Here is a 125,610-nt window from a genome sequence, read left to right on the forward strand (position 1 = left end):
GTTTATATATATATATAAAGTAAAAGAAAGTCAAAAACAGTTATATATAATATCACATGTGATGTCAAGTTTTTCATATTCAAACAACGGAACTTTTGAGAACAAAATTAAAAACTTCTTGTAGCTTTTTTTTTTTTTGGTAGAGACCCATTTTTTTGGAACAGTTCTCTGTAGCTTTATCTCCATATAAAAGTAAAATACTATTTGAACACGCAATGCCTGGAACAACAACAACATAGAAATTTCATCACGGCTGTGTTGTGGTGTTGAGTTGAAGTTGAAGGTGCTGTGAATCATATAATATGTGCAATGAGATCAATATAGTCAACCTGACAATAACTAAAATTTAGAAACTTTTTTCTATTTCATAGAGAAAAGATCAATATCTAGTCCTATAGCTAGCTATACATAATTCAGGCTTATGCTTATTTCTTTCTGAACTTGTTATTACTTAGCCTTCTTATTGTAGCAAATTTGGTCAAATAAAGAAAGACAAGTTGCCAATGATGATTGACTCCATCAAATAGTTAGATGGAAATTTTTTATTGAATTAATTTAAATTTCTTCAATGAAATTTCATTGGACAAGTATATGACTATATATATATATATTAAGCTTTTTTCTTAAATATTATTCATATGTTTGTATATATATAGATGGTCCAAATTTAATGTCATATATAATTATCTTTAAAAATGTCAACTAACTTTTCCGAAACTTCACGTTATGTATTTTAAACTTGATCGTACATTATAAAAATCTAGTAGTTAATATTTATTTTCTCACTTTAACATATAAGAGGTCGTCCCCCACATCGGATACGATTCTATAGGTGAAGATATCAAATAAAAACTCCTGTGAGAAATGAAAATAATACTAACTTTTAACTTTAATCATCTATATATTATGATTTGAATTTCTCACACTATGTGTTTTTACTCCAAAGAGGGCTAAAGCTCAAACAAAAAACAAACTAACATGAAACCAAGTGATCATGGGGTCATAGAACCCCCCCATGAAATCTCGAAGAAGCATAGAGAGATATGAACAAGGACATGCTCTATTACATGGACCCCCCATTTCACACACTATATATGGAAGTGAAACGTCTCTATCTTTATTGGATCATTTTTTTCAAACAGGCACGAATCATTATATAATACCGGTACACTACTATAGTGACAACAAGAATTAATTTGCACGGGATTACTTTAATTTAATCAATAATTTTGAATTTGATTTTTCTAACATGTGTTTGCGTTAAATATTAAGAAGAAGAAATTTTGTTATCTTTATTCACGGTGACATTATTTGAAAAGTAAGATTATCTTATCGTAAATAATACATATGGTTTAATTTGTACCAAAAGCATTATATGTACACAACATATTTTTCTTTAAAATTTTGCCGTACACTACAGAAAATGCGCGTTTATATGAGATGAATGGTATAGACGAGTGAAGAGTCAAAAGCATGGACCCCCACCGCAATAGAGAGAAGACGTATAAATTACAAAGCAAACATGCATGAACGTCAAAAGCCCGCTACCGGCATGAAAACCACTCAACGTGTTAATTTCATCATCCTTCACACTCATTTCAAGGACAGCAACGAAAAACGAAAAATGATGGCCTGAAAAGATTGCTAGTGTTGCAACAAAAAGTTGGAAAAGAAGAACGAAGGACATGTTTGTTTTTTTTTTTTTTATATAATTTATTTATTTATTATTATAATTTATATTTATAAAAATATCTCTCTTTATTTTTATTTTAAAGGATTGCGAAGGTAATAATTATTTTTTTATTAATTTTATTTTTTCCTTATAAATATTTAAAAATTAAGAAATTAAATAAAAAAGTGTCATATTTTTATAATTAAAAGTTAAAACAAAAATATATTTTTAAATCCAGCGTGTGCTTAGCTTTTCTAAAAGTAATTAACTTACACTCTAAAATAATAGTTGCATAGTGTTTTACATGTTGTGTCCATGTTAAACGCATTGAATATTCTTAGTTTTTTTTTATAAAAAAATCATTTTATTTTTAAACAATATTACAATAATAAAAATATGTAACATCTTACAATGTCTCATATTCTCACCTTTTAAATGGTAATTCACACTTTAGATTTAAGATTTATGTTTTATGTTATATACTCATTGTATTATAGCCACGTCATATCTTATGTTTTTAAAATTGATCTTGTTAGTGTATTTATGTCGTATTATATATTGGTGTCCAATAATATATCTATATATTTTTTCGAATAACTTTTAATTACTAGATTGTCAGATACATGCAACTTCAAGTTGGTGTGGCTACATTTAACTAAAAGAGAATTCATGATATATATCACATGATTTTGTTATTAACAAATATTAGTTATTAGAATATTAACTTTTATTAATAAAAAGATTGAGCTGATGATTTTTTTTCTTTTCCCTTGATCATTTAATTCACCTTAAACATGTAATTTTGCAGGTTAATTGTCCTTTGTAAGAATTTGAACAAAGACAAGATAATAAATAGTAGTAATTACAGCTTTTTCTTTTGATACTAATATAGCAGAATTGGAATCCCAACTACATGAGCTTGTTTTGCAATAGAATCACCCATTTTGCAGGTCTGAGGAAGAATGTTGGTTTGCGCAGCAACCAAGAGCTGCCCCCATTATTAATGGACCAAATATAAAAATTAAAAATATCATTTAAAATTGATATATTAAAATTAACCAATAGTAAAAGATTCTTAATGGCTAATTTTTACAAAATGTAAATATTAATGGTGATAATCATTGGATGGGTTAAAAAGGAAGAGAGATAATAATGTGATGGCCACCTCTTTAATTTTTTTTATGTATTTAGCCACCCTTAATAATTAAAATTAACATCCTAGCTCCGCCACTGGGAAAAGAATCCATGCATGGTCATCATCATGATTTATGGAGATCATGAAGATGATCTTTACGTCTAAAAGAAAAAAAAAAACTAATTTTTAATTATCAGTTGAAAAATATTCTTGGTGAAAAGAAATGTATAATCTTCTCTGTATTTTATTTCTTTCTCAGTCTAAGTATCAAATATCATTAGATACTCATGCATATATTATTATTCAATGTTGAGTGCCAAGGTGAATTTCCTCGATGCTTCGGGCGTTAGTCATGCCCGGGCATTACCTCATTTTTCATGGCTATGAAATTTCTGTTGTCCCTTTCTGCTTCGTTGTTGTTACAAGAATTGACACGTACATACAGCTACTGAGGGAAGAAAGTGAGATCCCATAATCTTCAAAGTCCTACACACTAAAAAAATACATATTCGACTTCAAGTTCCTTGTTTGTCAATTTCACATGGTTCTTTTTTTCTGCGTTTGGACGATTTGTACGGGCAATAATAGTGTACTTTCAAGGACAAAAGCATACGGTAACGACTTTAGAAAAGAAGGATCCATATGAAATTATAAAAATTAAATTAATAGTTTATTTGGTCCATTAGCGAATCATTCACAATTATGTTATTTATACTATATTTTAATATCACTACTTTCACTTTATTATCATTTAATTGATCATATTCACTTAAATTTTTTCCCTCTAGTCTTTCTTATTATAAATTTTTACTGCAAAAAATTATATAAAATCATCGCATAAAAATGTCTAGATTTGCATCAACTAGCTAGTTCCCGTGGTAGAATATAGAAGATTTGCCTTTAATATGTACGCTTTTTCTTGAATATATAATATTAATTATATAAAAAATTTAAGACTTAAATATGGTTTAAGCCTAACACAGGTATAACATTTTTTATAATTATTTAATTTTTATTATAAAAAATTTAGGACTTAAATATGGTTTAAGCCTAAAAAAGATATAACATTTTTTTACAATTATTTAATTTTTATTTTCTCGAATTAATGTGTTTTTAATGACTAAAATAATTTATTATTATATTATTTTTATAATCCAAAACAAAAAATTAAGAATATATTAAGTCATAATTATAGAGAAAAATAAATTCAATTTTTTTTACTATACTAATTCTTAATTTTTATTTATTCTAAATGTTATTTATATTTAGGATTAAATAACTTTTTACTACCTATAAAATAGAACATTTTGATTTTACTATCTAAACAATAATTTTTTTTTTTTAGTTACATTAGTTTTTTTATATTTGATTATACTATTATTGTTATTGAGGAAATTGATGATGTGCGTAATACTTTATTAGCTTGTCATATTATGAGCAAATGATTTATAATCGATGACATGAAACTTTGTTAGCTTGTCACGTCTTTACTTAACAGATCTTCATCTTCAGTGTCATGTCTTCAAGAAAATGAATGGTGATGTGAGCAAGAATAGGTAGTAACTTTGTTAAACATTCTTTCATTTAATAAGCATATATATATATATATATATATATATATATATATATATATATATATATATATATATATATATATATATATATATATATATATATATATATATATATATATATATATATATATATATATATATATATATATCCTCCTAACTCAAAGAGATATTGAAGTTATTCCTAACATGCTTTTTTTTTTCAAAAGTAGTGACCACAGGTTTGAATCAATTTGATAACCCAATGAATCCCAACCAATCCAAACTCAAAAAATCACATTGGTTTAGATCATTAGTTTGTTGGGATCAGATAAAAAAAATGTCAATATATATACAATTTGATTTAGTGTCTCCTTGCTCAGCGGCTAGCTTAGGTTTAGCGCAAAGAAGGCACATGAAGAAGCCCAAAGGCATGCTTAGCACAAAAGCCTACGCTAAACACGAGGTCATGCGAATTTTAAATTACCTTAGACCTATAAAAGGAGTAAGAAGCAAATGAGAAAGACACATCGAGACTCAGAGCTCTCTAATGAATACATCGTAAGCTTGAGTATCTCTAATAGGGGAAATCCTCTTTCTATGTCAATTATCCTTTTCTCCTCCTCTATCTTTCCATCTTCTTTTCCTATTCACATTAATCCCTAAAGTGTAAAGTCTCTTATGACAACGAGAGGCTAAATCTCATTGTTAGAAGCCTAGCAACCAAATGTCGTTATAATATAATCTTTCCTTAATATCTATTTAATGTAATGCCAATTTTTATTGTTTCTTTCCTGTACTTTATTGTTATTGTATGACCTGATCATCTATGCATCTATTTAGGAATTAGGCATTGAAAAATGTTTAATTTCTAAAGGAGGAGTGGCCTTATCCGCTGAAGTGTTGCTAATGTTTGCTTAGAGTTACTATTTATTTACCATACTAGAATCAAGCATTGATAGATTCAATCTTATACAAAATACCATGAAATACTCTCCATATTTTATTGAGGTTTTTTTTTTCATATTTATCACATTGCTTTCCTATTTCAAGAATATTAGTGTAAGTTGTTGTTTTCTCAAATAAAAGTTAAACAAAAAATATATCAAAGATGAAAATTCTTCTTCTAAAACTATTAATTAAGTCTTTAAATTGTTCTAATAAAGATATTTGTATCCTTAAACTTTAATGGTTTAAGAAAATGATACACTTTAAATTCAAGAACAGATACACCCTTATTCATTTTAAAGATAAACTTACTCTTAAGTAGTCTTTTTCTTTTTAATTAGACAAAGAAATTTACTGAAGAGTACCAACCCATTTACAAATACATGATGCAGCATAAATAGTCTTATACCTAAAAACAGAATAATGGAGAAAAAAAATATTATATACTGTTTTCGTTTGAATAAATACTCACTTTGTTTCAAAATAATTGTCATCTTAAATTATTTTATTGATACAAAAAAGTAATAATTAAAAGATGAAAAAATAATAATTTTACAAAACTAATATTATATTATCATTAATTTATTTATTGATTTTACAATCTATTATTAATATTATTAAGACATAAAAAAGAAAAAGAGTAATTAATATTGTATATATTTAAAAATTTAAAATAAAATAATTTTTTATGCGACAATTGTAATGAGATGGAAAAAATATATATTGGTGAAATTTATAGAATTCATCCACTTCTAATGTATATTCAAAATGGAATTCGTGCATGGACTACGTTTTTGCATTTATCTATCATTTGCAAATTCATTTTCTGTTGGTCTATCTTGCAAATTAATTCTTTTTTTTAGTGCAAAACTTTTCTTTTCCAATAAAAATTGTATGATAGGATTAATATTTTTCTTTCCATATTCATACTTATTACATAATAATGAGAATTTTTACAAATTCATATATATGATTTTTATATATTTTATTAATTTGTGTAAAATACAAAGTCTTAAACTTCAACTTCTCCAAACACCCAAAACATGCACAAACTAAAGAAAAGTGTGGGATCATTTATGTCTCACCTAACTTTCTTTTGTTGGGTAGAAAATGTTTTTCTTTTAAATTCAATGCTTTTAAAAAATGTTTAAAGTGAAAGGTATAGAAATATAATCACCAATTGTAGTTAAAATATTTTGTAATTTTTATTAAATTAATAATAAATATATCTTTAAAAGATATAAGGTTGACTCAGCAGTCAAAACAGAGTAAAGAGACAAAACATGAAAGAAAGTTGTGAGTTTAAATCCTTTAGTTGATATTTTTAACAAAAAAATTATTAAACTCATATTTTTTAATAAAAAATATATTTTTACTTGTTCACCTTCTACATTTACTTATTTAAAAAGGAGTCAATTATTTTTTTTATAAGATTGTTATAAACATGCACTCACTTTCCCTTTCATTACTACTCAGTACTTAGACTTAGAGTGAGGATTTTCTAGCGCAACGTGTTGATATCACCAAAACAAAAAAAACTAGCATATATATATATATATATATATATATATATATATATATTAGAGTTGTGGGGCGGTTACTCAGAATGCTTTTGGTTTAATGTTAGGTTGAATAGGCATAAATATAGATTTTCTGAGAAGTAAAATTTTTTAATTTTTGATTCAATGATTGTTTGAGATCTTTTAAGATAAATAAAACATACACTAAATTATAGAATTTCAGTTTCAATTTTTCGTAACTTTATAAACGTGCACGGTACCACTTGTACCTGTTAATGACATTTATTTTGCTGATTAAAAAATTAGCAAAAAATTGTTTTAACTTAACCATTAGATGAGTTAAAATTTTAATTATACAATTATATTATAAACAAATGAATTTTTTTTATCATCTATAATAATCATTCGGAAATATAAGATTTGCTTATGGTAAAATATAAAATAAGAGAATATATTACAGGTTCATGTAAGATTTACTTATAAAAAAATTAACGATAATTTTGTGTTTACAATAATCATACTTAATTCGAGCATTGATAAAAGATATATATTATTAAAGAATGATATATAAGTTATTATAAACTCTCTTATATTATCTTCAATCATCATGAATATATATATATCATTTTTATTACATTTATTCCTTTTTCTCTATTTTTTAACTCTTTCTTTCTAATATAGTTACATGACTTCCATCTATATCCATTTCAAAATGGGATTGACATTGAAAATTATCCATTTTTCCTGATATAATGGTAGCAATTATCGAAACTTGACTATTAAATTATAATAAAAACTAAACTGCCGCCCACTCTAATCACATGCTTTTCATAGGCGACTTATACCTAATTAATTTTGCTACTGTTGGCTTCTCGTTCAACAGCATGAGAGCAGTGTCCTTTTCACGATGTACCGTTAATAAAATTTAAATTCTTACGTATATAACCTACCCTTATTATAAAATTCATGTTGCCACTATCAAAATGTTTACCAATAATGTGTTTAGTTGCACATTCGAAAAGATTGACCTGCGTCTATGAAGCAAATTATATTAGGTTTTGTGTCAATTTTATGAATAAGACATAAAAATTTCTCAAAATGTGTTTATCCTGACATTCACATCTAGACTTTGGAATAACCTATTTATATAGCTTGTTTGCAAATTAGATTCGTAGTTCTCTTTTAAGTAGCAAAAAATTGCATCATATCCTGTTCATTTTTATCGTATGTTACGGCATAATTTTTTTATCAATAAATGTTGGTGTATTAGAATGTTAGTTTTATTAATAAAATTCACTACTACAACTTTTAATAACATTTTTTTATATAATACTTAATAGAAATATTACTAATTTTTTTTAACATTGAAAAATATTATCAAATATAAATAAATATTATTAATACATTTTAGTGATATTTTATCAAATATTATATATAATTTATGTTGCTAAAATCTTTAGTGACACGGAGGTTACACATAACATTTAATAAAATATTATAAAAACATATTAATAATATTTATTCATATATTTGACAACATTTAAAAAATGTTACTAAAAATTACATTTGTTTTATTGATTATTATAACAAAGTTACTTATTAGAGTGCTTCTTGACTTTAACTGTGTTTTAAATTTGATAATGTTCAAATTTCTCGGACATGATTTATAAATTACCAAGTAATTAAAGTTCAATATTATTTTTCTAATTGGTATATTAAAATTGATCCTGCAACTTGTTGAGGCAATGAAAACTCACTATGTTCATATCTTTCTAAATATTATTACGGTAAACCAAAATCACTTAAGGAAAATGCTATGCATGCAACAATTGATAGCTCAAACGCTCAAAGAATGAAACTATACAAAATAAAACAAAATTGTTTGGATTCTTAAAAAACTGCAAAGAGGCCCAATAAAAAACTCAGCGTACTATGATTAACATGACTCAACTAGAATAACTAATACCACCAGAAGTTAACATTGATTACTATATTCATCAGAGGGACAACATATATAGTCTTTATAGGCTGTTTGGTCGATCACTACTGATGCATGAATCCTTTTATTAAAGTAAGCCTTCAATTTTGTTTAATTTAATTTTTTGAGATAAAGCCCAGGAAATTTTTCTACAACAGTATTGATGTCTTTGAAATATTATTTGACTTTTCCCCTCAATTGACAGTGCTGTTTATATATATTTATTCCATTCATATGTCCAAAAGTCAAAATGGTGCCCCCCTCTGCTTGACTTTCCAATATGTTGAGGCAATGAAAACTCACTATGTTTAAAAAATTCTAATGTCACTCGCTTTTCACCATAAATATGGTTAATTAACCATGATGGTACATAGGGAGGACCTCCATGTGCATATGCATCACCCCATGCCACACCCTAGCCCTAGAAAAATCCAAATGTCTTGTAGTGTGGCTCATAATTATAAACTTGTCAGCATTGGGACCAACTTTCTTTCTCTTTACGGATACATATATATGATCTCATATTCGAAATGTTTGACTTGACCCCAGTTGCCAATATTCAACACAAACAAAGAAACCAAAAAATATCTCAAAAAATGTATATAAATATGTGGGGAAGTGGATAACTATTTTCACATCATTAGATTCCACCCTTCCGTTTTATAAGAAGTACTTTGGCGTGGTTTGGAAAGAAATATTGCAAATAATATTAAGAAAAGAAAAAATGAATGCTAAGGTACATAGCTCTGATGATACCAAGAAGGATGAAGAAGTTGTGCTTCCTGGATTTAGATTCCATCCCACAGATGAAGAGCTTGTTGGGTTTTATTTGCAGAGAAAGGTGGACAAGAAGCCTCTAAAAATTGAACTCATCAAACAGGTTGATATCTACAAATATGATCCATGGGATCTTCCAAGTAAGATCTGCTTCCACTATAAATTCCACTTGTAATTAAGTACTTAATGGCACATATGGTGGAATATATATATATATATATATATATATATATGTATGTATCCTTCTGTCAAACGTGTGTTGATAAGATTGATTCAAATAATTAAAGGAGTTGAGTGTTATTTGATGAAGATGAATTGATGTAATTGAATGAAACGATGAGATCGATAAGCTAAATTAAAGAGCATGTAATATTGTTTTTGATTCAACTTTTTTAAGAAATATTTTTTTTGTCTTTATCATAAAAGAACATTTAAAAAACAATGTTTTTCTTGAGATATAAAGCTTTCCTAAACATATGCCTAAACTTCTATTCAATCCTAAGTATCATTCAATCATGAAACAAAAAGACTCAAAACCAAAGAATTTTAATTCAATTAATTGAACTGTAAATTATTATAAATTTTTTATATTTTTTTTCGATTTTTAATGATAAAAAAATAAGACTATACAGTCTACACTCAAATATATAGTTCTTGATGTTCATCAGTTGTTATTTAATTTTTTTGGAAAGTCTCCATGTTTTGTTATAGGAAAGGAAGATAAAGACTTGGTATGCTAGCTAGAAGCCAGTATATTACATATAACCCTACTTTGAATTTTGATGATACATAAATATATGTAATCAATACATGAATACTGAATTTGTTATTTATTTTTGTGTGGCAATTAATGCATGAAGAGGTGAATTCATTTGGGGAGAAAGAGTGGTATTTTTTCTGCATAAGAGGGAGGAAGTACAGGAACAGCGTGAGGCCAAACAGGGTAACTAGGTCAGGGTTCTGGAAGGCCACAGGGATTGACAAGTCCATATATTGCGTGAAAGAGCCACATGAATGCATTGGCCTCAAGAAGTCATTGGTCTACTATCGTGGAAGTGCTGGCAAAGGCACCAAAACTGATTGGATGATGCATGAGTTTCGCCTTCCACCCAATGCAAAATCCAACCCCAATGACCTTCAAGAAGCTGTAAGTCAATTCATCATATGATCGTTTCATAGTTCTTGTTTATAATAAGATCATATATACAATTAATGTGTTTAAAGTATATTTCTTTACCAGGCATATTAATTAAGTGAGATGTCAGAAAAATTAAGAATATAATAAGATGTATACACTGACGGTATAAATTTCTTTATACTATCAATCAATTAAACATTGTTGTGTATGTTAAATAAGTTAAGTTTTGTCATAACTATGTTAAAATTAATCTTAAGCACTTAATAAAACCATATATAATTGAATTTAGCTTTCATTAAAATAACTTTTGGTCATATACATGCATCATTGTATGCATGGCTAAAACTGACTTCTTCCTACTTCCTAGTAGTATTTTACTTTTTTTTCCCCTTTTTTATATTAAAAATTTGGAAAGGCACACACCGTCTAGAACCATATATATAGGACTAATATAGGGAGAGCATGCATATTTTAATGATAACAAATGCTGAGATTCTTGGTCGGAGATGTTCATATTCAAGTCGCTGAAAGCTTACTAGAGTGTGTTCAAATTATTCTAAATATAGGTAGCACGATCATACCCGTTTTATGCAGGAAAATTATAAACGAACGCACACAATTTCCACTTGTTAATTAATTTGCCTACATAAGTAAATAACCACATAGTGTATCATTAATTCTTTATTTAAAAGAAGATTTGACTTTGTCCTTCACAGGAATTATTGGATATTTGGATACATGTCGTATACATACGTGGAAACAATTGATGTCCACATGTGTGATCAAATAGTAAAAGTTTGTATTTTCTTTCCATTTTTCTTCTGAAATTTATGATAACGTGTGAATGAAGTTAAAATTTCTAAACTATCATTCATATAGATTAAACAAGTCTATTTATTCAACTATAATAATCTAAGACGTGATATTTTCTAAATTATCATTATAGTCCATATTAACTTTCCTATAATAACAATTATAATTAATTAAAATTTTCACATTATAATTAATCACAATTAAATAGTAGCATGAAAATAGTTAAACTATATTCCACAAGTCATTTCAATTAGTTTATAATTTTTTATTAGTTAAAATTTATTTAACTATTAGATAAACAATTATTTTTGGAGTTTCTAATGTTTTTTTTTTCAAATTCTATTTAATGGAACGTTTTTTTTAAATACTAACTTTCAAATTATAAATTTTATATTTTATTCTTAAAATATTTATTAACTTACCTTATTACCCGTTTTAAATAAAATATAATTTTATTAGTTTTTCTCTCTCATTCTTTTTGCTTATTTTTTTTATTACATTATATATTTTAATCATTATACTATTGACAATATTTAACTTATTATTTCAACGTTATACTTACCAGATTGACAGGGATAAATATTATATTTATTTTATTTTTTAAATAATTTTATATTAGACGATTTATTTTAACCATATGAAAAGATGTAATAAAATAATTTATCTATAAATAAAATATTGTAAGAATTTAAAATTAATTATAATCTAAAATTACAACACCACAAAAAATATTTTTATCCATAAAATAAAATAAAATTATAAAATATTACTAAATATGTTTATTTATTTTATTTTACATTTAGTAATTACTTTAATAAATAATTTTATTAAATACTTATAATTTAATAAATTAACTTAAAATTTTTCAGTTATCAATTAGTTTTTCACATTCTATATAGTTAGTCTTGTTGAACTTAGTAAATAGATAAGTAAAATTAGACTCTTAATGTAAATATTATTTCATTTTATGATGGTCTTATAATTGATTGGAATACTACTTAATTATACTCCATAGTAAAATTCTTTATTTTTATAAAAGAAATAAAAACTATGGATTTCCATAAATTTGATTTCATATAGTCATAAGTCATAACATGTATAGGTTTGCTTTGATCAAGTTATTTAAGTAATAATAAAAATTAACAAAATGAATCGAATCTGATTTGACTAAGAACCGGATATTTAACCAGTTATGGTTTAATCTCATGATTACATTCACTATAAGATCACTTTGAATCAATTAAAAGCAATCAAATTTCGGTTGGACAGATATTCGTTGAACCAATTCATTATTAATTTGCAAAAACAAAAGAAAAAAAATACTCATTTTTTTATCATTTGATTCGGTCAGTTAAAATAAATGTTTGAGCCATATCTGGACCACTTCGATCTAGGTTTCCTATCTAGTTTGTTTTTATACAACAATATTGGGTTAGTCAAAGATATTACATTCAAAATTTAATTTTCTGTTGTAAGAGTATTTAAGGTTTGGATAGAAATAAATTAGATGATGTTGAGGGTCTATGAGCCAAATTGCAATAGGTCTAACTTAACTTATGTAGTCAGTTAAGCTAAAATATTGTTTGATTCAACTTTTTATAATTCTCTATACTCTTCCAACTAGGTTTTATAGAAAGTAAAAACATTACTTTTATTTTAGAACATTTTCATTAAAAATAATTTTATTCATATTTTTTTTTAAAATTGTACTTGACTACTTGGTTTGCATTCTCCATTTAAGAAAAAGAAAAACTTAAAAAAAATCAAATCAATAAATTGAGCCTAGTAAGCCTTTAATTTAAATTAATAAATAATGTTTACTTCATTAACTTTTTTTATTGTAGTATCTTGATCTTAATTCAACAAAAAATAAAAATAAAACTTGTTTTAAGTAAAAAAAATTAAAACTTTCTTGTATCTTTTATCGACAAATATTATTCATTATTAGTATGTTATGTAAGTGAGAAGATTCAAATCCATCACCTTCTTATCATTTCAACTCTTATGTTCCTCCCACTACCACTAAATCATCTTATGACTCCCAAAAAAAATATTAAAACTTGCTTAGTTGCTTGATGCTATATATATGCAGTATCTTGAACTAAATTTACTTGTTTTAAGTTATCTTGAACTAAATTTACTTCATTAACTTTTTATTGTAGTATCTTGATCTTATATTCCTTCCTCATTTATATAGCTAGAACTAAATTAAAACTTGTTTTATTAAAAAAAAAAACTTGTTTTAAGTAGCAAAAAATTAAAACTTTCTTTTTATCGACAAATATTATTCATTACTAGTATGTTATGTAAGTGATAAGATTCAAATCCATCACCTTCTTATCATTTCAACTCTTATGTCCCTCCCCACTACCACTAAATCATCTTATGACTCCCAAAAAAAAAAAAAAATTAAAACTTGCTTAGTTGCTTGATGCTATATATATGTAGTATATTGAAATTTTTATTTTGAATGATGCCATTTATATAAAAAGCCACAAAATAAAAAAAATACATGGGAATAAGTATTAGGAGAAAAAAAACGATTTTGCAATAGTAAAATGCATATGATCATTTATATAGAATGTATGAAAATAAGACACAGGAGTAGGAATTTTTCTGGTAGATTGCTTCCCGTGTACTTTAATTAAGTTTAAGGGTCTCTCTTGTGGTTTTCAACGTGAAATTCATTAATTGCATTTAATTCTTTTACGGTCTAACATAATGAACTTTACAGATATAGCCAAGTCAATCCCGTTGAATACTGACATTTTGGTTGAACGTAATTGTCATGATTTACAAAACACATGCAATCCCCCTTTATTATCATCAATAGTAATACTATTAAGCATGACCCAGTCTCTCGGAATGAGTCTTGAATTTTTTTTCATGATCTTGTTACACAAAAATTTTGTGTATACTTTTCAAAAAATAATTACATCCACCTTTTTCTTATAGACATTAAATAAGTGCGGTCTTATCAAAATTTATTAGAATGAGAGAAATATACACAATTTTCGTATAACAAGAGATCACTGAAAATTTTCAAAATCTGTACCCCCAAAGTTCCTCTCTACAAGCAACCATTAAAGTGTTGAAATTAAAATTGTTAAACATACACCCTATTTTTTAGAAGAAATATTAAGTGATTGATCTGACTCTATCATGATCCAAATTAATATTCATGTGATATGCAATTAAGTATTATTAATTTTGTTTATAAATTAAAAAAACTGAATATATCATTTAAACAATTAAGTATGAATTATTAACATGTGGTGGTTTGAGATTATTTAATAATTTATTTATTTATTTTTGAATTGTACTATAGGATGAAGAAAGATTTATAGAGAGATAAAAAAAGAGAAAAAAGTTAATAAATGCAATAAATAATATGATGGACAGTAATAGGGAGAAAAATAAAAATAAAAAAAATGGGGAAAAGTAAGTTATAGATGAAGTTAAATACATGAATATAATTAATAACTCTAGAATGTCATTTATGTGTTTGCAGGAGGTGTGGACACTGTGCAGGATATTCAAACGCATCCCATCTTTCAAAAAGTACACTCCAAATTTGAAAGACTCAACACCAGTCACCAAACCAAACCCTGTGAATTCCAACACATCCACCTTAAATTCTGACAATTGCGAGCCATATTTGATCTGCAGAGACCCTATGGTGATGCAACAAATCGAAAGAAAACCAGTTATTGGACAAGTTGATGAAAAGAAACACATGTTTCTGGGCCAGTTTGGTCCACTACCCCATCATCTTCAGGCCCCATCAACTACCCCTTACCCAAATTTTTGGGACCAGAATAATGTTGAGGATTATACATTTGCCAATGAGAATTGGGATGACCTAAGATCTGTGGTTCAGTTTGCAATTGATCCATCCACGGTGTTTGATTGTACAGGAACATATATTCCACCCTACTTTTCTTAGGGCTGGAATGAGTAACTTCGGTAGATATATGTTATATATATATAATGTATGAACATATATAGAGGTTATAGTTGTCATTATTCTTACAGTTTTTTAATTTCTTGTATTAACACATATATGTTGAAATTTGCTGGTTTTACTATGTTTTGTTGTAAAACCTAATATTAACTTGTATCTTGTCATTTATATCCCTTTTCCATTGATTGAGTCAATAAATACGTTATACCTTGATTTGTCAATTTAGTTTACCTGACTATTATCTTTGAAGAATAGGCATGATGATATAATTCATCACAATTGTTTTTTTTTGCTTTCGATCTTGAATTATTTTCTCATATGATAGACCTTAAAAATTTAAACATATATGGTTGAACACAATTATACAAAAAAGAATTTATATAACACATTAAAACATAAGTATCACAAATAAAAATTTGAGAAAATGATACTCACCACAAGGTTTGTCAAAGAGGACTAAAAATTGCACTTCACCCCATTAACAAAGATTAATCATCGTTAAGTATTTGGAAAAAAAAATCGATTGAATTAATTGTTGAATACTTATATACAGCATGGCAAAAATATTTTAAAGATATATAATCTTGTGTATTTTTTCTTACAATATAAATTAATATGGATATAATAAATTATGATTGGTCACTTAAATAGACAGACATAAAAAATGGATGAAATTTATTAGGTTGTTGAAACCCACTTTGATAAAATCTATGGATTGGGCTTTAAATTTTAAAATTGAATCAATGGGAGCTATTTGGACACGGTTAGGCGCACCTAGCAAAATTGTTGGTATATAGTAATTTCATTTTTTTTTCAATTTTACCTTTTTATGTCCTTTCGTATGAGAAGATATGTGGATCTCATACGGATCAACTCATACGGATCAAGATGATCCGTATAAGTCCAATTCAAAAGTTTTTTTTTAAATTTTTTTTAAAATTATCTGTGATGAATTAATTTAAAATTAATTGTCCAAACAAAAATCAAACATGTGACTTTCAGATTATTAGCACAATGCTCTAACCAACTGAACTAATGAGTCAATTACATTATAAAATAAATAATGTTGTTATACATAACACTGAAACTTTTAATGTATATTTAATGCGCATGTAAATTTAAATAATAAATTTTGTGACAAAATTTATTATTTAATAGTAAATTTAAATAATATATTAAATTTTTTAATAGTAATTGATCATGTTCATGATTCTAAACTTCACTGCATTGAAAATTTCTAGAATACCCATGGTTGTTTGTTGCTATTCCTATTATATGTAGAAATCAATGGTTTTCTTGTTGTGTTAAGCATCACTGGGGAAACTTGTCTCCTAAATCTCAAAAGCTTCCATTTTTTGTTACTAGCATGGATGAAGAATGTTATCTACTATCCTATGCATCAATAGATCTTGCAGGAAATTCCTCTTCGAACAAGTTTAGAGGTCAATTGCTGAAACTCGGGCTTGGGAAAGATGATTCACAAATTGCAAATAGTTGTTTGTGTTTACTAATAAAGGGACGAATTTATGCTTCTATTTTTGTTAGTGGTCACTAAGTTGAAAACACTTATTTTTAAATGTGTGTTTAGTGTGACAGTGATGAATTTAGGACCCTAAATCAAGTGTTAGGGTTCGCGACGGCGTAGCAAGAGTGAGGTTAGTGAGTGAGAGAATGAGGAAAGAATAATGGCCCAAATTCGAGGAAGGGCTTCCTCCTGAGTTCCTCAGAACTATATGAGATTATTCTTATCCTATAACAAGACTTTAGCAGCTTTATATACTGCTATGATACAACCATGAATTAACTAACGATCCTAACGGATTCGTGTAAACGTAACTGCCCTAACTAACTAATATGCACGTGCTCTATAGCTGTTTAATGGGCACATGTTATTTGTGGGTTACAAGCTACTGTGTTGCAGTTACTAACTAACATAATCCTGCAAATATCTGGGTTTGGTTGTTACGCGGACTGGCCTTATCGTGGTGCGGGGTTCGTCTTCAATGGAGGTAGCATGGTTGCTAACAATACCACCCTTCGCGGACACCACCTTGTCCTCAAGGTGGTACGTTGCTTGCAATTCCTTCCATGGTTCCCAGGATGTGTCCTCCAGGGGTTGGCCAGCCCATTGGACGAGAACCATCTGAGTTGGAGGGGACGTTGAGTCATCAAACTTGGTGTCGAGGATGCAGAGAGGTCGTGGGATAGGTTTATGTCCATGGAGTTGCAAAGGCCAGGAGGCGGTGGTCGAAGGTGGCTCGTCGTGGTAAGGACATAACAAAGAGCAGTGAAAGACCGGATGAATCCGTGCTTCATCGGGGAGATCGAGTCGATACGCAACTGCTCCCACTCTTGCTAAGATCTTGAAGGGTCCAAAGTAGCGTTTGGATAGCTTGGAATGGGTGGCACCGGTGACTGAACGTTGGCGCGCCGGGTGAAGTTTAACATAGACCCACTGTCCTTCAGAAAATGTGACTGCTTCACGTTTAGTATCCGCGTATTTTTTCATGGATTCCTGAGCCTTCTGTAGTGTTTTCAGCAGTTTAGCGTGTATAGCTTGGCGCAAAGTAACCAGTGACTCCACAACTTCATTGTTTGTTGATCCAGGGATATAATGTGATATCGCAGGTGGTGGTTTACCATATATGACTTCGAATGGGGTTAATCCTGAGCTGGAGTGCAATGAAGTGTTATAACTCCATTCCGCGAGGGACAAATAGCGGAACCAAGTGGATGGTTGGGAGCTCACGAAGCACCGAAGGTATTGTTCAAGGACTCGGTTCATCACTTCAGTCTGTCCATCAGACTGTGGGTGGTACGCCGTGCTGAGGCGGAGGCGAGTGTCGGAGAGGCGAAACAATTCCTTCCAAAAGGTGTTGAGGAACACAGGGTCCCTATCGGAGACGATGCTCCTAGGGAACCCATGGTGTTTGTAAACTATATCGAGGAACACCGTAGCAACCTTGAAAGCTGAGAATCCCGTGGGTAATGTTGCCAGATGCACCCCCTTGGAGAACCGATCGGCGACAACGAATATAACGGTGAAGCCATGAGAAGGGGGAAGATGGGTTATGAAGTCCATGGAGATATCTTCCCATACCCCCGTCGGAGCTGGCAATGGTTGAAGAAGACCAGCCATGCGCTTGGTGCTAGACTTATGTTGTTGACATACCTTACACTCACGAATGAACTTCTTAACGTCATGCTGTAAACCTTCCCAAAAGAAGTTGGATTCCAAGCGATGTGTGGTTTTCGCAATTCCTAAATGGCCCCCCAACGGTGTAGTGTGAAACTCTAATAACAAGGAGGGAATATAGGGGTTGGTTTTATTCAGCCAAAGGCGACCGTTAAACAACAGGTGACCCTCTCGAAGATGGTAATGGGGATATGCTGAAGGATCCCTTTGAATGTTGCGTACAAGCTCCTGGAAGATAGGATCAGCTTCGAGTTCGCGTTGGATGTCACGCAGAAAATCCAGTTGTGGCACTGAAAGGAGAAGCAACTGATCGGAATCAGGAGGTGTTCATGAGAGTGCATCTGCCACGACGTTCGTCGGACCCACCTTGTATTGGATGGTGTAGTCAAATCCCAGCAGCTTGGAGAGGTAATAATGTTGTTCTGGGGTTTGAATTACCTGCAATAGGAGTTCCCAGAGGCTCTTGTGATCTGTGAGGATCGTAAACGGACGGCCAAGGAGATATTGACGCCAATTGCGAACGACAGCGATAATTACGTGGAGTTCCTTGACATAGGTAGAAGCATGTAGTAGTCGTGGTGTGAAGTTTTTACTAAAGAATGCGAGTGGATGTCCCTGCTGCATAAGCACAGCTCCCATGGTGGAGCCGGACGTGTCTGTTTCGATTGTAAAGGGGTCGTTGAAGTTAGGTAGAGCTAGCACCGGGGCGGAGGTCATGGCTGATTTGAGGTGATCAAAAGCAGCCTGTGATTCAGTGGTCCATTGAAATGAGTCTTTACACAAGAGGCGAGTGAGTGGAGATGCGATTGCTGCATACTTCTGAATGAACTTCCGGTAAAAACTGGTAAGACCCAGGAATGCGCGAAGCTCTTTGGCGGATGTCGGAATCGGCCATTGCGTGATAGCTTGGAGTTTGGAGGGTTCAGGGGTTACACCCTTGCCGAAAACTATGTGTCCAAGATATTCTAATTGATTCTGGGCAAACAAGCATTTCGTCTTCTTCAAAAAATACTGGCCGTGAAGGAGAGCCTGGAAGATTAACTCCAAGTGTTGAATGGGAGCAGATAAAGAACTGTTGTAGACGAGTATATTGTCGAAAAATACTGCCGCGAAACGTCGCAGGAACGGTGCTAGGAGAAGGTTCATTGCTGCCTGGAACGTGGAAGGCGCATTACACAAACCGAAGGGCATAACGAGGTATTCGTAGTGCCCTTGGTGCGTTCGAAAAGTTGTCTTCTCAATATCAGCTTCGTGCATAAGGATTTGGTGGAATCCTTGCTTGAGACCAAGCTTGGAAAACCATGAGGCGTTACCTAACTCGTCCAACAACTCGTCAATGGTGGGGATTAGGAAGCGGTCACGAACCGTTACAGCGTTAAGGGATCTGTAATCCACGCACATCCGCCAAGTTCCGTCCTTCCTCTTCACCAAGAGGACTGGGGACGAGTATGGGCTAGTGCTCATTCGAATCAGGCCGGCGGAGAGCAATTCGGAGACTTGCTTCTCTATTTCTGTCTTCTGAAAGTACGGGTACCGGTATGGCCGTACATTTACCGGTGCGGTTGAGGGTAAGAGGGTGATGTGGTGGGTAACCTCATGCAAGGGTGGTAAGCGCGTTGGGGTCTGGAAGAGCCTCTCGTATTGAGTGATGAGTCTTGCAACAGGTTCCGGTAAAGGGGAAGGATGGCCTACGGTGTGGTTTGGTGAAGTATCAGGAAAAACACATAGATGAAATAGGGCAGAAGTGGAACCTGTGCGAACCAAGCGCTTTACTTGGGTTGTGGAGGCAGGTTCAAGTCCAGATGCTACGTCTGCTTGCAAAGAGACGTCCTGGCCCAAGTGCGAAAACCTCATTATGAAGGAGGAATAATCAGTGGTGATCGGCCCAAACTGCTTTAACCAGTCAATGCCGAGCACAACATCCGCCCCACTGATCTGAAGTAGGTGGAAAGTAACTGGAAAAGAATGGCCCTGTATGGTCAATAGAGTGTCAACACAACGTTGATTGCAATCTAGCATGGACCCGTTACCAACTAAGACTCGGAGGGGTGGTGTGTTTTCGACGGGGAGGTGGAGGAACTGCGCAATCCTTGTTTGAAGGAAGTTGTGAGTGCTTCGACTGTCAATGAGCACGGTGATACGAGCGTTCCTTACGGTGCCGTAAACTCTAAATGTTTCCGATGATGAGAGGCCGGACATGGCATGGAGGCTAACGTGAGGGAAGCTTGTATTGGGAACCTTCTCTGGCTCGCCTTCGTTAGCTTCTAGAATGGAAATAGTTGTATCTAAGCTCGGGTCACCGTCATCTGAAGGAGAGGTATCCGCCACGAGTAAGAGAATGCGTCCCTTACATCGGTGGTTAGGACTCCATTTGTCATCACAATTGTAGCAAAGTCCTTTTTCCCGGCGAAACGCCATGTCTTCCGGCGTGCGTTGAACATAAGGAGTCTTAGATTTAGGGTTGAGGTTAGTGGAAGAGTTGGATGGAAGTGGTTGGGACGATTGTGGAGGTGGAGTGCGCTTGTCACGAAGCTTCTCCTCTTGGAGCTTAGCAAGAGCAGTGGCCTGTAATAAGGAGATTGGCTGGAGAGCCAATACCTCGCGGCGGAGCTCTGGATTTAATCCAGAGATGAAACAGCTAAGTAGAAATGGTGGAGGGAGACCTATCACACGATTCGCCAACCTCTCAAATTCGGTTAAGTAATCATTCACCGAACCTCGTTGAACGAGTTTGAACAAAGCCCCCTTGGGATCGTTGTAGAACGTAGGTGCAAATCGTGACTCGAGCGCTTAAAGAAATCCTTGCCACGACGTGATGAGGCCGTTGGTAAACATCCATTGATACCAACTAAGGGCTGCACCGTCAAGAGGATACGACGTGTTCTGATACTGGAAGAGCTGATTCATCTTGAATATCCATCCAAGAGGATCACGGCCATCGAAACGTGGAATATCAAGTTTAACAGAGTTACGGTGGTGGTTAGAGCTGTTTGAAGGAGGTTGGTTTTGGTGATGATCTCGAAGTTTGAGGTGGTCTAAGATTGAATCTACCTTCCTTGAAAGGTCTGTGTATCGCTCATTGAGGTTGGCTTGGCTGTTGGTGAGGCGCGCAATGGCATCTTCAAGACGGTCTGTGGTAGTTTTCCGTGTTCCATGATCAGCCATGGCAATGGCTTCAACGGAGGTCGGACCAATTTGTTAGGGTTCGCGACGGCGCTGCAAGAGTGAGGTTAGTGAGTGAGAGAAAAGAGAGAGAGAATGAGGAAAGAATAATGGCCCAAATTCGAGGAAGGGCTTCCTCCTGAGTTCCTCAGAACTATATGAGATTATTCTTATCCTATAACAAGACTTTAGCAGCTTTATATACTGCTATGATACAAGCATGAATTAACTAACGATCCTAACGGATTCGCGTAAACGTAACTGCCCTAACTAACTAATACGCACGTGCTATATAGCTGTTTAATGGGCACATGTTATTTGTGGGTTACAAGCTACTCTGTTGCAGTTACTAACTAACATAATCCTGCAAATATCTGGGTTTGGTTGTTACGTGGACTGGCCTTATCGTGGTGCGAGGTTCGTCTTCAATGGAGGTAGCATGGTTGCTAACATCAAGAGAGATAATTTATTTAAAAAATAAAATTAATAATTATTATAACGAAAAGTTAAAAAAATTAAAGACAGAGAATTCAAATATATAAATTAGGGAGAATAAAATATACACATTAAAGATATTTAATGTAATTTTTTTAAACGAGGGATGTAAGTACACTTCCTCATTCATATATGGATCCGGCACAATATGATGGTTAAAATCCTTAGAAAGTGTTAGTGTCATTTGAAATTTAATGAAGATATAACAGGAGACAAAATTCTAGATTTTTAAAAGTTGGAATAAAATGTGTCCAAAAATTCGTTGTAGGCATGAATTGTGAAGTTCGAATGAGCGATCAAGAATAATTGATTAGTGAACTGCTGAATACAATAGAATCACCCAAGAAAATTTTCCAAGTCACTCTTATGTAATCATATAAAATAATTACGTACATATGCCATTATTATTTTCCATATATTGTTGTATTGACGCCACTTCGACGACATACAATGTTATATACTTAGTATATCAATGTTTACATGATTATGTTTTGCCATTTGCTAGATAAAATCACACAGCAGAGTTACTATACTATAATATTCAATCAACGAAACTTTGCTAGATATTTTTCAATTAAATGACTTGAGACTATCTGACTTGTTTTTTCTGATGGATGGAATGCATCCCAAAATACATACTTATTTGCATCTTCACATGTAAATTTTGGATCGCACAGGAAACCCATCTCAAATCTCCCTGTTCCACAGCATCCCGTATCTGCTACCTCAAAACCTGCAAATTAAAAAATAATGTGCATAGTGATAAATTATTAAGATTGATACTCCTTTTATTAAGTATTATTCTAACTTTTTTACCCAACTTAAAAAAAATTACTAATAAATAAATGAAAAGAACAATAATTCTGTAAAATTGATCTTATCATTATTAATTTGTTTATGAATCAATAATATTATTAAAAATATAAAAAATAATTAATATTACACTAAAAGATAAAACGATACTCATTTTAGAAGTTAATTTTATTTTTTACATGATATTTATCATGAGTATTTCTTTTAGCATTACAACAACTCCACCTAATTGAATGCTCAATTTGAAATATGCTTCAGCTCAAACTATGAGTATAAGGATTAAATGGAGGTGAATTTAGGTTATAGATGTTGTTCTTGTATCTTAGTTTAAGTCAAATTAGATTTTGAAATACTTGGTAATTAATAAAGTACCCGTCGAGGATGAACGGACATCTAACATGTTCAAATCAAAACATATTCTTTGGACATATTCACATATGTCGAACAGTACATCTCGACTTTCAGCATATGCAAACAATGAACATCATTCGATCATAATTATCATCACTAAATCCACTTAATGTTAATCACTCAATTAGAGGTATTTAAATAGGATTAATAAGAATATTATTTAACTGGTAATCATGATATGATATAACCATAGACCTTACACCCAACAATGTTAGTATAAAAGGGGTGAACTCCTCCCCCCCCACACACACTAAAAGGGCTGATTCATTTTCACATATTCATTACATATCATTGATAGTTTTCCTAGTCGAACCCTCATTTGAGCATTGAAATATTTTTTGCAAGTACTCTTTTCTTCGCTTTGCCGAATACTCACGCACTCGAGACTTTGACAAGAAACATCAAACAGATGATCCTTCGACTCAATAAATCTTTCGGCATAATAAGAGATCCTTTGGCAAAAGAACATATTTGTGACTAGAACATATATAATATCTATAGTTTGATATAGCTTTTCAAGAAAAATAACTTTGCTTTTTCACTCTCTTAAAATAATCACTATGTGAGGAGTAACTATTTCGTTAATGTTATGCTTCTCTCGAGTGTTAATGAAATAGTTAAATCTTACATTTTTCATGATTTGTTTATTTTATTATTCTGTCGAAAAATTCTGTGAAAAGTGATTAAAAGAATAAAAAAATAAGCATAAGTACAAAATCTAAATGTATTGCATTAAAACGACACTGCAAACAATAACTTTCCTTCAATATAGCTATTAGGGGGTGATGATAATTGATAGGTGGGTCAATTGGACCACCTCAATCCAGCTCAAGTAAAAATATGCATGTTGGAATGTGTTGATGAACTTGATTGGGTAGGATTTATATTAACACAATTCATTTGGGTCAAGTATGAGTTTAACAATCTCATATGCGACTCAAGTTGACTATAAAAAAATTTAAAAATAAAATCAACACTCAATATTACCCGATAAAAATAGAAATACTTTATGTGATTTAGAAGATGTACTTCATTTTTTTTAAAAATGTGCTTCGTAGAGTATTTTTAACTTTTGAAACATGGTATCAATTGTTTTTCAATTTCATAATGCTTGGAGAAACCCAATTTCCATCATAACCAGCATTCTTGACAAGACTAATAATAATAAATGCTTGAGATAACCAAACCATCGATTGCCTTTTTTTCTTTTTTACTTTCACAAATTTACAATAGTGGGATGGAAATTATATGATCTCCATTAACTTCTAATTATTAAATTCCTATCCATAAAATAGTTTATTTTTCATAAGAAATTATTATTAACTTTTTTTTTTACATTTTTAAATATTAAAAAAAATCTTCCCTAAAAAATGTTTTAAAATTTAAATATACATTAGATGTTTAAAAAATGTAAATTTTACTAATAATTGTTTATTGGACAAGATAACTATTTTTAAACAAGCAGGTTAAAGTTTTTAAAAAATTTTACCAAACAACTTTTTTCTTAAAAGGTTCTTTTAATTTATGTTAAAAAAAATTATATTTTTATAAACTCTTATTTTTAATTTTAACTTAAAAAAACCTTTAAGTAAAAAAAAGGTAAAGAGAACTATATAATAGATGAAATTGCTTTTACTTTTAATTTTTGCACGACAATTATTAAGAAATGGAGGGAGTAATAAATTGCTTTGCATTATTTGTGCTATTGCTATTAGAAGTTAAAGAGAACTATATAATAAATGAAATTTCAAGCAAGGGGAAAGGAATCTACTACTACTTGAGTGGAAAAAAATCAGATATTACTAGTATATAGTATGAGCAATTAATGGACATATATAAACTTACCAAAACGAGAAGGGTGTTTAACGATTTGCAGTATGATATCATAAGCATTTGCATCAACCAATTGAAGTCCAGGGAGGTCCTTGTTGAGCTTTGTCACCAACCACCCCAACTTTCCATTGAACTCCAAGGCCAAATTATTGTATTCCTCAACACAATTATGGTACTCCAAAATGTTTGTTGCTCTCTCCAGTGGCAGACACCCCATAGGAGGCAACCCAGTCAGAGAAATTTTCCTTGCCCCAAGGCCATAAATTTCCTTGAAGAAGCTCTCAGCAAGCCCTAGGAGGAAGTCCTCATATTGCTGAACAATAGGGAATTCACACCTTCTTTCAGGGAGTGTGTAGTAGTTCTCAAGGAAGTCATTGGTCCCTATGCTGACCAAATATAAAGCCTCTCTTATTATTTCATTGGCCTTCTCATCCCCAAGATGTGCCCTCAGTTTCTTTTGGTACTCCTTGTAGTACTCAATTTCTTTCCATAGAGGTATCACATCCTGCAAAATTCAAATTGAGGATATTAATTGGATGAGGACTTGTGGTCCTTGAGGATATATAATAATTTTAGCTGAGCTTATTAGCATATTAATTAGCTAATGTCAGTTAAAGAAAAAAGTATACTTGCACTAAAATACTTTTTACCTGTCAGTATTTGTTTATATTAATTAGTTTGTTATCTTGATTATTTCAATTATCTCCATTACTTTAAATTGATTCTTAATTCCGTACGTCAATTATGTGTACGACTATGTTAATTTTGATAAACATTCATCTAGTCTAATGTGACATATCTTTCACAGTTTGAGGCATGTTATAAGTTAGTCAAACTAGTATAGTAAACTAATGAATGGCTCAACAATTGATCTAATATAAACACTTTTAAAAAATTAAAGTGAAAATTTTAAACTTAAAAAATAAATTAAAACCCAAAAAATATAATAAAAAATCAAAAATATATTTTAGTGCCAAATTAATATATTATCTCTGTACAAGTACCTTTATGTAGGCAGTCAGATAATATCTTGGACTTAATTCAACACTTATCAGAAAAGGTAAGTTTTGTCTTGTTTATGAAAATATTTCCTTTTTTGTTTTTCCAAATAATTATAAAAATATCATATATATTTTTTTACTTTATTTTTATTTTCAAATGCTTATACACACAGACAAAAATAAAATCTAACAAAATCTTATTTTCAACATTTTTAATATATCTTTAAAAATAATATAAATTGACATTTTTTTATAGTAGCTTGTAAAATTAGGAAATAGAAAAATAAAAAATCATTTTTTGCAATCCAAGTAGATCCTAAAGTCTTTTTGGAAAGAAAAAAAACTATGATACTGTTCACCCCTAAAAAAACCTTAAAATGAAATGGATTGAGACAGAGTCAAGAGAGATAGGATGAAAGAAATTAAGAAAAATATAGAAAGTAATAAATGTGAATTGCATAGAAAGTAAATAGAATGAAAAGGAAACAAAAGAGAAATAAATGTATGTTTATAATTTTTTCATAAAAGAAAAATGCATCTCAAGATGGAGTGACTACTTGAAATTAAAATACTTACAGCAACCCTTGCAGTAGCATTGTCAAATCCAGTTCCAGCAGAAGCAAAGCACACCCCAGAGGCAAAATCAGATATGTTATAAGCTGGATCCAAGTATGCAGGAACTGATTGCTTAATGCCAAAGGCCTCAGAGATGAAGTCAGGGGCAATGCGTCCATTGGAGAATCTCCCAGTAGGGTTTCCATTGAAAAAGTCACGACCATAAGGCTCAAAGTTGCTCCTTGCAATGGTTGGAATGAAGTTGTTGTTACCTGAGTCCACAGAGGAGTCTCCAAACACTATTATTGAAGGAACTTTGGCACTTCTTGATGTGGAAAAATGCACCAAGATTTCAATAATGAAGAGCCATAGAGCATACCCTTTTCCTCCCATATTATTCTTTCTAGCTATCAATTGGGTATTATTGGGTGGTGAAGATGGCTAGAGGGCATGTGATAGATACCAGTGCTATTTATGGGAAGAAGCTGTTGTGTGTTTAGTGTGCACTTTTTGGTCAGCTCATGTTACTTTGAAAGTGATCAATAACAAAAATGGAGATAAAAATTAATTAATTAGGTGGCAGCTAGGTTTAGCAATTAAGGATATTTGTAGTGCATTATAGTAGTGGTACCTTGCAACCTCCAAGCATTATTAAGCCGTTGAGTGAAAAGGAACATGTTCCCTGCTTTATTCATTCTAGATATTTTATTGGAATAGAAAATAAATAAATAAAATGTTACAAAAAAAGACAGATGTTAGTATACTCAAAAGATCACTTAAAAAAAAGTACTCAAAAGATTCCAATTAAGAAATCAAGATTGAAAAGTTTTTATAAAAAAATATATTATTAATATATGAATACAAGTGTTATATGTATTGAGAATATAATTTTTTTCCACACATATCCAGTTTCAAATCACTAGAGTTGTCAAAATTATCCAACTCAATGAGTTAGTTTGATGGGCTGAGTGGAACTAAACTTTTTAATTTACATCTAAAAATAGAATCAGACGAATTTGGTCCGGACTAAATGGACAAGAATGGGTTGTAAATATAAACCCAAAAATCAATATTAATCCTATTTTGGTCCAAGATTCTTGTATTTTAATTTTTTTATGACATACATATAATTTAAAATAAAAAGAAAAGAAGACCAATTTGACTTGATTAGACTCGGCGAATCAAGCTAACGTATATGAAAATCGTGCCAACACAATCCAACCTACTTTTCATGCTTTGGTCAGATAATTCATTTTGATAGTTGTACAAATTATTATATATAATAAATTTGTTTATTTTTATAATCTTTATCTTAAATTTTATATTAAAGATAAATTTTAATTGGCTCACAATAAAAATAATATATTAATAGAACATATATGTTAAACTATGTATAATCAATAAGTCATTAGTTTGAGTGATATGGATGCAGTCTTTTTTAAACAAAATATTGAATTTGAGACTTGCTAATAAAAAAAACCTAATTGAAACCAAAGGTGATCGTTTCATAATGAAAATTAGTCACCCGCTTTACCCGTGTATACTTTTGGAATATATATATATATATAGTCACCCGCTTTACCGTGTATACTTTTGGAATATATATATATATATATATATATATATATATATACTGATTTTCAGTGCAATTAAAAAGAATTGTTATTGATTTATAAATTATTTCCCTTGATAAGACCAAAAATAAAAATTTACTAATAAAATTGGAGAGAATGATAATAGAATCAAGAAGACAGTTACGTGGAACGAATAAGATTTTATGTTTATGAAAGCACCCTATTACCTGCGACCTGTAATGGGGGAAATATAAATACACGATAATGCAGTTAAGAATTAAAGGAATGTTTCTTTTTAATAGTATTGCTTCAATCTCAAAATTAAATTTAAGTCCATATATATTAAACTCCTTTTAATAGAAACACAAGTTGGTGTATTACAGATTTTTTTCATGCTACTGTTTTTGAATTTTTTTTTTTGATTCTCTATGAGGGAGGGAGGGAGCAACAGAGTCTATGCCCTGTACTATTGATCGATTTTACTTGTGTATTAAACACTGCCTTATAAAATAAACTAGGATGAGTTTTTAAATTTGATTATGAAGGAAAGTGACAGATCAACCAAAGTTTGTTCAGTGAATTAAATTCTTATGGGACCCAAGAAGGTAAAAGGCAGGTCAAGGTAAGGGTCATGCAATCATGGGTTGATGTAGATAGTATGGGCCAGCTCTGAGTTGAGGTTGTTCTAGTTTACAGCTAATATCTTCTTAAATTTCTCTATGTATTTATTAGGACCTTTTGGCATTAAATACTTAACCAACAGATTACAAGAAGAAAAGTTAGATAATGCATTGTAAAAAAACTTGAAAGAGATCAACAAAAATCTACCAAAAAACAATAGTAAAAGTTTTTTTTTATCAGATTATACAGAAATTCTTTGTTATTTAATTGATATTTAAGTTGAAAATGTCGTTATACATATTTGTTTGAAAAAATGAAATAAATTAAATTAAATTCAAATTCTTTGTAACTTAATTAGAATTTCTGCAGGTTAATGTTTGTAAAAGTTCACTTGCTTAATTTCTTGAAAATTTGACACATATAACTTGATCTTAATTTATAAAAAAAGTTTAATTCATTTTTATTTTTTTCTATAAATAATTATTAAGGAACTTATCTAAATAAGGTCAAATCACATACAAAGATATTTCTCACTCTATTAATTGAAGTACAGAATATCAAAATTGGTAGAATATTAATTTAGTGTTTATACTCTAAAAGACACTACATGTAGGAAACTTAAAAAATATTACTAAAATTATAATTTTTAAGTAATAACATAAAATATTATAACCATTAATCATTGTTAAAATGTTCTTAATTTTTTTATAAGGTCAATTTTAATATATTTAAAGCACAAAAATTATACAGTATAATTTAATGATGTTTTGCTATATTATATTTAATAAATTTATTCATAATTGAACTCAAAGAAATATTATTAGATAATAATATAAAAAAAATTACATCCACTTTAATTTATATACAAGAAGGATTTTCACTCTATATATATGCAATCTTGGATTTATATAATTTTATTATTTAAAAATAAAAAATTTGAAATTATATATAATTATTTTTATCGTTTTTATATTTTATTTTACATGCATGTATTAAAAAAATCTCTAATAAATGAAATAAAAAAAGAATTATCCCATAAAAATATATCATGCATTTAGATATATCATCACACACTTAAAATAATTTCTATCAATACTTTTTCTTTTAGAATAATCTCTATCACTACTTATGATACTAGCTAGTATCATATATTTTGATGTGCCATGCCATGCATGTATCTCATACACACACCCAACTAAAGATCAAAACTAACGACACATTAGGATTAAAATAAAATTTAGTCATGTGTATAAAAACTTAAAAAATAAATTTAATCCTATTTTAAAATTCACGTACGACACTCTACAGAAGATCAAAAGTAATAAAAATTTAAGATTAAAACAAATTTAGCAGTATGTTTAAAAACTAAAAATATAATTATTTAATTTATTTTAAAATTCATGTAGACACGTACATAGCATTAAAGATAAAAGTAATAAAGAAGTAGGATTAAAATTAAATTTAGTCGTATGTATAGAAGATAGTGGTGGAGTTAATCTAATTCAAAGAGTGCAATATGCTTCTTACAGAACGGATGTAGCTCTCATCATCCTGTGGAGCATGTGGTCGACTCTATTTGGAGAACTCCTTCCTCTGATGTGGAAATAACTTGGCAGCATTATTGCTTCAGGGAAGCAAATACCGTTGTGGATTCGTTAGCATATTTTGCTAAATCCTTTAATTTGTTTCTGGTTGCATGTTATTTTAATATCCCCCTACCTTGTGTTGGGTGTTGCAGCTGCAGGCTGATTCTGCGGCTATTTCTTTCTGTAGGTACGTAGTCTAGTCTGTGTGTTTGGCCTTTTGTCCCTTCTTGTAAAACTCAAATACTTTGAGAATTATAAGTGTATGTGTTGTCCATAATCCTAATAAGTTTTTCAGACTATAAAAACAAAGATGAGATCAACATAAAATAATTTAAGCATGTTTATATCATTTGACCATAAGTCGATATCATATTATCTTTCGTCTTATGGCCTAAAGACACAAAATAAGGGTATTATTGATTTGATATATGAACTAACAATTTCTTCTTTTTTATGATGTCAAATAAATTCAAATTTTTATAATAAGCATATTAGAGTAAACAAAAGACAATTCAAAGTAAAAGCTTAACAGATTAGGGGGGTTTCAATTGTTGGGTGAAATGGGTTAACAGATTAAGGGGGGTTTCAATTGTTGGGTGAAATGGGTGTTGTTTGTAACACCCTACACGAATTACACTCGAATTAGAAGAATTTAAAGGTTGTACAAGTATAAAATTATACAATTAAGGATGACTTGAAAAGAATTAATTGATAATATATATATCAATAATATATATATATTTTTCGATAACCTATCACTTAAGAACTTCATAGTTAAACATGTTTGATTTAAATTAGTTATGTGATAAGTGACATTTTGGAAAGCTTTTCAGCAAACATATGAGTAAAGATAAAACACATCAAAAAAAATTGTATTGATATGTGAAAACAATTATTGATCCTAAAAGTAACAGAAATAAATTATTGAAGTATAAAAAATGACTACATACAGAAAATACTACTGTTTCAGAAGTCAAAAATAAAAAAAGTTACCTTGTTAGGAAGAGATTTAATTTTGGGTTTACGCCAGGGATTTCAATTCCAAAGAATCCATGATCCCAAATTACTTATTCTAGTGATTATTTAAAGATATGAAAATCAAATTTAGACGATAAAAAATTGTTACAAATTGTATGTTGTTTGTCATCTTTTAATGCACCAACAAAAAAGAACTATACATAATTTTTTAAAAAATTGAGGGATTAAAACAAAAAAAATATTTTAGAGAACTAAACATAGGATCCAAATTTAGAAATTAAAAACATATTTAAATTTTTTTTAACAGCAACTATTTCATCTGTTATTTTATAACCAAGGTAAGACAACACTACTTTTTACATCGACTGCGAAACAACCAGAGTAGAATCTGACTACTATTTACTACAACAAATCTACATAAGTCTTAGAACCAATATAAAAAAGAAGTCCATTTTAACTCGAGTAAAATGGCCTCTTGGTACTAGCAGTACCAGTACCAGTTGCTATACTTTTTTTCTATATATTCATTAAATTTTGCTATAATTTAATCTCACTCTATTCATTAGTCTTTAATTTTTTTTTACATCATTAGTTTTTAATGTTATTGTACTTGATCTTTTCTCCACGTCATTCATACTTAAATTCTCGTCGTTTAAGGCTGTTGTTTCTAAGTTTACACCAACTTTCAGCAAAAAAGTGAAAAGGTTGGATGATAACATTTATGTTATTAAATATTGGACCTTTTATTTACATGATTTTTCACAATATTCATTCTTTAATTTTTTTTTTTGAAGATTCATTATTCTTTAATGTTATTATGGTCTCTTCGTTTCTATTTATAAGCTAGATATCCTAACCGCTAGACAACAACAGATTATTGATCAAAATATCATACACGGAATATATATTACTTTTAGTGTGTTAAAATGTTCATAATTGTTTCCTGCGCGTTACATAGTTGATCCCAATAATTGGCTTATGTATGAAAAGACAAATGAAGCAGGATTTGGTATGCAATTATTAACTTTGTATAAATTTCTTATTAGTTCTCTTATTATTTAATGCGCTATTTTTATTAGTCAAATATTTATTATTTAGGAATATTAAGAAAGTATTAATTACTTTATAATAATATATGTATTTATTGATATTGCAACGTATAACACATTAATTAATTCATAAATATATATACTTAGTACTTGATTATGTAATTTCTTCTAAAAAAAAACTTCTCCTTTAATTTGTTTATTAGTCTAAATATATTATAGTAAGATAATATTATATTTTATTATTTTTAGACTTAAATATGTTTTTGTTTTATGATATATATTGGTTTTTGACATTTAGTTTCTAATAATTTTTTCCTTCGAATCCAATTCATAATATTTAAAAAAATTTGTCTGAGGTTTTTGTCGTTAGTTGAAATCTGTTATCTGTTCATGTGGCCATTAACTGGATACGTAGACACGTGACATAATATTTGTCTAAGTGAAATTACATTTTGGAAAGATGAATGGTGATGACCCTTTTCCACTTCCTCCTCACTTTCTCTCTCCTCTTCTCCCTCTCCTCTCCGCACCCCTTCTTCTCCTTCCCCCACCCATTTCCACGTTCCCAATGCCGAAACCTCATTCATGGCCTCCCTCGACCACTTCTTCGCCTAGGCTCAAACGTCCCGCGCTCAAAGGCCACACAACACGCGACGTCACAAAGCTTAACGGCACCATTTTTTGCTCAAGACGGATAGGTTGTACTCAAAGACGACAAAGTCATCACCACCCCTCCAACCCATTTCTTCCACCACCACTCCTATTCTTCTTCACCATCACCACCACCTCCAAAACCCTATATCACAACCCCACTGAAAACCTTCCTATCAAATCCGTAGTCAAGCGTCATGAAACCTAATGAATGTGATCTCCACCGCCATCGCCGCTACGAAATTGATAACGGCTAATTATGAGTATATTTTGAAATTAAATTATATAGGAATTTGTAACTTCTCTTTCCTAATTCTTCCTTTTTGAGAAAATAATTGTTAAATTAATATAATTTAAATTTTTGTGCAGAGAATATTAAAAGTGATGAATTTATGATGCTTAGTAAGTAAAATAAAGCCCAAAAAGCAGGATAATTAAGAAAAACATGACTAATTAAGGAAAATATGACTAATTAATGAAAACAAACTAATTAAAGAAAACAGACTAATTCAGGAAAGTAAAGACGAACTTAGCGTAAGAAGTTTGCTTAACGCTAAACTAATCTGCACCTATAAAAGAAGAAGAGATAAGAAAGAAAAACACACAAAAATTCCAAGAGAACATAATTCCGTATAGAAGACAAAGATTAAAAGAAGGAGAATCAATCATTGGGAGTCATTACTTCCTTCCATTTCCTTTCTTATTTTCCTCCCCTTTACTAAATATTATCCTCTTGCAATTATAAAGCCTCCATGACAATGAGAAGCTAAACCCCCTTTGTTGGGAACTTGACAGTCAACTACTCTTGATATAATTTCTCTTTCAATCTATTTATGAATATTGCATTTGCATTATCTTTTCTTGTATTTAATATTATTGCTTGTGGCTTAATTACCCATTTGCATGGTAAGTTTTAAGTGTAGCATTGGAAAACATTATTTTCTAATAGAACTGAGAAATAGTATCTAAATAAAGTCATCACTAGGGATAGGTTGATATTTGTTTAGCTATAGTTATACATCTTTATTCATAATGCAATTTCCTATTTTACTTTGCAAATGGATTTGAGAGAGAAAATATATAAATCAGACTCTTTCATGCGGGAGACCAAAGTTAGAGTATATTAGTAGATGTAGGTGTAAATTAGAATTATAAATAAAGAAAAATCATTAACATTACATCAAGGAATAACTTTGATAGGCTAAATTTTCGACATTCTCATCTTCTAAATTTAACTTCTATAATAATTGACTTTTCTTATCCTTTTGTTTGATTTAATTTTCTGCTAATTTAAATTATTGTTTTCTTATAATCTTTTCAAATTAATTTTCTTTAACCTTTTTTATTAATAAAATAGTCATCTACCTAAGTACAAAGAATGTCCTTGTGGATTTGACACTCGGACTTCTATTTTAACTTTACTATTTGGGACGAATTGGTGTACTTGTCAATCTATCAACAAAAACCCAACGAGCCCCGCCATGAACTCACAACAAACCCCATCATGAAACCCCCCCATGATTTTGCTTTTCTTGCTTTCATATTTAGATTTGTTGTTACCATTGTTGTGGTTTGATGTTTTGATAATTGCTAAATATGAGCTATTTTTTATAATAAAAATATATTGAAAAGATCTTTAAAAAATTTAGTAGCAGTTATTTTTGGCTTAAATATTAGAAATTGATATTTTTCTTATTTAAGACTTGCAGATATGAAAAGGAGTAATTAAAAGTAAAAAAAATCCAAAAAATATCAAAAATATAAATAAGGAAGATTTTTTTGGCATCAGGCCCAAGTTCACTCCAGCAATTATAAAAAGGGAGTCAGACCCAAGTCCACTCTAGCAGTTATAAAAAGGAGTCAACCCAAGGAGAAAAGACACACTGAGTCAAAGCACTGTAATACATACCTAAAGCCTGAGAACTCTTTCTTCTCTTTCATCATTTTCTATTTTCTTTTTCCATCCCTTCTCCTCCATCAGTTCATATACCTCTTTTCTATTGTAAGGCCCCTTATGACTACGAAAGGCTAAACCCTTAGTTAGGGTCTCACAGACCTAACAAGCCAAAAGATGTATTGTACACTTCATATTTATTAATGCAAACAAGTGTTTTTTTTCCTATTATCCTTTCTTACTTTTATTTTCATGCATTATTCATCTTTGCATCATCTTTGGGGGTTAGGTGCTCAATAGAGGGTAATCCTTAATAGAAAAACAAGGAAGGTTTTGCATTCATCTGTTTTAGGAATTAGTCGCTTGAGAGAGGGTAATTTCTAATAGAACTAAAAGAAAGGGGTATCTTAATAAAATCATTGCTAAACATAGTGATTGCATTATGCTCATGCATCAAAGCAAACATCTAGAATTAGAACTTCATGCATTTTATCTATTGACTCTTTGCAAAAACATTTGGGAGATAGATAGGTAAAAGAAGCTTGTCATCGTGAGATATCAGGGACAAGTAATTTAATAAATGTAGGTAGGATAAATTCACCTGATTGATAGAGAAAAAAACACAAATAATACATCTTAGGCAAATAAGGCATGCTAGGTCCTAACATTCTCAATCCATTGAATTCCCTATTATTTCTTTTGGTTTCTATTAATAGTTATTATTTTATACTTTGTTCTTTTAAATTTATCTTTTGTACCCCATTTTATCTTTTTCTCTTATAAATTGGAAATTATCCAACACAAGTATAAACAAAGTTCCTGTGGAAATTGACACTCGAATTTCCGAGTCTTTATTGCTTGGACATTTGATACACTTGCCAACGAGTCAATATGTTTTTTTTTTTTGGATTTTGGGTTTTTTTAGACATGTTCAAATCAGTGTTTTTGTTTTCTTGATTTTGTGGTTTGATGTTTTCTCGATGTTGTTCACCATTAGTGGCACAGTGGTGGGATATGAGGAAGATGAAGGATGATGGAGACAAATAGGAGAAAGAAGAAAGGGGTAAAACATAAAAAGAAGGAAAAAAATAAGAAAAAGAAAAAGAAAGAATCTTAACCGTTGTTTTAAAAAATAAAAAATCTAACAATGGAGAAACACAAAAATAATACGATGTCGTTTTTATTTTCTTAAAAGAAAATTCATACACGTAATCCTACTTGGACAAAGATTACACGTGACACTGCATGTTGAATGCCTATGTGTCTGGTTAATGATCACATAAACAGATAACAAATTTCGATTAACGACAGGAATCTTAGAAAAAAGTTTTCAAATATTTGGGACCCAATTCGAAGGAAAAATTAATTAACAATCAGATGTCAAAAACAAATATGTCAGGGACCAAAATTCCCAAATAAGCTCAAAATTTGCATTCCCTCAATCTTCTCATAAACCCAACACTGCCAACCACACATTCGTTCTTGCTTAATGTTTTGGTTATTGGTTGCCTAAATATCCCTACAACTATTATATCATTTCAGCGAGCATATTTTGCACCTTTTATATTTCTTAACAGACCCTTTAGCAGCAACCTGCAAGTTAAATTCAATGCTAAATTTGCATAAACCTATATCTGCAAGTTTTTTTATAAGAATAATTTACATTTTAACCTAGTCTTTGACACGAGTGCTCTCTCTACTTTTTGACTTTGTGCCCTATGGTGGAGTAACATGTTCTATATATTAGACTATTACCGGTGAAATTGATCATGAAATAACTGCATCCTAAATATTAACATAGATGTTTTGTAGCTGGCAACATACGAAAAAAATAGCATATATAAACATTATTCATTCATGCAATGACTTCATCAAGTCTTCTGGTTCAACTGAAAGCTTAAATAATTATTTGAAACATTTTGTGAAAGCTATCACACAACATTGACCAAACTACAAGCCCTGATCTTCCATCATCTGATCATAAACCAAAGGAGGAATCCCAACTTCCACAGTTCCATTTAGCATCTGCATCACATGCTTCATTGAAGGTCTAAGAGCCGGATTCGGATGAACACACCATAGTCCAACCAATGCCATTTCTTCAAACCTCTTGAAATCATTCAGCACTTCTGAGTCGTGTCTCACCACTACCTCTAGCTTCCTAGACACCACACTCCTTAAAACCAAATTTGAAAGAACCAAATCATCATCTTCGCTGTCGTTTGCATCGTGAGGAGACTCGAAGTGCCTCCTGCAACAAATAATCTCCAATAACATAACCCCAAAACTGTATATATCAACTTTGGCAGTTATTGGTGCGCTCTTTAGCCATTCAGGTGCCATATAACCTATTGTCCCTCTTAAATTGGTGCTTGTTCTAGTTTGATCTTTGAGCAAAAGCTTGGAAAGCCCAAAATCTGCTATCTTTGCTGTGTGATTGGAATCAAGTAACACATTTTGGGGCTTGATATCACAATGTATGATTTGGGTGTGGCACTCTTCGTGCAGGTATAGTAAGCCTCGTGCGACTCCAAGAGCCATTTCGATCCTCTGACCCCATTGAGGCCTTTCTCCCTCTCCAAACAAAAAGCTTGACAATGCTCCGTTCGTCATCAACTCATACACAAGAACTCGATGGCTACTCTCAATGCAAAAGCCCAAAAGCCTCACCAAATTTCTGTGATGGGTACGGCCAATAATTTTGAGCTCAGTCATGAATTCACTCTCACTTTTCTCAATTTTCTTTTCCAGTTTCTTTACTGCAATACCAATCACTGCATCGTCTATTATTAAAGTTCCGTGATAGACTTTACCCGAAGAACCCCTTCCAAGAATCCTAGTGAATCCATCTGTTGCTTCATGCAGCTCCTGGAAGGTGAATTCTCTGAAGTTGATTCCAATAGCGCTTGCATTCAAATACCGCTTTCTTCTTGCTAGTCTCTGAGTGAAAGGGTGATAGTAGACAACAAGGGCACCAAAGAAACATGCAAGAGTGGCAGTAACTGCAAGCATAACCTTCAAAAATATTCTTACATTAAAGCTCTTTTTGTTGGTAGCTTTATTAGATCTCCCATCATCAACACTGTTAGGAACTTTAAGCAGTGCTTTCTGTCCCTTCGAAGAAGAGCTATTTCTAGCATTCAGCAAAGGCAACCTCTTCTTGGCACATGTGCGGGTGGAGGTGTTATAAGTTGCAGCAATGACATTACAATCATCCATTAAAGACTTCTTACAACCTTCCAAATCAACATCATATACGCGAACAAAATTATTATCGAATTGGAAATCAGTGTCCCCAAACACCTCTACCTTGAACTTCTTCTCTGCACAGTAATTGATTGTATCTGGTGGGTGACACCCTTTGGACACATCTTGATGATCCAATGGGATATAACCCGGAATACACTCACACTTGACTGATTCATTGTCAGGAGAAGTGCACAAACCATAAACACCACAAACAAGATTCACTCTGCAGGGATCTTCCACAGCTCTCCAAACCCTCCTCCACCCAGTGGTGTCATTCTCGTTTCGTCTGGGATATGCATATTGCTGAAAATTTCCATTCTCATCTATTGTAGCGCGGTGATAGTAATCTTCCACGGGGGTTGAAGTGCTTTTTGTTAAGGTGTAGATGCTCCTAGAGCCGTTAACAAAGTGCATGAGAGCACTGGTAGCATTAAACTCCAAATTCACATTGGGGGTGTTGGTTGAATTGTACCAGTATGCAGGGCCAGACCATTGGTACGCTTTTAGCACCAAGTTTCCATCGTCTTGCATTTGTAACATGAATTTTCCCAATGAGTAGTTTGAATCTCCTCTCTCCTTGGAATAGAGAACTTTGGTACTCTGCAACGTTTGTCCTGGTAACATTGTGTTGGAAGGAGAATTGAAACTCTGCCAGACAGATTCCGAGTTGGAGTCCTTCATGACAAAATTTCCGTCATCTTGCATGTAGGAAGAAGTTGCAGCACCACCACTGTATATGGTTTGAGCAATAGTCTGGTTCGGGTATGCAACCACAAGGTTTCCTGCAGAAGTGAATTGGATTTGGGAATTTGCTTCCACAGGGGGACTCTGGAAGTACCATGCCAAAGTTCTGTCTGGGATTTTTCCAAACCATATTCCCACAAGAAAGAGACCAGTGCGAAGATCATAGAATCCGAATTCAAAATCGCCCGAGGGTGACTTCCAGGTAGAATTTGAACCGGCAGTGATGTTTGTGTTTAATTGTATGACATCTAAGCCATTCAGAAGTGAAAGTGAAAGTGAAAGTGAAAGTATGAAAGGAAGAAAGATAGCTGAAGACATTGCATTCGATGCGGAGCCAGGGAAGAGCAATGTGAAGGTGTATAAAATAACAACACAAGAATCTGAAGCTGAACAATGAAGCGGCTAACTTTGCTACAACTTAAGTTTGTTCAAGCCTGCGGATTATCTTGTCCAAGAAATTGGATGAAAATGATTATAGAGCTTGGTATTATGCATTTTAATGCTAAAGGATAGCAATGTCATAAACAGTATGCTATAGGAAATTTATGGCAACTATGTTGTTGAAGACTTTTGGCAGCAGAACATCCCATCAAACACAGGATTGTCTGATTGACTTCAATAGCTACCACGAATAAGCTGATGATAAACTTTGAAACAATCAAATTGCTTTGCAAGAAGTATTGTCACTCACGGAACATGGAAGAATTGTCTTATGCAAATTTAGTCCTACAGCTACAGCATGATATATATGCTGCGAGTCCCACATCGGGTGACTAACAAGCATAGTAAATACTTATATGAATGGGTAGGCCGCTCACCTGTGGCTTGTTACCACAAAGCGACGACTAACAGCACTATCTATGCCACCGGACAGAACCGGCTTTTAATGGCCTAACTTTAACCCAATGTATATTTGAAAGTTGAAAATTCATAAGTGGACTTTTGCACAAAAAATAAGAATATTAAGAATAGGAGTTGCTGACCTTTTTCCATTTTTATGCTTCAATTAGATAAGTGTTCCCATAATATAACTTTCAAAGAAGCAGTTAACTTGCCCACAACTCTACTTTGAACTTTCTTCAAGTAATAATTGGATGGAAACGATTGCAGACCAAATCAAAAGACTAGTCCTCACTCAGCTAAGTCAATTATGGGTTCTCTTACTTTTTCGCATTCGATAGTAGTGTCGTATGGATATGGAACAAGACACATGTATTTCACTTTTGAGTTAACATGTAACACGCAGGAAAATGAATGGAAGACACCATGAAAATGCCTACTGCGTACACATAGGGACAAATAATGGATCTTAAATATGACTTTAAAATTTTGATTTTTGATATACTATATACTAGTCGTCTTGATTTTAATATTTTTTTCATAGGGACAAAAGTCTTATTATTTCTTTAAATTTTTTATTTAATGTCATAGAATATTAATTATTAATAATGAAAGTATTTATTGTTATCTTTAATTTATTTTTATTTGTAAATTTTATTTAATTTAAAAATATACTTATAATGTAAAATAAATTTTTTAGTATATTATATATTTATATATCATGTATTTTATTATACTCTCTTTCTCATTGAGAGATACAATTTCACTGTTATTTAATGAACAAAAAAAGGTTATGGTGACAATGTAAAGCAGAACATTAAAAAATTATTTAATAATTTTTATATATCATAAAATTCTAAATTTATTAATTATTTTCAAAATTTTCTGTTATATAAGAATTTCATATTCTCAAATGTCAACTTAAATCACTTTAATTTTTAATTAATCTCAAATGGTAACTACCTAATTTAAAACCATTTTTTAAAACTTTCCTTTTTTCAACAAATGTAAGTAACACATTTTTCAACATATAAATTATATTTTAATTTTTTTATAATTAAATAACTATATTATGATACAAGATTATTTTTAACTAATGAAAATTTATTTTTTGAAAACATTAAAATTCTTTAGAAATAAAGATGAAAACAATACATTAAAAAAAGATAAGAAGTTAAGAAAAATTTCTAAAAGCGTTTTCATTGAATAAAACTCTTAAAATTGTTCTCGCTATAGAATAACTCCAACAAGTATAAACTCAATTTGAAAAATAAATATATATTTTAAGAATATAAGTAAATGTCAATATTATAAGATAATTACACATGTCTGATTTTAAATTTAGTATACTTGACGGTTGAAATAATATCAAAATACACAACACAATTGATGAATTAATAAAAAAAATTATATATATATAATAGTTAAATAAAACAATTTTATAAAGAGTTGCTTTTAAAATAACTCAATCCTCTAATTTTATTTAATTTATATATTAATCATATTTTTTTTTATCTATACGTCGTTGTCTCAATTCACAAATGACAATGGGATTGAGGAGTATTTCTATTCATACACTGATACACGGTAAACCATTCCAATTTAGAGCATTAATTAATAGTTTTTCTGTATATCTAGAATAACAATCACATTAAACTATTATATTTAACTGGAAGAAGAAATTATTAGATAGTTCTAAAATATAAATCACACCCTAGATTTTGAGTAATTTTTACATGATCACACAAAATTAAATATTATTATTTTTCTTATAAATTAAAAAGCTTAAATTCTGACACAGAGATTGATTGACACCATAGATCGATAATGATTAAAGATTGCTTAATAATTTCTCTTTGCTGAAAAACAGGAATCTCGACCAAACCCACGCTTAACACTTATAAGTATTTAAACGTGATTATACAAGAAAACAAATTATACTAGGTTTGTTTAACGAAATTAAGTTTTGTTACAAAATTGCATCTAGGAAAAACTAAAAAATAGGATTTTTTATTTTATTTTAAATGACATAAGGTGAATCAATCAATACTTAGTTGAGTGGGGGAACACCCACTTCTATATTTCCTTCCAACATCTGTGCCACCACTTTCATAGATGGTCGAAGAGTTGAATTCGGATACACGCACCACAATCCAACCATTACCATTCTTTCAAACCGTTTGAAATCACTTTCAACTTCAAGATCATCAACCACAGCTGCTCTTAAACTGTTTTCTTTTGCCAGATACAGAACCCAATCTATGAGTATCATGTCATCACCACCCGTTGTTTCGTCATTGATTCGGTGTAACTCGATGTGCCTTCTGCAAAATATGGTTTCCAACAACACAACGCCAAAGCTGTAGATATCAACCTTTGTAGTAACAGGTGCATTTTTTAGCCATTCTGGTGCCATATAACCCACTGTCCCTCTAGCATTGGTGCTTGTTCGAGTCTTGTCTTTCATTAGAAGCTTTGCCAGTCCAAAATCTGAAATCTTTGCGGTGTAACTCGAGTCGAGAAGAACATTCTGAGGCTTTATGTCGCAATGGATGATTTGTTGGTCACACTCCTCATGCAGATACAATAAGCCTCTTGCAATCTCAATCACAATTCTTACTCTACTCTCCCAACTGGGTCTATGATCCCCTTCTCCAAAAAGAAAGTTGGAGAGTGTCCCATTTTCCATTTTCTCATAAACCAAAAGCCTGTGATTTTGTTCATTGCAATAGCCCAATAGCCCAACGAGATTTCTATGATGAGTATGAGCAATAACTTGAACTTCTGTAACAAATTCTTTCTCACCTTGCTCTTCTACTTGCTCCAGTTGTTTGACCGCAACCTCAACCTGTTGACAGAGATATAAAGTAGTTGGATGGTTAAAGGAAAAAGAAAGAGGGAAAAGGTCATGGGTTCAATCCTCTCTACTAACAAAATCTAACATTTGCCAATTAAAAAAAAAACAAAAAAAACTCAACCTGTTGACCCTCCAAGTTTAGAACCCCGCTATACACTGTACCATAGGCACCTCGACCGAGTTTGTCCTTGAATCCATTTGTTGCTTCTCTCAGCTGCTGGAATGAGAATGCCTTTAGGTTGATATCCATAGGCTTTGGCTTTGGTGGCTCCCCTTTGTGTATGAGATGTTGACAAATGATGGGGTGATGATAAATAAAAGTAGCAGCAAACAATACAGCAAGTAGGGAACAAGAGACAAGAGCCACTATCAAAACAACCAAAGATTGTGAATCCTTTTCATTTTCCATATCATTGTCAAGAAGAGGAACTTTAATCAGCATCACCCGATTGCTAGTGTCAGGGAAGATTTTTATGGCGTTTATAACTGGCCACGTTTTCTTGTGGCAATCTGAGCCATAAAAAACAGCAGCCATGCAGAGACAGTCATCCATCAGTTCCCTCTTGCAACTTTCCAGATCCATGTTGTTTATAACTTGTAGATCAAAATAAAAATAATCATTATTGGGTATATCAGCATCTTGAATTGCTTTCACTTCAACCTTAGAGGAATTTGCAGCACACAAGCCATTGGCCTCCGTACTAAGATAACACCCTTTGGAAGGTACATTTGGATCCAAATGTGTATAGCCAGGCAAGCATTCACAGCTATATGCTTGGTTGTCAGATGAATTGCAAAAGCCATACACCCCACAAAGCGCGGTCACTCTGCAGGGCAGTTCTATGGCGTTCCAGACAGATGTCCAATCGCTTCCATTTTCTTTTGGGTGAATCAACTTCTGCAAGTTTCCCCGATCATCGATCAGCACGCGATGATAATAGTCTTCGATCGCGCCCGTTAAAGGATCGACTGTCATGTTATGGATGGTTTGGTTGGTTCCATTGACCGCGTAAAGAAAAGCTGTTGTGCTGTTGAAAACAATTCTCACATCTGTGTTTTGGTTAGTTCCACTGGACCAATAACCAGCATCGGTGAACCGAAAAGCTTTGAGAACAATGTTTCCATCAGATTGTTGGATCTCCAAACTGTATTGCCCTTTTGAGTAGTCCACTGATCCATTGGCATTGGAATAGAGCTTCTGACCCATCTTCAAAGTTTGGCCTAATAGAAGAGTATCCGTGGGAGAATCAAAGCTCTGCCATATAAATTCAGAAAGTGAATTCCTCAACACCAAATTCCCATTATCCTCCATTTTTGCAGTTGCAGCAGGAGTGTTTGTTCCTTTGTAGATTTGAAATGTAGCCCCTTTGACAGGTTGGAGCAGAAATTCGCCACTTGATGTGAGATTGATGGTTGATCCAATTTCAACCGGATTGTCGCGATTTGCTGACCAAACCAGTGTTTTGTTTGGAACCTTGTCAAACCAAATTCCAACAAGATAGTGGTCACTAAGAAGGTGGTAGAAGCCAAAGGCATAATCACCATTTGATGATCTCCAAGATGAATTATTGGTGCCAGCCACAATGCTGGAACCTAGTTCAATTGAGTTAGCATTTCTTAGAACACTGGAACATAGAAAGAAAGAAACAAAGAGAACAAGGGGTTTTGTAACCATTTTTGGTAGGAAAGATTAATGCGATAAAAAATCAAGTCCCGTCCCTATAATACATATACCTGCATATGCTCAACGAACATCATAAATAATTGGCTTGGAAATTTCTTGGTAACTGTGCAGTGGAAGACTTTTGGAATCCAACACAGGATTAATTGCATGACTGGCTTCAAAGGGTCATCCACAAAGCTGATGGTACACTTTGAAACGATCAAATATGTTTACATGTAGATAATGATGTAATGTTGTCACTCTCAGAACATGGAAAATTTGTCTCATGTTTCTCAGACCCTTTATTATGCAAATTTAGTCCTACGTTTCAAGCATCCAAAATGGACTTTTTTCTTAGAATATTAAGCAAAAAGAAGTGTTGGCTTTATAAAGGATTAGAAAAAAAATTAAAAGGAGGAAAAAGTAATATCACAATTGATCATAAAAAAATGGATATTTATCTAAAATATTGATAACAACACATTATCCAATATTTTTTATTATTAAATAAATTTCTCTTTTTAGAATTTTTTTTATTATATATGATCGTGGTAAAGCAAAAAAGACTTGTCACTCGTCAAAGTTTCTTTGTGGTATATGTTTTGATCACAAACCAGAGTCTAATAGGTTCAGAAAAGGTAGGCGCAACCACTTTTTTTGAAATTTTTAACTCACTGCATGTCCACATATGTGGCTACATAAATACACCAAAATGTTTTCGAGCTGATTTGTCCGGACCCTAACTGTTCTATCGAATTGAAGCCTGAATATTTGCATACCCGTTTTGCCTAACGAAGTTGGCAAAAGGGAAAAAGTGGCAGAAATGTCCCAAATGTTCTATGTTTGTCCATAGACTCGGTGGGTGTGAACACATTTCTTGCAGGTTGTGTTATGTATTGTTGATCTTTTTCACGAATTTTGACTTAAGGCAATGTAATTCATTGTTACATCATAATAATGGAAGTACAGAAAGTAATTGTATATAAATATTGGCTTCAATTATTGTCTTTTCAGGTGTCGATGCCGACTTCTGCTACAAGTGTGGGCAGAAATGGTAGTCTGGACATTTATGCAAGTAGTGTTGATTCACATGAAACTCAGTTTTATCCTTAAAGTATTACACTCTCTTTTAAATGGTCCCTAAATAAGAAAATTATATGAGTAATCATTCTAGTATTAGAAATCATAACTATTGGTGCTCCAAATATTGAAAAATCTATCAAATTGGTCTATAAATGTTAGTAAAATATACTAACTTAAAGACTAAATTGATGAATATTAAATACTTGAAGGATTACTTGTATATATAATGTTATTGCTTTAAGGACTATATAGAAGAGAAGGTAACAACATTTCATGGAATAAATGTTGGTTTACTCATTAATTGTAAATTTTAGGATATCTGGTTCATCACTTTTATGTGTTTCTAGCCTATAGGTCGACATCATTATGTTTTCGAACCTCTTATAGATAACTTCCAACTTCCAAGCATAATCATAAGATGTTTGTGTCTTGAATTTAACAAGTTTAAATTACTGCATTGCTAGAAGTATAAAACTATGGTTTTATTGTTTCATTAAGTATTATTATATTTCAATTTTAGCTTCTAAGTTTCTGATTACATAAAAATAACCACTTGGCTTGGTAATTTGATGATGTTAGAAAATAGTTAGTATGTGATCAGTTAGATGGTTAAGAGATAAACACAACCAGCTAGCCATTTGTTTGGCAACAGCAGACAGCATTTGCATGGAAACCAGCACCTTGTTTTGAAAGTCAAATCAAATTATAAGAATGCATCTAAACATACATAATAAAAACCAACACATTAAAATTAACATTTATCATTAAAAAAAATAAACATATATAGCAAAACACCTTAAACACGCTCACTCTAATAAACCGTACTACTTTCATCTTCCTTTACTCAGCCTTCAGGCCGGACAAAAGTTAGATTAAAATTCATGGCTATTTATAAAATGAAAGATGCTATACTTTTACATCCAATACATTTCATTAAAGGTAAAAACGAACATTATTAGTCTATCTTAATTCTTTTCCACTAATTGACAGATCTTCTCGTATATAGTATATCACAGCTTCTCATGCGATTGCAGAACCTACCAATATATTATCATCATCAAATCAAATTGGTCTGGTAATTCAGTTGGTTAGAGTGCTGGTCTTATGAGCTGGAGGTTGCGAGTTCAAGCCTCGCCGAGATGAATTTCTTATTAAATTTTGGAGATATAAGATTGACTCAAAAAACTTTTATTACAGTAAGTTCAAGAAACAGTATCTCAGCAGTCAGCACTTGAAAATCTTGTTGATTCAATTAGGCTGATCAATAAATGCTGGTGGTTGCTAAATGTTGCAGAAGTGATGAGAATGAAGAGGTTCAAATAAGTAGAAGAAGGAATACGCTAATTTGTCACAATATTAAGTAAGTATTTATTACATATATTGTCACTCTAATAAAATTGCTATTGGTGTAAGTGACGAAGTGTCTTTTGCAGCTGTAACTCACCTCTGTTCATATCATCTCAACATTGGTGAAGTCCATCATCATCATCTTTACACTTTGAATATCAAATAATGTAAATTAAAACACTCTTTAATCAAAACAATTCAACGTTAAACCAAGATTAACAGTCCAACCTGAGACTCAACAAAATGAATAGTCCTAAATACAATGCTTGATACTCATGACTCAGGCACCTGCTGCATAAACTATTCATTGCCAAGATACAATCTACATGCTTTAATTAAGCTAATTAGAAGGGAAGAAGATCGCATAAATAAGTCAAACAAAATTCATTGAAGGATTATTATTCTTTTTGGAAAGTAAAAAAAAGTTATTACAAGACAAATGTAATAACACCCTAATTTTTCTAATAAATCAGAATATTCTATTTTCAATTAAATTTAATTATCTTTTATTAAAATTGAATTCTGTGAAATTTTATTCTCTGCATTTTCCTTAAGCAAATTATGTCTTTTTACATACTTTTAAAATTAATCAAATTTCTTTATATTATTAATATTCTTTTAAATAAAATATAATTAAATTCTCATTATTTTCTATTTTAAATCTTCTGAAATTAAACTATATTAGTTTTTCTTTAAAATTACCAACATCGAATTTCAACAAAAATGAAAAAATCCTAATTTTTTTCTCCTCAAACCCAACATCATACTCCATAAAATCTTTCAAATTTTATCAATTGTTTTTTTTTTTAACTTTTAAAATTATTATCTAAACCTAGTATAAACTCTTAAATATTTTTTTTGTTTCCCAAATATATAATAATCTTGTGAAACACTGGCAAACACTGAATGTTAAAATTTTCTTTGATTAAAAAGATCTTAATTTATCATGTTGTGGAAGAGTAACTCTTTTCATCAAACTCAGTTCCCATTAGTGAACAAAATCTTAAATATTTAAGATTAAAACATAGTTAAATGGTTTTAGATAGAAAAGTATTAACAACATGACCAAAATTATACAATATACATGTTAAAGGAATCAAAAGTAATATTATTTATGTATTTCTAAAATTTAAAATGTCATTGTCTTCATTCATACACTATTATAAAAATGTTATTTACGACACATCAACAATGACGGTTGTCAGAAACCTTCTTAAAAACATCATGGTGGTAGTCTTGTAATTATTGGAAATGACAAGTATCTATATGATTTTCAAATAACCGTCTTTGAATCGTGAGTTTAACGACGGTTATTCAAAAAATCATCGTTAAAGAGAGAGTACAAACACCTAGGATCAACTTATTTCTCGCACCTCATTATTCTCTCAGTACGTCTCTCACACAGCTCTCTGTCACTAACCCTCCTCTCACCCACGCTTAAGCTTCTTCTCTCCTTTTGTTCGTCGTTGTCGTGTCGTTGTGGAGACCCTCGAAGGTAAGAATTAAACTCCCTCGAAGTCCCTTAGTTTTTTGTTTTTGTTCGAGTTTGTCTCACCCACGAATTTTTTCTCTCTCACTCAAGTATTTGTTTTCGTGTTTACATTTTTTACCCTCGCTCGAACCTCCACGCCCTCTCTCACTCAAGCTTTCATTGCACCCTCTCTCTGGTGAACCTCTGCAAAGCTATGCCGTCGCAGTTGCTCCCTCAACTCTCTCCGCCAAAGCTCTATGTGGAGGTAAGAACCTCTGTCCGTACATGAAGTGTTTCTTTTCTTTTCGTGTGGGTACTGCGGTTGAATCCATGGCCCCTTTGGTTGCGTTGTGTGTGGCTAAGGCCACAATGATTAATTAATTTATTTTCTTGATTAGTCAATTGTTTATTCATCTATGAACTTAGTATTCTTAGTTCTAAACCTCATAGAAAGGATGACCCTGCTTGGAAAGCTATCCAGAAGGTATTAAAACTTTCGTATTTGAGAATGTGTCATGTTTACCCAATTTATTAATTTTTTTTTCTATTAATTTCTTAATGATTTTGGAATTTCTTTTCCACTGTATACAACTATAAATTACAAACGATAGGAAGGTATGGTAAATACTTCAGTTCTCATTTGAAAGTTGTACTAACTTGTCTATTTGTTCTTTTGTCTTTCTGTAATTTCTTTATATTTTAATGTAGGAAGTGATCATAATTTTCTCTTAAATTATATGTTACATTGAAGATTATCTTATTGAGTAATGAGTTGGTAAACATGCCACGATACCATTATAGTTCCTTTTGTATTCCATAGGATACTTTGGGATTTCTTAGTCACTTCTTGAATGTTTTATGCAATTTATGTTAATTTTGCAAATTGTTCCGTGACCTTGGTTTTGCATGCAGGTCCTAGAAAGTGGAGAACAGATAGGCTTAAAGCACTTTAGACCAATTAAACCATTGGGATCAGGAGATACGTACTGGCAGGTTTTTTTTACCCCTATTTCTCTATTGCATTTCCCTGTTTCTCAATTGCTTGTACTGGTAGCATAATTAATTGTCGAGTGTGAAACAAATTGTAATCACACGATTATAATGTTGTATACAGACACATATGACTGACATATTATTTTAAGGTTTCGTCATTTCAAAAAATAATTCTAGCTTTTATTTAATGGAGCTTCTGCATATACAAGAACCTTATAGATGAATTAGTCTTTCTAGTTAACTGAAAATTCAAAGTGAGCTCAATTAAAATTTCTTCATTGATTTGGGAGATAGACAGTTTCTTTCTGTTTCATTATTTTCAAAAGCAAAGCTTCTGTGGCAGTGATATTGATTTATTATTGGTTTGTATGTGCATCTGGTGGAGCTACGTGGAACTGGTCAATATTTTGCATGAAGGCTATGGATAAGGGTGTTATGCTTAATCGTAATAAGGTGATTTAATTAACATGACTTTTTTTTTTTCCTCAGGTTTTCATTACATATTGTATTCTCAATTTCTCAACATGGAAATATTAGTTCACTTGAAAGACTATATTTACATAGCCGGGTTTGGTGTTTCTATAAGTAGCTTAAAGTAACAAAATTATTATTATTCTAATTTTAATTGCGTAAATCAAGTTATAGCAACATTTACCACTTGTTGTAATAGGATGGCCTTTATACACTTTCCACAGGTGCATAGAGCTTGCGCAGAGAGAGAAATTCTTGACAAGTTGGACCACCCTTTTCTACCTGCATTATATGCTTCCTTTTAGGTTTGTAACTCGAATACTACTTTTAAATAAGTTACACAATGATTATTATTTATCAATTAGAATAACTAGTAGGAACATTAGAATCTTTTTAGCGATCACAGAGTTCCAATATGTCTCATCACAACCTTCTTATCATAGATATCCTTGTTTTATAGATAATGATTTCACAAATTAAATTATATTGTTTTGAGCTGGATTAATGCCTTTATTACATTTAATTCTGAAGCTAAATAGTAGCAAGGATTTTCACGTGGCTCCTTTACTATTTAATTTACTGAATTTGTTAAATATTTGGAACTTGCGAACCAAAACACACGTTTGTTTGATTACTGATTATATTGTCCTGGGGGAGAACTATTCCTGCTTCTTGATCTGCAGCCAACTAAGGTTCTCAAGGAAGATGCCGTGAGGTATATTATCCTACTGCATATATATAATGACAGATTCAGAATTTCTCTTTGGTGGGAGAAAAAAACAGTCTAATATTTTATCAGACAAAAAATTATAAATTTCATTAAAAGGATAAAATGGATAATATTAGTATTAAATTATTTTCTCTTTTATCTTTTATAATTTTTCAGATTCATCTTTTAAAAAAATTATCTTATGAAATAAACATCTATTTTTTATGAGAAAAAAATATTTATTTAGTAATTTCAAGTATATAATTTTTGCATGTTTAAATTCTTTAGGTTATCCACCCCAATAGTAATAAATTAAGTCCCGTAACACTATTTTTCTTTAACTGACATTAAGTTCTTAATATTGATAGATTTTATGCAGCAGAGGTAGTGATCGCATTGGAGTACCTTCATTGCCAAGGTAGACTCTTATTTGGCTTTTATATATATATATATATATATATATATATATATATATATATATATATATATATATATATATATATATATATATATATATGCATCACCACCATAACCATGGTTCTCTGCTTCTCTTTTAACTCATGAAACTTCTTGCAACTTGGGAAATGTTTATTGACAAAATATGTCGGAATCTCTGGGAAGAGCAAAAATTACGGTTCAATATGCATAGTTCAAATACGTATTTTATTGTGTTGAATGTATTAATTATTATACACACAATGCATTTGCGCGTATTATACACATAATGTCTGTGGGCACGTTCATTTTGATCGTCTCTCAATCCTTTATGATCAAATTTCAGATTTTCTTGAGAGAAACGGGTATGGAATTTTTTATAATTTAGCTATTAGATATTTCCTTTCTTGAGGATTAGTTAATAATTTGATTCGTGCTTACATCTATTGGTTTCATGCTGGGAGCTTTGTATGAACTGTTAATCTTTGAACAAATTGATGGAAAAATAAGTCAACACAATAACAAATTCTATAATAGAATAATAGACCGCTGAAATAAATTCTCCCAAAGCAAAAGTATGTGAGGAACACCAATAAAGTAGAGCCCAAAATAGAAATTAAAGAAAACGGAAACACAATTTGTTTAACATAGAGAACCACTCAATGCAAGAGTAAAAATCACATATTGTTCAGACTAAAGAAATAATTCTATTATAATTAATAAAGATACAAGAGAATCCCCAATAAATGCATTGAAACGTGCTACAAACAATCAAATCAAAACAGACCCTCAATTGATACAATAGATACAAGAAGATGAAATCCCAAAATATAAAACAGAAAATATGAAATATTTAGCTCTCTCTCCATATATCTTTTTCACGATCTAACTAAACAATTCGAAATATTACGTGTGTAAAATCTGTTGTCCAAAAATCATTCTGATCCAATGATGAACAAATTTACGGTTGCAATCTAAAAAATGCTATTTAGTGGGTATGTGAAAATCACAATAATTTTTCTTCTCCTTTGTCTCAATGATTTGTAATTGTTTTTTACTTTCAAATGAGTCACTCTCTGTCTATCTATCTTTATAATCTGACCTCTCTCCACTTAAATAAGTGAGACAAAATGGATCTTCTCATCTGGACATTTATTTCACATAGGAAGGGAGTAAAAAAAATCCAACACAAATACCAATAATTTATATTACTATGTTTGTTATTTTTCTTCTTAATCTGGAACCATCTGCTATAATAACTTGGGCACTTTTCAAGCATAATTTTATGAGTTGTCTAACAAATATATGAAGCTTTTTTTCCTGGGAAATTACCTTAACCCATTAATTCTTTTTTATAATAAATTTTTACATTTAAATCTAATTGGGACGTTTAAAAATAAAAATCTGACCCCTGGGTTACATTTCTATTTTAGAAGTATAGATATCTTCTGTTGAAGGAAAAGGGAGAGAAAATGAAGGAGCAACTTGGAGTTGTTAGGGCCAATTGTATTGATTGTTTACAAATGTAACTCAAGGTTGGTTGATTCACTTAGCTATGTGTATGTCTCTGTTCATGACATCATTTTCCTGCTAGTTATGTTGAAATATTTATGCAGAGCATGATAGGCCAAAATATGGGAATGCCAACTTAGAAGGTTTGGTGTCTTTGGTGCTAAAGAAACCATTAGTACACATCCAAATCTGGATGAAAACTTTAAGATCTGTAACTTATAATTAATTTTATGATTATGTACTTTGAAATATAGATATATCTAATATTATGTAGTTATCTTCATTTAATATATTCAGTTTTTCATTGTTACATAGCACTTGAAACATAGTTTTTCGAAAGTTCACAATTTATAAATATATTTTAACTTGTATGATGTATGGCTAAATCATATATTTAATTAAAATCTAATTTATGTAAATATGGCCTATGTTTCAAAAGAAAAAAAATAAAATACTTAATTAAATGACTTTGAATTTATATGATGTCTCCTTGTTTTGCTTAATTAGTGATGTTTGTCTTACTGATTCCTAATTCTGTTATTTGTGTAGTTATACTTGATAGAGATGCATTTAGGTTGCATCAACAGACTTAAAATGGTTCTTTCAAAAAATTATCTCAAAAAATTCATTTTATGAGATGATTCTTTTAATAAAAAAAAACAACTCTTAAAAAGTGGATTTTTTAAGATAATTTTTTAAAAAAAGTTTTCATAATATTATTTTCTAAGGTGATTTTTTTGAAATAATCGTTTAGAAATGTCAAATTTTTACAAAACAAAAAAACATATTCTAAAACAGTTTCAAAGAGATTTGATATAGAAATCAAGATTTTAAAATAATTTAAAAATCATAATAAAAAGTGTTAATTTTTCACCACGACAATTTCAAAGATGATTAAAAATCATCATAAAAAGTCATAAAGAATCATCTTTAAAATCGATTTTTGTAATAATAATATTTTAAGAGAATCAAGATTTGAGTTCACCTTAATAAAAAATATGTTGGACATTTTGTCTAAAAGAAACTTCTATTAGACACACTACATGAAATGGCTTTCACTTATTTTAGTAGATCTTATGTGTACTTCAATAGACCATATTAAAAAATATTTTAAATTGTCTTAAGCAAATTATGTACTTTTTATATATTTTAAAATTAATCAAATTAATTTATATTATTAATATTTTTTTTTAATAAAAACATATAAATCTCATTTTCTATTTTTAATTTTCTGAAATAAAATAAAATAAATTATTTTAGTTTTTCTTTAAAATTACCAATATCAAATTTCAACAAAAATGAAAAAATCTCAAATTTTTTTCTCTTTAAACTCTAGCCTTGTATTTCATAAAATCTTTAAAATTTTATCAACTATATTTTTTAAAAAAACTTATAAAATTATTTTATATATCTGTAAATCTAGTATAAACTCTTAAATATTAAAATATTTTTTCATTTTAAATATTTAGAAATGAAACAATATATTTAAATCGTTTTAGATATATAAAAACTTATTAATAACATGACCGAATTTAATTACTTAATTTGAAATAGGACTTAATTGGTATCAAAAATAACTTGAGATCAAAATTATACACAATACACGTTAAAGGAATCAAAAGTAAAATTAATTAATTAGTATTTCTAAAATTTAAAACTTTACTGTCATGATAATCATGATTTGACTTTACCTTCTAAAAAAATTAATGTCTTTTAACATTTTGTGTCCAAAAGAAACTTCTGTTAGACACACTATATGAAATGTCTTTCACACTTATAAATTTTAGTAGATCTTTTGTGTAATTTAGTACATTTAAAAATAATGTATTAAAAAATATGTTTTTTTTATCTTTTTAATTTCTCTCTAACGTCTAATAAAAGACGTAATTGGCCTTTTCTTAATTTTACAGTGGAAACGAAAAAGCAGCTTTTGGTGATAGTTAAAGGTCATTTAACCATATCTATTTGCTCCACACATCCTCTTGCAATTTTTCTTTCAGTATTTTGTTTCTGATCTTGATCCTTATTATGCCGTAATATTCAATATGACATATGATAAATTGACTCAAAGGGTACCCAAATAAACCAAAAGACATTTCCTCCATATCCATCTTTAAATCAAAAAGCTGCGGACGGCGGTGCAAGGTTCCAATCTAATACTCTCTTTTATAATTGTTATGTTAATGAGTTCTTAGTTGAATATTAGATTTTGGATAAGCAAATTATCTGTTGCTTTTCTTTTTTGTTTTAGTTTTTTTAAAATTCAGACACAAGATATAACAAGTTAACATTCAAGAGTGCGTGAGAACTTAAATTATCTTTACCTTCCGGCTGGTGCATATGCATGGCATACAGACATAATATAATTCTTAAGATTCAAAGGGTTCATTGCAAATAAAATAAAAGATATTTCAGGGATGATTTCATTAAAAATAGTGAAACTAATTAAAATGAATTATCTTATATTTTGAATCATTGTACATGAGTTGTTTTAGGTCTATATTTGAGTTTGTATATATGGAGTAAATTTTAATAGCCTTACACATCATCGAAAACAATTTGAAGTAAAGAACATAAATATTTAACTAGAACCAAAGTGCGTAGTTAATTAATACAAATAGCAAGTGCAAAGATATTCAAGCTGTCATTATAAATGCTCAAGTTTTCAATGCAAATATGAAAATAAAACTAGTAATTTGGCTGACGTAATCCATATCATCATCTTATCATCGTGGTGTCAACATTGCCAGTAGGTGCAAAGCTATGCAGGACAAACAATAAATGGTCCATTACCTAACAGAAGACTTTGAAGCCCTCTTCTCACATTTTTGATTTATATCCTTAGTTGGTTTTAACCATTATTGTTATTCTTTGTTTGAACCTCAGCATGATATTATGGTTTTCATTGTAGCAATCTCTTCCAATGTTATGATATATAACTTGAAAGAAGTGGAGTAGAACGATGTTATTAGTAGCCTGTGAAAAATGGATGAGACCGAGAGTGGCACCCTCTAATTCTATGTCTAACAATGCCAGGCATCTTAGTTGAGTCGATGTTATTGAAGAATAAAAGATTTTGCAACTGTAGCATTGGAACATGTGAAAATAATACATATTTCGATGGAACATCTCTATCCTTACAATCTTTAGTGATGATTTTATAAGACTATCGTGGCGGCAAAATATACATTTGACGAAATTCCCTAAACTATATATCCAACCCTAAACTATGAATCCAACTGCTTCATATATAGTAAGAAGATCATTTGACGGGTTGTGATAATTATTTAATGAAGTTACCAATTCATTAACATCTGTTCATATAGTTTTTCTAGTTATAATTTCAAAGGTTTGGACGATTTATATTTTCTCGTTTAAGTTTTTGTGTACTCATATAGTTTAGTCAAGGATCGGACCTTGAGGTACCCTTTTCATATATACAAGTTAATGCCTAGCTAAAATGATTCAAAGATTCATACTTATCGCTATACCTTACCATTCATAAAGTCAATGCAATTATACATATGGTAAACCACTTACACTAGCTTTATGCACCACTTGCACTTGAAAATGACTGAATGATCGATACTGTTTTCAACATATTTTTGTTATTAATTGAAATTTCTTGAAAACACAGTATTGTGACTCATTTGAAATATCTTTAGACCCACATTATCACACACATATATAAATCTTATAGGAAATACTTATTTATATATTTTAGAAAAGATATATAATATATATTAAAATAAAATATTTATTTTTAAAATTTGTATAAAATAAATTATAAACTTAATCTACTAAATATGAACTATATATCAACCCAAACAGTAAAATTTATAAAATTCAATATCCATAAAAATAAAAATAAAACTTTGACCAAAATTTGTTTAACAATTAATATTTAATATTTCTAGGGCAAGTGGATCTATGCAAACACATTGATCAAATAAAGCCCTAAAAGTCTTTTTTCTGTGTTCCCACGAAAAAACTTCTATAAATATTGCTTCCAGAGATTAATTAAGTAGAAAGCAGGATAAAAAGAGATCAAATAGCAGCAAGGAGATGGAAGAAGCTCGAAGTCGCAGAGGGTACGTTCCAGTGCTTGTGGGCACAGGGAAAGAAGGCATGGATGAGAAGATTTGGGTAACCATCAAAGCAATTCAGCATCTCACCATTGTTGAGTTACTGGAGCAGTCTGCAAAGGAGTATGGATACCAAAATGGCTTGCTCAAAATCTCATGTGATGCTGACAAATTCAAGGTCATACTTCACAACATATGCAAGAAATAGTGCTCTCTCTCACACACACACTTGTGCATCTATGTATGTGTGTAAGTCAGAACAACATTTCTCAGTATATATGTACATATATAATGTTTTGTTTTGGAAAATTGAAACATATAAATATATATGGATACAAATGTGGAATTTCTAGAAACTACACTTGAGATTTTGTTTACAACTGCAAGTTTGAGCACAATATTAAAATTCTAGAAGTCTGTTTATCTATCTCTATCTATAATACTAGATCGTTTAGCCTTAATTATTACCGGCTAGCTAGCTAGTTTATGTTTTGTATCTGTGTTTAGCAGTGTTCACATACGATTTTTTGGTCATGGGAGATGGGATGTGTATACCTTAATTTCAGTTGAAGATGGAAATAGGCAATTAAGTCTCTTTGGATTCCAAGTCAATTGATTAAAAGGAAAAATGAAAAAACAAAAACAACCATTCGGCCGCCACATCCTTATTTTTAATAAACCACTATTTTTTTGCTGTAACAAATGTTTAACTTTGGATAGAAAACATTATCCGCAAATATTCCTGGTATTTACGATTCCACTGTGATTGAAACAAACAATGTTTTTTATTTTGAAATTTAAACCTCCGTTTTGTAAATCAGTTGATGTCATGCTTGAACATTTCAGCCGATTGGTGACTAGATTTCCTAAGCCAAATATTATCCCAACAGGTCTACTTTTCACCCTTCTTAACATTGTACATATTTGGTAGAGAGGAATGTAAACGAATGAGAATGTAACGAAGTCAAAGTAAGGCGAAAATGAGATTGTTTGATAGAGATAAATGAGAGTGAAATAAAGTTAAAATATTTAAATTAAAGTGATTAAATAAGTAATAATAGAAAAATCCAATTAATATCCAATGGTTTTAAACTATCACAAGTCATTTTTAAAGAAATTAAATTAAAAAATATTTTTTATAAAAAAAATTTCACAATGATACCAACGCAAAGAAAGTGAGGGAAAAAAAGTAACTTTTTAAAAATTTGAGGTAATAATAAAAATAAATTTTTTTAAGGACTAAAAAATAATCACTCAATTTTAAAGAATAAAAAAATATTTAAATCAAAAAATAAATGAGTTGATCATATTTATTTCTTGAAACTTAAATCATGCAAGATTTTTTAATTTAAGTATGCTTTAAATTATTTATCGTAATATATAAAATCAAAATCTACAAAATATTTAATGATTTAATCAGTATATTTAATTGTTATATTCAGCTAGGTTATTATAATTATATACTTTTATCAATTAATAAATAAAATAAAAAAATTAAATGCATTTTAACGAGAAATAAATCAATGAGCTGAGGTACCGTCACACATGACATCTGCCTAGTGGCAAAATCACCATTTATAATAATATATTTGATAATTGGCGTAATATAATAATTTACTGTCAAGATTATCATTATAATACATATAAATATTATAAATTAGTATAAATTAATGAGATAACGATAATAAATATAAAAAATGACCATAAAGTCTATTATTTTTTTTATTATTCGTTACGTTAGTATTTAAGGTAACATAAAAAAACCGTTATTACAAAACCAGACAAGTTAATATGCTTAATTAAAAAATACCTCTTATTAAAACCTAGCCTAAATCCATTATTCAAAAGAAGGAAATAGGAAGCAGATACGGAAAATTAAGCCATAGGAATCAACATTTATTTATTCACCATTTTAGGATACAAAAGTCTGGACAAGCTTATATAAGATGTGCACACTATGCAACAGTAGAAGTAGAAACGGTGCTTGGCAGCAAAGCTTAAAGGCCTTCAAATTTAAACTACGTATACATTTGCTGCTTTGGATATTTCATTGCTGTAAGAAAAGATGCAGAAAGTTGCATCTGAAACAAGGTATTTTGTTTGCAGCGGGAAGGAGAATTTGTAAGGTGCTGATGATGTAAAACTAAACTAATTTAGTTTTGGTTTCTAATTATAATAAATCCAGTATCGGGCAGTAAAAAAAAAATCAATATTTGCTTATAAAAAAGAAGAAGAAAAAAAGAATCCGAATATCAGTATTCTCAATATTTCGAATTCTATTCCCTGAACAAATATAAATTAACTTAATGCCACATTCTAAAGAGAGTGAATTTCTTTTCTTTTGCCCTATATTGTGGTTCTTCTTTTTGTTCCCAACTCAGATACATATTTTATTTACTTACCCGATTCCCATGTGTCGTGTTGTTACCTCATATCTGCTTTTGTTCTTAGCTACGTGCATGCTTGCTCTTCTAAACACGATATGGCTTGCCTTACCGAAACCTTTTACAATTTTCGGTTGCATAATGGGAATTTGCTTATGGTTTTGCATAACAATGCTTGCATTACATGATGAGAGGAGAGGGGGAGAATCTCAAAGTACACGAGTGGAAGACATTGAGTCTGATAATATACAAAATTTTCTCCCAACATTTCAAAACACACGAATTCGAGACATTGAATTTGGTGATACAGTACTTTCTTTTGCCCCTAGAGCACATATTGCTAGGCTGGCCATTAGAACCTTGCCCCTGTTATATGCTTTCCTGGCGATGAAACCAATGGATCATGATATGATTGTCCTATTTGTATAGAAGAATTAATTCAACCATTTGGAGTGTGTCCTTGAATTTCATTTGTCCCGCTTTAATTTTTTTTGGTTACTTGGTGGAAAAACTAGTTGTCCAATTTGTCGTAAGGAATTGTCTACTACTATCAACTAGAGGCACATGGTAAGATATCATCATCTTTCATGTTCATGTTGTTTCATTGTTGTCATTAATCTGTCGAGGATTTCGGAGGAACGTGAAGCCTATATATAATGTTTTTATGCATATGTAATCTCAAAAGAGTTCCTAGCTGCATGGATTTTATGCATTCCAATTTTCACTTTGGCATTATTATGTGAGAATCAATCTTTCCTTGTAGTTGGAATATTGTGGTGTGTTTGATTTAAGGTTAAGTTGAACCAGCACACATTCACATTACATTTTGTAAGAAGTGAAAATTCGTAGCTTTTAATGGCATCTCCTTAATTACTCTGCCTAATTCCCATACAATCAGCCCATAAATGGTAAAAACACTCTAAGGGAGGCACTTCCAGCAAATGAAGGCCTAATTCGAAATTATGCGCCTTTACTGCTAACCATTCTGCAACTACATTATGCATCCTAGGGCTAGGCATTAACCATACATAGAGCTACAAAAATTTATATCAAGCAATCACCCCGAAAATCCAATCAGAAAGTATTTCATCTTTTACGTGTGGGTTCCATTGGGAGAAATATTCATATTGAGTAACAACTATTCTTTCAGTGAACATTGTGAATAATGTGCACCAATGTCCCTTGTCACCAATAATCCAATCATATGCTTACATGTACCTCATTTGAAAATTGAATTAATTTAATCTTATCAAATCTTTTTTGGGGAATTATTCTAATTAAATCTAATAAAATATTATCTAATTAATTCTAAATTAATCCAATCAAATCTAATAAAATGATATCACTAAATATAGAGACATACTTATTTCTAAAATATATTAGTGTATTAAGTATTAACTCATGTATTGTGCAAGGCTAAAATTATATCTTATGTTTTAATGTATTAATTTCTCAATTATTTTTAAATATAAATATTAATAACCAAAAAAATATTATATTTTACAATTATTGGTTTGTTTAAAAAGAATATGTTCCCATCATAAAGAAAAAATGACTGACATTATATATATATATATATATATATATATATATATATATATATATATATAGAGAGAGAGAGAGAGAGAGAGAGAGAGAGAGAGAGAGAGAGAGAGAGAGAGAGAGAGAGAGAGAGAGAGAGAGAGAGAATATGGTGTATTTGAATTTACAATAAGTAAGTCCTTTATTTAAACATCGATCTTAATTAGTATTCAGTTCTTAATAATATGCCTAACAGTGAAACTCGGTAAACACACTCAGACACACTCGATACATTTCTATAGGAAGATGCCAAAGTGATAGTAAAGGTGGCCATTTTACTCAATATAGTGTTTGATGTTTTTAACATGAATTCTCTATACGCTTTGACTGTCTTTATTTTTTAAAAAGGCTACTCCTTCGATGCACGTTGTGAATAACGTCCATCCAGCAACCCAATACAAATGAAAGCAAGAGTTCGTTCTTGTTCCGTAGTCAAATTCTTGTATAAGGGTGGAATATTCAGTCATTACATTATAGATATAAAATATATTCATCAATTGTTAATTAATCTTTAGAAGAAAAAAAAAGGTTATAACTGACCATTTTTAGTACACTTCCAAATTCCAACATTTTTTACATGTAATCAAATAATGGTATCAAAAGTGTTAAGATATTAACATTTTTCAGAATTTTCAGAATTAATATTTTAATATTTCCAAAATTATATTTTGAAAAGGAGTATTTTTTTAGAAAATAAATAAAAATTCAGGATGTATTTAACAATTACCACCCGCGAAACCAATTTAATCGCTCAATTTTTTTTCTCACATGTAGGAGCCCAAAATATGACCGGGAGTTGCTATCTTCATTCACAAAATTTCTATTCTCACTACCTAGACAGGTGACTTTTTATAAAAATCCAAAAATACCCTTCTAAGTAAGTATGATTCCATTGTACATTTGCGCAATGAAAAGATACTCCTGTTGCAATGTACGTGGTGCCAAAAAATAGACAACAAAAATGTGATTTGTGTATTTTGTTAACAAAATAATATTTTCGTTGTGTAAGTTTTTTTTACCTCCACTTATATAATGGAAATATGTTTCCATTTTTTTTAATTTTAAAAAAATATTATTAATTATAGATATAAGTTAGCTTTTTAATATCTCTTGAATCAATTATGATACATATTGTCTTAATAATGACACACATTACCTTTTTAATAATAATAGAATTAATTTTTGTATAAATTACCTTTTTAATTTAAATTTGAATTAATGATGACACAAATTATCTTTTTTAATTTTAATCAAATTAATTAAAATACAAATTGGTATAATAATTAGCATCATAACTAATTTGATTATTATTAATAGAATCAATCAATTGTTCTTAATAAAAGTATTTCACTTTATAATTAATTTGATTATTTTTATAAATAGTAACTTTTATCTAATTATTTCAATTTTAATTAGAAACGATAATTTATATCATCATTAATTTGATTTCTTAAAAAAAGTAACTTAAATCTATAATTAATATAAAAAAATATTAATAAAGACCAAATGATATAAGAAGTCTCAAAATTTGGCCAAACAAATACGAGAACATACAGAAACATGAAAGCGTCACTTCCTAAATCCATTCGTAATATTCTACAGACACAACACAAGGCATCCCCTCTATTCATATTTCCTTGAGTCTCTTGAGTTTATCCTTTTTTCTTTTTCTTTGTCTTCTTCACGTATAGCTTCGACTTGTTGGAGATAGTCGCTTCACGTATGTCACGCTCGTTGCTGATTCGTTGTGATGTTGGACAATGTGATGTGTGTCAATTTTTTTTTAAAAATTATTGGTATCTAAATATTATATAATTGGTATCTAAAACTTTTAAGTAGATTTAATGTTGATGATTCATGGATTCAGCGAATTCACTAGATTCTCTAATTTCTACATATGAATTTGTATGCCAGTTGGGTTTCAGTTTTAATGATAAATTTTAATTACCTTATTCCACTTACAACACCGTGCCTAGTATCAACCAAGTATAAAGAAGAGAATTCAATATGACATGGTTCTGCAATCTGCATATTGCATGAAGGAGTCAAATGAATTTTATGTGAAGAATAGACTCTTATGTAGGAGCTCTCTTCATAGTTTCTAGTATAACATGTACAGGATTTAATTTTGTTCGTAGACCTGGTTCCTATCCCTTTTTATTTTAATGAATAATTGGTGCTTTGTACTTTCATGGAAAAAAAAATGCTCCAATCTCAACAGCATAAACCACTGCTTTATCAGTAAGGCCTAGGATCAGTTCTACTATTTTTATCAATAAGGACTAGTATCTGTTCTATTCTCTTTAGATCACTAAAATGGAATGTCACCACAGTAAGGTATAAACTGAGTCACTGAATTTTATAGCATATGTCATTGATTATATGTATTTTTCTGTTCTTCATCTTTTCATTTTTATTTTCTGTATTTAGTTGCCTAGTTTAACTCTATGTTGGCTTCGAATTGTCTACTATCATCAAACGTGGTTATCCTTTTTCTTTTGTTGAACATGAAATAGTTAGGGATTTGTTTTGTTTTTTCAACCCACGTGCTAAAACAATATGTAGAAACACATCAAAGTCAAAGGTTTTGAAGAGATATAGGAAAGAAAAAAAATTCTCAAATGTCACTTACAATATATTCTAGACAAATTTGTATAACTTTTGACCAGTGGTCATCAATCACTACCAATTAGTATATGGTATTGGTTGCACACTATAATATTACTAAGGGTTGGGAGTTGCAAAAAAAGGTGTTAGTTTTCTTTCACTTTCCTCCACTTCATTGTGGTGCTAATTTGGGCGAGAAGCTATTGAGTCTTTGAAAAGAGTGGGGTATTGATAAAAAAAATATTCACAATTACTTTAGATGATGCTTCTAACAATGACACAATGGTAAAAATATTGAAGAAACATCCATCATTTGGGTTAGGATTGGTAGCTATATAATGGAGATTATTTTCATATTAAGTGTGGGGCACGTATTCAAAATTTTATTGTTCACGAGGATCTGAAGGTGATCAACGACTCTTTGATAAAAATTTGAGAGTGTGAAATATATTAGGGGTTCAAATGCACCAAAGTCAAAGTTTGCATCATTTTTAGGACAACTTTCACATATGATGACATCTAAGCAAGTTCATCAAGATGTGCCTAAAGATGAAATTCCACATATTTCATGCTTGAAAGTGCTATAGATTTTTGATCATGAAGCCTTTACCCTCCTAAAAAATATGGATCCCTATTTTGATAATGGTTTATTAGAAAAGGAGTGGGTGGAGGTAGAAAAATTAGCAAAGTTTTTGAAACCATTTTATGATATCACCACTCTTTTCTTAGGTGGCACTTATCCAACCGCTGACCTCCATTTTTATAGTGTGTGGAGTATACAAATTAATATTAAGGAAGTTTTGCATGCTTTTTTCATGATGAGTTTGAAAATGCAAATCAAATATGTTGCATGAGTAGAAAAATAAAGATAAAATTTGAAAAATATTGGGATTCCTATAGTGATATAAGTTGCAATTTATTGAATACTGTTATGTGAAGTTTTGTAAGGAAGTCAAGAGGGTGTGAGATTGGCCAAAAAGGTTTATGATAAGTAAGGTTTTTTTTCTTTCAAAAGTATCTTAATTTCTCACCAAATGAGGCAAATTTTTCATGCTCACATTGATCTAGTTGAGGTAGTCCAAGCATTATATCATCAAGCCATTTGGAGAGTTTTGGAAGCTTTCAAAGCAAGTCATGTGCATCATCAAGGAAAGAAACTGATTTGGAAGCTTATTTGCTTGAAGATAAACTTGATCATAAGCAGTATGTTGATTTGGATGTTTTGGAGTATTAGAAATCAAATGAAAGGAAATATCCTAAACTTTCTTTGATTGCACGAGATGTTTTAAGTATACTGATTAATTACCACAGTTGCGTCACAATCAACATTTAGCATTGGTAGACATATACTTAACAAGTATCGAAGTTTTGTTTTGCCTGAAAATGTTGAAGCATTAGTATGTTTAAATGATTGGTTTCATGGAACTCCAAGCTAGTATCCACCAACTTTGATAAGAGATTACTTAGATCGTTTTCAAAACAGGTAAAAAAAAAAAAAAAGAACTTGACCTTAACTGTAAAATGTTAATAGAACCAAAATTATCAAAAAGAGTGTGACCCTAATTGTAATATGCCGATAGAACCAAGTTCTTAACCCAAGAATAAAAGAAAAACTCTCACAGGAGAGGAACTCTCAAATTTCACTAATCTCCAAACTCTACCTTTGGAGAGAGTACAAGAGTTTCATATTTATAGGCTAATCTTAAAATGCTAGAATAAATCTCCACTAACATGCATTTACCAAATGCATCGATAATTGCATGCCCACTACTTAGGAAAATGACAATAAACATGAAAATAAATTCACACTAGCCACTAAATGACTTGAAACACTTCTAGGAAATATTTAGTAAGGCTAAGAGAAAATAAAAAATTACCAAAAAATTTAGCCTAAAAATAATACGAAAGTTACAAATAATATGACAAAAATTAGACTTGATTATTATTTAATCAACCCAATATTAATAGTCCACCAAAGACTATCAACTTAACCTATAGATCATTCTTGTCTTGTAAATTGGACTTCCCAGAGTTATTATTCAAGTTGGACTTAAAGTATTTTCATCAATGCGTAGGAAAGTGACCTAACTAGGTGCAACACTTAATCTTTATTTTTTTAAAAAAATTAATATTATTTTTTCAAAATTCAAATGCAAATAAAATAATATTTTGAGCTGAAATATAATAAAAATATTACTATTAATATTAATATGTAGAGTATATTATAGGATCCACAAAATTAAGTTAATAACTCAATTAAGATCTTTAGTATTAGAGTTCATAAATACGGTATGATATTCCTCTTAAAAAAAATAATATGGTATGATATTGTTGGACCCGTAGAAATAATTTTTTAAAAAAAACTCATTTAATTAAGCAATCAAATATTGGAGATGTTGTTAATGAAATCTCCGGCTGTAATTATTCATGAATTAGATAATATGCTTTGATTGTTAGAAAAAAATGAGAATTAAAATTGAGTTAATGGCATATTAATTTTTATACCAAAGGACCACTTGCTCAGAGTCTCGGATGTGAAAGTCATTTGATTTAAAAGGTAGAGAAGGCGATAAACCTCATGCTATAGATTATTTTTTGCTTATTCAGTAGGTGATGGAATAAAAGAAAGAAGGGCAATTAAAAAAAAAAAACAATAGCGTGTCAGTTTTTACTAATCCCTTAGTATCCAAATTAATAACCTACTTAATTAATTAGGATTGTCAATCCTTTAAGTTTTTAAATTCAAAAGGTTGACGGAAAGTAATATAATTAGTCAAACAGACTTGAGATTTGACAATAATAACTAGCAACTCTACTTGATAACGTTAGACTAATTGGATCGATGTGCCAAGTGATGTGAAGGGAGAAGTGGAAATGTAGGATATAGTTTTATATATTTTTTCATTATTCGTAAGAAAGCAAAGAAAATATCAAACGGTGCATATTTAATTAAGTGAGTTAAACTTCTCTCCATATAGCAGTAGAGAAAAGAAAAAAAGAAACATGTAAGAAATAGAAAATCAAGAAAAGAACATAAGTATGGTGGCGGTGTGGTGGTTTTGTGGTGGTTGCCTTCGTGTTGCGGTGGTTTCGTGTAGTAGTGTGCGTACTAATAAAAGTTTTCAATGTGAAGAAAAAAAAACACCAAATAGAAAGGGATTGCCTTGTTTATTTAAAGACCTATACATTTTTTTTGAAAGCAAAGTTCTACACATTTATAATACTCAATCACGTATTTTCTAAAATAGCAATGCTGATGAGAGGGGAAATCAAACACAAATGATAACTAATGTTGAAGTTAGGTATACCGTATACATACTAATAGGAGATAAAAATTAATATTCAAACTTTAAACCAATGAAAATCTTCTTTCGTGCTCTATAATCTATATAATATGACAACGATAATTAATTTTGAACTTTTGTTTGGTCGCGTGGGGCATGGCACGGCTGCGTACGTAACTTGAGAATTGTCAAATTATCGTTTGGCACATAATTAAATTCAAGGATAATATATTATTTGCACGTGTTTATTTGTTTACATATATATCCCACACCTTCATCAAAACTAGTCACTACCATTAGTAGTGGGATATGGGAAACCCAAGGTAAAATTCAAAGGCATGTGTGAAGAAATGAAAATGCTACATGGTAACATTCTTCTAATTTTCATACTAGGATTCAAATTTTAAATGTGAATCAAGAATGTGTTTAGTAAGGTAAATAAACTAGTATTTGACTGAAATTTTTATTTGAGCAAAATAGAGCTATATATTAAAGGAGTATATTTTTCTAACTTGTAATACTTTTTTGAAACTTCTTTATTTGAACTTATAAGCTTCTAATTTATTTATTTTTAAATTTTATTCTCATTATCTTATTGAAATTTCTCATTTATCTTTTAAAAGTCTCACTCTCTTTCGCTTGTAATTATTTCTAACTCAAACAAAATTATCTTTGTGAGACTCATCCATTCATTTTGTTAAATACACCCTCACAAGAAGTTTTATTATTTTGAATTTTTTTACACAATTTCATTAGTACAACTATGCGTGCGTGAATGTATCAATTTTTAGTCCTCGGGTTTGATCTTCTTTTCACTAATTTCAAAAATCTAATAAAACCCTTTTAATTAAGTATAATTTTATTTGAAGTAGACATTATCGTATTGTGACTAAAAATTGGTTTAAATAATTTACTCTAGATATAAATTAAAATAGGTATCTTAAAAAGAACATTTCTAAGAATTATTTTTCAGCAACAGTTTTATTTTTCTAAAAAATGAAATTTTTATTCCTCTTATGAAATTTTAATTTCTTTATTTTTTAATTAAGATATTTTATTCTTTATTTAAAAAAATTGATTTTAGTATCTTATTTTTTAATTAAGCATCTAGTCTCTCACTTTAAATAAATTTAGAATTTTAGTATACCTAATCAATTTCAAATGTTAAGCATATACTTTTTTAATTCTTTTTTTTAACTTAAGCTTATCAGCAATTAAATAATTAAACAGAATATTTGTCACATAATTAACAAATAAACATGAATCAATTAAAATTAATAAAATATAAGTTAATGTTTGAAATTGATCATACAGTAATGAGTAAAAAAAATTTATAATATTTTTATTTATGAAAATATTATAAATTTATAAAAATTACATTAAGTTCATTGAAAAATTAAAATTAAAATATTTAAGATTCTAAAAATTACACAATTATGTTATATGTGTTTTCATATTTTGAAAATGTTATATAATCCTTTTATTGTTCATATTCTAAAAAATATTTCTCTCTATAAATATAACTAAACAATAATTTTACATTCATCTCTTATTGTTGCACATTCCATTTTTTAGAGATTTAGAGGAGCAAATCTGCTTTTAAAAAAAATAGGAAAATAAAATGGTAAAAATAAATATCATTTTATTCTTTCTTTTATCTCTCATCACTTTTAACTTTCATTTTTTTTAAAAAAAAAAGTTTAGAGAGATGACTTATATTTTTTTTTATGGGAGCAAGTTTTTTGTTATGTATAAGAAATTACTACAGGAGCAACTGCCTCCACACCCCTCTGCATGGATCCGCCCCTATATAAAGGTGGTTAAGTTTCCTAGCTAGATAGATCATCACATTTGGAATAAGATCATCAAACAAGATTATATATATATATAATAAATTAGAATACACATCTTAAAAGATAAGAGTGATCTCAGTCTTCCTAATTTTAATTAAAAGTTATTAATATTTTTTTTCTTTTATTTGTTTTGATAAAGAACATATATATCTTTTACACTACAGACAACTATACTTGAGTTTTGATAATATTATTGTAGGTGTTAAAATTTTTATTCAAATATTTAATGTAAATACCTATGTATTCAAAGCTCAAACTTAAAATTACTTGTTAAATTAAAACAATTCAATATAAGTTGATTAGAACAATTCAATATAAGTTTATTCACATGGCGAATGATCTCTCTTCTTTCCTTTAGATGTGTATTTCACACACTACTCTTATAACAAGACAAAACTTTATCCCTATAACTAAAATGACCTTTTTATTTTTTATATATTTAATTATCTGTATACCCTTTTTAATTTATTTTATTTTATCTCTATTTTTAAATTGAATTTAAAGAAATTGTTAAAAGTTAAAAATATGTATTTTGCAACTATTTAAAAAGGCATAGTAGTCGAGCATGCATTATAAATAGTATTTTGCAAAATAATTTTTTTTTTATCATTTTATACTGTTATGTTTAGTTTTCTTCTTCTTCTTCATATTTTGGATCGGATTGTTTTAGTTTTATAAAATAAAGAATATTTTTGATAAAATTATTTTTCAAAATATTCAGAAGTTAAAAATAATGTAAACTTTATTAAAATAAAATTTATTTTGAATAGTTTCTCATAAAGTCAGGTTTTTCTGAAAAAGTGTTTTCTCTAATATATATATTTTTTTCTCAAAATCTTTAAAAATTAATCATTAAATTATTTTATATCAAAGACAATTTTTTACTTTTTAATCTGTAAATTTTTTTTACATACAACGTTAATAAAATATTTATTATAACTAATTTGTAATAATTAATCAAATATCACATTACACTATTGAAATCATCTTCTTTGTTCAAAGATATATAGTGTTTTTCTTTACAAGTATCACTCTCTAATAATCACCTTAGTACGATTGTATTTAATAATTCCACTGTCAAACTAGATCACGGATTTAGACTGATTTAGATTAATTATACTAGTTGGCCATAAATATGTTTGAATGACAAACAAGTTTCATATTATTAATCATCATTAAAATAATAATTTATAACTAAATTAATTTTATTGATATTTTAAAATTAATATTTTAGACATGTATATCGTAATGTTTTAATTTATATTGTTTATTATAAAAAATATAATTCATTTTAATAATTTAAAATTTATTAATTTTTTAGAAAAACAAATAAAATTGATTTAAAATTATTATTTTTTAAAAAATATATTTGATATCTTGGAATAATTTTATTTTATTGTTTAAATAAAAATAATTCGTCTAAATCCATATTAAAATAAAAATAAATTATTTTGATATTAGTTACTCCACACAATTATTTAGAAATTAGTTCTATTATTATATATATGTATATATATATATATATATATATATATATATATATATATATATATATATATATATATATATATATATAACGAAGCCTCGTGTTTATGGAATAATTGAAAACCGGATAAGAAAGAATTTAAATTTGTTGCATAAGTCGTGTAAAGATTTTTACACTATTAATTACCAAAAAAATATTTTAAAATTATATAAAAATAATTAAAATTAATTTTGCTGGTGTGTAAACTGTAAAGTGAATAAAAAGTCTGATCCAGTTTTAAGAGTGTAAACGTGGGTTCCCTCGAAATCTAAGCCACAATGTCACAGAGTGACAAAGATGGATTTGTTTTTCTCTCTCTCTTCCATATTAAGTCGTGGGACAGGGACAGGTTCACAAACTCTGACCAAAGACCAGAGAGAGTTTCGATTCCAAACTTCTAATACTGGAAAAGTGGAAATGCTTTAGAAAAATCCATTTCTTTATTTTGACTTTTGAAGTTGCAGGCTTGCAGCCCATATTGGTAACACTTACGTTAAAGACCCAGAGTTTTCATCAGTATTTGTCACAAGATAAAGTTGTATATATAAATTATTTTGAGAAAAATTTAGTGCAATTCATGTATGAAACTGTTATTGTAAACCATTTTTTTATGTATTTTTTCCATATGCTTTTTATTATTTACTTAAATTCATATATACTTAAAAAATGATGAGTCTCAATAGGGTTGATTGAGTTGCATAATCCTTAAAATGGGATGCCATCACCTTTTTCTAAAATTTAGTTATAAATAAATTATTTTATATTGTGAATCTTATTTGTCATTTAGTAAATTTGAATGATAAATCATAGTATTAAAAAGCATATTACAAATAAATTTAATTAATAATGATAATATTAAAAGAATTTTATACCAACATCTAATTTTAAGTTACTTCATAATTAAAAGTAGTTGTTTTTTTAATTGCAAATTCACAATAAATTAAAGTCTATTTTTTTCACTGATTTTTCTCTATTCAGACTTCAGAGTCTGAAAAATTATTTTCCAATTGTAACATATTCCATACGGTATTAAATACGTGACATGGGTCTGGTCCAATACTATAGTCCATCCATACCTTACAAGCAATACAAAAACATGCCAACGAAGCAGGAAACTGAGAGGAAAATACCCTGCAAGAAGAGGAACACCATTTAATAGTATATATATTCTCATTAAAAATTGATTTTTCGTTGTGTGTACCTTGAAACTGAAGAGTTTTAATTAAACTATGCTATGGTAATGAAACCGCGTTTTTGGTGTTTCACACTTTGTTCTTGACAGAGTCACCCCCAAAACAAGCCTAAATCGCCTTCTTCCTCTTTCCTTCTTCTCTTTTTTTTTTTCTCTCTCTCTCTCTCATTCTTTTGGCCTTCAAAGTTCGAAGCACCCATTTTTTGTATTTTCATTTCCCTAGGAGTTTGATTCTTTGTGGAGATTTTGCATTTATTCACTTTCCTTAAAGTTTGTTTCCCTGTTTGCTTTTTCGGATTGGTTTTGAGATTGAATTCTGAATTCTCGCAAATTCTCGCACCACCTACCCTTTATTCTCCTCTTTTGTAACATCAGAGATTGTTGTAAAGTTTTGCTCTTTCTGGGTTTTGAATTTTGTCACTTCCACCCTGAAATTCTACAAGGTGTTTGATGTTGGTATCATAATAAGTCAAACTATGGTTTTGAGGGTTTCTCTGATTCTGGTTCTCCTTGTGTTACACTGTTCCTGCACTGTGGAATCCATTTGGGGGCATCACAATGATCTCAACAAGAATGGATCTTCTCTTGCTGCAGTCAAGTTTCCTGATCATGCACACTTCAATGCTGTTTCTTCTTCCACAGAAACTGGGTGTAGTTTCTCCAAGTCAGAGAAATTTGAGCCTTCAGTTGCTACCATGGCATCAAATGAAGACACTGATGGTAAAGAGGGAGAGGCTTTTGTGGCAGCAAAACAGCACAAGCAATCTGTGAAACTCAATTTGAGACACCACTCAGTGAGCAAAGATTCGGAGCCTAAAAAATCTGTGGTTGATTCCACAGGGAGAGACTTGAAGAGAATTCAGACCCTTCACAGAAGGGTCATAGAGAAGAAGAACCAAAACACAATTTCAAGGTTGGAGAAAGCACAGGAGCACTCAAAGAAGTCCTATAAGCCACCGACAGTGGCTGCGGCGGCCCCGCCGGAGTATTTATCCGGTCAGCTTATGGCAACCTTGGAGTCAGGGGTCAGTCTTGGCTCTGGTGAGTACTTCATGGATGTGTTTGTTGGCACACCCCCTAAGCATTTTTCTCTAATTCTTGATACTGGTAGTGACCTTAATTGGATTCAATGTGTTCCTTGTTATGCTTGTTTTGAGCAAAATGGACCATATTATGATCCCAAAGATTCTAGTTCTTTTAAGAATATAACTTGCCGTGATCCAAGGTGCCAATTGGTGTCATCCCCAGACCCTCCTCAGCCTTGCAAAGGTGAGACTCAAAGCTGTCCATATTTCTATTGGTATGGAGATAGTTCCAACACAACGGGTGATTTTGCACTTGAAACATTCACTGTGAATCTCACCACACCTGAGGGAAAGCCTGAACTCAAGATTGTTGAGAATGTTATGTTTGGTTGTGGTCATTGGAATAGAGGACTTTTTCATGGTGCTGCTGGATTGCTAGGGTTGGGGAGAGGCCCATTGTCATTTGCTACTCAGCTTCAATCTCTCTATGGTCACTCCTTTTCCTATTGCCTTGTGGATAGGAACAGCAATTCAAGTGTTAGTAGCAAGTTGATATTTGGTGAGGACAAGGAGCTTCTCAGCCACCCCAATTTGAATTTCACTTCTTTTGTTGGTGGCAAAGAGAACCCTGTTGACACATTTTACTATGTCCAGATAAAGTCCATCATGGTTGGTGGTGAGGTGCTGAAGATTCCAGAGGAGACTTGGCATTTGTCAGCACAAGGTGGTGGTGGGGGTACAATCATTGATTCTGGCACCACTTTGACCTACTTTGCTGAACCTGCTTATGAGATTATCAAGGAGGCATTCATGAGGAAAATTAAAGGTTTTCCACTAGTGGAAACCTTTCCCCCTCTAAAGCCATGCTATAATGTGTCTGGTGTTGAGAAAATGGAGCTTCCTGAGTTTGCAATCTTGTTTGCTGATGGAGCTGTGTGGAATTTTCCTGTGGAGAATTACTTCATCCAGATTGAACCTGAAGATGTTGTTTGCTTGGCTGTTTTGGGGACTCCTATGTCTGCACTTTCAATAATTGGAAACTACCAGCAGCAGAATTTTCACATCTTGTATGATGTGAAGAAATCAAGGATTGGATATGCACCGATGAATTGTGCTGATGTTTAACTTCTTGTTAGGGGGGTGAAAGGTGTGTATAGGATAAAAACTATAAGCATGGCAATTCTTGAGGTTGATTTTTTTCTTTTTTGGGGATTGATGGTAAGTGATATACACAGAAGAAAGGAAAAAGGAAATCAGAATTTGTTTCTTCAGGTGGTATAGAACTAGGCCTAGGTAAATTATAGGGAAAAGGTCATTTACAATTACAAATACAAACATTTCATTGTTTTGTACACATTTATTAACTGCTTCAATTTTGAGTTCATTGTCACTTTCAATTCAATTTGTTATTGCCTCTTACTGTCATGCTTGGTTGATTTCCATGTTCTGTCTATATTCTCAAAATTAAACGTTACGATTTGCTGTAATATTTGCTAGTATTCTATTTTCTTGTGGACCATTTACTTTAATCTATACATTTCTTTTTTCTATAATCTCTGTTTTAAATCTCGGTTTTTTTTTTCTCGAATAACTGGTCAAATGCAATACGGTTGTTTTGCATATAAGCCTCCAATATATTATTTCAATGGCTCATCTGTTAGGTATGTGGCACAAATTTTAAAAAAAAAAACAAAGAAAATGAGCATGCAAACAAAGACTGGGTCAGCTTTATTGTTAGGTGTCTCTGTATCAAGCATTTTGCCATCTTCCTTTATTTATTGTCTTTGGGAATTTCGGGCTACTCTAAAATAATAACACATACCTATTTTAAAATTTTCTAATGTAATCTTTCTCTCGCCCTTTTCTTTCCCTCTCTTTCTTCGTAGGCCTTTCTTCTTGTTAAATGATTCTGATTTCTGAATACCAGTATCCAATAGAAAATAGCTCCACCTGTATAAAGTTTGAATGTGAACCTCAATTTATATGGTTGATTAAAAGTAGAGTTTAATTTTGATACTTTGTTCATTATTACAAAAGTTAATACTTTTTATATGACAAATTATATGAGAACGATTAATAAGTACTAATGATTTTAGTTTTCTTAAATAAGATCTTAATTTAAACTTTTTAGATAAAAAATGTGATTGGAATTTTTTTTCACTAAAGTGATCAAGGGGACAGACTTATGTATTGAGGAGGGGTCAAGGCCCCCTTGATTTTTTCAGAAAATTTTTAATATATAATATAATATTTTAATATTAAATTAGTTATTTTATTTGAAGACTTTTATTATATAAATATTAGTATTAATTATTTATTTTTTGATAAAATATTTTATTTTCTTTTTATAGTATTCATTATAAAAAATAATGACATTTCCCCTCTCTTTTTAGATAAATATTTTATTTTTTTATAATTTTTTATAGTCTTCATAATTCCAATAATTACATTTATTTCTTTTTTAAAATAAAATATTTGACGTTATTTATTTCCTTTATTAATATATTTTTAATAATATATTATTGTTAATTTAAAGGCCATAAATATTTTAAAAATAGATTTTTGAGGCATACTGATAATTATATGTTATTCATTTTTATTACTATTATTCATATATTTTTTTAATTTATTTTTCTTATATATTTCATCATTATTCTTATCATTGTTAGGCTCCAATCTATTTTTCGCTTAAGTGTATGAGTCTAATTTTGACTTTATGAATCTAAATATCATTATATAAACTTTTGAAAAAGCAAATCAACTATTAAGTAGTATACTAACAAATCATTGATCCACATAATAATAAGTTTGATTCTCTTAAATAAGATTTTAGGTTTGAATTTTTTGTGTGAAGAAAACATATTTGTGATAAAAAAAAAATTTCGTTAAAGGTAATCAGTTAAGTTTTTTGACAAATATTAATCATTGATAAAGACGATAAATATTTTATACCAATAACATGATATAATAAAAAATATGAAGTTGTATAAGACATTGGTTCAAATTGATTTCAATATTTTTAGATTTTTTCTTATATAAAATAAATAGTTAATGTAAATTTTTGTTATAATAAATTATATTTGATACCCCTAATTACTTTTAGGGAGTCCGTTTCTCATGATTAGTTAGATATCTTAGTAGAGATTAATCATTATTAATAAAGTTAGTAAATATTTTCCATAAATATCACGGTAACAAAATTTTCTTTATGACAACATAAAAATTATACCTATTTCAATTAAATTCTCCAACGTATGTGAATGTTGTCCTTAGGTGGTGGGTACGGGTCCTTGGCTCCTCCATTTTCCTTTTGCTATTATTTTTCTCCCCTCACACCAAAGACGTATTATTTGTCAACTTTGTAAAAGAAAATTTTATACTACAAAAAATCCACTTCTATTTGAAAACAGAGTTGTGATAATAACGTGGAAATGTGATTCTTTACTAGTCACCTATACTATTTGTTGGACATTTAATTGGTCGTGTTTTATGTGGAGAATAATCTTCTTTGACTACTAGGCAGCATGAGCATAGGCATAATTTCCTCCGCCAAACAACACTACTATGGTTTTGATTGCGAGGCATAGAGGTAAGCAAATAGTACTATTTTTCAACGCCTGATCACACGTTTAACAGTTGAGTGAGTCATCAATCAAATCAGTTTGGTGAACTGAATTTAATGTAAAATAAATATGTATCTCACTCATAAAAAAGTAAATGGTATGTTATCGGAAAAAGAATAGCATGTATCTTAATTTATACCCTTTTATGGTGGGATACACGTGAGAGGACATACCACATGCATCAAAGAATATGCTACAGTGTATTTTGATTTATTTTATGAACATCGGTTTGAACAAAATTTATAAGAAATAAGTTTTTACCTGAATTATAATTTTGAAATTTTTAAACAAAAATTCAAACATATACACCACGGTCTTTGGGTAGTGTTTGATTGTTTTCATCTTTGGTGTATTTAATATGAAAATTTTAAAAATTAATATGAATCTCACTTTTACATTCTATTTTATTTTTCTTTTATTTTTACATTTTTTTTTCTTTAAACCAAACATACTTAGGTTTGACAGACATGAAATGCTTATGAGAAAACACGAATTAAAATTGACATTGTGTTATGAGAAAAATGCTTTCCTTTCTTCCTCTTTTTTTTTTTTGTTGGTTTGCCTTGACAAGAAACACCGCAAGCAAAAATTAATTAATTCCCAATTGGGAATTGATTGCATCCTCCTCCTTCACACGAGTTTATATATATATAAAAAAGAATTGTTAGAATATAAGTAAAATAAGATTGGAAAGGTTGAACACTATACAAATGAGAAAAAAATTCATAATTTGATCTTAATTTAAAGTATGATGTTAAATTTAATTATATGATTGTTGATGATTTATTTGTATAAATTTTTTCGATTTACCCCTCCTTGCATAATATAAATATTATTATAAAAATAAAACATTTAAAAATATTACATTTATGACAGGTTATTTAGGACGGATTTGAAGAATCGATTTAGAATATGATGTAATAATAATTTTGTAATTAAAGAAATAAAAATTTATTTTTATGTCATATATTATAAGACGATTGTAAATAAATGTGGAATGTGACATTGTGACATTTCTTCGTTATCAAAAGCTTACCTTGGAATATGAACCAAATGACACAGTTGAAACTGTCCCTTCACACTCCAAATCTCAGTGAGGAGTTCTAGAAACTGATTGCCATCAAGTTTCTTATCATCCAAGAGCTTAACAACCTCAAGACAATCTGATTCTACTATCAACTTGGTTACTCTAGAATTACGACCCATGAACATCCCATAAAGAATAGCCATAAAGCTTCGCTTCCAATATAGATCAATGTTCGAGCCTTCTAGAATAAGCTTGAATAATTTTGCCTTCACTGTTGTGAATAACAGCACCACAAGATGTCCAGATTCCTGAAGTTATCAGTCATGAATCCAAACCTGTCGGGATGAAGGGTATTTTGCATTTCCTTGCTTCTGCAAATGTCATGAACTAGGGCCCAAATGTTTGACAATAAGCCAGTTGTGGTTATCTATAGAGGAATAAGTTTGTAACTTTTATTGATGAATTTGATATTAGTTTACAGTGATATATATACAAGTGAACAGCCCTAATATGTAGTGAATCAAGCTACCAATCTCCTAATAATTCTCAACAAATCAGAATTGGAAATAATAGATTTGCACGGCTAAATAATTAAAGGAATTGAAAACTAATTATTATGATTGATATCCTCCCGCAAGTTGTATAATCTGGATGAGAGATGCAACTTGGACAGTAGCGATTCGAACCGAGGGCGAAGTAGAGGCTTTGTTAGAATATCAGCAAGTTGATCATCGGTAGACACAAAAGACACTCAAAACTTGCCATGTTGAACATGTTCTCGGACAAAGTGGTAGGCTAAGGCTATATGTTTCATCCGAGAGTGGAAGACAGGATTAGCATTGAGATTTGTGGCACCAAGATTGTCACAGTATATGATTGGATTGGCAGTGGGCATGTGACCAAGTTCTGTGAACAAGGAAAGAAACCATAATAGTTCACTAGCCGTGTCAGCCAAGGCTTTGTATTCTGCTTCAGTTGATGATCGAGCAACAGAGCGTTGTTTGCGGGAGCTCCAGGAGATGTGAGTGTTACCGAGATACAACAAGTAACCAGTGGTTGAAACATAATCATCCTTGTCACCAGCTCAATCAGCATCCGAGTAGGCATGAAAGGTCAAAGGAGCAGTCGCTGAGATGAAGACTCCTTTGTCACAAGAGCCCGCCAAATATCGGAGCACTCGTTTGAGTGCAGACCAATGCGCCGTTCTTGGATTTTGCATGAACTGTGCGAGTTTGTTAGTGCTGAAGGCGATATCTGGACGTGTAAGACTCAAGTATTGAAGGCTTCCAACCAGTGTGCGGTACTCCTTTGGAGAGGGTAGGAGATCACCAGAATCCTTAAGTAATTGAACACTCGCTGACAAAGGAGTGGATGTTGGTTTTGTATTTATCATGCCTGATTTATGTAGCAGATCAATGATATATTTCCTTTGTGAAAGAAACATTCCTGCAGCGGAAGGAATTACTTCGACACCCAAGAAATAACTGAGACATCCAAGATCTTTTAACGAAAACCGAGCAGCAAGTGTGGCAATGAGTTTGGACAGCTCTACAGATGAATTTCCAGTGATAATTATATCATCAACATATACTAATAAGTAAAGTGTAACCTCTGGTTTTTGGTAGATGAAAAGAGATGCATCTGCAGTGGAATTGACAAAACCAAGGGAGAGCAGGAATACGCGAAGCTCCGTATACCAGGCGCGGGGTCCTTGCTTCAGCCCATAGAGTGCCTTTTTGAGGCGACAAACATGATCAGGAAAGTTTTTGTTGACAAAACCAGGTGGTTGTATCATGAAGACTTCCTCCTTAAGTGTCCCTTGAAGAAATGCATTGTTGACATCAAGCTGACGTATGGGCCACCCTTGATGAACTGCAAGAGTTAAGACAATGCGAATGGTCAACGGTTTAACAACGGGGCTAAAAGTTTCTGTATAGTCCCAACCAGAGCGTTGGTGAAACCCTTTGGCGACTAACCGAGCCTTGTAACGATCAATTGATCCGTCTGGATTTCGTTTGATTCGAAATACCCATTTACAGCCAACCAAATTTTGATCAGAGGACCGACTGACAAGATCCCAAGTGTTGTTGTGGTGTAAGGCATCAAATTCGGCTTGCATGGCTGAGCGCCAATCAGGGTCGCGAAGGGCCTGGGTGATGGTGTTGGGTTCAATGGGAGAGGAGGCTTGGACATGGAGATTAAGCTTTTGGATGGATTTGATAATGTTGTTTTTAGACCGAGTGATGATCCCACCTCCATTTGGGTTGACAATGGTTTGGAGTGGTGGAGTAGAGAGTTACGGGGATGATTGTGAGGTTGGAGGAGGAGATTGAGTGGGGTTTGTGGGTTCGGTGGAGGACTGGGCCATATATGGGGAGTTGGTGATGGATGGGGAGGAAGGGGCAGGAGATGAATCTTCCGGTGGGTTCATGGGTTGTAAGATGGAGAGTTGAAGTGGGCCTGTTTGTTGCTCCGGACTTGGACTAACGTGAGTTACTAGGGAGTTGAACGGGAATTCAGATTTAACGAACTTCACATGCCGAGAGGTGTAGATCCTTCCTGTTGTGGGATCGAGACACAAATATGCATGTTGATCAGCCGAGTAACCTACAAAAACACACATAGCAGACTTTGGTGCAAGTTTATGGTTAGCATATGGTTTAGTCCAGGGAAAACACAAACATCCAAAACACTTTAACTTATGATAATCCGGACTAATGTTGAGCAATTTAGAATAGGGTGATTGGTACCCAAGAATTGGAGTTGGGAGGCGATTTATGAGATAAGCGGCGGTGGTCATGGCGTGAGGCCAATAGGTGAGGGGCAAGCCCGAGTGATGGAGAAGAGAGAGACCGGTTTCAGCAATGTGACAATTTCGGCGTTCTGAAATTCCATTATGTTTAGGTGTATGAGGTGGCGTTGTATGATGACTTATACCATGATTTAGTAAAAAAGGGCGAAGACCAATATATTCGCCACCATTGTCTGTGTAAAGAATTTTTATTTTGTGATGATAGAAATTTTCAACTAGCGATTTAAATTTGGGAAATATAGTTTGCACATCAGATTTTTGTTTCATTGGATATAGCCAAATATAACGAGTAAAATGATCAACAAACATGCAATAATAGCGAAGACCTCAATTGATAAAATAGGAGAAGTCCAGACATCAGAGAAAATTATTTCTAATGGATAACAAGATTGAAGAGTGGATTCATGGAATGGAAGTTTATGACTTTTGTTAATTTGACACGAGTGACAATCGGATTGCGCAAATTTATTTGAGCCTAAGGAAAAATGTTTCTGAACAAATTTGAAAATAGAGGATGAAGGGTGCCCAAGCCTATGATGCCATGATGCAGAGGATTCTGTTCGAACCGTGTGGACGGAGGGTGAGGTGGCGGGCCAGAGATAGAGTCCATCCACACATGAGCCTTTATGGGTTGTGTGACCCGTCTGTAAGTCCTTCACATAAAAAGAGTTTGGCAGGAAAACAACAACAGAGTTGGTTTGTTGGGTAAGTTTAGAGACAGAGATTATTTTTTGTTTCATGGAAGGAACACACAGAGCATTAGACAAGGATAAATCATTAAGTAAAAGTGTTCCAGAATGAGTGATGTTTAAACCTGAACCATTACCCATAAACAGTGAGTCAGGACCAGTGTACGGATGATGAAGCGCTAGATTATCGAGATCATTGGTTACGTGATGTGTCGCTCCACTGTCAAACAGAAAATCATGTTGCGATGGGCCGGCAGTTGCAGTATTGACCTGAACCTGTCCAGTGTGAGCCGGAGAGTTACGAGGTGGCGGTGGGACACTAGGATGCTGCTGCTGGAAGGTTTTGAACTGAGAGAGAACATGACCTTTGATGTTGCACCACTGACAGCGGCCGAGAAAAGGTTTGCGAGATGCTTTGGCATAGGTGTTTTTGAGAAGGATCCAGAGATCATGCGAGGTCTTGGTGTAAGACACCAAGGAGGCCACTTCATTAGAGAGAGTGGTGAGGAGAGCACCATATATAAGGCGGTCTTGTCGACGCCAGGTTTGGTAAGCAGGATTCTGAGTTGTTACCGGAAGTGATGCAGTGGTGGGGGTCGTTTCCGACGGCGCAGGAAAAGATCCATCTGGATATTGAAGGAGATCATAGCCATCAAGGAGAGCTTCAACTTGTTGTTTCCAATTAGGATAATTGTTGGGAAGAAGTTTGGTGACATTGGTGAAAGTGATGCAAGCAAGGGGTTTGGATGGCTCATGGGGGTTGGGAATGAAGGAGTTGTTGTCGGCCATGGGAGGCAAGGGTGGGGAACGACGTCCTTAATTGAAGAAATAGGGAATGGATGGATCGTTTAGGCTGATACCATATAGAGGAATAAGTTTGTAACTTTTATTGATGAATTTGATATTAGTTTACAGTGATATATATACAAGTGAACAACCCTAATATGTAGTGAATCAAGCTACCAATCTCCTAATAATTCTCAACAAATCAGAATTGGAAATAACATATTTGCACGGCTAAATAATTAAAGGAATTGAAAACTAATTATTATGATTGATATTATCCACTTGTTGCGGAAAATCATTTGATTCCTACGCTGCATATTTGATCCAAAATCGTACTCATTTTATTCTCCTCATCAACTTTTTTGCTTCGGATATTTGAGTTCATCCAATCAATAATCTGTTGTTGGAAAACACAAAGACTCTTCTTGAATGTTGAAAGAGAGTGATACCTGTTTCGCCCACATGCATGCAACCCCTAATATCGCATGCTCCAAAGGTTTTTGCATGGTCGTTGCACAAAGGACAATTAATTAATATCAGTAATAATATGTCTACAACCTCTCAAATCATTTGTTGGTTACACTCCATGGCCAATCTTTCAAAGATGAAATTTAATACGTTCAGGTCCTTCCCAAGTCCAGATATTTCTAAAATGCTGATTACCTTAAAGATTTTGCGAGTTAGATAATCTAATGTAAGCTTGACGAGTTGAAAATTGACCATCATCTAAGTGGTCCCACTCCAAAAAATCTCGTCTACTAAAGGTTTCAAACGTTAAATACTATGAGCAATATTCAATGGAAGTTCATTTGATATTCTCCTCATATCCCATGCGGCATTAGCATTGACATAGAAGCACACCAAGATATTATCCTCATGGTTGGATTGAATAAGCCAACCTGAAACCCAATAATCCTTTCAGAAGTGGATTCGTCTGCCATTACCCACTCTCCAAATCTAGTTTGGACATAAACTATCCCAAACTTTCACTATTTCGTGCCTTAAATTACTTCCAGGTCTACGTTGATCAACAACAGGAAAAATATCATTATCGCATTGGTATTTTGCACAAACTTCTTTAACCCATATGTCATTGGGTTTCGTACAGAGGTTCCACCCAGCCTTCATAAGGAGAGGTATTGGTTCACCAAACTCGCTTTTCTGAGACCAAATCCTCCTTTCCTCTTTGGGGTGTACAATGAATCCCATTTCCTCCAATGGACTTTGTTTGAAGTTGTTGTGTACATGACCCCAAACAAAGTTCCTACACTTCTAGTCAATTTCCTCACAAACCGCAGAGGGAAGGAGGGGTAGTTTGCATCACATGAGTAGGTAATGCTTGAATAACTGCTTTTGTCGAAGTAACTCTATCTGCTATTGATAGTTGGGAAACTTTAAACTTACTCAATCTTTGAGTAACTTTGTCAAGCAAATATGTTTTCGTTGTTCATATGCAAATGTTATATAATGAAAATACAATTTTATTGTGTTTTTTTATCCATAAATATTAGTTATTGATTTGTTAGTGAAAGGGATTTGAACCTACTGTTAGATATTAATTAGAAAAATAATAATAACAAGTTTTATGAGCCTTAAATTGTGGAAGATGAAAGTTGTAAGGTTGTGAGTTACAAAGTCTTGAATAAGCAATTATGTGAGCATTTAGTATTCTTGAATAAGCAAATTATGTGAGTGGTCACTCTATTTTAGTATAAATAGGGGATCATACTCTTGTATTTAGTGTGCCAAATGAAATAAAATCTTCTTCTTCTTCCAACAAAGTGGTATCAGAGCTTGAGTTCTAGAGTGTTGAGAGAGAAACACTTTGTGAGTTGAGAGATGGCAAACAATGGCTTGAGTATGTTTCAATTCCCTCGTCTTACCAAAGAGAATTATGATAATTGGTGTCGTCGCATGAAAGCCTTGTTAGGTTCTCAAGATGCATGGGAGATTGTAGAGAAAGGTTATGCCCAACCTCAAAATGAGGCTATTTTGTCACCAAATGAGAAGGAGACTTTGTTGAAGTCGAAGAAGAAGGATCAACAAGCACTTACTTTCATTCATCAAGGTTTGGATGAAGCTATGTTCGAGTTGGTGTCAAATGCAACCACATCCAAAGAAGCATGGGAGATTTTGAAAACCTCCCTTGAAGGTGTTGATAAGGTAAAAAAGGTGCGCCTACAAACTCTACGTAGAGAGTTTGAATCATTGCATATGAAGGAATCTGAATCTATCTTAGATTTTGGCAACAAGGTGTTGGCTATTGTGAACCAAATGAAGCGTTATGGAGAAAATATGGAAGATGTTCGTGTGGTGGAAAAGATCCTTCGCTCCTTAATCGCTAAATTTGATTATGTGGTTTGTGCTATTGAAGAGTCTAAGGATTTAGACTCAATGACTGTAGATCAATTGATGGGTTCTCTTCAAGCCTATGAAGAAAGGTTCAATAGAAGACATGATGAGCCATTGGAGCAAGTCCTCAAAGCCAAAGCTTCTTTGAAAGAAAATGGAGGAGAAAGTAGTCAAAAAGCACGTGGACGTGGAAGAGGACGTGGTCGTGGACGTGGTCATGGCCAAGGAAGAGGAGGAAGAGGAGATCGTGATAATTTTGACAATAATGAATGGAGGAGCCATCAATCCACTAGAAGTCGTGGAAGAGGAAAAGGAAGAGCAAGAGGTAGAAACAATTATGAAAAAGCATATGAAAGGAGGTATGATAAATCTAATGTTGAATGTTTTAATTGTCATAAATATGGCCATTACTCTTGGGAGTGTAGAACAAATGTTGAAGAGAAGGTCAATCTTGTTGATGATAAAGAAGTTGAAGAGTCAACACTACTACTATCACTTAATAATGGTGAGAAGGAAGGCAAATGCTTATGGTATCTTGACAATGGAGCAAGCAATCACATGTGTGGATGCAAAGAGAAATTTGTGGAACTTGATGAGAAGGTGAAAGGAAATGTTTCTTTTGGAGATTCTTCCAAGGTGAAAATCCAAGGAAAAGGTACCATTTTAATTTCTTTAAAAGATGGTACTCACAAATTAATCACAGATATTTACTATGTTCCTAAACTAAAAAGCAATATTTTGAGTTTAGGACAACTTGTTGAAAAGGGGTATGAAATTCATATGAAAGATTGTTGTTTATGGCTTCGAGATAAAAATTCTAATTTGATTGCCAAGGTGTTTATGTCAAGAAATAGAATGTTCACTTTGAACATTAAAACCAATGAAGCAAAATGTTTGAAGGCTAGCATAAAAGATGAATCATGGTGTTGGCATATGAGATTTGGGCACTTGAATTTTGGAGCACTAAAATCCTTAGGAGAGGAGAAGATGGTGAAAGGGATGCCTCAAATCAACCATCCTAATCAATTGTGTGAAGCATGTCTCCTTGGAAAGCATGCAAGAAGGAGTTTTCCAAAAGAAGCTAATTCAAGAGCAAAGGAGCCTCTCCAACTTGTTTACACCGATGTGTGTGGCCCAATCAATCCTCCTTCATGTGGTAACAATAAATATTTCTTGCTTTTTATTGATGATTATAGTAGAAAAACTTGGGTTTATTTTCTAAAGCAAAAATCTGAGGCATTTGTAGCTTTTAAAAATTTTAAAGCTCTTGTGGAAAAGGAGAGTGGTTATGTAATCAAAGCTCTAAGATCCGATAGAGGTGGCGAATTCACATCAAAAGAATTTAATGAATTTTGTGAAAAATATGGGATTCGTCGCCCTCTAACGGTTCCTAGATCTCCACAACAAAATGGGGTAGCGGAGAGAAAAAATAGAACTATTCTTAATATGACTAGATGTATGTTGAAGGCTAAAAATATGCCAAAGGAATTTTGGGCCGAAGCTGTTGCATGTGCCGTTTATTTGTCCAATCGCTCCCCAACAAAGAATGTCAAAGATCAAACACCACAAGAAGCATGGAGTGGAGTGAAGCCAAGAGTTGATCACTTGAGAGTATTTGGGAGCATTGCATATGCTCATGTACCCGACCAAGGAAGATTCAAGCTTGATGATTAGAGTGAGAAACATGTGTTCATTGGTTATGATGCAAGCTCAAAAGGCTACAAATTGTACAATCCAAACAATGGAAAGACAATTGTGAGCCGAGATGTCGAGTTCTATGAAGAAGGCACATGGAATTGGGAGGAGAAAGAAGACACTTATGATTTTTTCTCGTACTTTGAAGAAATAGATGAAGAAGCCTTGACTCCAAATGATTCAACTCCAGCACTTTCACCAACTCCTTCAACCAATGAAGCCTCATCATCTTCCGAAGGGAGTTCAAGTGAAAGGCCAAGAAGAATTAGAAATATTCAAGAATTATATGATGAAACTGAAGTTATAAATGATTTGTTTTGTCTTTTTGTTGACAGTGAACCCTTAAACTTTGATGAAGCAATGAAAGACAAGAGGTGGAGACAAGCCATGGAAGAAGAAATCAAAGCCATTGAGAAGAACAACACTTGGGAGTTATCAAGCCTTCCTAAAGGTCATGAAGCAATTGGAGTCAAATGGGTGTTCAAAATCAAGAAGAATGCAAAAGGAGAGGTTGAGAGACACAAAGCAAGACTTGTAGCTAAAGGTTATAAGCAACAATATGGAGTTGATTATGATGAAGTGTTTGCACCGGTTGCCCGCATGGATACCATTCGTCTTCTTATTTCCTTGGCAGCTCAAATGAAGTGGAGAATTTTTCAGCTTGATGTAAAATCGGCATTTCTAAATGGCTATCTTGAAGAAGATGTCTATGTTGAACAACCAATGGGTTTTGTCATCGAAGGTCAAGAAGGAAAAGTCTTGAAATTGAACAAGGCGTTGTATGGTCTAAAGCAAGCACCGAGGGCATGGAATACTCGCATTGACAAGTACTTCCATGACAATGGGTTTGTTCGTTGTCAAAATGAGTATGCTCTTTATGTTAAAACTTTTAATAATGGTGATGTCTTATTTATTTGTCTTTATGTGGATGATCTTATCTTTACCGGCAATAACCCAAATTTGTTTGAAGACTTCAAGGAGTCCATGTCTCGTGAATTTGATATGACAGATATGGGACTCATGTCATATTACTTGGGAATGGAAGTGAAGCAAACGGAGAATGGTATCTTTGTCTCACAAGAAAGGTACACAAAAGAAGTGTTGAAGAAATTTAATATGCTTGATTGCAATCCCGTGAACACACCTATGGAAGGTGGCTTGAAGTTATCAAAGTTTGATGAAGGAGAGAAGGTAGACTCCACGATCTTCAAGAGTCTTGTGGGGAGTTTAAGGTATCTAACCAATACAAGGCCTGATATTCTATATGCGGTGGGAGTTGTGTGTCGCTTTATGGAGGCTCCTACCTCTCCTCATCTAAAAGCCGCAAAAAGAATTCTTCGTTACTTGAAAGGTACAATTGATTTTGGATTGTTTTATTCTCCCTCCAATAACTATAAGCTTGTGGGATTTTGTGATAGTGATTTTGCCGGAGATGTTGATGATAGAAAAAGTACTACCGGATTTGTATTTTTTATGGGTGATTGTGTTTTTACATGGAGTTCTAAGAAGCAAGGCATTGTGACACTTTCTACTTGTGAAGCCGAGTATGTAGCTGCAACTTCTTGCACATGTCATGCCATTTGGCTAAGAAGATTGTTGGAGGAACTTCAGTTGTTGCAAAAGGAAAGCACAAAGATCTATGTTGATAATAGATCTGCACAAGAGCTTGCCAAGAATCCGGTGTTCCATGAACGAAGTAAGCATATAGATATAAGGTATCATTTCATTAGAGAGTGCATTACCAAGAAAGAAGTAGAATTGACTCATGTGAAAACTCAAGATCAAGTTGCGGATATTTTCACCAAGCCTCTCAAATTTGAAGATTTTCGAAGATTGCGAGCAAGACTTGGTGTGCAGAAGAATTTTTCAATTAAGGAAGGATGTTAGATATTAATTAGAAAAATAATAATAACAAGTTTTATGAGCCTTAAATTGTGGAAGATGAAAGGTGTAAGGTTGTGAGTTACAAAGTCTTGAATAAACAATTATGTGAGCATTTAGTATTCTTGAATAAGCAAATTATGTGAGTGGTCACTCTATTTTAGTATAAATAGGGGATCATACTCTTGTATTTAGTGTGCCAAATGAAATAAAATCTTCTTCTTCTTCCAACACCTACAATCTCTTCCTTTCTCCTTCTCCTTTTGGCTGCAGGCGAACTTTATAACTCCTAAAATTCCATCATGAGTTTCAATAGAAACACAAAAATATTATATTTCTGTTTTGTGTATCATTGACACACAACAAAAACCTATTTTCACTGTGTATATGCATATGTTGCACAACAAAAACACAATTCCACACTCCCTCTTATTTCAACTCAACAAAAATGTGGTTCTGTTGTTGTTTCTCCAAAATGGAGCCGCATTTCCATTGGTACAAAAACAATGAAACAAATATCGTGAGGAATGTATTACTTGGAACAAACGGGACAAATGTTATAGCTTGAAAATGCAGCAAGAAGCTAAAAAATACAACAAGGAAGCATAATTGGGAGAAGAAATGAGAGGCGGGTGCAGTAGCGATAATGGGAAAGGGAAGAGGGAGGTGAGTGTAGGAAAACTGAAGCGGCGGCAGTATAGTCTTTTCACAATATTTAAAAAGTAAGAGGTGGGATTAGTATTTTAGAGAGTGAAAATAGCAATCCCTTTATTTTTGTACAGCCCTTTCTCTGCATGCATTTTGGGCTCCTATTCTCTTTTTGCTTTATTTAACCATTGACTAAAAAAACACGTAGACTCAGCCTTCAGGGTTTTACATTTTGCCTTATTTTATTCCTATTCAGTATTCATAGAAAAACAACTGCAACTGAGAGAACACTAAGCAGTTGCTACCATGGTCACCTTCAGGGTAAACCAATCTTGGATTTTTCACCATTTGCCTATCTTTTATCATTGCCACCGTTCTAGTTTCTTTCAATTTTTTCATTGCAAGATTGGTCTTTTCTGATTTTTTTACTTGGAAATTGAATTTTGTGTTTATTAATTTTGGCTTTCTAGTTGTTTTTTTTTCTGATTATGTGTAGTGTGAAGAGTCCATAATGAATGATACCCTTTTTTTGTTGTGTTGAATCAGTTTCACCAGTACCAGGTTGTGGGGAGAGCTCTTCCCACTGAAACTGATGTGCATCCTAAGATATACAGGATGAAGCTGTGGGCCACCAATGAGGTCCGTGCCAAATCTAAGTTCTGGTATGTAACAACCTTAACATTCTGTTTCTGTTTGGTGATGGGGTTGTGTGAAAATGCTTAATTTTATAATGAATTTTCAACTTAAGAGTTTTCATTAGGGTGTCTATGGTTGGTAGGTTAGCACCATTGATAGGCAAAAGATAGTGCATTTTGGTTTGTGGAAAATATGCATAGTTGCTTTGAATTAAGTTTTTTGTTTGACATGGTTCAACATGGAATGTTATTGTAGTATCCAGTTCAAAGGTCTTGTCTTTAATTCCTTTTATTTTTTTCTCCCCTTACATCAAAGGATAATTTTCTTCTTCTTTTGTAATATGAAATTAAGAACCGTTTGAAGCAGATCTCAAATGGATGCTTATCATCCAACATACATAAAAACTGCAAAATTAAAAATTTTCATCACAAGACTGCTAGCTTTTTAATGTATTGCTGATCACACACATGTTTGATATTTTCTGGCAATGCAAGAAAGGCCACTTTGGTGCTGCTTTACAACGCCAATTTGCTTTACATGAATGTGTGATGGTATCTCTCTCTTTAAGCCGGGGATAGTAATGTTTTCTATCATGTGCTGTCACAAGTTTTTGCATTGCTCATTTTGGATGAGATCAAAATGATGTTTCTATTTATTTATTCATTGAATAATTGAAATGTTTTGTATTTCTGAAAAGCATAACTATTCACCACATTTTCTTTTTCATTTTAATTTTTGCAGGTACTTCTTGAGAAAGCTAAAGAAGGTAAAGAAAAGCAATGGGCAAATGTTAACCATCAATGAAGTATGCATTCTCTTTTGTCCTGTTTATATCAACAGTTGCAAATAAGCTACATTTCTACTTGAAGCTTCTTTCAGAGTTTTTTTTTTTTTTTTTTTTAAATCCCTATAAAAACAAATAGTTACATATTATAATTTCTGTTCTGAAATCTTACCATTCTGGGGACAAACAACTTTTGTCAGGTTATATAAAGTATAAACATTGTAAGACTGGTAAAATAACAATGCCACGTAGTTTTCTACATGCTTTTTGGGAATTCTACTTAGGCAAAGTTATTTATGCTTGACTCTCTGAATCTCTGTTACATTGGACACATTTTGCAACATTTTTCTCTTTCATTGAAAAATCTAGTTAATTGAAATTTGTTTAGAGTACTAGGTTATCTGTTTGCTTTGTTATGAAGTTATTAGTCAATGGGCATCTTTTGAATTTTAATGTTTCTTCATGTGTGTGTGTATATATAAATCATGTCAAGTCAAGTTATAAAAATTGTAGAAAACTTGTGAAGAGAGTCAGTTTTAACTTTTAAGAATGAAACGTGAGATATTTTGATAATTCAACATTGTAACTGATTATTTCTTGGGGCCGCTGGCTCAAAGTTGTTTAATTTATACAGATACTAGGAAATTTTTGTATGGGTCATTGAGGGAAAGATATTGAAGTTTGGACATAGGTTGATCCAAGTATTGCGTGCTACTATTTCATGAAGCATGCATCATAGATTTTTAGCCTTACTTTGATATGGATAGGAGTACTAGGAGACAAATTTTTTCCTGTGTTTTGCTTCAGCATTGTAGGCTCCAATTGCAGATAGTGATGTTATAATTCTTTATCCTTTATGCTTATTGCAGATTTTTGAGGAAAAGTCCTACCAAGATCAAGAATTATGGAATTTCGCTGCGATACCAAAGCCGAACTGGGTATCATAACATGTACAAGGAATACCACGATACTACTCTAAACGGCGCTGTTGAACAAATGTACAACGAAATGGCATTTCGTCATAGAGTCAGGTCACCATGCATCCAGATCATCAAGACTGCCACCATACCAGCTAAACTATGCAAAAGGGAGAGCACCAAGCAGTTCCACAACTCCAAAATCAAGTTCCCGTTGGTGTTCAAGAAGGTTAGGCCCCCAACTAGGAAGCTCAAAACAACATACAAGGCCACCAAGCCCAACCTCTTTATGTAATTCTCATTCAACCACATTTATCTTGAGGTTGCTTGATTCATTTTGAACATAGGAAGAGCATAGAGAAGGTAATCACATATTAACAAAGTACTTCAATATCTGCAACCATAGACTGTTTGCTTTCTTTCAAGCTTTGAGTATTGAGTTTTGGAAATTTGGTGTCTTATTTTGGTCATTTTTGTTGAACCCTTGTTTCACTCATTTTTGTGAATACGTTCCGTTTTTTTCTTCTGGGTCAAAAATCAAAAGTGTCTTTTAATTTATTGGGTCAGAGATTAATTTCGTTCGCGGTTCATGATTGTCACTGGCTCAAAAGAATTTTGTACATGGTGGAAATTAAATACATGTTTTCCTGTTAAATAGATCATTTCCACTCATATGAACACAACATGACCTTACACTGCCACACCAATCCTTCGGGTCGGTTGGTTTTAAATCAAGTGGTTCCTTTTTTGTTTGGCATGCTGTTTTTTCTCATATCAACATACATAACTGGCATACATACACACCTTTCTCTATTGTGTGGTGTCAAACCTCCAACATGTCGGTGTCTAACTTTTAACTTTTAAGGTAGTTATTATAAAAATGAAACAAATTATATAATTTAAAATTAATTTAGCTCAATTAAGAATTTTTTTAAAAAAAAAATTGATTAATTTAAACTCATTCAATTACGAGTTTAATAGACATGTTCTATCACTTTTTAGAGTAAAATTATTTACAATGATTTTTAAGATAATCATTGACAGTTCTAGTTTTGTTCATGTTTTGAGAAAAGAAATAATATAGATTTTAAAAAATAAACCTAAACCATTTTAATATTTCACAAAAAAAACAATTAAAAACTTGTGAGAAATATTTTAAAAACAAGTTATATTTTGATGAGAAAAATCTTCAACACTTGACACTAGAATGTCATGTGATTTGAAATAATTGGTTGAATTTGTTTAAATTTAGGGTAAAATCAAATTTGAATCGATCATATTTAATTTATCTGACATGATTTGAGTTTTGACAATTTTAATGTCTAATCCAAATTAAATCAATTCAATTAATATTTGGCAGATTTAGTTCAGATCATAAGTATAATAAATAATCATTATATTTTATATCTAACTATTGTATACTTTATAAAAACAATAATTTATATTAATATAAGGTTAAAACATTTATGGTTTGGTTTTTAATATTTATTTAATTACTATTTCATTTTTTTTACATAATTAACACTATATACCTAATTAATTTCTTCACTCAAAATATGATAAAAAAAATAATCAAATATGACCAAATTAAGACACTTAATAACCCACAGGACAAAAAACTTGATGATTTCTCACCTAGGACAAAAAACTAAGCCACTTAATAATAGTATTTAAGATCACAAGAGAAATAAAATAAATGAAGGAAAAAAAGACAAAATATAAAGGAAATTTTAAGTACCAAATAAAATATATTAATCTTAAATTAAAAAAATAAATTTGGTCATCAATTGGGTTAATTTAAATTGAAAAAAAAGATAAATTTGAAAACCAAATTGATTATAAATTAAAAATAATAAATTGGTTTGAATTTGAAGTGAGAAGAACAAACTATCTGGACTAATTTAATATTTAGTTGGTTTTGTAATCCTAGGATTATTTACTGGTTGAATTGGTTTGGATTTAGGGTGAAATCGAATTCAAATCAATCATATTTGAGTTTCAATTTTTTTTTTTTTACGTATAATTCAAATAGAACTAATTCAATTAACACTGATTTAATTTAGATCATCTTATTATTGTATTTTGTGATATTATTTTAAGATTTTAAAGTTTAAAGTTTTAGACTTTAATTTAGTATCATGTTCAAGATTATTTTATTTTAAATTATTCTGTACGCATGAAATGCTTATATTTTTTCTAAAATTTTGTTATTGCAGTTGTAAAGTGTGATAATATATCTTGTTATAGATGTAGTGTGTGGGTATCACATGATTTAGTTTAGCTAATATTTTTTAATTGATTCAAATTTGTTTTTTTTAAATGATTTTTTAAAATGTTAGGGGAACTGGTGAGTCAATCTGTTTAATTCACCAATCTAATTTATTTTTAAGACTTAATTTTTAATGAGTCAGAATGAATTAATCTAATTTATTTTGACAGTTCTAGGTAAGAGGATAGAAAGGAAAAAAACAATAAAGAAGATAAATAAATAAAAAAGAAAAAGGTAAAAAAAAGAGTTAAAGCTCCAGCATGTTGTTATATGGTAAAAATGGTATTGACACTTAAGACGTACTTTAATAGTATAATAAAAGTAAAAGGAAATTTAATAGATGATGAAGCCTTACAATTTGTGGTAGTTGAAGGTCGCCAGGATGTAGCAAAAGTGGTGGGTGAAAGATATGGTGTAGGTAGGTGGAGACTTGGAGTCCCATTTTGCTGCAACAAAATTATAGTATTATATTATTATTATTATTGCTATACAAGCTTTATTAAATAGTACTAATTGATCTAATTAAGTAATATTATATGAGATTTGAACAAGTATTAAATATTTGTTCTTCATATAATGTTCTCTTTATTTTAAAATATTTATTATTTTAAACAACCAAAATAATACTAATTTTTAAAGAAATTTTATTTGTGAATATTTTACTTTTAGTATTTTCTTAATCGCCACTTGTTAACAAAGTTTATATTATATTATAATGAATCTTTAGTGGTTGGTATAACTATTAACAAATGCGAAGTGTGACACGACAGATTTCCGTTGACTGTGTTGAGTTCACTTTCTTCGATTTTCTCTTGACAGTATGATGCTATAATGAAACTGAAATAGACAGAAAAAATAAATAATGATCAAAATTAAAGAAATACAAAAATATGTTATTTAGATTATTAGAAATCAAAGAAAAGGGTAAAGAATTATTTATTTGTTTTAATAAATGGAATAAATAAATAAATTATATAAAATATGTTTTCCTAATTAAAAAATAAATATAATATAAAACAATTTCCCCTTCCAATTTCTTGTAAGAATTAATCATTGAAAGTTTGGTGTTTGAAATCCTATCCGAAGTTCCTTATTCCGTGTTTACATTCAAAGGGTTAAGAAGCAATATATATATATATATATATAACTCAGTACTAGTTGTAGACTTATAGTTCAATCTCCTTCCTCCATTTACTTTTATTCTATCTCACTTTCATACTCACCCTTATTGCAGGTTAACTTCAGCCTGTTAGTTTTACTTTCACTCTCACTCTCTTCATTTTATTTTGTTAATAATAATAATAATAATTTCATATCTTCTTTTGTGTTTAAAATTTGATTCACTTGATCATATATGCCATTTATTGTTTGGTTGTGCAGTATTTTGACCTCAATGGCACCAAGTTCGGCAGTGCCAGATGAACAGGCAAGCCCCTGAATAATGCTTCCAATTTCTGATTGTTTGATTTTCATTTTGTTTTTGATAGAGAGGTTTCCCTTCTGTATTGACATGCTAATCCTTTTTTTGGTAAAAATGAAAGATAATATTTATAATTGATACACTTACCTACCACCAATAAAGGGTTTCTGCAATTTTCACTCAAACAAAATAAGGTGGTAAATGATTCATGCGTGTTGCTGTTGTTGGTTTTGATGTTCAGGTTGTTGTTGGAGAGGAGATAGAGCATGTAAGAGTGGTCACTTTGAACAGGCCAAGGCAATTGAATGCCATCTCACCAGAATTGGTAGATCCAATTAGCTTAACTTTGAAAATTTTCTCTCTCTGCTGGGTTTATCTATTGCTACTACTACTTTTTTTTTTTTAAATGAAAATTCTTAAACGGTTTCAGGTTTCTCTGCTAGCAACATATTTGGAAAAGTGGGAGAAGGATGAGGAAGCAGAGCTAGTTATCATAAAGGTTGATGCTTATTCTCTGATTATTTATTTAATTAATTAATTAAGATGTATAAAGGTATTTTATAATGCCAACCAATCATGGATTATCTTGTATGGTAAAATTGTTGACTTTTGTAATAAAGATTGAAGAATTGTTAATTTGAATGATGATGCTTACATTTTTGGTGTAGAAAGATTTAGGGTCATTACTAATTGGATTGCAATGTAATTTTTTTTTTTACACTGGCAGTGTATCAAAATTAAACTCTATCATTATTACTATTTTGGTTCCAGAAATTGAACCCGAACACTCTTGCAGCTAGTGCTACTACAATGTTACTAACTGAAATTGTTGAAATAACCTTATTAGATATTATAAATGGTTCCTTTTTTATTTTTCCTGAAAGATTCTATTATGATAACCTACCAAAATGAACCAATCTACCTTTCTCTTGCATTTGTTGTTCTTACTTGTGTCCACTTCACTCATTTTCTGTGAAATTGTTTTTCCAGGGATCTGGTAGGGCTTTTTGCGCTGGAGGGGATTTGAGAGTGTTCTATGACGGCAGGAAAATAAGTAAATACATCTTTCTCTGTAGAATTTAGAGGAATCTGTTCAAACAAGTTCACATAGAGATTTCATTATTTTTTCTATTGAGAAATGCTAATAACATAATGTCAAACACACTCTTTTTAACACATTCTTTACTATTAGGTGAAATTCATGTGGAACCACTTTAGTAAGTCTCGGGTGAATATCACAGTAAAGAGTCATTGACAATAGTGTGTTTTGAGCATTTCTCTCTTTTTTTTAGTGAGCATTAGTAGATGAGATTTAGGAGAGAAACAATTAAGATTTCTTTACATTATTTGGTCTTATTTGAAGTGTAATGCATTTCTTCTTGACAGAGGATGCCTGTCTTGAAGTGGTCTACAGATTTTACTGGCTTTGCTATCACATTAGTACCTATAAGAAAACCCAGGTTTGATTTAGGAACATAATTCCACTTTGTCCTCAAAAAATTATGGCAATATGTTCTTGTGAAAATTTATTGAAGTCTGGTGTTTTCTTGAATGGTGCTATTATATTATAACAGGTTGCGCTTGTTCATGGAATTTCAATGGGTGGAGGTGCAGCTTTGATGGTCCCATTGAAGTTCTCAGTTGTAACAGAAAAAACTGTTAGTATTTAAGTTGTTAGAGATTATTTTCTAAATCCATTTTCAGTTAGTTTTGTGGTATAATTATTGATGTACTGTCATCCTTAATTTTTTTTTGCGGCATGCTCAAACGATGCTTTGACAGGTTTTTGCCACTCCTGAAGCAAGTTTTGGATTTCATATTGATTGTGGCTTCTCATACTACCACTCTCGTTTACCAGGGCATTTAGGTAACTGCAATCTCAAGGAATTCCTTTTACCTTGTCCTCTTCTGCTATTTTGAAATTTTCCCTCATAACACTTGTATCTCATTAGCTGTTTATTCTTCCATGACAGTAGAAGTGTCTTTAAAATTATATCGAATTAGCTTTAAATGAAGAAAAACACTATAGCAGATGATACGTAGAAAACTGTGGAGATGATATCATGCATGTATTATACATTATACAGGAGAATACTTGGCACTTACTGGAGGAAGGTTGAGTGGGAAGGAAATAGTTGCTGCTGGACTGGCAACCCATTTTGTCCCTTTTGAGGTTTGATTATCTTCAATTTCTGCGATGACTTTCTCTTTTTATGAAGTTTTCATCTTAAAAAAGTAAAAAAATTCAACTAAAACAATAGTAATTATAAGAAAGTATGTTTATTAGTTCAAAAAAAACTAATTTTAAATTTTCTTCTAGGCTTATGACAAACAACTCTAATAGATTTGTTTAAATTTTCTGTTTTCTGATCTGATGACATTTGTCCACAAAAATAATATGTCTATTATCAAATTTTACTGAAAGAGGAAAACAAGTAGTAAAAAGCATCAGGATGTTTCTCTCGAAAGTGCTTGTTAGGATCCAAGTCACTAGGTGTTTGTTACATATAGTATTGGTTTTAAGAGTTAATTTGATTGATGATGGTTTTTGGTGTACCAGAAAATTGTTGAGCTAGAGAACCGCCTTATTAGCTTGAATTCTGGTGATGAGAATGCCGTAAGATCAGTAATTGAAGAATTCTCTTCAGAAGTCAAACTTGATGAAGAGAGTATCTTAAACAAGTAATCACTTTTTCATCTATGATCTGTTATCTATTTTCTAGTTTTCTTCTCACTGTTACCTCCAAATTGCATTATGCTCAAGACAGTAACCTTTGGAGAATTTTAGGCAGTCAATAATCAAAGAGTGCTTCTCAAAAGACTCCGTAGAGGAAATTATAAAATCATTAGTAAGTTTCTTAGTATTTCAATAGGAATATTCTTATCTTATTGCATGCTGAGTCCTTTCTGGGATGTTGTTATATATGACTATGCACTTTGATCTGAAGGAAGCAGAAGCAAACAACAAAGGAAATGTATGGATAGGTGCAGTTTTAAAAGGAATGAAAAGATCATCACCAACTGCATTGAAAATAGCATTAAGATCGGTAAGGGGTTTGTCATAATTTGTTAAGATTTTAGACTGGATGATAGATATTGACCTTTTCAAATCATGATTCGAAGATAAAACTCGAGGTTGAAGCAACCAAAGATGTATGAAATCTCATCTGGCAGACTGGAACAATTTAATTATTCCTAAAGTTTTGAGATGATAATTGTCTTTCAACTTGATAAAATCCATAAAGTGACAATATCCCAATCTGGATTCTTATGGCCATGAAAATACACATGTTCATGCTGAATCATGCATGCATATGATGCAGTTTTGGTTAAATGTAACTAATACTATAATTTTCCCTTCTAGGTTTTAAAATTACTCTTTCAAATTCTGTAAGAAACTAAATCAGGACAAAGAACAGAAATGGTAAATGCATAATCTAGTTAATCACTAAGTCTTTGGAGTTTGGACACAACAAAACTGACTCAATAAAGAAAAGGGAGGAAAAAGCAAGTTGGCCTTGTAAAAGTAAGATTGACATGCTGTTTCTCAAATTTCATGATTTTATATACTGTCTTGGATATGTACAGGTTCGTGAAGGAAGGAATCAAACATTATCTGAATGCTTAAAAAAGGAATTCAGATTAACAATGAATATACTGCGAACTACAATATCTGAGGATATGTATGAGGTAATTGATGTTGTCATTGGTAGAAATTTTTTTGACAGAAGACAGTTTAATGTTATAATTTTTGAATTTGTTCCCTACTAATATCTGAAGCAAACTTTTACTGTCTTTTGATGAGAAGGGTATTAGAGCTCTCACCATTGACAAAGATAATGCTCCAAAGGTACTCTCTCTCTGTTTTCTCTCTTCTTCCAAAACATGCACGCATACTTCTATTCTATACATATTGGAATTGCCTGTGTTGAATTATCAGATGCACGCATATGTGAAATTACCTTTTTTTTTTTATAGTTTCTTACATTCATAGATGAAAATTTGCAGTAAAAGGTACAAACCATTTACATAAAAAGTACCCTCTGAGAATCCAAATTTGCATCTTCCTTTACACTTTTTCTATGTCTCTTCTAATCTAAAATGTAAGCTTATCTCAATACACTAGCATGCTTATATCTCAGCCTTTAGGTAAAGTATATATCTATAACCCACAAAACTAGACTTGAACACTGCTGTCCATGCTTTGTCAGGAAATTATATACATGCATCAAGGCCAATTAGGGGATGCCAATTATATTGTATAAAAATAATTATAAACTGTGAACTCAATCTAATTATTACTAGCAAAATCATGTCCAGAAGTATTTTTTTTTTTTTGAATAAAAAAGAAGTCTTATTCTTGTTGTTTGTCCTTTATAATGCTAAATTAAAACGTTGTTCAGTGGGAACCTTCATCCCTTGACAAAGTAGAGGACGGAAAGTTGGACTTGATCTTTCAGCCATTTGAGAAGAATTTGGAGCTGCAGATTCCAGAAAGTGAGGAATACAGGTTGGTTGGTGTTTGAGTTTTGATTCATTAAGTATTTTTCTTAAACTAAAATTTGTATGTATAACCAAAAATTCTCTCTAATTCCAAACAGGTGGGATGGTAAATATGAGAATTCAGCTTATGCCCTTCCAAATTGAGAAATTTCAATCTGTTAAATGTTGCCTCTTTTAGAATTCCTCCAAAAATGTCATGGATTTCTCTACTTTCTGGTATGCATTAATCCAGGCTACTGTTCTGAGTTCTTGAATAAACTTCAACATATGAAAGAAGTTCATGAAGAGTCCTCTAAGTTTGTTGTTGCTATTTTGCGGGAAAAAAAATCATGTAATTTCAGATGTTATGAATATAGATGAATTGTGCTGTAAAAGTATAATGCTTCCCCTAGAAAGCACATTAAAATAAGGTTTTTTTTTTTAAGAAAATTATTTCAGCAAACCTCACTATCAAGCTTATGAATAACTCGTGTGATATTTAATGAATGTTTAATTAAGGTATTTAACCAAATGCCCTCTGAATGAAAATTGTTGAGCTGCAAAATAAAAGCCTACTTTCAATTGAGTGGATCCATAATATTAATTTTTGTGTACAATGACAATACCAAGATTTGGACTTGGAATTTCATGCAAATTACTCAAACTCCCCACTACTAAGCTGTTTAGGGTTGAATGGTTTCATGATACGAGAGAGCATTAATAAGCTTTCTTAACTACATATCTGGTTCGCACATAAATAATACATTCATGGTTATCAAACTCCAAAATTAACTCGTTAACTCTTGCGAGTTTACGAGTTCACTTGTCCTCTTAGGAGTTAACGGGCTAACAACCACTACAAAACCTCAAGTTTCCAAACAGGGGACCATATACTTATATATATATATTTTTTATAAATAAGTACAAGTTATGTAATAATTACAAATATCTATAAAAATATAAACATGAGTGGTATCATAAATTTATAAATAAAAATGTGTATAAGTTCAATTTAAATTGAATTAGATTGGATTGAAATATCAAATCCAAAATTTGATCTAATTAAATAAAGATTTTTGGTTTTTTCAATTTTTGAATTATTTTTTATTAGTTTATGAAATACACTGTTTATTTTAGGCACCCTCAACTAAGTGTCACGTTGCATGAACCACTTGCATAGTATCTAAATCCTTTAATCAATCTACGATATTGTATTGGCTCGGCATTTTAATTCTTGACAAGGAGAATAGTAAATCCCTTAATCAATCTATGATATTCTATAACACGAACCAAATTGGAAATATATTTAAGAAACAAACTAATTGTCCATTTTTCCATTAAAAGTCGTAGTCACAATCTCACTCTTGAAACTGAGTCAAATTGATGGAACTGCAAGTTGAACATTGGTGATGATTTTTATGAACAAAAACAAACAGCAGTGGTTGATTACTATTTACAAAGAAAGGTTAACGAACGCAGCCCAACCGTGTACCCAAAATCTTAACTCGTACTGCTTGAAGCTTATAATGAAATTGAGAACTGACCGATTCAATATTGTTATATTGGAATTATAATGCCATAATTCAAATTCAATGTTCCACAGTCCTCGAATCGCTAAAGAAAGTTGCGCCACAATTTCCATCCAAAGGATTCAACATCGCCAGATTATATTTTATTCAAGTATGTTGTGCTTATGCATATCATTGAAAGGATTGAGAAACCATACGTATATTTAATTGGAAACATAATATAGAAGTGTTACCACTAGACATTAGCAAATTCACTGGGTCACACGAACAAATTCAATTAAATAAGAATGTATCAATGGGTAATACAATTAACAAACTCGGCAGTGGTCACTACTCATTGGCAAATTGAATTATACAGGTACATTGAAGATAAAACAAGCAATTATATACTAAGACACGAAAATGGCCTCTCGCAACAACTAAGGGGGAACAACTAAAAGACAATATTTGAGCACATTTACCTCTAGACATTAGCAGATAAGATACATTTTTTTCTTCACAATATACACAACTAATATTCCAAAAGGAAAATAATAAGCACCTTGGAACAGGAACAAGGGAGCAGAAAGCTCTGGATAGAAAATTAAGCACCTTGGAAAGACAACCGATCTCGAAGAGTATCAAATATTGATGAAGCTGCTGCATTTTGTGCAAAAGTCAATTTCAACCGACCAAGTAATTCACCATCTTTTGCCTGTGAAGCAGCATCGGCAGCTTCCTTGGCCATACCAATTCGAGCATATGACTGTCCAAGATAGAGAAAAGTTATGTAAAGCTGTGATATGCACCTTACACTAGGGCAAAAATATAATAAAAAGAAAAAAAATATTTCTATTCTTTAGTTGGCAAAGCACTAATTTCAGATAAAGTCTCACTTCCAAGGCAAAAGCTCTAGTTTGTGCTACAATTTGTAGCAGTGTACCCTTCATGCAATCCTTCTCGGCAATTAAATGGATTACAATACTTGCAATGAGAGAAATTTGTTTGAATTCTGTATGGCATTCTGTTTAAGGCTGTTTCAATGGAGTTGTTAATTATTTCTGATATATAAAGCCTTTACAGCATTTTTTAATCTCATCAATCTCCTTGTTGCAACTTGAATTTTCTATCTTGGAGGATATTATATCCTTGCTCAGTTGTACTTCTTGTTTTTGAATAATATTTTTATAAAATACCCACTCCCCCAAAAATATATTTAACCCTTAATCTGTTCCAGCATCATAGTATCAACAAAAAATAGTAAAAGTGGTGGTGAGGTGATGAGGATTAAGATAATTATGATCAGAGGCAGGGAAGGAATTTAGGCATTAATAATGAGATTTATATTGGTGAATGATGAGACAAGCATAAAATACCTCAGCTCTTTCTCGAGGGTCTGCAAGTTTTGGGATATATTTAATAGCTTCTCCCTTTTCGTCTGCTTCAATGCATGCCTCCACAAATGGCCTATAACCTATAGATACCAGAACATGTAGGTATTGAATGTTAGAGTAGTAATGTGTTATTAGTTAGCTTAGCTGAAAAATATAGGAAAAGTTCTTTTCCTCTACTCTGAAACATTATAACAAGGGGTCAAAATGCTTGAATCGCACTACTCTAATGTTTCATAAATATCCAAAACTGCAAAGTATAATGCTGAATTCTTTACAGTGACGATCAATATCTGTATCCAACCCACTCATTGCAGATTTGCAGTCTAAACTTACCAATTCGCTACAAATTTAAAATAGCAAACAGTCTAAAAACTTACCAATTGGAGGTTTCTTCTCCTTTGAAAATTTCTCTAGGGCAACCCAATCCTTGATTGTAGCTAATGCAAAAACTTTAAGCCAATACCATCTCTTCTCAGACACCTAAGTATGAAAACAACGAAAATTGTTTTCCTCAAGAACTAATTTACAGAGAAAAAGTACGGGGGATAAAAGTGTTTCTATTTTTTAATATTTTTGGATTTTGTTCTCAACAAATTGTTCATGCAAATTAGCACAAATTAAGGTAAAATTTACCAACCTTAAATTCCGTTTTCACTTTCATTGCAGCTCGATTATTTCCCAAGACAATACAAGTACGGATTGTATCACTTATACTAGAATCCACAAAAATGGCTTGCTTTGTAGTCACTTCAAGTTCATGCTGAATTCTGCAGTAGCAACAGTGTCATAATGTTCCTCTTGATTGCATGACAAAAATGTTTATTCAACCCGTACCAAAGTCTAAATGTTTCTCCAGAAACATATGAATAACAATTTCTTCATAATTATATGGAGTTATTATTACAACAAGCCAAACAAATGAAATGCTGAGATTTATGTTATGGTCTAGTGATTTTGACAAAAATTAATCACACCTTAACAGTTTTGCATGCTCTTCAGCTGCCTTTGATTCAAAGGTATGCTCCTTGGTTTCAGCAAAAAGACCATGTGCCTTCTCAATAAGTTTTATTCGAGGACCATGAAGTGGAGATCCTTTGCTTGCCATGGGATTTTTCCCAAGTTCCCATGATTCTTTCCACAAAAGAAATGCCACATCCTACATGCATTGGCCACAGAATCAATTCCAGTATTTAAATGGAAAGCATGTAATTGAGTATACAAGGATATGATCTGGCAGCATTACTTAAATCCAATACAACAGGCATAATAAGTATGATTATAAATTTCATACAGTGATGTAATTAGTAAATTGTGTGAAAATTGCAAGGCAGAATCAATAGTAGACTAATGGCACGCTTTATGTAAAAGGCATATTTAGAGAGAAAAAGAAAATAAAGTTCTGGGTAGTCAGAGGATGTGTGGATAGATAAGTTATCAATTCATGATATATAATTAGAAACTACACATATGATGCAAATCATTGCAAAGAATGAAAACATACTTGAAGTTGCCCAGTTGATAAGAAGAAATCCTTCAAAAATTCGTGTTTATAAATCCTGAAATTGAGATGCAGCAGACATTAATTCCTAGATGACATCCACTTTTAACATTGAATACTTCAAATAAGAACACATGAACACAAATATTAACAAATGCTGTTCATCTTATATTTTAACCACTACATTTCACCCTTCTCTCTGTCTTCTTTCTTTATTAAATGTGTGTCACCCAACTTTACCACTCCAGATGTAATTATTAATGAATGATAGAATGGATGATACATTTCCAACAAAACATTGTTAGGGCTCTAAGAGATTGAATAACCAACAACTAGGAATAGTAGCAAGACAAGATTAAAGAATAGAAAATTAGAGAATTAGAATAGAGAAATATGTTGTATCTATTGTTGAATATAAATATTAATATGGCCAGGATACTTCTTATAAGACTTAAACATTCCTCCTCCCTTGAGCTAGCTTTTGGGAGTGAGTTAGGCTCGGTCCGTTATCTCCTGAACTTCTACTTCTATCATAATGCAGTTATGTACAGCTTTTACATGACATTAAAAAATAAACTATTCTATGCATCTTATTTCCTTCATTTGGTTAGCAATTAGCATTTAGCGGCGACCTTAATATTATATAACCAGGAGGATCCACACTGTCTTGCCTTCTGGAATATGGTCCAAGGCCACATACCGTGCATAAGTTACAAATAAGTCCCGTGCCAATGGTCTCGCCTGTATAGTGCCAAAGAACTCCAATGGTTGCCTCTGCATCATCCATAGAAGAATTATTCGTTAGAGATAAACTCATGTTACTCAATATACATCACAAAACTGAAAATCTAAAATATTAGGTTTTCCAGAGCCAATACCTTTTGCCAAATATGAAAAAGTACAAGGTAAACAAGATCTGTATCACCGCATTCGGTCGCCTTTATCAAGGCTATATCTTCTTCTCCAATGCTTAACAGGAGAGGAACCTGGACATAAGAATTAATGAGTACAATAACAAAAAATATTCCACCGAACTAATTCAATATCTTTGGACAAAACATAGTAGACAATAGACACAAGCCAACAAAATGGGTTGAAAGAGGCATGGGAGGTGGGGAACAAAGATTAATAAGCCATTAATTTCAACAAGTATCCATAAATAGAAGAAAATGAGAATAGTACCTGTTTCGATGAACGAGGCTCGTGTTCAACAAGCAAGGCAGCTAACTTTCGTCGGTCATTTTTGTCTGCATGAGCAGCAACTGCTGCATAGGAAATGCCTTTGCACAGTTTTAACTGAGAAAAAAAAAGTAATTTTCAAGAGTTATTGCAAGAAATAGAATGATTAAACAGATCTTGAACTGGGGGGAGGGGAACCTTATCCAGCAGAATCTCCAGAAGAGTCACATCAGGAATTGCCAGTGAAGCAGTTATCTTTGAACATGCCCAGTGCATTATCACCACCTCCTACGCAAAAGCAGTCGCAAAAAATCAAAATCACATGTATACTTAAAGATGACTGCTAATGTACTGATGATACTAATGGGGTGAGAAAGAATAAAACAATGGCAACAGGATTCGAGACTTGACAAGTGATGCACGAATTTCTGATTATATAGCAGGGGAAGTTTTAATCTTGTATTTAATCATCAGGTGCCGAACAGTTATCAAAACATAATGCAAAATTGTACAGTAATCCATACAATATACAAAAACTTACTTGATTCATTCCAAGATATTCTGATACTTTCAGTGCAAGCAGATGTTGGTGAGCATTAATCAGGCGACCAATCAGAACAGATGGTGTAAGCAACTGATGGCAATAAGCTAATTCAGTATAACATCAATACAGCCAATTTTAGCACCGAGACTGATAGACAAGTAAGCCTTAAAAACCTTGTATTGCTGAATACTAAGAGGAATGCCAATCTCAGGGCTGCGCACTGCATTCAAGACCCGCAGAATTTTACACATCTCTTGGATACGATCACGTTGAAAATTGCTGCCAAAGTCAACTGGATATCATTACCGAGAGCAAATATCAGAAAATATGCCTGTCCCTCTTAAGACATTCACTATCGAAAATGGTGTAGTTGAGACAACAAAACACTTTTATAGGAATATCACCAGTATATCCAACAGAAAATCCAAATCAAACTCACCTACAAAAGGCTTGCCCATAACTGGCTGCCCTTAGGAGAGTTTGCTGGCGTGAAACATCAAATTCATGACCTGCAGCATCAACACATGCTTCAACAGCCTCAGGAAGGGATGATCTTATCAATCTCAAATTTTCATCTGCCTGGGGAATGACTAGAAAATCAGAAACTCATCTACAAGCATGAAGTGTTTGATTAAGCCATAATTAAAATACAAATGAAGACCTGGCACATCAACTAAAATCCAAATAAAATAAAGGTCTTCTTTCTTGAGTTTGATGCCAAAAACATGCCTCAACTCATCCACAAAATGCCTATTTGATTGATCACTTTCCTTTCAGTTGCACCAAATTAGAAAAAATAAATTAACTTAGATTCAGTCAGCCAAATTTACCTACATTTTCCTTCCATTACTGGAAATAATAGCCATTCTTCTTTTCCTTCAAAATGTAGTCAAATAAGGAACTATTATGTTGCCAATAGAAAGAAATGACAACATGTCCAACAATAATGATTTAAAGAGAAATTCTAGGGGTCACACTCTCTAACACACTCTTTTGAACACTTCCTCTCTCATCGGTTAAATTTATTAGAAATCACAAAATTCAGTGGGTCCCACATCTTATTTAATGATTCTCTCCTGATTTCCATACTCATTTTAATCAGTGGTCTATTAGATTGAAGGAAGAAATGTCGTAGGGTTGTTTGATTGCTGGGTATCCAGCTACTGTGCTTTTATCTATAGTAGTTGGGTTTGGCAGGATTTGCCTTTGTATCTATTTGCTATTTTCAGTACATCTAGTACTGAACCATTATTAATACTATTAAATTTTTGCTGTGCAAAAAAAAAAAAAAAAACCAATAAGTGAAGTGTGTATGGAGGAGTGTGTTAAAGAGTATGTTGCTAGCACCTCATGATTTAAAATATACTTTGATTAATGTAGGGAGCTGTAAAAACCTACAAATATTAACAATCAGTAAGACATATTTGAGCATTTAATCGAGTTGTTTACCAATAGACTAAAATAAAATCAAATCCAGTTCCCAATGTTACAGACTGACACAAAGAAAATGGCATCACAGTGCTCAACAGAGCATCTATATTTATATTTAAATAAAAGGCTACATCCAAACAATTAACACAGATCTTGGTAAGAAGTAGCCTATCAATGAATGACTCAAGGCACATCTAGTAGATTCTAACTTCAACAGACAAGCAGAACAAGCGTAGCAAAAGAAGAAAACCACAGTAATATTTATTGCTAGAGCTACTAATTAAGTTCCTTTTTGAATTATTCAAATATATTTTATTAAGATAAAAAATGAAAAAAATGAAAACTAAAGCTCAATATAAGGGCTATAGGCTATGGTGAATCCCTGTCAAGCCCTACAGACAAGTAAATATATTTTCAAGGTCTTTGCTATTCACACACATACACACTGCAGCCTTTCTATACCATATACCGTAAAAAGTATGAGACAGATTCAGGTTTATTAGTTGGCAGTGACTAAATGTCTGAATTTAATCAATGGCACACATTAGTTGACACCTCAAAGTTCCGAACATATAAACTCTACATACAATCAAAAGTTTAGAAATCTAGAGTGAAAATGATAGTCTGTCTTGCAACAGTAAAATAATTACAGGAATGGAGTCTCTACCTTGGCACTTCGCCTATCAAAATGATCCAAGGCATCATATAGTAAAGCAGCAGGTGATGTACTTCCAATTGTGAAGATCGAAACGGTGGAATCAGGCACCCGCTGTAGAAATTCCATACTAGTATTGGACAATATCCTCACTCCATCACACTCAGGTATAAGAATTATTGGTTCATCAAAAAGGTAGTGAACTGGCTCTCCCTCAGGACCCATCATTAAAAGCATATCATCCCAGTACAGCAGCACAGCATCCATTCCACACCAAGCAATCTGCTGCGGAGGAAGAGCTGACTACATTCATAAAAAGCAATTATTTAGTTAAGGGCATCTTGCAAGCTGCTGATCCAAACTTGATGTGAGGTATAAAGGATAAAAATGGTTTTGGGGAGCAGGGTGGGGGGCAAAATATACACAAACACTCATAACACACAGTACAAACTTCATAACATGAACATTGTACACACACCATTAAATATTAGACACTCCCATTTTTTGTGTTACATAGAACATAGTGCTGGTAACATACTAGAATATTTAAATAACTTCAGGTTGCAACATCATTTACAAAATAACAATTAATTGATGATACAGCACAAAATCCAAACTTATGCTACATGCTTACAAACAAAATATTCTTAAGCACTCATCTATAATGACTTTTGCCTATATACGTACATATACACAAACACACATCCATAGCAATATAAAGATCATTACACCCATTTAAAGATTAGATACGCCCCCATTAGGGTTAATTTAGGACATGTTAAACTTAAATAAGTCCAGGTAGCAGCACCATTAACAAATAACTATTAAGTGATGACAAACATGAATCCAAACTTATGCTATGCACATCCAAAATGCAAAATTCCTAAGCATTCAACTACCATGTTAAAGTTTTTAAACTGTGGTCAAAGGCAGTTTCATCACAACTCTTGATATCACGAAAAATTGCAGACAAATGTGCAATGCGGCCACGGAGACCCAAAAAAAACATGATGTATCGCCAAAATCATAGCCATGGACTCATTAAAACCATAATAATGACCTTTGCATATCCATCAAACTCACTCTACAAAACGAAAAAGCACTTCCCTTGAAACCTATCAACAGTAGCACGCATGAGGAGTGCTAGCAACATAACTTCTAACACACTCCTTTTGACACACTTTTTTACTGTTGGTTAACAAGTACCCGAAACAATAAAATCAGAGTGACACTCAGTAAATTACAAAAACTACGTCTAAAAGAGTGTGTTAGATAATGTGTCTAGCTTCCCTAACACAAATTTCAACTTCAACACCACAGTCAATCCCACACTATAAAACCACACCAAAACTGGCAATTATCCTAACAACAAACAAAACAGTTTCATTTTCAATCCAAACCTCGCAATCCCTCTCGATGATAACTCCAGTCAAGTCCGAAGTCGTCACCAAGAGCCTCCCATCATGGGTAAACGAAGCGAGCCACTTGCCGTCGCGCGAAACCACCATCTTCTGCAGCGGCCCCCGCAACAATCCCTCTCCAAGCCTCTGCACGCCATCCTCCTCCACAGCGAGCACCACAGCATCATCCACGCCGAGCAGAACCTCGACATTCCCCGAAACCGTGTACTGCGGCTCAATCACGGCCATACAATGCGGCATCTCGTCGATCCCGGGATCCGCGAGCTTCACCGCGCTAGGGTTCCTGAAATCAGCAATACAGAACAACTGATTCGCCTCGGTGATGCAGACCAAACCGTGCCCCCAAAACGCGCAATCCGCAACGTTGTCTTCGAAGCACTCTTTCCCGAGGGAGAGGTTTGGTTCGATTAGGTTCGCGTGGACGTCGTAGCGGTAAACGGTGCCGTCCTGGACGACGCAGAGAAGAGTTTGATCGTCGGTCCAGGACATGCCGACGAGGCGGCCGCCGGGGTGGCGCCATACGGCGTCGGCGAGGGGGCGGCCGGAGGAGGAGAAGAGGCGGAGCTTGCGGAGAGCGGACTCGGCGTGGAGCTGGACGATCTTTGAGTCATCGCGGATGACGGCGACGGGGCCGCCGAAGGGCGCGGCGGCGACCTTGGTCCGGGCGAGGTCCACGTGCTTCCACGGCATAGGGTAGAGCTCTGGCTTGCGGTAGTAGCGGTTGTAGAGGAGCTGCCACTCCGCCGCGACGGAGACGTTGGCCATTGTTGGAGTTCGGAGAGAGAGTGGAATGGAATTGGTACGGTTTACAGCAAAATTCTGTTGAGGAACAGAGTGAGAGAGCAAGTGTTTTTTTCCTCTGTTAATTTTTTCGAAGGAAATTAGTTAATATAAATTTAAAAATAAAACAATTATTGTTTATATAAATTTATTAAATAATTGGTACTTTGATAGATGTATGTTTATTTTTATATAATTAAAATTAAAATTTACGATAAATGGTAAATAAATGTTTTTAATATATAATATATAAATTATATATTTTAGATTTATAATTAAGAAGTTAAATTATAAGATAATATTTTTTAATTATTGGTATTTAAAAAACCGTATTAATATTTAATTTAAAAATATGAATAAAAGAAGATAAATTGAAAAAAAAAATAGAGATTTTTTTTTATATGTAAGATGGGTAATAAGAGCTTCAAATAACTCACACTCCTACTTAATCAATTAAATTATATTTCCCTTGTGAGATTAATGTGTGAAATAAACATCTAAATATATATTATAACAAAGAAAAAAGAATAGTAAAAATATCAGGATTAAAAATAAAGTTATTATTTTATCAGAGATTAAATAAAAAAAAAGTTTATGAGAAACAAACATAAAATCTGGATATATAGTATGATCGAAAACATATTTTAACTTTTTTAATTTTAATAAACCACATGAATCTTTCATCAACGCTCAAAAAGCAACTTTATTTAAGTTGAACAAAGAGTCGTCTAAAAGTATTTAACATAGTTGTACTTGTATATCCAATTTTTTAAACTCTGAAACTTTTAATTATGCTAAAATAACTCTGAAACTGTTTTGGGGTTCCACACGATACAACATATATTTTATTCATTCGTTATATCTCTTTAAATTGTAATACCATTTCCCAGATTTTTTATTAGTTGCAGACATTGTAGAATATAAAGGAGGCAATTGCAAGGGATCCAAATTTGTAGCAGTATTTTTAGTATGCCATTTGTTTTATTCGGTCAACTTGTTAATTCTCTTCTAGTTCCAATGCAACAATAGAAGAGAATATACTAAGGATCGAGACATAATCTTGGAATTTTGTTTTGTTTTTTGGATAAAGGAAGAAATTCATTAAGATAAGGAAGATGCAACGGCATAAGAGACATTAAGCCTCAACAGGAGAAATGCTGTAATTAGAAGAACTCAATGAGTTTTTGTTCCCCTCTTTGTAAATGCTAGCAACCATGTACCTGATAGTGGTGACATGTGACATGCGACATGTGGAGTTCAAGGAGGTGAAGATATGTGGAATTTATCTCTGAGAATGATAATTAATTGTTGCTTAAAATAATCACGAAAATCTTTACAGGAATAATGAACTTTAACACATAGATATCTACAATTTTATAGTAATAATAATGGAAAACCAATAAAAAGCAGTAATGCAATTATGTCAAAATTAGCAAGATTCACACTAGTAAGGACCAATTCCTAAAGATTATACCCTTAAACCCTAAAATGCTATTAAACTTTCATTATAGTAAATTATAATCGCACTTCTATGTTTTTTTTTCCAAATTACATCTAACCTTTTTCTTTCATCCTAAAAAAATCTCTCAAGTTTAGCACACATTACACCCAAACTTCATCCCTTATAAATATCATTTAATAATTTAACAGAAAATAGACACATGTTATTTACATGACTTTTAATGAAAATTTATATCTAAATTATCATCTTTTTTCTCTTACTTCCATAAAAGACATGACGCAATTTTCAACCTGAAAATATTAATACTATTCCTTCTTTTTCCTTTTCTCTAATTGGACGTGAACCTCAAAATTGATAACATGATAATCAAGGACTTATCAAATTAACAATTTAGTAAAATAATAAATATGATAATAAAATAAAGAACAATTCTTTACTAAAATTGACAACATGATGGGTTGGATCTTGGGGATACATATTTATCTCCAACACAAACAATCCAACACGCACCAAAAAAACTAAATTAAAAAGAAGAATAAGGAAAGGTGTTAACACATCCATACCACCAGTTGGAAAAATAAAACTTACATAAATATACATATTCTAATTTATGTGAAAATAGAATTTAATTTTATATATTATATTATAAAAGATAATATATAAGATTATAAGAATATAATAAATTAAAAAAAGAATAAAATTTGACTTTTGAACTATTTTTGCATAAAACTTATATTAATACTATATTTTGCACTAAATATTCAAATGAACCCTATCATTCTATAGGTCAATTAATTACAAGAAGATAGTTATATTCAATTAACTAATAATTAGATTGATCAATTCCAATATATAAGTGAAAGCGATAGAACGATACAATTAACTGAATAACATCAAAGAACTTTATTAAAATTAAAAGGGGAACTAGAGTACATGGATACAACTACATAACCATCTGAGTTCTAAGGGGTTTAAACAATCATGGTCATAGAATAACTAAACAATATACAATATTGCATTAGAAATAAAAGAGATCGAAAACCCTTACAAATTTGAATCTCAATTATTCTTGGTGCAACTCTTCTCTCAAAAGCTCTTACTATTCGTAAAATGTCGAATTTTGAATCCTCCCAAGTACAAACTCTAGCTTCTTATTTAGAGACTCCTAAAGATAATTACTTCAATTAGGCACACTATAGATATACATTCTAATATGATCTCCAAAGATAATTACTTTAATTAGGCACACTATAGATAGATAATATAATATGACCTCTAAAGATAATTATTTTAATTAGGTGCACTATAGATGAATATTTTGATTAGATCTCTAAAGATAATTACTTTAATCAGACGCCTAAAGATAATTTCCTTAATTAAGTTCATTATGGTAATGATATTCACTATGGCCGTTATTGGAATCCTGGGCTAAAGTTTGAGATGTTGTGAAATGACAAGAACCCTCATGATTGACCATGTCCTTCCTGGTTGACCACAGTTGTGGTCAATGTACCACAATCGTTATCAAGTAAAATTAGCATCAAATCTTCATGAAACTGTGTATTTTTCAACTTTTCCACTTGATTGAGCAATTGTACTTTGCAAGTTAAAAACTAATGTACAAATGTGAGTTCTGCCAATAAAATACATGAAATAACATAAAAACTCACATACAATATCACTCAAATTATGATTTATCAATAGATTTTTATATCTATGTTTAAGTTATTTTTCTCTAAAAACAATTAAGCAAAAAAGTTGAAGAGAGTCATGAGAGCTTAATGCATTGACCTCGTATATTTCATCAACTTGGCTACATATTTATTTATTTCTAGTTGTAACAATAACTCTACTTCCTAGTCCTAGAAATCATAATCTTTAGTTAGATTTTCTAATTGCTCTATGGTAGCCACATTATCTAAGACAATCAAAACTTTTTTACGTCGAAGCTTACTCAAGTCAAAATAGGATACTAAAGGGTGCATCAAAACAATGATTTTCATTACCTAACAACTTAGAAAAAGTTTATATTATTATGTCAATCTCTAAGTCCATGCTTGTTTGTTTCTTCCCTTACATTTGTGAGGAAGCGCAACCACCTTCAAACTCATGAGACAATTTGGCATATAAAGCAATAACAATGATGGTCTTACCTATGCCACTCATGCCCCATATATTCCAATGGTTCTAACTTCACTTGATCCAATTTTTAGTAGCGATCCAATTTTTTCATAATTTTCCTCAAATTCAACTAGTCCTTTAATTTGGTATTGTATCTAGGATTCAATTTTTACAAAACATCTCCAACAATGCCCTTAAGGAATTCAGATTCAGTCCTAGCATATAAACAACACAATGAAGAAATAAATGATGTGTTAGAAGTCTAACAAATTTAAAAGAAAAAGAGAGAGAGAAAGAAAGAACTATACAAATGATTATACATAATGGATGATCAATGTGCTAGTGTAGTATAGAAAGAAACAAAGGAAAAATATAATTGGGGATACCACCTGAAATGTGTAGTATAGAAAGAAACAAAGGAAAAATATACTTGGTGTTTAGATGTATAGCCCTAGTTATGACATAGAGAACAAAAGTTGCTAAAATAGAGGAAACACTTAGAATTTTGTCCAATTTGTAATAAAGCTTATTTTGATTAGCGTGGGAATACCACCTGAAATGTGTGTCATAAGCAATGTGCACTACTACAAAAATAGGATTTAACATCGTTCAATTAACGTTGATTTTGATAAAAACTGATGTTACAAAATATGCGGTGACATTTTATAAATAAAATGTCATCGTTAACATCGATTTTTAAAAAACTTATGTTAATATCATAATCTTAACATCGGTTTTTTTATAAAATTGATGTTGTCAATACTCATGTAACATCGGTTTTATTAAAACCGATGTTATGTGTCCACTCCCCAATAGCAAAACCCCTTCTCACTCCTTCAAAACCAACATGCCTCCTGGTCCTTTCATTCCCTCAAACCCTAGAATCATCGCTCTCCTCGATGACGTCTCCTTTCCCATCCTCTTTGACAACTCTTTTCATGCCTTCCACCTCCTTCAATGGCAGCTATCATGCATTCCTATGGAGCGGTGAAGGCGCTAGAGAGAGAGACAATGACAGAAAAGGAGAACACAACGTGCACGTTGGCTCAATTATCGCAAAACAGGGAAGAAGAGAAGGCAACAATAGGGAAGGTGGGAGTGATTACACATCTGGTGAAGCTTCTAGAAGGAAGGGGATTGCGCGGGAAGAAAGCCATAGTGATTGCGTTGTACGCACCGTGCTTGCTTCTAAAAAGATGGGGATTGCGCAAGAAGAAGGACTCGATGATTGTGCGGTACATGCTATGTTCAGCGGCGAAGGAGAATAAGGTGAATGTGGGGGTTATGAGGGCGTTGGTCGAGTATGGTGTACTTGGTGAGCGTCGTGGTGGCGATGGTGGAAGGGAGGGCGGAGCTGGTAAAAAAGCCTCTCTATTATAAAACAATGTACACCTCTCCATTACTTCTCATTGATATATAGTTTCCTCCTAAGCATTAAATCAGCTTTATTTTAATTTTGTTCTGCTTTTTGTGTGCAAAGTAGTTTTCTCCCTTTTTTATCCTTTGTATTTTCTATCAATTTATATGTCACCCATATGGATTTTAGATAGTATTTTTCTTTTATCATTCCTTGTATGTTGATATTTTAAAGAGTGAACACTACTGGACAAAGTGCTTTCTACGTCGGTTAAAAGACACAGTGACATTGGTTATTAATCATAGTCGTAGCCAACGTTGTAGAAAGTCTTCACTTTCTACGATGGTTCCATAAAAAACCGCCTTAGAAAAATGTATCATTCTAAGACGGTTCTTACCTGAAAACTGTCTTAGAATGATACATTTCTAAGACGATTGTTAGTTAAAAATCATCTTAGAAGGATAGACTTTCTAAGACAATTTTTCAGAGAATCATCTTAGAATGTATTTTTTAAAAAAATTAAAATATATTGAAGATTCTAAAACGTTTATGCAACAAAAAAAAAAGAACATGAGTGACATACGTGTTTATGCAGCAACAAACTTGTAAGGGATTGGTGCCCCTTTATCCTGTATCCTCCTCTTTAATTATATGATATAAAAAACAAATATTTTTAGATGGACAACAGATTTAGGTGGGTCAACATTGATCTTTATTCTGGATGACCAAGGAAGAAGATATATAAAAAGATTCTATGGCTGCACCTGATCATATAAATAAGTCATTATGAACAACAAAGAAGAAAGAATGTATAACTTCTTACATTCTAATAAACTATTCCCTCCAACTTTATTCATTGAAATATGACTGGAACGAGAATTTATTGCCAAATTATCTAAATAATCAATTTACCAAAAAGCACACAATATTTAGATGGCTGATAGTGATCAATTTTATTAGCACCTAGTATAGAATTACTAAAATTCATACAAGTTGAGTATGTAAGTGGATATTAAAATAGCTGAATTTACTGTCAACCTTTTTTTGAGAAATAATTTTAGTCAATTGTTGATCAAATTAAGCTTTTTGGGATTTTTTTTTCAAAAGAAGTTTTTACATGTACCTTGTATCGATTAAACCATCCAACTAAGATAATGATGCACACTATGTATATAGCCTTCAGTTTTGGTGCAAATTAATTAAATTGACTAATACTCGATCTTGTTGCACTTATTGCAGGATCAACTAGCCAAGTATTGAGGATCCTTGCAAGCCTTTAGGAGGATGCATCAATGGAAGCAAAAAACTTGTTGATAGAGATCACCCTTTTATGTAAGAGTTTGGTGACATGTATAGGTCAGCATCGTCTACAAAGTTAGAAATAATCACACTCTGACTTTGAAAGATGTGTTTTTAGATTAATTAATGAACTGTTATATAGGACCACCATGTATGTAATAAGTCTACTCCAGTAGAGTCAATAATTTTAGTTGTTTGGCAAAAGGAATAAGTCAAGTTTGAACTTTCATATTTATTTGCATAAACGAAATAAATGTCCAGGAATTTCAGGATCCAATTTACATGGTTTATTTATTCATAGTCAAAAACAATTTAAAGTTTTTTACTTATTTAAAAATGAATACACTTGAGCAATAACACTCTTTTTAAATTATGGTCCAAGTGGCATCTTAGGGTGTTACATATTCGCAGATTATGTTGGTTTCTAAATTCAGGAATATCAGTACTCCAAGTTAATCCTTGTGTTAAGTCTCCTTGACCAATTTATTTAAGACTCGAAATTGTCAGTACAGGATGGATCTTGAGCTGATTTAGATTGTGAGTTTCATTTATATAAGTCCAATAATATCTGTTACTTGTAATTTTGTAGGAATGGCAGAATTTCAGGTTCTTGTATTATTTACTTTAATGCAATAATTGCTGCCAAGTGCTGGGGTAACAGTGAGGGCTGAGAACATAATACGTTATTGGTTGAGTTGATTTTCTTATTTCTTTATAGGCCATGCTTCTTATGAATTACATGTGATATTGTATTTTGGTGAGTTAATTAATTTGCATGGTGGAAATATGGATGACATACTGACTTGTGTTGGTTTGAAAGAGACTAAGGTCAATTGAATATATGCTTTTTGTGTTTGACAATTTTAATGAAAGGTGAAATAAGTTAATTTAATTATACATTTGTTTAATAATTTTTGTAAATTTATTTTATTTTAACTTTGGTTAGTGAACAAGTATTATTGTAAATCATTGATGAATCTATATTTTTTTTTATTAAACTATGTAATTTGAAGATTATTATTATTATTATTATTATTTTTTGGGAACTTTTTTTTCCTTTCAATTGGATACAAGTTCAAGGATGCAATCGAAACAAAAAAGATTTAGAACTTGCAAATGTGAGAATATCGAGAAGATACGCCTATAAAAGTTGACAATTTTTAATTAGGTTCTTGAACTTTTTTATTTTTAAATAAAACCTTGAATTATTTTATTTTTTTTCAATTAGGTCCCTGAACTTATAAATTGATTATGGTTGGTTCATTGTAAAAATAGACAAAATATTAATTTTTTTTTTGCAAATAAACAACATCGGTTGGTCTAAAACTGATAGAGAAAGTGTCCTTACAATATCAATTTTTTCAGAACCGATGTAGAAAGCGCTTCAAAATATAACATCATGTTGTTATGCACCTTACAACATCGGTTTTGACAAAAATCGATGTTTTTGCAGTTTTTACTTTTTTGTATATTTTGTTGGACCTTGTGGCCTCAATAACTTAAGAGAGATAGACTTAGAATGCAGAAGAAGCAACAACAATCAATTTAATAATGTTCTTTAAACATAAAAGGAAAAATTGATTGCAACAAAATAAATAAGATAAGGGAAGAGATAATGCAAACACATTTTTATACTGGTTCGACCACACCCTTGTGCCTACATCCAGTACTCAAGCAACCCACTTGAGTTTTCCACTATCTTTGTAAAAGCCTATTACAAAGTCTGAACCACACAGGGACAACCCATCCCTTGTGTTCATATGCTTTACAACAAGAGACTCACAGTCTCTTAACCAATCTCATTGAATAAGAAGAATGGAAGAAGAATTCTCTCTTCAATAGAAGAATATTACAATGAAGATCATGTAAGAATCCTTATAGATTTTGCAAGTGTTTGGTCAAGAATTTCTTTTGAGAGAGCATTTGACAATGAAGTTCTTTTGTAATCTCTCTCATTGTCTTTTGAGAGGACGAGACATTTTTGCCAAGCAAAACTCTCTCTTCAAATTTGTGCCCAAGTCACCTATTTATAGGCCTTTGATGTCCATTCATAAATCCAATGAAAAGATGTGACTGTTGACAGTTTTTCTGAAAATTCTCCCCTGGTAATCGATTACAATGTTTGTGTAATCGATTACACAGTTATAATTTGAAGGGTTATGACTTTTGAATTTGAATTTCCAAAGTTTGGTTGCTGGTAATCGATTACATGTTTAAAATTCAAATTCAAAACCCTTTTCAACAGCTATTTCTCTACCCTGTCTTCTGGTAATCGATTACACTTCTTGGTAATCGATTACCAGAGCCTTGCATGTCTTGAAAGCACTTTGTTTTAAGGCAAGACTTGGTCTTTAGTGAATCTTGAAACAAGGCTTTGTTTGTTGAAGCAATCTTGAATTATTCTTGAAGCAAATGCTTATCATTTGAAGCAGTATTGTTAAATTCTTCTTTGACATCATCAAAATCATGTATACATACATTCACATATTTCTTACTATACGACATCAATTTTCGTAAAAATTGATGTTGTGTAGTATAAAAACCGATGTTACTATTGATAATGTTAATGTTGGTGGCTTCAACATTGGTTAAAAATCAATATTAAAAATTGAAAACAACCAATATTAAAAGCCTATTTTTTTAGTAGTGATGCACTTGCTTCCTATCACCAAAAAAGGTTAAATCCAACATACATGGTTTAACTTCTATTATTATTAGTTGGTGCTGCTAGAACATTACTTAGCCCTAGATAAAAAAGAATTTCAGATGACAATCTGAATGGCAATTAGAGGCTCTTGTCCTTATTAGAACTTTAGTCAGCTTTACAAAATAGAATGTCTGAGATTGATTCTGGGTGACTGAGATTTTCTTTTTTCTTTTTTATAAAAATAAACTTAAAAAAAACAATTTTTATAATTTAAATCGATTACATATGTTAGAGTCTATAATGGGTGAGTTTGATTAAATTTTGAAAAATAACTTTAAACTAAATATTTTTTATATAGCCTAAGAAATAGATATGATTTATTTTTAAAATAAATAAAAAATTAAATTTTTAAGCAAAAAAATTTATAAACACACTAAAAAACAGAATTTTTTTTGTGTTGTAAAATTTTATACTGTGCGTCGTGTTTTTACATATGCAGACAGATCATCGCGATCCGGATTCAACTTGCTTCTTTTACAATCATAAACAACACGACAAACGTTTCTTCATTTACTCTAGCAACTAAAGTTAGCAAATAGCAACATGAATCTTTTTACCTTTTCTTTTTGATGATTTCCTCTATAATTCCTATAATCCAACAACGATAATCATTGTGCCACAAAACTTTCAATAGTTCATCCTTATCTTAGTATCGAGCATACGATAGATAAGGATGGTAAAAAATCTGCACCTGCAAAACTGTTGGGAGGAGATTCATTTAAATTTGTGAGGAATTTTAGATTGAAAACGTTGGATTTTCTATATTTGATATCATAGTTTTAAACTTATTTCCAGGAACTAATTAACATACGTGATTTTTTTTAACTATATTTCTCAATTCTCATTAAACTTTTGATATGAAAAGAGGTGAGAATCCAAAATTCTTATGGAGGAATGTTTATTATAATGTAAAAATTAATTATATATCTTGTTCTCAAGAATATTTCAGAATATTTTAGTTGCAGTAGCAGTAGGGCTAAAATATTTAATTTGAATGCGGCGAGAATGTAAACAACAAAAAATTAAATTAAAAAAATTAAATAGGAAAAGAATAAGAAATTCTTTTTAGTAATTCTTATGAACACTTGCCATAAAAATAAATAAAATAATAATGGATAAAAGTGTTGAGATTGATTTCACCTAACACTCCCCTCATACAAACAAAGGTTATATAGCATAACCTAGTTAAAGTTTAATTATTATCATCAACTCATAAATTACTCAAACCCCAATCTCTTGGATGGAAAGAACCTAAGTCTCTTAACTAAACTATCAATTTGTTGAGTAACTTAGTCAAATGATTTGCTTTATGAACAAAAGTTAAAAGATTACTAATAAGTGTTGTTTTATCCCTAGACATAAAATTCATTAGGTGTTCTTCTCCATTTCTAAGTTCAAAAGCATTTTTCAATAACTATTCAAATCACAAAATCAAGCAAAGGATGATGAACCCAAACCCAAACATTAACACATAGAAGATAACACTTAATAATAAAAAATAAACATAGATTAATAACTATAATGTCTACATAAAGATATGTTCAAATACATCAATCCTCAAAACAAAGTAAACTTAACTACAAAAAGAAAAAAAAAGATGAAAAAAATGAGAAGAAATAATGCACAAAATTATGAGAGTTGGTAGGAAATCCATAGAGAACAAGTGAGAGCTTTCCAAGCCCCCCAATGCCCTAGATAGCTCCCCAAATCAAAATTAATGAAATCCCGTTCAATTGGGTTTTTTATCCCTTTGTTTCAGCTTCATTAATGCCACATCAACACTCCCACACCCAACATCAAATTACTCCTGCTCAGTTTCAGCTTTCTCATGCCCAGCCTCAACGACTTCAACACAACTAGGGAGAACGACAACATGAGGGATTGAAAGATCCAGTGAAACCGGAGAGGTGTGTTAATGTGTGCATTCAACATTTTCAAACATCTTGAATGATTATCAGTAACTTGAAAATTTCTTTTATTTTTATGTGTTGCAGAGTGGTTGAGGATTTGATAAGAAGAAAGAGGGAAAATAAAGGAGCAGAAAGATCGGGAGCAAATCTCTTGCAACAATGACAAAGAAAGTTGGCTAAACTAACTCTAATAAGCGACAACTTCTTTAGATGGACACAAACACATTTGTGACAATTTTAAGGCTGTTGCTTGACTGACACAAAAATAGTAATTAGTATCAATTTTGATGCATACTATTGGCTTTTGACCTACACTAATTTTAATTTTTTTCTTGTAGTGGTATAAGTAGGATTGTGCAAAGAAATCCAAATATATAAAAATAATCCATATCCAATCCATTTTAAATGGTATGGTTTCATATCAAAATCCAATCCAATTAATTGATATGGATTGAATTTTTCAATCCAATATAATTTTTTGGATGATGACAGCTAGGTTTTTTTGGCCAATTTTGGTAGGAGCTATTTTTTGGTCGATCTTCTCCAGAGTTATTTTGGCCAACATCAACTGATAATATTTTTAAGCCGTTATTGGTTGAGACTTTTTTTGTTGGTTAGTGTAGGTAAGGGTTTTTTTGGCCAACATTGGTCGGAACTATTTTTTTGGCTGATGTTGTCCAAATTTTTTTTGGCTGACATCAGTCGAGGTTATTTTTTGGTCAAAGTCAGTTAGGGTTTTTTTGTCGATGTCTGTCAAGATTATTTTTTGATCGACATCGGGTAGGTTTTTCGGCTGACATCGACTAGGGATTTTTGGATCAATGTCAAATAAGACTATTTTTTGCCGACATCAATTAGGATTTTTTTGACCAAAATCGGTCGAAAAATATCATCGACTGACATCAGAAAAAAAAAACCTAACTAACGTCTATCAAAATATTCCCCTAATTGACATTGATAGAAAAAATCCTACTTGATGTCAACAAAAAATATCCTTAGCCAATGGTTGTCAAAAGAAATAGTCATGGTCGATGTTGGCCAACAAATCCTAGTTGACGCCAACAAAAAAATAGTTTCAACCAGCGTCAGCAAAAAAACCTAGCCAACATCGACTAAAAAATTTTCTTGGCTGATCTTGGCCAAAAGATATCAACGACTAACATCGGTAAAAAAAAACTTTATCAATGTCAGCTACAAAAACCCTAACCAACATCGACCAAAAACTAGTCACGATCAATGCTAATAGAAAAATCCCTAGTCGTTGTTGGCAAAAAAATATCACCGACTGATATTGACTAAAAACCTAGCCGACCTCAACCAAAAAATAACCTTAGAGCACCAGAAACGTCATCATTGCTAATAGAGAACGCTTGAGCGACTACATCGAGGTAATGGATGAGTTACTCATGCTTGGGGGATTAGAACGAACATGTGTAGAGATCCCAGAGGATCAATTTTTGGGTTATTTTGGGTTGTTTTATGAAATTCAATTCCATTCTTGTGTTTTTAATCATGGATTGATTGTGTTTGACGGATCAATTGGCGTCCCAATGCGAAATTGTTTTGAAATTGGTATGTTTTTGTGTTAAGTATGAATCCTAGGAATTAGGTTTTTTTTTTCTTCTATTTAGTGTGAATTGTTGAAATTCTGATTATAATTTGAATGCATTGAATATTCACGTATACGAACTATAGCTTTTTCTAAATGATTGAATTACCTGTAAATATTCATGCGTGTTAGCGTAACTCTAAGTAATTGTATTAATTCGATTATGAAAAGTAAATTATTTGCTGTGAAGAATTATATTCGATGTTTAAATCTATAAATTTCCATCACGAGTATCATGTTGTTTCTCCCGTGTGAAATAAAAATGTGGCGAAGAGGAAATCAATTCCTTATTGTGACTATGTGTAGCAATTATGAGTGAAAAGTCTATCGTATAAATGTTATAGTTTGGCCTTTCCTCCTTTATTCCAATTCATGATTCATGAGTTCATGTTTCGTGATTGTGTGTCGGTAATGTTTGTGTAGGTCTAAGGTATTAAAATGTTTTTTTAGCTTCAAAGTCATGTCTTTAGTAAACTTTCAGAAGGTGCGCGTTGATCATAAAATTGATTAAAGCTTGTCATTATATGAATATATTTTCAAATGAAACAATTTGGAGATACAGAGCCTTAGCTTGTGATGGTTACTATGTTTAAAACATATAAAATATTTGTATATAAAAGAAAAGATATATATATATATATATATATATATATATATATATATATATATATATATATATATATATATATATATATATATATATATATATATATATATGAAATATTATTTAATATTATTAGTGGTAGATAAGTGGTTTCCTTTTTTTTGCTAGTACACTGTACACATGAGTAGATAATTGAAACTTGCAAGAAAGATTATTTTTAATTGGTTTATATAATTTTGATATAAACCAAGACAATTTGCCATTATATACATGTAGGAAAGTTTTGTTACATGCCGGACTAATTTGTTCACGGATTGTGTCCTTTGTTGTTATTATTATTATTATTATATTATTATTATTATTATTATTATTATTATTATTATTATTATTATGTCATGGTAAGATCTTTAAAATTAATTATGTTGGGATTTTAAAATATTAAAATATGATATTATGCATATGTGTTAGCTATATATTTATGTGTGTATAAGAATTCTTGACATGAGATTGTTTTCTAATTGTTATTTTGGGATCGTGAAATTGTGACTCAAATTGTGTGCGAGGTGATATTATTTGAGTTGTGAGTTGTGAATTATACAATAATTCGACTGCGTTTATCTTGAGAAAAATGTTTATGCATGAGGTGTTTTAAAAGGAAAGTGTAGGGTTCTGAGTTAAGGACCTGAGGTGTTAAATTGTAGCGCATTATATTAAATGCGTTTGAAAATAAGTGTGAAGTCGTGAATATTGTATTATTCATGAATAATGTTTACATGCAAAAGTTGTTTTATGGGTTGGACTTGAATCAGGAAGGTGATTCGGAGTTTAGGCCTTAGGGGTAAATACACTCGATTTCAGAGTGACCCTGATGGTCACCTTATGATTTCACTTAGTGAGAGTAGCCTGACATACCCCCATTGTGTGGCGTCTCTTGTTATGTATTCCTAAGCATCCTAGTGTTGTTTTTCACTGGTACGGTATCACATTATATATAGGCTTGAGTCGTAGTATAATTGTTGCATAACGCCTGTGAATTCTATACTGTGAAATTGTGAATGTTGTTATGTCTTAAGTCGAGTGTGTGATTTACGTGTAATGTGATTGGTAATTGAAAAATAAATTTTAAATAATAATGTGGTGAAGTGACAAGAATCGTATTACGTTGGGCTATATGATAAATATTTTCTTAATGTATTTTGCTTATGTCTTTGTTTATCCATATTTTATTTAGAAATGTGATAATTCACTTTCGGTGTGTGTTTGTGTTTGGGTTGATTGTCATTTTGTTTTAGGTGAGCCAGCCTATGGTAATGATCATGCTGGAGATGGAGGGGCTTAGCCTTTCTCAGGGAAATATTCTGATAGATGTGACATCGGGGCACAAGGCTTTTAATTCACATGTTATAATTTCATGAACAATGTAGTTGTTTTATGATTTTCGCTGTTAGTTGAATTTCTTTTCAAAAACTTGGACGATCTTGTTTGGAGCTGATGATTTTTTATTTATTTATTTGGACAAGTTTTATTATGATGTTAGAAAAGTGAATATGAACCTTTTACCTTCCGAAATATTTTTATTTAAATGTGTTTTAAAACTTTTAATTAATTTTGCATTCCTATTCCTTTTATTATTAGTACATATATTTGTAGGATAGAGGGTGTCACATTGATCGAAAATACACCCACCGATGTCAACCAAAAAATAGTCCTTGTTGGCGTCGGTTTATAAATGTCTCGGCTAATGTTAGTCAAAGTTGTCCTAGTTGAGGTAGACCAAAAATACCTTAACCAAGATCGATCGAAAATAGTCTTGACCAAGGTCGACTGAAAATAACTCTTAAATGAATAAATGTTAAGTTTTCACTTTTTAAAGTTTAATTACTAAAATTGGTAAAAAAAATCATTATAATATTCAAGTAGATATAAATTGGATATGACTAAATTCAATCCACTTAAATGAATTGGATCTTGAATCTAAATTATTTTTTTAAAAAATATGGATATAGATTTAAGATCCAATCTATTTAAGTAAATATGAATTAGATATGGATTAGATTCTTAAAAATTCAATCCATGCCACCCTAGGTATAAGGGAATTTAAAGCAAGTTTAAATTTATCAAAGATAGAAGGTTGAATTTTCAATTTTCATGTAGTTATAAAATTGCAGGTTGTTGACAATGCTGGTGTATATGATGGAAAAAAAAAAAAAAATCAAATGTAACTTAGGTTGAAAGAGAAAAATATTCATGTACCATGAGTCATAATTGGCCTCATCAGGAAAGGAGAAGGGGGGAAAATAAAACTCCATTAAATATAGAGGTAAGAAAGTCAATATTAAAAATAAAGAAAAGGGAGCGTTATTTACGGCAGAGTAAGAAGTTTCTCAGCTAGAATTTTCTTGCAACAAATGATTAGTATTGTGACTTCAATTGCAGGGATGTTTCATTAAGAAAACCCTTTCCCTATTCCGATGAGCTTATTTTCAACACTTGACATATAAAGATTAGAAAATGATAAGATATAAAGCGACCCTAATCAAGTTTTTGAAAGAAAAGTTGTTACAAGGCTCCAATCAATTTAGACTTTTCTAGAGATACCCCTTGACATAAGGGAAGCAATTTGTTGAAAAAGGTAATAATCTTGTGTACTTGACTCTTTTTTTTGGATATATAACCAAATTACCAAACATTGAAACCAATAGAAGAAATCATTATCTTTGACAGTTGACACACTAATCTTACTAATTAATCACTGGGCCTCATATGTTAATAGGGAATTTTGATGACATTTCTGTCAAGGGAATGATTGTTAGTGGGCAATGTTTGTTTTGAAGCACAGACATCGCAACAACCTCATATGCTGATAGATTTATTTATTTTTATATAAAAAAAGAAATATATTATGATGGGCTCATGTGTTGAACCTTGGTGTCATGGACCCATTTGGTTTTATGATGACCCAATGGTGGTTGTGATATAACTCTTGTGTATATATAACGACAATTTATTAACGAACATTCCAGATTAGTTTAACTATATAATGCAATCAGGTATATATGTCCATAATTTATAAAAGGCAATAATACTTGCATACTTTTTTTTTTTTTGTGAGAAGAATCTCCCTCAGCATGGTTCAAACCACAAGACATTGTAATTTCATTTTAATGATGTGCACACTTCAAACATAGTAAGAAGATATTCATTACATCTTAATTAGAATTAGTTCTTTGCTAGCTTGTTTTAACTCCTTTTTTTTTTAAAATGAAAATAAACTTATATGGGTAACTTTTAACCACACGTATGGTGTGCACATATGGAATGATGCAAAGAAATGAATTTTTAGTTTTTTTTTTCTTCCAAAAAATTTAAGTAAGTTAGATCCTAGAAGTTCAATAGGAATAGAGAATATCTCAAGGCTCATCCAGCGCTAACAAAAATACTTACATATCGTCTACCAATAAAATCTTCATTAAAAAAATGAAATACAATAGTTAATATTAAGTTTTATTATTTGAATGCTTAAAATAAAATAAAATAAAACTAAACTGAATAAATTGCATCCTTTTCTATCTAATCTCTCTCTGTGGTCATCCCCACCCTCCATGGTAAAATTGTTAAAATGTGTAGTGCGAGCATAGTGGACCAATTGGTCTTAATTAATTAAATTAAATCCTTTTATATATGTTTATATATACTACAACTTGTTTTATATATCCGGAATAAGACTTTATAGTTCTCCAATAAAAATATTCAAATACTGGAATAATAACTTTATATTTTATTCCGTTATGCTCTGCTTCATTCCATTTCATATTAAAAATCATTATACACTGACTAATAAGGGAGTTTAAATAAACATTTGATGTATAAGGATAAACAATAATAG

The 125,610-nt window shown here is 31.5% G+C and overlaps 7 protein-coding genes, 2 long non-coding RNA genes and 1 pseudogene across 11 annotated transcripts; 6 read left to right on the forward strand and 4 right to left on the reverse strand.

Moving 5' to 3' along the window:
* The first annotated feature begins 9,432 nt into the window (after positions 1 to 9,432).
* On the forward strand, positions 9,433 to 15,720 carry LOC114424354 (transcription factor JUNGBRUNNEN 1-like). The gene is made up of 3 exons (XM_028391199.1): positions 9,433 to 9,720; positions 10,441 to 10,727; positions 15,043 to 15,720. Exons 1-3 carry the CDS (start codon positions 9,528 to 9,530, stop codon positions 15,475 to 15,477), a joined length of 915 nt encoding a protein of 304 aa, XP_028247000.1. The 5' UTR covers positions 9,433 to 9,527; the 3' UTR covers positions 15,478 to 15,720.
* Positions 15,721 to 22,717: 6,997 nt separating this feature from the next.
* LOC114423895 (GDSL esterase/lipase At2g42990-like) lies at positions 22,718 to 27,414 on the reverse strand. Its single transcript, XM_028390805.1, has 3 exons — positions 26,983 to 27,414; positions 25,418 to 25,910; positions 22,718 to 23,081 (listed from the first exon to the last, which is right to left on the reverse strand). Exons 1-3 carry the CDS (start codon positions 27,352 to 27,354, stop codon positions 22,894 to 22,896), a joined length of 1,053 nt encoding a protein of 350 aa, XP_028246606.1. The 5' UTR covers positions 27,355 to 27,414; the 3' UTR covers positions 22,718 to 22,893.
* Positions 27,415 to 37,088: 9,674 nt separating this feature from the next.
* On the reverse strand, positions 37,089 to 40,147 carry LOC114424504 (G-type lectin S-receptor-like serine/threonine-protein kinase LECRK1). Its single transcript, XM_028391362.1, has one exon. The coding sequence runs from the start codon at positions 39,623 to 39,625 to the stop codon at positions 37,265 to 37,267; it is 2,361 nt and encodes a 786-aa protein (XP_028247163.1). The 5' UTR covers positions 39,626 to 40,147; the 3' UTR covers positions 37,089 to 37,264.
* A 1,823-nt stretch (positions 40,148 to 41,970) lies between these two features.
* LOC114424305 (G-type lectin S-receptor-like serine/threonine-protein kinase LECRK4) lies at positions 41,971 to 44,845 on the reverse strand. Its single transcript, XM_028391146.1, has 2 exons — positions 43,126 to 44,845; positions 41,971 to 42,995 (listed from the first exon to the last, which is right to left on the reverse strand). The coding sequence occupies exons 1-2, from the start codon at positions 44,677 to 44,679 to the stop codon at positions 42,198 to 42,200; spliced, it is 2,352 nt and encodes a 783-aa protein (XP_028246947.1). The 5' UTR covers positions 44,680 to 44,845; the 3' UTR covers positions 41,971 to 42,197.
* Positions 44,846 to 48,720: 3,875 nt separating this feature from the next.
* Positions 48,721 to 51,298, forward strand: LOC114422891. 2 transcript variants are annotated; one of them, XR_003668758.1, is made up of 4 exons: positions 48,721 to 48,833; positions 49,481 to 50,014; positions 50,257 to 50,337; positions 51,110 to 51,298. It is a non-coding gene; the product is annotated as an uncharacterized LOC114422891 (long non-coding RNA). The 2 variants fall into 2 exon arrangements; XR_003668759.1 differs by lacking the exons at positions 48,721 to 48,833; positions 49,481 to 50,014; positions 50,257 to 50,337 and adding an exon at positions 50,351 to 50,747 and having other exon boundaries at positions 51,110 to 51,119.
* Positions 51,299 to 54,729: 3,431 nt separating this feature from the next.
* LOC114421163 lies at positions 54,730 to 57,129 on the forward strand. Its single transcript, XR_003668499.1, has 2 exons — positions 54,730 to 54,833; positions 56,724 to 57,129. It is a non-coding gene; the product is annotated as an uncharacterized LOC114421163 (long non-coding RNA).
* Positions 57,130 to 71,157: 14,028 nt separating this feature from the next.
* On the forward strand, positions 71,158 to 73,649 carry LOC114423342 (aspartyl protease family protein 2-like). The gene has a single exon (XM_028390067.1). The coding sequence runs from the start codon at positions 71,676 to 71,678 to the stop codon at positions 73,347 to 73,349; it is 1,674 nt and encodes a 557-aa protein (XP_028245868.1). The 5' UTR covers positions 71,158 to 71,675; the 3' UTR covers positions 73,350 to 73,649.
* Positions 73,650 to 87,957: 14,308 nt separating this feature from the next.
* Positions 87,958 to 90,544, forward strand: LOC114423343 (annotated as a pseudogene).
* Positions 90,545 to 93,458: 2,914 nt separating this feature from the next.
* LOC114423344 (3-hydroxyisobutyryl-CoA hydrolase-like protein 5) lies at positions 93,459 to 98,690 on the forward strand. 2 transcript variants are annotated; one of them, XM_028390068.1, is made up of 16 exons: positions 93,459 to 93,577; positions 93,724 to 93,769; positions 94,005 to 94,088; positions 94,194 to 94,262; positions 94,754 to 94,817; positions 95,150 to 95,223; positions 95,338 to 95,421; positions 95,546 to 95,630; positions 95,851 to 95,936; positions 96,324 to 96,445; positions 96,552 to 96,612; positions 96,712 to 96,810; positions 97,352 to 97,453; positions 97,572 to 97,613; positions 98,167 to 98,273; positions 98,365 to 98,690. In XM_028390068.1, exons 2-16 carry the CDS (start codon positions 93,737 to 93,739, stop codon positions 98,408 to 98,410), a joined length of 1,158 nt encoding a protein of 385 aa, XP_028245869.1. In that variant the 5' UTR covers positions 93,459 to 93,577; positions 93,724 to 93,736; the 3' UTR covers positions 98,411 to 98,690. The 2 variants fall into 2 exon arrangements, with proteins under 2 accessions (XP_028245869.1, XP_028245870.1); XM_028390069.1 differs by having other exon boundaries at positions 93,498 to 93,591.
* A 1,282-nt stretch (positions 98,691 to 99,972) lies between these two features.
* Positions 99,973 to 108,744, reverse strand: LOC114423346 (protein VACUOLELESS1-like). The gene is made up of 15 exons (XM_028390070.1): positions 107,855 to 108,744; positions 106,467 to 106,757; positions 104,808 to 104,947; positions 104,542 to 104,647; positions 104,366 to 104,458; positions 104,023 to 104,112; positions 103,828 to 103,941; positions 103,524 to 103,631; positions 103,346 to 103,419; positions 102,649 to 102,703; positions 102,122 to 102,303; positions 101,785 to 101,914; positions 101,525 to 101,627; positions 101,130 to 101,227; positions 99,973 to 100,519 (listed from the first exon to the last, which is right to left on the reverse strand). The coding sequence occupies exons 1-15, from the start codon at positions 108,638 to 108,640 to the stop codon at positions 100,358 to 100,360; spliced, it is 2,532 nt and encodes an 843-aa protein (XP_028245871.1). The 5' UTR covers positions 108,641 to 108,744; the 3' UTR covers positions 99,973 to 100,357.
* Between the last annotated feature and the right edge of the window lie 16,866 nt (positions 108,745 to 125,610).

Source organism: Glycine soja, chromosome 8, assembly GCF_004193775.1.
Source record: "Glycine soja cultivar W05 chromosome 8, ASM419377v2, whole genome shotgun sequence".
Lineage (NCBI taxonomy): Eukaryota > Viridiplantae > Streptophyta > Magnoliopsida > Fabales > Fabaceae > Glycine > Glycine soja.

Bases quoted from the DNA above. Each gene is read 5' to 3' on its own strand.
- LOC114424354 (XM_028391199.1), top strand. From the start codon at position 9,528: ATGAATGCTAAGGTACATAGCTCTGATGATACCAAGAAGGATGAAGAA. The intron at 9,721-10,440 runs GTAAGATCTGCT...TAATGCATGAAG, and splicing joins TGATCCATGGGATCTTCCAA to AGGTGAATTCATTTGGGGAG. The intron at 10,728-15,042 runs GTAAGTCAATTC...ATGTGTTTGCAG, and splicing joins CCAATGACCTTCAAGAAGCT to GAGGTGTGGACACTGTGCAG.
- LOC114423895 (XM_028390805.1), bottom strand. From the start codon at position 27,354: ATGGGAGGAAAAGGGTATGCTCTATGGCTCTTCATTATTGAAATCTTG. The intron at 25,911-26,982 runs GTAAGTATTTTA...TGAATTTTGCAG, and splicing joins ATGCTACTGCAAGGGTTGCT to GATGTGATACCTCTATGGAA. The intron at 23,082-25,417 runs GTAAGTTTATAT...TTTAATTTGCAG, and splicing joins TAAACACCCTTCTCGTTTTG to GTTTTGAGGTAGCAGATACG.
- LOC114424504 (XM_028391362.1), bottom strand. From the start codon at position 39,625: ATGTCTTCAGCTATCTTTCTTCCTTTCATACTTTCACTTTCACTTTCA.
- LOC114424305 (XM_028391146.1), bottom strand. From the start codon at position 44,679: ATGGTTACAAAACCCCTTGTTCTCTTTGTTTCTTTCTTTCTATGTTCC. The intron at 42,996-43,125 runs GTTGAGTTTTTT...CTCTGTCAACAG, and splicing joins TAAACTTGGAGGGTCAACAG to GTTGAGGTTGCGGTCAAACA.
- LOC114423342 (XM_028390067.1), top strand. From the start codon at position 71,676: ATGGTTTTGAGGGTTTCTCTGATTCTGGTTCTCCTTGTGTTACACTGT.
- LOC114423344 (XM_028390068.1), top strand. From the start codon at position 93,737: ATGGCACCAAGTTCGGCAGTGCCAGATGAACAG. The intron at 95,422-95,545 runs GTTAGTATTTAA...ATGCTTTGACAG, and splicing joins CAGTTGTAACAGAAAAAACT to GTTTTTGCCACTCCTGAAGC. The intron at 96,811-97,351 runs GTAAGGGGTTTG...GGATATGTACAG, and splicing joins TGAAAATAGCATTAAGATCG to GTTCGTGAAGGAAGGAATCA.
- LOC114423346 (XM_028390070.1), bottom strand. From the start codon at position 108,640: ATGGCCAACGTCTCCGTCGCGGCGGAGTGGCAGCTCCTCTACAACCGC. The intron at 103,420-103,523 runs GTATTGGCTCTG...TGGATGATGCAG, and splicing joins TTTTTCATATTTGGCAAAAG to AGGCAACCATTGGAGTTCTT. The intron at 101,228-101,524 runs GTAAGTTTTTAG...TGGTATCTATAG, and splicing joins GGAGAAGAAACCTCCAATTG to GTTATAGGCCATTTGTGGAG.